General features: G+C 45.1%; 2 protein-coding genes across 2 annotated transcripts in view; both read left to right on the top strand.

The window, feature by feature from the left end:
- Window positions 1-34,221, top strand: part of Tenm4 (teneurin transmembrane protein 4) — a 664,092-nt gene extending 629,871 nt beyond the window's left edge. The window contains 7 exon segments of the mRNA XM_057756666.1: window positions 4,658-5,535; window positions 13,714-13,886; window positions 17,112-17,347; window positions 20,734-21,030; window positions 22,440-24,054; window positions 30,510-30,652; window positions 33,292-34,221. Of these exon segments, the coding sequence (XP_057612649.1) occupies window positions 4,658-5,535; window positions 13,714-13,886; window positions 17,112-17,347; window positions 20,734-21,030; window positions 22,440-24,054; window positions 30,510-30,652; window positions 33,292-34,050 (4,101 nt within the window). The 3' untranslated portion in view covers window positions 34,051-34,221.
- Window positions 34,222-68,168: 33,947 nt separating this feature from the next.
- Nars2 (asparaginyl-tRNA synthetase 2, mitochondrial) lies at window positions 68,169-143,837 on the top strand. Its single transcript, XM_057756611.1, has 14 exons — window positions 68,169-68,533; window positions 72,509-72,618; window positions 73,685-73,805; window positions 75,653-75,793; window positions 82,224-82,304; window positions 99,890-99,984; window positions 118,976-119,108; window positions 126,231-126,329; window positions 126,435-126,472; window positions 129,944-130,010; window positions 131,862-131,999; window positions 138,399-138,496; window positions 140,474-140,500; window positions 143,176-143,837. Exons 1-14 carry the CDS (start codon window positions 68,393-68,395, stop codon window positions 143,318-143,320), a joined length of 1,434 nt encoding a protein of 477 aa, XP_057612594.1. The 5' UTR covers window positions 68,169-68,392; the 3' UTR covers window positions 143,321-143,837.
- The last annotated feature ends 342 nt before the right edge of the window (window positions 143,838-144,179 follow it).

The raw sequence follows: 144,179 nt of genomic DNA, 5'->3' as shown, positions 1-144,179 counted from the left end.
CTCCTGTAATCCCACTTCTGAGACGTGAAGGCTAGAGAATCAAAGTTCAAGCTCATTTCTAGCTTACGTTCAAAGTCAGCCTGAGATACATGAGACCCTCAAAAATATTGGAGGCTTGAATGCCAAAGCAGAGGGCACTTTGGAGGGAGCTGAGATAGGAAGAATGGCCTAGAGCCACTGGGAGAAGGACCTCATACTATCCCAAGGGAGTTGGGCCTCAGAAGATAGACATCAGAAACCCCAATGGTGACTGGCTATCCAGTATATCCTCTGATGACTTGGCAAGGACCAGGACCTTTACTGCCAGGCCCTGGATCAGAGCTTGGCTTGAGTTCAATTGGTGAGCAACCATCCTGCTAACATTATCGGAGCCTAGAGAATATAAATAAGCTGACGGGGGGCCCTCTCCCAGCCTGGCTTGCCGTGCCTTCCTCTGTTACTAACACCCATCTCTGAACGCCTTCTCCAAGCCCCGTGACCACACGTTGGCAGTGCCAGCACCCACATCCCCTCCCAGCCCAATGCTGGTGCACTGTCCCGTGTGCCAGCTTCTGTGATGGTGCCTTCCAGAGCAGAATCTGTTCCCTGCCACTGTCTTTGCAATTTGGCAGGCTTCGCCCTGCTGGCTGGAGAGTTTCTCTCTCCAGTCTGTGAGCAAGCTAGAATTACCCAGGAGGAAGCCGCCAAAACCTAAGGATGTGCAGACAAGTATTTTTGTCTCTCTAAATGGGCCTTCAACCAGCCAGCACAGGGTGCCCAAACATTTTCAATCCACACACCGGAAGGTTGTTTAGGTTTAGATACAGGCGCTGCCCGGCACTCACACCAAAGGCTCTGGAAGGCAGCTGGCATGTTGAAGGGGAGAAAAACACAAAAGCCACATCCTGAAAAAATCGTGGAGTAAAATCTCTACTCCTGGTCCTTGCTGCCTTTGTCTGAATGTAGGAATTGGATTTTTTTTTTCTTAACACGGGCATCTGTTTTTACACACACATATGGGAGGCAGCATTTGTTTTCAGGGACCCCTCTAGTGACAACACCCAGTTCGCTGGCTTTCCTGTGGGGACCAAGAAGGAAAGCCACAGAAACCATGACCAAAGCCTACAGGGCAGATAGGCATGGAAAGTGGGAGGAGAAACAGTGCAGGAGGGCATGCGGTAGACAAGCAGACGCCACAGCCCTGGAGGCTGGTTCTCAGCTCCCCCGGTAGAACCACCGCTCCGTGCTCCATACGGTAGAGCCAAAATGAGAATTTACCATCTGCCGGGTACTCACTCTGCTGGAAATGAGCTGAGTACAACTTCTCTTTTCTCGTTTATTTGCCACCATCGTCCCTGGGGTAGAATGAGGGAAACTGAGGCTGAGCGAAAGGAAATGCCTTTATAAACAGAGCCCTGCCCTGGGTTTCATCAAGGATGGGGAATGTATCTTTCTAATGAGATCGTGAACATAATTGCCTTGCACAGGACCTCCAGCTGGTAATAGGACGTAAATATTAGTCCCACGACACTCTATAAAGAACTTCCCTGTCTACGTTCTCATTCGCCACAGCTCCTCTGGATAATGTTGATTGCTCTGATATGGGGAAAGAAGTTCGGGGTCTCAGAAACTTGAGTGAGGTGACCTGACCCATTAGTGACTGTGGAGGTGAACAGGAAGTGAGGTGCCCTGCGCCATCCCTCATGCCCTGCACGCCCTTTGTAGACATTCACGGAGTTATTCCTATGACAACACATTTGCATACGCTCATCACTCCGTGGCAAAGCAGTGGCCTCAAAACATCTTAATGGAGATGCAGAGTGCCCAGGACAGCTGGGAAAAAGAGCCCCCTCCATCCCAGGTCCCTTGAACATAGGCGCCCGAGGGCCACAGGAGCTCCGAGGTTCAGGCCTAACATTTTGGTGATGGGGATTGAAGCTGTGGTGGCATTATCATTAACCAGAGGGTCTGGTGGAGAGACCTGTCAAGCCAGCAGTCCAGTCCGTCAGAGCCCAGAGCAGCTGAGAGCAGGGGTCCCCTTTCCCAGGCACGGGGTCACATAAACAAGCAGAAAATGCTAAACTGCTCGACTGTTCCTTTCTTCTGCCCCCCCCCACCGCCTCTGCTCCTTCCCATCCCCCACCCACCCATCAGGGCGCCATCTTTTCATCATAATGACAGACAGAACGGTCTCTCCAAGGAAGTCCCCAAGGTGCCACAGGACCAGAGGGCATAAAATATTTAGCGGCCAGTGTTGACAAGGAATGGGTTTTAGGAAATTGAAAAGTCTCCTGTCACTTTAAAGCAAATCGCATGTTCTTGATGTAGCCGAAAGCTGGCAGGACCATGCCCCAGAGAGCAGGGAGGGGGAGTTGCTCTGCGGGGTCTGTGGCTCCCCTGCTCTGCAGACAGGGGCTGGGGCCGGTGAGGAACAAGAGGCTTTAGGATACACAAGCTGAGCACTGTTTTGACCCATCCTGAGAAGGACTCTAAGCTAAGGGGACAGAGAGAGGCAAAATCACAAACTGGTTTAGAGGTTTTATTGTTGTTTGCTTGCTTGTTTTTTTTTTTTTTTTTTGGTTTTTATTTTGGTATTGTTTTACATTTGCCGACAACCACACAGACACTGTAGCAACTTTTTGAAAAATTAAAAAGAATCCTGGCATCATCCTTGATCCCAGAATGGTTACTATGTAGGTATGTTTCCTTAAGCTTTTTACCTCTTCTTTGTCAGTAAAGTAACTTCTGCATTTCCCCTAGCTGGTTTCCATCTATCCTGAAGCCCTATAGTCTGCTCTTTCTATTTAGCAGGTAGCAAACACTTGCCCCACTTCATACCATAACCACCTAGAGAGAGCAGTGCCGCTCACCCTGTGGGTTGCGACCCCTTTGGGGTCACACATCAAATATCCTCATGTCAGATATCCACATTTCAATTCGTAACAGTAGCAACATTACAATTATGAAGTAGCAACAAAGTAATTCTATGGTTGAGGGGTCAGCAGCATAAAGAACTACATGGAAAGGTTGCAGCACTAGGAAGGTTGAGAACCGTTGACCTACAGCATCATGGTAAAAGATTATTCAGAGGTTTCGAAATTACAAGCCAAGTAAATGTGCTATCATTACTTAGCCAGTTTTTTATTTGGGGGCACCTGAGTTGGTTCTGTTTGGTTTGGGGGTTTTGTTGTTTTGTTTTGTTGCCATTATTAAAATGGCCATGATTTAAAAAAAAAAAAAAAACAGTCAGATGACGATGACGCACACCTTTAATCCCAGCACTTGGGAGGCAGAGGCAGGTGGATCTCTGTGAGTTCAAGGCCAGCCTGGTCTACAAGAGCTAGTTCCAGGTCAGGCGCCAAAGCTACACAGAGAGACCCTGTCTTGAAAAAAAAAAAAAAAACCTATAAACACTACTAGCATGCAAGAGCAAATTCCTAGAAGAGAGACTTTGTAATTACATTATTCACATTGTTTGAATAAGCCCCAAATCAGACCGAATGTCAAGGGTTTGCAGGAAGCCCAGGAATTTCAAGGGATGGGTCTTCAGGTAGAGCTGGAAAGCCAGCTGCAAGAAACACTGGTCAATATTTCCAGAATACGTGCAGTGTGGCTGGGCCTCTTGGGGACATTATTGGCCAAGGGCTTCCTTCGGCCAGCCCTTCCCAGTGTGATACATGCAACAGTCCTTGGAGTAAAACTTTGCTCACCCCAAACCCTGATGGCTGCAGTCACCTAGGCACCCACTCGAAGGTTCATCGTGACTCCAGCCACTTTCCCAGCCTTGGCGGGGGGGCGGGGGGGACTCAATGTGAGTCTCCAGGCTCTGAGCATACATCCACTGCAAGTCTCATTAATCCCTTCTATAGGACCTGCTCTCTGAAGTCCTAGAGACACCCCCTCCCCCATATCAATCGGGCTTTACTGAGCTCCAGTGTGAACTCGGTCCCCAAGGATCTGTTCAGATTCAATAGGTTTGTGCAAGCTTGTCATTCTGCGTTTCTTAAGAGAAGAACCCAAATATGATTCCCAACTCAAGAAATAATCACCTAGGAAGTCACTTTTAAACAACCCCAGTGGCAGGCCATCTACACCAAGGACCCGACTTATCTGACTGCTCAAAACATTTCCTACAATCTTGGTCGATAGCATGAATAGAGGGCAAAAATAAAAAACTAGTCTAGAATCCCGTGTCAGACGGACATGGATAGTCTGGCTTTTTACATCCCCCAAGCCTAACATTGTGTTAGTCACCTTCATGTGTGAGCCATGTCAGCATCTCATGGAGATATTTTGAAACCCCCCAAGCAACTCCCATGTCAGCCTCCAGATTCCCATCTTCCTCTCCCTCCTGCATCCATTATCCATCATCCAGGTCCGAGCACTTACTGTGTGTCGGGAGGTACAGTTATCACCCCTATTCTCCCAATATGAATTTTGAAGCTAAGAAAAGCAAAGTAACCTGCCAAAGGTCATGAGTGGATGGGTCTAGGTTCAGAACTAAGCCTGTCTGACTCTAGAGTCCCATCTCGAGGCTGTGGTCCCCTTCTTCCGTTGTCCAGCTGGGTCAAACTGTATATAAAGGCCCTTGATACACAATAGTGGGTTATTGGGAGTTTGGGGGTGATGATTAGTGAGCATCCTGGCATCATTTGAGTGTCCGTGTCTTCACTGTCAGGTTCGCCTGGAGTGGCCGACAGATTTAGCCATCAACCCAATGGACAACTCCCTCTATGTCCTCGACAACAACGTGGTCCTGCAAATCTCCGAAAACCACCAGGTGCGCATTGTCGCTGGGAGGCCCATGCACTGCCAGGTCCCTGGCATCGACCACTTCCTGCTGAGCAAGGTAGCCATCCACGCCACCCTGGAGTCAGCCACGGCTTTAGCTGTCTCTCACAACGGGGTCCTGTACATCGCCGAGACAGATGAGAAGAAGATCAACCGCATCAGGCAGGTCACCACAAGCGGTGAGATCTCCTTGGTCGCCGGTGCCCCCAGCGGCTGCGACTGCAAAAATGATGCCAACTGTGATTGCTTCTCTGGAGATGATGGCTATGCCAAGGATGCCAAGCTGAATACCCCCTCTTCCTTGGCTGTGTGTGCCGATGGAGAGCTCTACGTGGCTGACCTTGGAAACATCCGGATCCGATTCATCCGGAAGAACAAGCCTTTCCTCAACACCCAGAACATGTACGAGCTGTCCTCCCCCATCGACCAGGAACTGTACCTCTTTGACACCAGCGGCAAACATCTGTACACCCAGAGTCTGCCAACGGGAGACTACCTGTACAACTTCACCTACACAGGGGACGGCGACATCACACACATCACTGACAACAATGGCAACATGGTGAACGTCCGCCGAGATTCTACCGGGATGCCCCTCTGGCTGGTAGTCCCAGATGGCCAGGTCTACTGGGTGACCATGGGCACCAACAGTGCACTCAGAAGCGTGACCACGCAAGGACACGAGCTGGCTATGATGACGTACCATGGCAACTCCGGCCTCTTGGCGACCAAGAGCAATGAAAACGGGTGGACGACGTTTTATGAGTAAGTATCAAGATGGGGCTGTGTTCTATGGGATGCACTGTAAGATTGAAGATGAATGATTTGGGGGAATGTACTTTTTATGGGTTTCCTGTTAATTCAGATCAGGACTGAAGACCCTTACTGGTGATGGTTGGTTCTGCATGGTCTTGCTCTGAGTGATTTATGCTAAAAGGGAAATGGTTTGGACTCATAGACATGGCCTTCAATCCCAGCTCTACTATGGCCTTAATCTCACTAGGTGTCACTTTCCATACCTGTAAAATGGATACAGTAGACCACAGCAATATGATGTCAATCAAACTACTTCAAGTATTAATATCTTCATATAAACAGAAAGGTGAGAATAAAGGGAACGCCCCACATGAATGAATTTTCTACATAATTGAGGTTCCATTTTTTTTTTAATTTTGGATGAACTTAGGGCATTCATTACACTCTCTCTTCTCAAACATATAACATCGCCTGGCCTTTCTTTTAGGACGTCAAGGTCATCAAGGAATGATAACAGTTGTAGGTCATGCTGTGCTACAGAATTAAGTTCCAGGAGTGGGGACGCAGAGCCCTTCACCCCTAAATGAACCAAATGATTTTGAGCATTTGTTTATGGGCTCCTGTAAGCAATGGGTGTGCTCTGACTGTCTCCCTCCTCACTGCGGTGATGTGTTTGTACTCTGCTTTCGGGTGTAATACGGTGCTCACTTCAAATACCTGCTTCCTCTTCTCCATACGAGATAGGCATCTCAAAGCAGTGCGGCCAGAGAGGCAGAAGTGCAGCTCACTACAGTCCCAGGCAAATTATTCATCTCACACACATGTAGACGACGGATGTGCTGTTTTAATGAATGGGTCTTGTAACATCTCTTTTTCAATATGAGATTTTTTTTTTTAAGTTTCTCTTCTTTGTCATGTTTGAGACAACTGAGCCTGCTGACTATGTCAGCATTAGACAGGCCGCAAGAGCTGGCAGAGAACTTGGTCTTGTCGAACATCAACTCTGTGCTAGAAACCGAGTCATTGAGCTAATCCTCACAGCAGCGGAGGCGACAGGTAGTATTTTCTCCTTTACAAAGACGGAGACTGGGGGAGACTCATTTGCAGGCTGTAATAGAGCGAGAGCCCTACAGTGGACCCAGTGTTGGGAGGAGGCTATAATTGATTTTTAAATATAATTTATACTAAAAAAAAATGTCATAGCCCCATGTACAAAGTTCACCAGCTAAATTCCTTTCTCCAAACAGGGGCCTTGTTAATTGCAAAGACAAAAATCCAGGAAAATAGCAATTATCTTGATTAGCTCATTGAAATGGAAATACACTAAATAATTCAATTTCCCCCATTGCCTGGTAGAAACCCCTTATACATTATTTAGCCAATACAGGGGTTTCTTTGTGAGAGCAAATCTGTTCACGCAATTAGTTCCCAAGGTCACTCCCTCCCTCAAATCCCAAACTGAATGCGAGCACATCACTGCTGTGTGTCAGACTCTTTCCCCCAATATCTATACAGCACCGCGGGTTTGCAAGCCCCTGGGCCTGACACAGAAATTCATTGACAAGGGTCTCCCCAGTCAGTAAAAATTACCATCTGTTTGTTCCTTTTACCTATGAACACACCAGGCTCAAAGAAAGTGCATGGTAAGCTTGGAGTCATGCAGTCGGTATAAAGCCAGAGCATAGTGGGTGCTCCTCCTGCAGATCTGCATCTCCCGGCATTCATGAAGCTGAGGCAGCCTGGGCTACGTGCATAGTGAGTTCCAAGCCAGCCTGTGCTACACAGTGAGACCCTGTCTCCAAAAGAGAAGCAAGCAAGGAAGCTGACAGAATGAGGCTAGCTCCAAAGTTGACTCTGTGGGTGGGAGTAAGCCACAAACTCCCCCATGTCCCGTGGGAGGAAGTGGCTCCAGACTCCCACAGTGCTCACGGCAGCTCCTCTTATAATTACACCAGCAGTAAATATGTGGGCTCCTTACTAATTCTTTAAATTCACTTCTGCTTCAAGTTTAGGGCTTTGCTACCTCATAGGTGCTTAGTAAATATTTTATGAATGAAATGTTGACTCAGGAGGGGAAGGGAGATAAAGAAGGCACACACGCTGCCGTGAGAATACTAGATGCAGATCCTGGCTCCGGCATTATCGGTGCACCTGGTGGGATGCAGAATTCAATTCACACAGTTCAAATAAAATACTTGGCTTTCGGTCTGAGCCTGAGAGATATGAGAGCTAAAAAGAGCATCCTTCCCAACTTTACAATGAAAATAAGCCCGACAAGAGACAAATATATGTGTTTTCTTCAAATTCCTTCCCGGGGGTCTCAGGGCAGGCAACTGGCCCAAATCCAAGAACTCAACCTACAAAAAAGGACTGTGCTCTGGCTTGCCTGGGTAGACACAGCCAAACACTGCAGTAGAAGTTTAGCCAGAGCTGCAGAAATCGATGGGGGAAGTTCATGTCCTCTCCATGATCCTCCCCACCCCTACAAACTACAACAGAGGTACAAACTACATATATATGTATACACACACACACACACACACATGCATGCATGCACACATACAGAAAATCTTAAGGAAGCCTCTCTCACAATTGACATGATCGAGGGGCCCCGCAGCTGCTAAGGGGAATCATAGTACCAGCCCACTCCACCCATGCCTTTATCACCCTATCCCCAATAAGGAGCAAGGGAAAACGGCATCCTCACATCCTCCTCAGACACTGGTGAAAATCCACTCAGCTCAATGGGAGACAAAGGAGGGGAGGATGGAATAACCGCTGCTGAGAGAAGGGTGGGGCTAAGTCTCCGGTCCAGGACTGCCACCTAAGAAGACCAGGAGCACGGAACAGCTCAGGCACCCACAGGCACCTCCCTGGAAGCCCTGTCAGAATGATAGAGAATGCGCCCCTACCACCACAACTGCCTGAAATCTCGAAGCAAAAGCAAGAGGCAGATACGGTAGAGGAAAGGGTAGGGAGCGGGCCAGCACACGGAAGGAGACACCCCTCTAAGGCAATACATAGGAAGAACCCAAAGCTGAAGGGGCAGTGACTTAGAGGCGGAGAAAAAGAGTAAATAAGAGCTCTGGCAAAGCAGTTTCTCAAGGTACTGCTGAGAACTTGGTGCCTGCAGTGCACCAAGGTTAACCATAGACACGGTGAACTTCGAAGCCAGCCCTACTCCTAAGGCCATGACCTCACACCCCCACACTAATGACCTCCCAGGAGGACACTCACCTCTGTCTCCCGTATTACACAAGGTGTCACGTTTTCCAACTGACAGTGCAAAGAGGCGAGAGAAAGCAAAAAAAAAAAAAAAAAAAAAAAAAAAGCTATCAGACCCCCACATCCAGATATGACAGCAATGTTGAAAACCCCTTTCAGGGAATTTAAAACAACTGTAATTACATTAACAGCTCTAATGGAAAGGGTGGGCCGCGGGGCAAGATCAGATGGACGGTTTCAGCAGAGATGTGGGAGAAAAAGAATCAAATGGAAATGCTAAAACTGAGAACTATGGCCACAGAGATGAAGGATGCCTCTGATGGGCCCAGGGCTCTTGATGACAGCGTGACACAGTTAGGTCAATAGAAATTACCCAGATGGACACACAGAGAAAAAAGATAAACCCACGAAGTGGGGAGTTCAGGAGCTAGGAGAAAATATCAAATGGCCAAATGTACATGGCATGGAAGTCGAGAAAAAGAGAGAATAGGCAGAAGAAATGCGTGAGCAAATAATGACTGATAATTAATAGTGGGCCACCGTCCAAAGATGCTCAGAGAGTGCCAGGCCAAATACGCATGCACACACACACATACACAGGCAGAAACTTCTAAGCATATCACATTCAAACTATTGAAATGTAGAGAAAGGGGAATTTTCTGAAAACAGCCCAAAGACGGGGGAAAGATGGGATATTTTATAGGAGGGGGAAAAATGATTAAAAAAAAATCAATCACAGCAAATTCTCACCAGAAACACTGCAAACTAAAAGACAGGAATGCAAAAAGAAAAACAAAACTAATATCTGACCACTGAGACGTGATTCCAAAAATGTGTTTAAATGAAGACATCTAGAGGGACAGGTGAAGATAAGGTATCACAACAAGGGGCTGAGACCCACGGGCACTAAGAAGAATGAACAGCCATTACCATTACCAGCCTCCAGGCTAACTGAAGCTGTAGCCTCAGGCAGAGACACCACTCCAAAGAAGATGTGGTTGGCCAGCTGGGAAAGGAACCACAGGAGACAGTGAAGGAAACCATGTCCTGATCTCACTACTTTCCGGTGCCCACCACTGACTTGACCCCACTGAAGCAAACCAGCAGGATACTCAGTGTGCAATCTAAAGCTGCCAGCCTCTCAGGGGACAAAGAACGTCAAAGGGCAAGTCTCGGAGGGAGCAACACAGCACAGTCACCAACTGACTCCATGTTCCATGGAAGAGGGAGAACCAGGATTCCATCCCTGCTGGACGTGACTCCTAAGTGTTCTCTCCCCCGCTGAGACACCTGGCCTTAGAACAGCATCCGTGAGCTTATAAAGTCTGCAGCTCTTACGGATCTCAGGAATCCGGAAGGCTGGAATTTATTGTTTAAATTGTTTGAACTCAGCCTTGCGGTAAATACTCAGTGTTAAGTCATGACTGCAAAATCCAGAAAGTTCTCTGGCTCTGCCTGGCCTGAGGAATGCCCAGTGATGTGATGTCATCCATTGCCGTGACTCGAGGCCGAGGGGACCACTGTTACAGCTGGCTTTGAACTCTAGTTCTTTACCAACGGCACAGTGGCCAGATCCTTTGCTGGTAACACTGGTATTTCGGACAATTACAGATGAAAGCCTTGAAAATCAACATCTTCGTTATCCAACCGAAAAGTCAAGATCAGCAAATGTTACATATCTCAGAGATAACTTGACATCACCCCCCCCCTTGCTGCATGTAGTGAGCGGCTAGCAGTGGAGTCCGCGGTGTGAAGAAAGCCTTGGAGCACGTGTGAAGGTACCCTTTTGCGGCCCTCTTCTGAAAGCCAAGTTCGCGGCAGCTCCATGAATCTTTTATGTGTCCTCTTTCACCGTGCTGTAAAGATGCTTCGGAAAACCTGCGTGAAGAAAAGTCAGCAGAAAAGAAACCCTGGCAAGCCAATCATATGGCCCTCTTTACCTCCTCCCTCCCAACGGGGACCTGGCTCTGCAGCAAAGTGAGCTGCAGCCAGAGCCAAGCAGAACCTCTTGAAAATGTCAGTCTTCTTGACCCGCTTGTGACTTCCAAACAGGATTCCATCCCCCCACTTTAAAGAAGAGATGAACACAAAGGTTTTTTTTTTTTTTTCTTTATTTGAAACAGCATCACTTTTATGGAAAGTTTGTCCAAAAAAAAAAAAAATCCCACAATCTTTACGGTCAAGCAAACCTGATTTTGAATCTGCATCCTTCTATGACCTGTGTCCTTTTAGGCAAGACGATCATCCTCTCTGACCTCCGTCATTGTCATTCGTAAGACAACAATAACAATCCCTACCCTGAAAGATGCTAATAAACACGATACTTGAAACCCAAAAGAAGCACTCCGAACATTAACAAGCTCTTCTTTCTTCATATAGGAGGGGATATAAAGTAGATGATGGTTCTTAATCAGACTCAAAACAATCTACAAAATTAGCCAGCATTCCCTTATTCAGTCAGTGAGCATCGCAGAGCAGAATCTCCATGCTCAGTCTCTTCAAGGCACTGAGAAACTGACAAGGTCCCTGTCCTCATGGATCTTATATTCTAATGTCAGGAGGCAGGTAAACAAGCAGTCTCTGACTGTTTGTTAGTGTATTTGAACTGAAGCACACCAGATGTTGAAAGGAACTAGCTGGGCTCGTACTCAAAGGCAGCCATCCATCAACCTCTGCAAACAGAAGAGCACCCCAGCACAACCTGGGCATGGCATGTTTGGAGCAGAAGCACAGAGACTCCAAGGAAGCTCAGAGGAGCAAGCTCAAAGAGACACAGGAAGGAGTCGGATCACGTAGCCAACCTTCATTCACTTTATTAAGCACTCCAAGTTGTAGGCATTCAGCCAGGACAAGCTGAATCCCTCCCTTCCGGGGCCGACATTCCACAAAGGACAGTGCCAGGATATGGAAGGCCCTGCTGAGAAGTTCACATCCACAGGAAGCACATCACCTCCTTTGGTCCTCACTGCGTATTTGTTAGATGAGCATTAGTATGGTCAGCCATGGCAAAGGAAACATAGCTGCCACAGTTACACCATGAGCCTGCCTGTGTTGCTACTGGTTGTGGTTAGACAGAGCCAAGTGCAGTCCTCCAGGTTCACCTCTGTCAAGGGTAGAGACAGGACCCCCGCTCAGACTGTGCCATCTCTCCTGTTTATAGAAGAAAGCATACCAGTGCTTCGGGAGTGTCTGTCATAGAAAGCACGACCGTCAAGCCAGAGAGATGACACACACCTGTAAGGTGGAGGCAGAAAGGTCACCTCCAGCCACACCATCAGCTCAAAGCCAGCCTAGGCTACACCAGACACAGTCTCAAAATAACACACCAAATCAACAAACAAACAAAAGCCATGATAAGCAGAATTGAGACAATGTGTCAACATCACCCAAACAGACCCGGGGCCCAAAGCAGCCACCTGGAGCTATCTTTCCCTGGTCTCTCTGCCATGCCACAGTGACTCTCCGCAGGTCCATGGGGTCCTGCAGAGGCAGCCCACAGGACAGAGGCCTCAGGGCCCAGATCGTGGGGGGCTCCAGTTCTCCCCACGATGTGAAAGGAAGAATACTCGGATAGGATAATCGCAGGTATTGATCAAGAGGCCGGGGGATCCATTTCTTGATCCATTGGCATTTCTAAAGCTCTGGGAGACACTGAAATTAATGAATAGGAGACCAAAATTTATAAATTGGCTGTTCCATTTGATGTTCATTTAATTAAGACATTCAGTCCTTCTAATGGAATATGTGAAGAGTGGAAATTACTGGGTTTGGGCTGTCACGTGTAAAATGAAAACCAGATCTTGAAGGCACAGGGCCTTTTCATTGTATCTTCCTCTGGCTCGATTTAATTATGCATTACAATCTACCTTCCATAATAATTGCAATTGTCCGCCTTGCTACAAAGCCGCCTTCTGTTTGGAGACGAACACTCGGGGAGAGGCCTGGGGAGACAGCTGAAGTACCACGTAATGAGAGCGGTTGCCTCTAGATCTGTGCTCCCAGCAAAAGTTTACTGTGCACCTACTGTGTGCCCAGGTCTGCCAAGTCCTGCAGGAGGCAGTGTGTGAATGAACCATGGTCTCTTTCTCCCCGTGCCCACTGTATTCATTTATTTGTTACTTTCCAACCGTTTCTGACTGTCCCAAATGATGCTGAAGCAGGGATGAACTGAGAGCCAGTGCCCCCGCATCACGGCGGAGGCCAATGACAGGATCCAGGCCGTGTGACTCCAACTCCACAGAGCTGTCTTGACCTGCGGCGCTCAGTCACGGTCCCAGGAGGGAGCCAGCTCGTACTCCAGCCTCCCCAAACACTCTAGCAGGAAGCTAGCCATGCTGGCTACAGACAGGCAAGGCTATCCTTTCCGCCATATGGGCTCAGGAAAGAAAGATTCAGATAAGTGATGTCTTTTCCTGCTGGATAGCAGCAGGGGAGGTCGCATCTAGGAAACCCCGCCAAGCCCTGGACAAGGAGAAGTTGGAGACTGGGGAGTAGATCTGACCAGAAAGAAAGGGCAGACCGTGCAGAACCACAGCCTGAGCACAGCTCGCTCACCTTCTGCTCTGCTGATCACAGCAACGGGTGATCAACACTAACGAGGAAGAGGGACAGGTTTGATTGGTTTTACATATCCACATCACAGCCCATCCCTGAGGGCAGCCAGGGCAGGAACCACTGAGGGATGCTTCTTCCTGGCTGGGTCCCTCTGCCTAGCACAGAGAGCTTTCTTACGCAGCTCATGCCCACCTGCCTAGGGAATGGTGCCATCCACAGAGGACTGGGGCCTCCTAGCTCCATTAGCACTTAAGAAAACACTCCCATAGGCGTGGTCACAGGCCAGTCTTTTCATTGATGTATCCTCTTCCCAGGTGACTCTAAGTTAGGGTCAGTGTGACAGCTGAGGTCAACCATGACACATACCATCCTCTGTCTGTCACTAAGTGCCAACCCTTTGGTCTCTAGGTATGACAGCTTTGGTCGCCTGACCAACGTGACCTTTCCAACTGGCCAAGTGAGCAGTTTCCGGAGTGACACAGACAGCTCCGTGCATGTGCAGGTAGAGACCTCCAGCAAGGATGATGTCACCATAACCACCAACCTGTCTGCCTCGGGTGCCTTCTACACCCTGTTGCAAGGTAAGTCATCTGGGGCCTGAGGCCTCTGAGACCCAGAGGTCAAGACCAAGACCAAGACTCCCTCTTGGTTTGTCTCCATACAGCCACCTCATTTGCAAAACACGCCAGGCAGAGGCCTGGAAATCCTCTCCCAAAAACTTGGGGGCAGGGGCGATTGCCCATTGTCCTATCCTATTATCTTCAGAACAAAGGGGAGAGAATCCTTTGGCTATTAATCCAGGTGACCTCCTCCTCTGCTCTTGTAATGGCTCCCAGATTTTTCCTCTCACGCTAGTGCAAGGGAGACAGAGGACACAAGTAATCACACCTAACGGTGGCACGGAGAGATCCTCCCAGAAGCCCAGGAGAGGTCTGTGCCTCCGCCAGTACTCCGAGGGAAAGAGACCCTTCCTTCCATGCATCCGTCAGACCATCCCAGATATGGCTTGTGATGTCAGCTTCAGGTCAATGACAGAGAGGGAGTCTTGCTGTGAGTCCCCTACCTAAACTATTCCCAAGGGAAGTAGGGACCCCCATGCACTGAAAGTTGGTTGGATTTAAGAAAATTCAGCGTCACTTAGGAAAGCCCCGGCTGCCCTTTCCCTTCCTCCTCTGGCTCGATGCACTCCCAAAGCTTCGACATCCAATAGCAAAAGGAACTTTGCACTGGGCATCCCAAGTTCAGTTCTAGCTCCGTCTCTGCTACCTGAGTGCCACAGTGCTCGCGTTTCTTCTTCAGGGAAAGAAGGCATGGTGAATGGGTTCTGGGTAGTGTGGAGTCCCTGAGTGAACCTGAGGCACCTGTGCCCGCTGCACAATGCGCGTTCCCGACGACATGAACTGGAGGTGGTCAACTCTTCTTCCCCGAGCCTCAGTTTCTTGGTCTTGGAAATGGAGCTGCATTATAAGATCTGCTTCACGGAGTTGCCTAGATACACGGTAGACAGAATTTGTAAAGAGACCAGCATGGGCCAGGCACAGAGTACTGCTCAGAAAACACTTGCTGGATTAACTCATCAATTGGCAAGCAGTTGGACTTACCACAAGGAAGCAAACGTTTCTGTTTTCATTACTGGTTTAGTTACCACGCATAGTTTCTGCCTTTCAAAAGCTGGATGAAAAATAGCAGCCATTAAAGAAAGATCATGCCCAGGAATTCCTTTCTTTCAGTGAGAAGTTGGAACACATCACAGGGTGTGTGCTATGGCAGAGTTATTGCCAAGAGAAGGTGCCAGACCCCATCCAGTAAGAACCCTGCCCGACCTAGGACAGCAAAGACAATGGTTGTTAAGATGTGGGACCTTATGCTGAGTTTCTACCCTCAAGAACTGTTATGTCTGCACACTTTACACTGATAAGTCTACTTTAATAAGATTTTTATGGCTAGGCAACTTTTTAAAATTCGAAAGTGCCACATTTCTCAGGCTAAAAAAGTCCAACCATTTAATCCCAGCTTTTCAGGTAGGGGTGAATCAAAATACAATGTCCATCATACATGCCTAGAACCCCAACTTTAGAAACATCAGAACATAAAAAGGAAAAGCACACCCTAGAATACAGGGACACGCGGTACCTATTTTCTGCCCGGTACCCCTGCAGGTTGCCCGTCTGTTCTGTGTTCCAGACTCAGGTGCTCGGCATGGCCGCCACCTCAGGAGCCTCTCCTTGTCAGAAGTCTCTTTCATTCTCATCTCAGGTCTGAACTATGAGAAATAATGAGAAGGAGCTGCTAATGAGTGGCAGCCTTGGGCCGGCACAGCCCACATTAACCAGGACCGCATGTGGGCTGGACCTCCCCTCACGCTGGTCCATCCAGAGTCAACCGTAATAGATGCATGTGCATTCAGCGAGGAGACGCTTTCCGAGATAAATTGACACAGGCTTTCCCACTCTTCAAACGGAAGCAAAATACAGATTGTCGGTGAACGATGCATAGCAACATTGAGGCCGACTGCAGAATCCCTATGAGCGGTACCGCATGGAAAGATGGAGTGGGGAAGAGAGAAGGAAGGCCTGAGTGGATGTCACCTTAGTTGGGAGATTCAGCAAGGGCTTCCCGTGAAAACTATATCTTTTTAAAAAGATAGATTTATTTTTTTTTAAGATTTTATTTATTTATTATGTATACAACAGTCTGCCTCCATGTATGTCTGCAGGCCAGACGAGGGCACCAGATCTCATTACAGATGGTTGTGAGCCACCATGTGGTTGCTGGGAATTGAACTCAGGTCCTCTGGAAGAACAGTCAGTGCTCTTAACCACTGAGCCATCTCTCCAGCCCAAGACAGATATATTTAGTTCCATGTGTATGAGAATTTTGCCTGCAGGTATAAATGTGCAACACATTCGTGTCCGGTGTCCATGGAAGCCAAAAGAGGGGACCAAATAGGTCCCCTGGAACTGGAACTATAGATGGTTGTGAGCTGCTGTGTGGATGCTGGGAATTGAACCCAAGTCCTCTGCAAGAGCAAAAAATATCTTAACCACAGATTCGTCTTCCTGTAATCCCCAGCACAATATTTTTATGGTTTAACATAGCCTGGGACATACCTAATTTAATACTCTGAATACTCACCAAGCACATGGAATAATAATAAAGCTAGCTATCATATTTTGACGACTTTTCAGCTAAAAAAAGACTTCTTTCACTTAGTGATAGTTGATAATATATTTTCTTACAGTTTTATTAGTAGTTGGAAAAACTGAAACAAGCTGGGCGGTTAATCCTAGCACTCGGGAGGCAGAGGCAGGCGGATCTCTGTGAGTTCAAGGCCAGCCTGATCTATAGAGTAAGTTCCAGGACGGGCTCCAAAGCCCATCACAGAGAAACTGGTCTCCAAAAACCAAAAAAGAAAACAACAACAAAAAAAAAAGCAAGCTAAAACAAATTAAATGTCTATCTGGTATTATTAAATAAATTGTATTGCTATTTAATGGAAGACTGTAGTTATTATGAAAAATATTTACTAAAAATATTTAATGGCATGATATGATGCATTGGATGATGGAAAACTCGACAGTAACTATTTGACTCTGTAAATGCATTAGGAAATATTGTAAATTCTACAGATATACAAAATATTTCCAGTGGTTTTGAGTAGTGAGCTTATGCATAGTCTCCATATATCTTCCTAGGTTTTCTCAGTGGTGATGCATTACTTCTATAGTTGTGGGAGGCACATTTAGAGCCCCATCCCAGCCTCTGTCTTCCCTCCTCTTAAGTGTCTTTGCTCTCCTCTCCTTCAGACCAAGTCCGAAACAGCTACTACATTGGGGCTGATGGCTCCCTGCGGCTGCTGCTAGCCAACGGCATGGAAGTGGCCCTGCAGACCGAGCCACACCTGCTGGCTGGCACCGTCAACCCCACCGTGGGCAAGAGGAACGTCACGCTGCCCATCGACAACGGCCTCAACCTGGTGGAATGGCGGCAACGCAAGGAGCAGGCTCGCGGTCAGGTCACGGTCTTCGGGCGCCGTCTGCGGGTGAGCATAATTTTGCAGGCACCAATCTGGTGGGTGGGGGGGATAGGGTTCAGAGAAGACTCTCCCCAAAACCTCAGTTTCCTCATCTGCCATAGGGAGAGCTGAGACCATGAACCACATGTAACAAAGGACTGTGGGACATCTTTTCGGTTTTGACGGGTGGGAACATGGCTGACTTTGTGGTTGAGCCTGCGCTTATTTTCTTCCGTGGACTGAACGTGGGCACGTCAGTCATCTTAGCGCTCCAGTGTCAGTCACTGGGAGATAAAACCGATTTTACGTGCCGTTCCAAGCATCAGAAGTGGCATGCACAGTGTCTCACACAGGGCTTGGCACAGCACACATCAGTCGTCATTGCCAGGTTGTTGTTACTGCCCACCCACCCCCATCCCCTCCATTTCAAAAAGTAAAGGGTTAAAGGGCAAAGAGCGTCAATGCAGGAACTCAATGGCTGAGCACTTAGTCTGCTGGGTCCTTAGCATGGGAACAAAGAGGAGACCAGGGCTAAGGGAGCCTGGGGCTTCGGGTCAGTGGTTGAGGGTTTACCCAGCAGATTGCGCAGCAATGCACAGTACAAAGCAGAAGACAAGGGCTATACAAAGGGACAGCTGGTGACCTGGACCTGGCTCTCTGCCCAGCACCTCGTTGAACACAGGTGCTCAGGATACAGCTGCTGAGCCGCAGTGAACTACAGAAACATCCACACAGCAACACTGGACTCTTGATTCACCACCTCACAACCAAGAAAGCTAAGACGTTCCCATCTTCGACGTGGGGCAAAGTCCAGAAAACAAGTGATTGCTTCAGAATCATGTAATTAGGGTGGTTGTAGATCCTGGGAAAGAGATTCATGTCAGAAGAAGCAACAGTGGAGTGATTTATCCAATAGCAAAACCCAGAGCCACAAAAGCCAGGTTTCCTTTGCACCCTCAAGGGCGGGCTAGCTAATGTGGAAACCTGTCCCCTACTAGTTCCTGACTGTCTTTGTTCCCGGACACCATCTGTGGTCTCTCTAAACCCTCATCTGCATTTTCAAGAGCCCTTCAATGCACCTCTGAGGCAGAGAGCCAAAGGGGAAGTTTGACCTAGGTTGGATTCCCGCTGGGCCTCTTGTGTAGCCTCCAGCAACTGCTCTGAGCCTAAATATCCTTGGCAGATGTGGGATGCTTATGCATTCAAGGTACCTAGCCCAGGGCTGCAGATCCCAGATGCTCAGTAAAGGGCAGTGATTAGGGCTCTTAGGAGTGTCTCTCTACCGTGTGAACAGGACCAGAAGTTTCCCAGGCTTTTAATTGGTCCCTCTCCCAGCCGGAGATAGATGATACTCTAGTCCGGTGGCCACATCTCTGCTGCCTCCCAAAATAAATGGCCACCCACAGTGGCGGTGTGTGGAATGAGAATGTTAGCCGGATGTACCTCTCCATAATGGGGCTCATTTTTTATACAGCTGGGAGGTTTGTTTTTTTTAATAAAGAAAGATGTAAAATAATCTCATTGCCGCCGCTGCCGAGCACAGGAAACACAAGGTGCTTTCCCCCCCATGAACTGTTCAACTCGGTTTTATTAATTTTGTCAGAGGTACAGATCCCCTTCTCCACCAGGGTCCTCGGGTATGGGGGAGGCTGTCTAAGTGGCATCAACCCTGAGGGTATAAAAGAACCTCCCAAAACGTGCTTTTCAAATGTGCCCACCACTGTTGGCTGCGTGGCCCTCTCTTCTCCTGTACCCTCTCTGCAAAGAACAAGGGATGGGCTTTCAGCGCCTCTGATTTTTCATGGGAATTGTCTGCCACACGGTTTTTGCTTCTGCAATTGTGTTTGATTACCCTAGGGAAGGCAAGCTTATTATAACCAGGCCATTCACAGCTACAGCCGTCTCCACGGCATCATTATAAATCCTGATTTTGGGGGCCTTGACATTTGTACGGGGAGACTGAGGGAAGACACACACATATCTCTCCTTCCTCTAGGACTAACCATGGTCACGTGCTGTCATTTAGTGGAAATAATTATAGCCATTTATCCAGCGCCTTCTATGCACCTACTTGTCCACGGGTGCTTATTCATAGTCTAGAGTCTAGCGGGGACTCAGAGAAGTAAAGGTACTTGGGCAAGGTCACACAGGAAAGCTAGTCTCCTCGTCAAGGTTGGAATTCCAACCTTAGCCCTGACCCCTACCTACACCCAAACCCTCTCCTAAACCCACAGATCCCAAAAGGACCTTTGACTTCCTCAAGCCACTCATGCATTTTATATCATGTGACCTAATTACCTATGTTCCTCTTGGGTCTTCCTGCTTGTCAGACTTACTAAATGACAAGTAGAAGAGACAGCAAAGGTGCCCCCTGTGCCCTGTTGGGCCAGCACCCCTCTCTAGCCCCACCAGTAAACATTAGCTTTGAAGAACCTGCGAACATTTGGGGACAGACATGGTGGTACCATTTGTAATCTTAGCACTGGAAAGGCAGAGAGGGTGGGCCCCTGGGGTTCACTGGGCAGCCAGCCTAGCCTAAATAGAAAGTTCCAGGTTCCTGTGTATCCCAACTCTCACACACAAACACATACAGAGTTCCAAGTGCAGCTTCCTCTATGGGAGTCTATACTTCCGACTCACAGAGGGAGCTGAGCTGGTGGCAGCCTCACAGACCCTAGGGAGACTACACCGGGGCTCCTGACCCTGGAGGCAAAAGCAAAGTCCTCTAACAGAGTTAGAACTAGTTCCGACTATAAGGAACTATGAGGAAAACCACTGGAGGTGTGAATGCCCCTGCCTCCCAGCCACCTCTGAGGAGAAACAGATGCCTTGACTGTGGGCAAAGACAGGAGAGACCCAAAACGTAGCAAGTAGAGAGCCCCAGGAATGCCAGGACTTGGCCAGAAAGCCTTCGAGTATCCACTGCACCAGCCAGAGTAAAGTCCACAGATCTGCAGCTTCCCTGCGCTTGGTGACCTCGGAGTCCAACACAGCACAGCGTCTGATCACAGCAGACAGATCAGGTGTTGATTTGCTGGGCTCGCTTGGCAGTTCCGATTTTAGGAGCTAAGAAGGATCTGACTTCCTTCTCCTCCCCTTCTTTTTCTATTAAATAAGTTCCCATTAATGTATCACATGATAAGATCATGTGTCTTCTACAGCCACAGATGTTGTATGCTCATCACCCATGTTGTCTTTATTCCTACAAGAGGCCAAGAAGTACATTTTTTTCCTATTGTGCAGATAAGGAAGCCTCAAAGAGCTCACAGATGGCAGAGTGAGGTTTGATGCCCACAACCCCCCCCCCCCCGTGCTGCCTTCTCTTCTCAGGAACTCGACATGGTTGTTGGCCCTCAGGGTCACGTCGTCCATGCCCACACCCAGAGCCTCTCTCTTTCTTGTCCCTTTCCCAGGTTCACAACCGAAACCTCCTGTCTCTGGACTTTGACCGTGTCACACGCACAGAGAAGATCTACGATGACCACCGCAAGTTCACCCTCCGGATCCTGTACGACCAGGCAGGGAGGCCGAGCCTCTGGTCACCTAGCAGCAGGCTGAATGGGGTTAATGTGACCTACTCCCCTGGGGGTCACATTGCCGGAATCCAAAGGGGCATCATGTCTGAGAGGATGGAATATGATCAGGCAGGGCGCATCACATCCCGGATCTTTGCAGATGGGAAGATGTGGAGCTACACGTACTTGGAGAAGGTAGGTGTCTGTCTCCCTCCTTCAATGGCCTTGCCACGTAGAAGGTTGATCATTGCAGCTTTTTTTTTTTTTTTTTTTTATGATGGTACCACTACGCTACCCAAGGTGCACTTGAACTCCTGGGCTCCTCAACAGATCCTTCTGCCTTGGCCTCCTGAGCAGCTGAAGGCATTCTCTAGAGCACCTGCTTTCCTCATTGCCCCTGGCCCCCCAATGGCCAAGCCTTGCCTGCCGGCCTCAGGGGGATGAATCTGACTGTTGAGGTTTCCAAAAGGGGAGATGTGCATTTTCTAAGGGGAAAGGGGGTCCCAGGAGGTTTCTGGATGGAAAACGGGTTTAGTGCAGTTAGAAGAGGTCTAGGCCAGGAAAACACAGAAGTCGTGCTGATGGAGAACAGGAGGCCCACCCACCACATTGGATGATAAAACAGGACCTTCCTGGAGTGGCTCAGGAGCATGCTCACACAGGGCCAGTTCCTGCTTCTAGAACCATCACACAGTGCAACCTCACCCTGGAGATGCAAGCAGAAGCCTGGAGGTCACCTCAGAGGCACAGCAAACTTAATCCCCCCGCTGCTAATCCTGGTGCGGGCCTAGCAGATCCCTTCCACTTTGGGTCAGGATTCACTTCCCCCAGAGACTAGGAATAAAAACATGACGTAAATTCTACATGTGTTTGGGTAAATGTTTAAATTACCTAAATTCAGAAGTTGATCTCATATAGGGAAGGGGGAGTGGTAGTTTTTCCATTTGGTTTATTTGGGGGAGGGGACTCGTTTTGTTCTATATTTTTCTTTCAAGACAGGGTTTCTCTGTGTAGCCCTGGTTTTCCTGGAACTCTGTCTATAGACCAGGCTGGATCTGCCTCCAGAGTGTTGGGATTGAAGGCATCTGCTGCCACCACCCAGCTGGTAGATTTGATAGTTTGACGTAGACTTGTTACCTTGTTACAGGCTAAGGGAAGCCTCAGAAGTTGCTTGGCAGGCAAAGGCTTTAAGACCATCAGGCTGTGTTGTAATGTTCCTTCTCGCTTGGATAGAAAGACTGAGGTCAGAAGTCTGGGTCAGGAAAGGCAGCGGGGAAATCATTACAAATACTGTAGGCCAGAGCATTGCGGTCTCGCACCCCATGGCATGCAAAAGTGATCTGATTCATACCGGACAAAAAAGCAAGAGGCAAGCAAATGGCCTGTGTGGACCCTGCAAGGCCAAAGGGTGAGCAAAAGCCGAGCCACGGTGCCTCTCTAACAGCTGGCAGCATCCCACAGTGTACACGCCAGAAGGCTCTGCTTGGGCCCAGCGCAGAGCCACCACTTTGCTCAGCCTCTCATTCCTTACCTCAATGTTGTGGGTACTTGGGTTCTCATTCCTTCCGCCACCCGCTTCATCTCTGACCGTCTTCTCCCCCCAGTCCATGGTGCTTCACCTCCACAGCCAGAGGCAGTACATCTTCGAGTTTGACAAGAACGACCGCCTCTCTTCCGTGACCATGCCCAACGTAGCCAGGCAGACACTGGAAACCATCCGCTCGGTGGGCTACTACAGAAACATCTACCAGCCTCCGGAAGGCAACGCCTCCGTCATTCAGGACTTCACCGAGGACGGGCACCTGCTGCACACCTTCTACCTGGGCACTGGCCGCAGGGTAGTCTACAAGTACGGCAAGCTATCAAAGCTGGCCGAGACTCTGTATGACACCACCAAGGTGAGCTTCACCTACGACGAAACGGCGGGCATGCTGAAGACCGTCAACCTCCAGAGCGAGGGCTTTACCTGCACGATCCGCTACCGTCAGATCGGACCCCTCATCGACCGCCAGATCTTCCGGTTCACAGAGGAAGGCATGGTCAACGCCCGTTTCGACTACAACTATGACAACAGCTTCCGCGTGACCAGCATGCAGGCCGTGATCAACGAGACCCCGCTGCCCATCGATCTCTACCGCTATGATGATGTGTCAGGAAAGACGGAACAGTTTGGGAAGTTCGGTGTCATCTACTACGACATCAACCAGATCATCACCACAGCCGTCATGACCCACACCAAGCATTTCGACGCTTACGGCAGGATGAAGGAAGTACAGTACGAGATCTTCCGGTCCCTCATGTACTGGATGACCGTCCAGTACGACAACATGGGGCGGGTCGTGAAGAAGGAGCTGAAGGTGGGACCCTATGCCAACACCACCCGTTACTCCTATGAGTACGATGCCGACGGCCAGCTGCAGACGGTCTCCATCAACGACAAGCCTCTCTGGCGCTACAGCTACGACCTCAATGGGAACCTGCACCTGCTGAGCCCCGGGAACAGTGCCCGGCTCACGCCGCTACGGTACGACCTCCGTGACCGTATCACCAGGCTGGGTGATGTGCAGTACAAGGTGGATGAGGATGGCTTCCTGAGGCAGCGGGGTGGGGATGTCTTCGAATACAATTCTGCGGGCCTGCTCATCAAAGCCTACAACCGGGCCAGTGGCTGGAGTGTCAGGTACCGCTACGACGGCCTGGGGCGGCGCGTGTCCAGCAAGAGCAGCCACAGTCATCACCTGCAGTTCTTCTACGCGGACCTGACCAACCCCACCAAGGTCACCCACCTCTACAACCACTCCAGCTCCGAGATCACGTCCCTCTACTACGACCTGCAAGGACACCTCTTCGCCATGGAGCTGAGCAGCGGCGACGAGTTTTACATCGCCTGCGACAACATCGGGACCCCTCTCGCCGTCTTCAGTGGGACCGGCCTGATGATAAAGCAGATCCTCTACACAGCCTACGGGGAGATCTACATGGACACAAATCCCAACTTCCAGATCATCATCGGCTACCACGGCGGCCTCTACGACCCACTCACCAAGCTTGTCCACATGGGCCGGCGGGATTACGATGTGCTGGCCGGACGCTGGACGAGCCCAGACCATGACCTCTGGAAACGCCTGAGTAGCAGCAGCATCGTGCCTTTTCACCTCTACATGTTCAAGAACAACAACCCCATCAGCAACTCTCAGGACATCAAGTGCTTCATGACAGGTGAGGGCTGGGGTACCCCCAGGTCAGGACCTACCCCACCTACCCCGTTGCTCTGGTAAAGAGCAGGTGTGGGGTGGCGGGAGACACTGACTGCCCCTAGTGGCCTTGGTTCCCAAAGTCTATTTAAAGAAACACTAGTTTGGAAACTACTCTGGAAATAATGGATCCAGCATGGAACAGAGTTGAGTTGACGGGACCACATTCTTAACTTTTCCTAATACACTTCAGTTTGTGAAGGTTACGAGGTTCTGTAGTGAAAAGAGCTCTTTAGTATACCTACCTATAACTTTTCTAAATTGTTTTACCTTAAAACCCCATGTCTCAGCCGAGCAGTGGTGGCGCACACCTTAACCCCAGCACTTGGGAGGCAGAGCCAGGCGGATCTCTGTGAGTTCGGGGCCATCCTGGTCTACAAAGAGAGTTCCAGGACAGCCAGGGCTGTTACACAGTGAAACCCTGTCTTGAAAAACAACAACAATAGCAAAAATCCTAATATCTCACTGGGAACAGCCTTTGGGATGCTCTCTTGGGAGTTTCTGACATGGGCATCAGACTGGCTGTGGGTCCTCACTAGTATAAGTTAAGGTGTGGCTAAAATAAAATCAGTTATTTCAACTTACAATAATAAAATGGAAAACAGATTTTGGAGACAGACAGAACTAAGGGAATGGATCCACATGTCAACTCTGGCATAGTATTTTACTGCTCTGAATTTTAGCTTCCTGTGCTTACATTAAAGTTAGAATACCAAGCTAAGTATGGTGGTTCATACCTTCAGTCCCAGAACTCAAGAGGCGGAGACAGGCAGGGGTTTCTGCAAGGTCAAGGCTAGCCTAGTCTACATAATGAGTTCCAGGCCAATCAGGCTCTCGTAAGACCCTGACCCTATCTCAAAATCAATCAAATGTTAGAACACCTATCCATATTCTGGTCGGATAAATGTCCATATGCTACCCTGGAGCAACCATTGGAACCTAAATCAAAAGCAGATAGTACAGAGTGTGGTAGAGGCAGGAGGATCAGGACTTCTAGTCCAGTCCAGGCTCTAGGAGACCCCGTTTCAAAGAAATAAAACTTAATCAGGTACAAATAGACATCATTGATAAAGTCAGCAATCACGGAGATAAAGGAGAGTAAGAAGACATGGGAGCTGGGGATATTGCTCATTTGGTAGAGTGCTTCCTAGTGTATAAAAATGGTGTGCACCAAGCATGCCCAGATTGGACCCCAGTACTTAGGAGGTGGAGGTTGAAGGACCAAGAGTTCCATGTCATCCTTGACTACATAGAGTTTAAAGCTAACCTAGGATACAGGACGCTCGATCTCAAAATGTGTGTGCACGTGAATGCGCATGTGTGTGCATGTTTGCATGTGTGTATGCATATGTCTGTGCATCCTAAGCAGGCAATAAAGGAAAATAAAGAGGCACAAATCATGAAATAAGTAGAAGCCTAGTGGCAAGGGTGATGTGAGACCCATTTCATGCCTCACACGGCGCATACCGGTCCTCTCTGCTTTAAAGGGGGAACATTAGCTCTCATTTCTCTGAAACCAACTAGAGTATAAAGTGTCCTGCGGGTTCTTGCGTTGCTATGGTCACCCAGCGAGTCATACAAGGAGAGTTCTGTGGCATCTGGATAAAGCCAACCAAGTCCTCGTGAGAATTTGTACTGAAAAAAAAAAAAAAAAAAAAAAGCCTGGTAATCTTGGGACTCGATCCTCTTGCCCCCTCTTTCGTGTCTGTTTCCTTCTTCCCACCCCCACCCCAGGCTAAGGCACTGAGAATAGAAAGATGATCCCTGTCCTCCAGGAATCCTCACCATCAGAGGAAATGTGTGCTGTGGTCCAGCGTGAGGGGCTGCGAGGAAGGTTTGCCCAGATAGCCATTAAAACACAGAAGACTAGCAACTGGCTCTACCCACAGTTCTGGGAAGCCTTCAAAGAGTAACTGATTCCTGAGGCTGGCTATGGAACAGATTTCATCAAATAGAAGGAAGAAAGGCATTCAGGGTAGGGGGGCACGGGCAGAATAGGAGAAGGCATTGCATATCTAGCTCACTGAGCAGTCCCCACGGGTGTGCTCCTTCCCCCTGAAACCTGATGGCCTCGCGTGGATCCTGCTTCTGCTGACAGCAGTAGGGGGCTTTCTTTATCCAGGAGAATTTCTAGGTTGTTCAGTTAAGAGGAAGAGTCCCAGACAAGGACTAGAAGGGAGGACAAGGTGGTACCCGGGTGTCATGAGAACAAACTTGGGACCTGGGGAGAAACACGCATATCTGACAGTGTTCCCATGCTCAGCTTGGCCGCTAGCACTAGAGAGACTTGACAGGTTAGGTTGATGCTTCCATTACATCTGTGTGCACAAAGCATGCCCCTGCCTCACCCTCCAGTGTGTTTCCTGTCTGACATCTTGGCATGTTACTATAGCGGGAGGAGAAATATACTGTATAGGAAATGTAATTTTCCATTTAAAAAAAGTCGTTAAAGTTTGCCAAAATATTACTGCCCTCCCCCTCTTCCTTGTACACTACCATATGCAAATCGTCTCCTTCCAGAATAACACTGGCATGATTAAACACTCTTTGCCAAGCACTTGGAGATACCATCCCCTTTAAGCCTGGCAACAGCCCTGTGAGATCACGACAATGAGCTGCATTCTACAGGTGAGACCAAGGGTCTGTGTGGTCTCATACAGATCAGGGCTCTCTGATTTCCAAACATCTCCCGTGAGAGTCACACTGGCCTCTGAATCCTTTTCGACACAGCCCCCCAACCATCCAAGGGGCGCCTTGCATCTTCAGTTTGTGTTTCGTTTCCCAGGTAGTTAAAGCCCACAAATATCATATAGTCACACCTCCTCCATGCCAGGCCCACGCTGAGGATCCAAAAGGGAGAAAGACTTCATGCCTGCCTTCATGGAACTCAATTTTCACAGATGTCTTTGACCGTGAGCCCACCTTAAGAAAAAGAGTTCCAAAGCTAGAACTGGGGCTCCATTGGTTGAGCCTGCAGGAGCATCCACTTGTTAGCATGAAGCCCTTGACTCCATGCCTGGCACCAAGTAAAGCCGGTGTGGTGTTGCCTACCTGTAACCCCAGTATTTCCAAGGGGGAGACTGGGGGATCAGAAGTTCAAGGTCATCCTTGGACTACACGGCCTGAATACATGGGAACCTATCTCAACAAAGACGGAAACAAGATGTTTCTATATCACAACAAAACACACCAGAGGTTTGCAAAGCAGTCCTTAAGTTTGGGGTCTGTATGTTTTCTAGTCTAGCCTGTTGCACTTCAATGAAAACACTGGTCATGACCCCAAAATTGATTTTACCTACATAGTCCTGTGGCACATGAAAAAGAGAGAGAAGAGATGTTGTCTAAAATGTCAGGCTTTCAGAACATCAGAAATGATTTAGTGGCTAACAGGAAACTAAGATTCTGCTGATGTTCACTATACCTTACCTTTTAACTTCTCTGCAGGCTAAACGTATCCTCATCCATGTCCTGAAACAACAGCAAAGAAAGCTTATTTGTTCCAAAGGTATCTTCAAACATCCTGAGGTATAGTCTAGTAAGGTCATGTGACCTTACTGGGTCCTGTGACAATGGAGCATTTTGGGGTTGAGGACAGAATGAGCTGATTCCCTCATCCTGGATCACATGGTCCACTGCTGCATTAGTGCCTGCTCCCCTCTCCCTTCCAACAGAGAAAGAAGGTAGAGCTAGATCTTGGGGAGGCAACCCCTAAAATGCCCACCACAGGTGTATCTCACAGGTCATCAGGACGAGTCTTTCCCGAAACACGTGGGGTGAGGAAGTTAAGAACAGGTAAAGTAACCCTCCCCTCTCGCAAAGACACAAAGACGTGGGGAGGCCAGCCTGGGAACTCTGCGGGTAGGCCTTCAGATGCTTAGCTTAGCGTTCTTTGAATTCAAATGCATTCTGTGAAGAAGGAAAGTCATGCCTACGTGAAAGGGATTCAGATCACTTGCATTTTATCCCTCCCTCCTGGCAGCAGTGACTTCTGGGACTGACAGGTAAAGCAGGGCTTTTCAATGGGAAGGAGACACCTGCCGCTCAGGTCCTCAGAATGCAATTCCTGGCGCTTCAGAAAAGCCTGGTAGGAAAGCTAGCGAATAAATAGATCTCTGACATTTTCCTGAAAGGCATGAGAGCAAGCTTCCCATCTTCCATCACTCCTAATTAAAGCCCAGCCCTCTCCTGCATCCCCTGCTTCCATGGGAATGTGCGCTATTCTGGATAGAAGGGTCCCTTGCAACCACAAATCCCAACACACAGTCTCAGCCTAGAGCAAGACGGCTTTGTGAGGTGTTCTTTCCCCATGTTCTGCTAGTTTTAATTTCCCAAAGATCCATCTGCCGAGACTCATGGAATGAGAGACTTCTGGAAACTCAATGAGGAAAGGGCCATAGAGAAGTCATCCAAGCCCCCTGTTGCAAATAAGAAAATGGGAGTCTTGGGATAGTCAAAGGCAGAAAGCCCTCGGTGAGCCAGTACCTGATCTGGAGACTGTGAATTAAACCCAACATTTTAGGATCCTGCTATACAACAGCTACCTCCAAGTGATATCCTTATTTTCCACTAAGACTTAGTAAAAACCATTCTTGCTGTCAGTATGCAGACCCGGGAGAAGTCTCTGAAGTAAAGTAAGCTCTCCAAGTTCATTGTTTGAACACTAAGAAACCCTTCTGTGACCTGCATAGCAAGGCTAACGGGGGAACTTAAACCTGACAGAAAAGGCAAAAACAGATGTGAGGTGCTTAGATGGGAGAGAAACACGGGTTGCAACAAAGTTGCAAGAACACACTTGCCTGTTTGACCCCTAAGGGTCGCTCCCACTCAGCAGCTGTGGTGGGTGGGGACTATCACTTCCTCCTTCGCAGGCTCATCCCCTGGACCTCTCAACAGAGCTATGTCTCCACTGGAAAGAAAACAAAAGCACCTGGCTCTGGAGCTGGCCACAAAACCCTTTCTACCTCTCCCCCTGTCGGTTTGGATTCTGAGTCCCTCCGTTGAGAGCTTTAGCGTCTTCAGCTGCCCCCTCCCAAAGAAGGCTGAGCTGCATTGCCGCACAGACTACCTCCAGCAAGGCTCAGATCACCTCCCTCTGGCCACCCCAGGCTCTGTCCTTTCTGGTCCTTCCTCAGCCTTTATGAAGTCCTCTCTGCTTCGTCCTCACTGCCCCCTCTTAGGCACCTCACCTTGTGCAGCCATCTTTGCCTGGAGTACAACCTCCACCTCCAAGGATGCCAGACAAGCCATGGTTTTCTCGTTCGGCTTCAATGACATGCCTTCATCATGTCTGATTTTTAACATATTTAAGAGATCTATGGGCCCAGGTCTCATCTCCCTTTGGGGTCAGAAGTGTTCAAGGGGAGGTTCTATGACGACATAGCATCTGCCAGCACCATGGGCCTTCTGCCACATGGGTCAAGTGACTGATAGCCTGCCTCAACCCCACCTAAGGTCATGCATGGCTTTTGCCGTTCTTTATTTGGTTGCTTAGTTGGATGGATTTTTGTTGTTGTCATCCTTGGTTTTGCTTTGCTTTGTTTTGAAATAGATCTCATGTAGCCCAGGCTAGCCACAAACTCACTATGTAGCCAAGGATGGCCTTCAACTTCTGTTCTTCCCGCCTCCACCTCCTGGGCGCAGGAATGACGGGCACCAATTTATGTAGTGCTGGAGACTGAACCCAGGACTTCATGCAGGCTAGGCAAGCTCTCTACCAGCTGAACTATACCCCAACCTGGGATCATAGGTTTCTGAGTCCATTCTTCAGTGAACCCAATGCTCACCGAAATACCTTACCAATAACTCGCAACTCCAAGGAATATGATTAATCAGCTTAGAGACTAGCAGGCTGAGGCCCTGGGAGGTTGAGAGACTTCCTAGTGCTGTCAGAAATAAGACAGGTAGCTCGCAGGAGAGCTCTTTGATCCTCTCACTAACCAGCCTCGTGCCTGCAGGCGTGATGGCCCCGAGGTTCTAATGGCTACAAAGAGAGTGGGCAGAGAAGGGGCAGCTTGTTTCATACACGAATTCTTCCACTTTGCAAGTCAGCCATGAAAATCCTTTCTCGGTCTCACTGACCTTTGCACGGGTTTCCTATTGACACTGGGGGTGGGGATGGGCCAGGGAGAGCGTCATCCGTCCGCAGCTACCTCGAGGGAGGTGAGCAGATGAGCGTGCGAGGGGAAAGAGCTACCTGGAGTGTGGGCTCTGCCTAGGTTTCTTCTCTCTTGGATCTACCCGTCAGAGGACAATTCTGGGCACAAGCCTGGGAGATGGATGGCTGGGGGGGGTGGGGACCAGCCGTACATCTGCGTTTACAACTAGGACATCATTTTCCAGTGTGTGTGGCAGTCAGCTCTGTCACCAGTCACTTCCCACTACGCTCGCTCACGAGGCATATTTCTGCTTCTCTCCACCCAGATGTCAACAGCTGGCTGCTCACCTTTGGATTCCAGCTACACAACGTTATACCTGGCTATCCCAAACCAGACACCGATGCCATGGAACCATCCTACGAGCTCGTGCACACACAGATGAAAACTCAGGAATGGGACAACAGCAAGGTAACGCCCCACATGACAGCCACACCTCAGGCTATTACAGGCAGGATGGAAACGGAGGCAGCACCTTCATGGTTCCTGCCGGACAGCTTTCAGAAAACAGCAAATCTGTGGCTAAGCAGGCCCCAGGGACCCAGCTGTAGCAGCTCATGGACACCACAGGCTGCATAAAGGGAGTTTTGTGTGAGCCACCAAGTTCAGAGTGCCATAAAAATAATAAGCTTTTGTCACCGTGCAGGCAGAAGCACTGAGAGAGAAGACTGAATGCAGATGTGATGTTTTCTGAGCACCTGCTGCACCTGCACTGAGTGATGCTCTACTTAAGTTAGCTCACAAATGCACCATGCTGTTATTCTCCTCATTGTCCAGGTTTAATGCACAAGATGATTCAAACCCAGATTTGTCCACTCGGGTCACCTGTCTGACATGACTAGACTCTAAGAGAGAGAGAGAGAGAAAAAAAATCTTCCTTTATGACCAGATTTCAAAGGCTTGGAATTATAAGGCTGGGAAGATCTTTTACAACAGTCTCATCTCACCTACTTCTCACTTCATGCATTGCTTGTCCCAAACTCGGCCTCCGTTCATAAATCCTGTACCAGGAACAGAGTCTGTGCCCAGCTCTGTACCCATGGAATGCAGGTAGACCAAGTCTTCTAGGGGATGCGAGTCCAGGGACAGAAAACTCTGGGGAGAAGCAGCAATACCACAGAGCATGGTCCTGGGCTTGGAAATTTTCCTGGTCTTCCCTCCAACCCCTCCCCTTTTCCTCTGTCTCCTGCTTCCCCTACCTTGGCACACATGGTGTGTGTGTGTGTGTGTGCGCGCGCACGCGCGCACGCACGCACGCATACAGTCACCTTTTGGACAGAAAGATTGTGTTTGTGTGTGTTCCTTGCTGAATCTGAAGCTCACGGATTCAGACAAGCTGACCAAAAGAACCATGATCTCCCTGTCTCTGTTCCCTGAGCGCTGGGGCTACAGATGTATGTCTACCTCCATCCTTAGCTCTCTACCGAGGTCCTCATGCGTGTGGGGTCAGCTCTGCTAACTGAGCCAGCTCACCAGTACCATGTCCCTGTTTCTTGTTCTAGACTAATTCCTTTAGACTCTTCTTAGTTGCCGCCTCCCAGACCTGTGGATGAGTCTGATCAAGTGGTTTGCTCTGTTCAACTTTCCTTTTCTTTCTTACTCCTTTTCTAGATGATGAAACCTAGCAGGTTAAGTTACACGTCTCAATTAGTGCCCAGCATACAGGCTAGCACACTGTCGGTACTTCCGTGGTATGATAACTGACCCATGGAAAGAGCCTATTTCATAAATAAGGAGGCTAGGCTCAGAGAAAGCTCATGTTCAGTTGGGAAATGACAGAAGATGACATGAACCTGTGTCTGTCTGTCTGGCCACAGAGCCCCTTCTCTTTCTGCCCTAGCCTGTACCAGACCTTACTACCCCAGCCCTTGCATCCAGATGTCCCAGCATCTGCTATTCACAAGGCTGATTCCAGCCACACAGCGCTTCCTCCCCCGCCAGGTTCCTTCTGTGCTCCCCAGAGTCCCTGTCTGTCTGCCTGTTTGCCAACCTTGCCTGTCAATGAATTATTGATTTCTGCCTTTGGCAAGCATTGAAGATCTTTGTTGTTGAGCACTCTGGCTTTTGTGAAGCTCTAGGAAATAATTGTTCACAGACAGGGTTCTATTAATTATAAAGAGGACTTAATTTCAACAGGAGGCTGATGGGGCTGTTTCGAAAGCCTGTGCCCTGAGTTGCTGATGAAGCCCTGAGCACAGCTTCACTGAGCTCCTTGAGATGATACCCCAGGTCGACAGGGTCCAACCTGACCCCACATAGCCACATGCAGAGATACTTGAGGAGGCACTATGGGACAGAGACTGTCTCTCAAATATTTGGACAGTGGAGGTGCAGAGCAATAGAACAAAGCGAGAGGCCTGAGACAATTTCTGGTTGTCCTAACATCGTGTCTTTCTTGCCATCCCTCCGCTAACGGCACCTTCCACGTTCTTTAAGTCCTAACTCGGGCTTGGCCCTCCCTTTGGAACCCTCCCTTCTCCCTCTCTTCTCCATTATTAGCTTGAGCATCTTCTGAGCCTTGATTGCTTCTCACTGCAGCTGCCCTTGACTCCCCTACTCTGTCTCAAAAAAAAAGTGACCTTAAAACAATAAGAGTATCTACTAGAGGGCTCAAGCAGGGTGTTGAATAGTTAAACTTGAGCTTGAAGATCAAGAACTATTATTGTATCTATTAGCTATTATGTCTTCTAAATCACCAGTCATTACATGTGGTCGCAACATTGTTGTCATGTCTGTCTGTGCCCATGAAACAGTGAGTTCTCTGAGGGCAACAGTGACGTCCAGTTTATTCTGTATCTTCATTGCTCAGAAAGGGACCTGGCCAGAGCAGCTTCATATGAACTGGCCCAGAATAGAAGGGTGTGGGAATGAATGGATGAAGGATGGCTGGGTATTGTGATGGTCAGCACCATCAAGACAGATGCGACAAACTAATAAGTACCTGGAGGTTCCATATAACAGTTTGCCCTGATTCTTGGTGCTTTTGGGAGTTTGATTTTCCTCTTATCTTACTCTCTTCCTCTCTCTTTTTCATGACCCTGCCCCATCAGTCTATCCTTGGGGTACAATGTGAAGTCCAGAAGCAACTCAAGGCCTTCGTTACCTTAGAACGCTTTGACCAGCTTTATGGCTCCACCATCACCAGCTGCCAGCAGGCCCCAGAGACAAAGAAGTTTGCCTCCAATGGTTCCATCTTTGGCAAGGGGGTCAAGTTTGCCTTGAAAGATGGCCGCGTGACCACGGACATCATCAGCGTGGCCAATGAGGATGGGCGGAGGATTGCGGCCATCTTGAACAATGCCCACTATCTAGAGAACCTTCACTTCACCATTGACGGGGTGGACACCCACTACTTTGTGAAACCAGGACCTTCGGAAGGCGACCTGGCCATCCTGGGCCTCAGTGGGGGGCGGCGAACCCTGGAGAATGGGGTCAACGTCACGGTGTCCCAGATCAACACCATGCTCAGTGGCAGGACTAGACGCTACACTGACATCCAGCTGCAATACAGGGCACTGTGCCTGAACACCCGCTACGGGACAACTGTGGATGAGGAGAAGGCACGGGTGCTGGAGCTGGCCAGGCAGAGAGCTGTGCGCCAGGCTTGGGCCCGAGAGCAGCAAAGACTGCGGGAAGGGGAGGAAGGCCTGCGGGCCTGGACAGAGGGGGAGAGGCAGCAGGTGCTGAACACAGGGCGGGTGCAGGGCTATGACGGCTTCTTTGTCACCTCCGTCGAGCAGTACCCAGAACTGTCGGACAGCGCCAACAATATCCACTTCATGAGACAGAGCGAGATGGGCCGAAGGTGACAGAGAGGGCCAAGGCCCGGACTTCTTGCCAAAGACAGCTATCCTTCTGTGTCCGTATACCTGACTGTGTTGTACTTAACAAAAAAACAAAAACTTTTTTTTAACAAGTGCAGAAAACAAAACAGAAAGATAATGGTTGCATTGTTAATTCATGCAACATCTTTTTTTTTTTTTAAAGAAAAACACAAATTTGGCCTTCACACATTTTTTTTTTTTTTTGCAAAGAATGGAAGTTATTTTTTCTGTAGTGTGACCACAATGATGACTTGATTGTCTTTTGTTCCCCTTTTCCCTGAGGAATTTTCCCTGTTGTTTGGGGTACATATCTCCTCTCTTTGGGGTACACATCACCTTGGGTGTGTCCTCGCCCATCCCTAGGTACCCAGTGTGATGTGAGACACGAGTGTCTGTGCTAACTTGTCTCAGTGTAACCCTTTCTTCTTTGACTGGGGTTGGGTGGGAGTGAGAGGTGCAGAGAAGAACGGGCTTGTGGGACCTCAGGAACTTTGGATAGGCTCCCACAGAAAGTGGTGAGCTCCTCTCCACCATGCTTTGTGTCTCCTGAGGGCCCACATCATGCTCTGGGAAGGTCCATGGTGTCGTTCAGCCAGCACCTTGCCAGGCCACCCCAGACTCCCGCCCCAGCATTGTATTTTGATGCTAAATGAACACCCCCACTCTCCCTTTTGCAAGTCTCTAGTGTAGCTGTCAGTGCCACCCCCACCCCCATAACGAAATAGAGAAGGTGTCTCCTAGGTTCTCTCCCCAGTCTGGTGATATAACATCCTGGGGCTGCGAGCCCCATCCTTCCCAAGAGACGAGAGCACCAGGATCTCGGTGAGTGGTTGACCTTCCACGATGCCCCTCGCTTATCTTCCTCCTCTCTCCCAAAGTCAGACGTGAGAACCAGCACCACGCAGCAAGCCCTCAAAGTCCAGGGAAGGCAAGGAAGCCCTGTCCCTTCCAGTGCTCAGCTACTGCCACTGAGAATCAGGAGTGTGGCAAGAGATGCCCGGTGACCTTTGATCCTGGAAAGATGCATAGGAAATGCAAAGTCAGCCAAAGAAAGGAGTCAGCAAAGGCATGAGCCAGGGATCCTTCTAGCCGGCTCCTGGCCTCTCTTCTGCCTCCCCTCTACGGGCTATTCCCAGAGGCTCCAGCGTCCCAGAACCTGGATTTCAGGAAACCCCTTCTGCAGAGTTTCTTCACTAGAGAACCCCAACCAGGATTGGTTTTGGTTTTAAGAGGAAAGAGCTTGTTTGGTATGGCCTGTCGGTGTCCTGCAACCCCACTGGGATCAGGGATGGTGGTGCCAAAGGCTGATGCCCGCGGATCCCAAAGGCCAGGCTAGCATTGTTCCCGTGGAGACCTCTGCACATAGCTAGCACATGTCTTCTTGAAGAGGCTAGGCACAGGCACAGCCAGTGCTGAGGGGCTGCCCAGAGGGAGGCAGCAGCCAGCACGCCAGGGGAGGTATGAGCTTGCTGGAGAATTGCTTTTGTGGTCTGTCTGCCTGGATCCCATGGTCATTAGCACTCACAGGAGGCTCTGGGAGATAGGGACAGGGGAGGTGGGGGAGCCAAATGCTTCCTTTTGAGCTGGGCTTCTTAGAAAATGGGACTTTTATGGGTTACATTTACATTAAGTGTGGAAAATGAATTCTGAGTCTAAGCTATTCCCCGTGGAAACCTTGTTGGACTGATAAGCTCATGGCACCTTTATAGCCTTACGGAGTCTTCAGAAACATGACATGAGTTAATAAAACCGAGAAGGTCTCTTACTGCATGAGAATCGGAGCCATGTGGAGTCTGGGTTCTGCCTGGCAGAGGGAGGCCCCAAAGCTTCTCCGGGAGGGGAGATCTCGCCTTACCTTGTCCCACTGGGATTAGAGGATGTGTTTCGCTAAGTGCTCTTCCTGATTCAAAAAAAAAAAAATGCCACATTGCTGCCACAGTGTGTCACAGCCCGCTCTGTCCACTGGTGGCCATAGTATGTCACAGCCTGCTCTATCCACAGGTCGCCACAGTGTGTCACGGCCCATTTCGTCCACTGGTTGCTTATTACCTCTGGAGGAGAGTTCCACCAGGTCAGATCTGATGCCCCCTCAGGTCCACTGTACCCAGCATGAGCTGCTAATGGTTGCTGGTATGATCATTCTTGGATGGGATAGAAAATAGTTTGACCTGAAAAACCACAATTCTTTTTGTATCCAAAAGACTTACGCCTCTCAAAATGTACTTTTGCTGTAAGGGTCCTTTGGGCAGAGTTGTCCTGTGAGTTGGCCTAGTTGATCTATCCCAGACTGGCTGCCTGACATTGGCTGAGATCCGCTGGGGACATTTACTTGTAAGCCAGAGACAGCATGTGACCCAAGGGAACCATCTCCTTGTACCTATCCAGCCTGACTTCCTCCCCCACTACCTTCCTCCCTCAGAGAAGAGCAGTAAACACGATGAATCACTGGGTGTTCTTTTTAAAAACAAAACAAAGGAATGACCTAGTATTCTTCCTGGGTTACATCCCAGGAAGAGTACCTAGCTTCTACAGGGGAAACAAGCAAGCCATCCTGAGCTACAAAGGAATTAATTCATCAGCAGGCTTGACAAACACACGCCTCTACCTTATGCTGGGCACTCCGGCCTGGGCCCCTTTAAGTTGGATTCCACCTCCCAGGTGTGTTTGGAGGCCTATACCACAGCTCCTTTCGCCTATGTCAGAGGCTCTGAGTATTAAATGTCTTCCTAGACAGCACCTGCCTTTTGGGCACCAACTACATCTGGCCACTTGATAGAGTGACCAGGTCTTCCTCACTGGTCCATGCTTGCGATTCTGAAGGGTCATAGCTTCTGAACCTCTAAGATCTGTTTCGAGTAGCCCCTGCCTCCTCTACCCTCCATAACTACCAACCCCAGTCCCTCCTCCATGACCTTAACCAAGACTTTATCAATCCCCAATTTTGTCTTCTATACCCCAAGATCCACCCACACCCCCCCCCCAACCATCTCCCTGACAAGTGTCACTGGAGGGTACAGGGGCAATACTGACTCCACGGTAAACCACACCTTAGCCTCTGACACTTGGCTCAGAATCGCTGGTGGAGAATTAGCCCAAGGTCCACACTGGTGCCTGACTCTCCTGAGAGATACAAGGTCTGAAAGACACCCTAGGAAGCTAGTGGAGATCGAGACTGGACAAGTACCTGCAGATAACAGAGATGGCACTGGGCGGGCTTGGGTGACGAGAAGCCTAAGAGCTGAGTTACCTGGGCGGGGCTTTCTAGGCACAGAGCAAGGGAAGAAGGGGCCTTTCAGCTGTGACATCTTAGAATATGGCTTTGCCATTTGCAGCCCTGGCATTTCTGGTGGCCTCTAGGCTGAGAGCATCGACACTGGGTTTTGTACCCGGGAAGATGAGCTTGCTGGATTTCAGCAGGGTGCTGGGCTTGGGGACTTGATCACCCATTACACAAAGATGAGAATTCTCTTCATCCTTCACAGCGACCACCCAGCCTAAGAGGTGGCTCCCGATCCTGGGGATGGGAGGTCCCCGAAAGACCCAGCCTCTCCTTTCTCCTGGGATCCTCATCAGGACTAAAAGCCCTCCATGTGAGGTATGCATCCCCAGCTAGGTCCAAACCATTGTCTCTATTTTGTGGGAGGTGAGGGAAGTGGGGGATAAAGAACTCTGCCGTGCAAGGCCTTTTTATTTAGCCTTCCCAAAACAGCAAACTCATTTTAAAGACTCATTGCTCAGGTGACAGAGAGAAACTTAACCTCTCCAACCTTTTCATTCTCAAAAACCAGCCTTGTGTACTTGACTGCCCTGAACAGTGGTGCGCTCGAGGTGTCTCTCTCGGTGTTGTGGAAGATCAAAGGTGGGAGGCTTGGGGTGGGGAACCTCGTGTTACATTTGGGAGGCCCTGGCGGGGCCCTGTGTTGTGTTTCTTACCCTCTGGGGAATGCCAAAGGCACAAGACTGGGCTACTTCCTGGTCCCTAAGAGAAAATGTGATTGATTCTAAGGGCAGATGTTTCAGGGATAACTGCCCATGGGCAGGCTCGACTGTCCCAGCAGAAGCAGACCCGCAGATGTCTGGGGGTCCCCGGCAGCTCTGATCCACTCACCACCAGAACCCCATTGTTCTAAACGTGCCCGTTGTTCCGAGGACCTCTGAACCCGCAGCTCTGGCAAGCTGCCTCTGGATGACTGACACTGGAGACTCTGGCCTTACCATGTGGAAATGTTTTCCTGAAATCTGGAACTAATTTTGAGAAGTTTTTTTTCTCAACACTTTTGTGTTTCTAACACTGTATTCTTGACTGTGTAAATACCAACAAGGCTGTAAATAAATGCAGATGTAGATACCTTCTAGAAAAAAGGGGGGAAAGCATAAAAAAGAAAACCAGAAGTGATCCCGTGTAGCCTTCGTTGACAAATAAAAGACTATTTTGTGTTTAAAGGTGTGCAATGGTCTTTGTTGGGAGACGGTGGCAGTTACCGGGAGGGCTGGACAAAGACCCCCCTTTAATCCTGGAGTCCCTAGCAGGTCCTGCCTGCCATAGTCAGAGATTTCCAGAGGGGCACAGAAAGTCCGAGGTGACTTTACTGAAAGATGAGGTGACTACAGAAACCCCTCTCACCTCAGGTAGAGCCCAATTGCTGCCCAGGCCGTGTCCTAGCCTGGTTTCCATGTTCAGTGGCTTCAAAGACACCTGGCCCTGTCCACCACCAGACACAGGGCCTGTCACAGGGACACTGCACCCTACAAACAAACAGGTGCATGTTCAGCTGAGACGTGATTATCATCACTTAGTGCAACTTAGAAAGGTGAAAACTCCTTTAGCCGTGCATGTGTTTCCCCTGCGGTGATCTTTGCGATCTTGAAGAGTTCCCGTGGCGGTTCATGGGTCCTTCTGTCATCCACCCTCACACTTAAGCTGTGTGCAGGGATGAGAGTCGGGGAGAAGAGGTTATCCATTAAGCCCTGCTCCCTGGCATACATGGCAAACCTTATGAAAATTCAAACCACTATCCTTCTAGGCCAGAAATGTCACACCACTCCCGCTGGCCTCGGGGTTGGTCCACGCCAAGTTCTCGGGAAAAGAAGCATCGAGCTGGAGGCCCCTTCCTTCCTCCCACCCAGGCCGGATGGGGACTGCACTGCAGAGGGGCAGGCGACATCCACGGTGAAGACCCTCCACTGTGAGTCAGATGGGTGTAGAGGGGCCCTGGTGCCGGGAGCTGGTCTTCGGTGGGTCATTTAATCACTTTGAGCCCCAGATCTTACATCTACGTAAGAGGAGGTGACACAGACCTCTTGGTACTTGGTAGTTCTTGAATCGCTTAAAGAAAAAGTCGTGCAAAGTAGCACACTGCTCAGAACGCCAGAAGCCCCCTGTCCCCAGCCAACCCAGCCAACCAGCCCCCCACCTTAGCCACTGTCCCAAGCTTAGCACTCTTTACACTATACAAATGCTTCTCAAACTTGGTCTTGCAGTTTATGAAAATATAGCCCCTCTTGCCTCCCCCTGGATTACTGAGTGAGCAGCCCTGGGGTGCAGCCCCAGGCTGTGCAGTTCCAGCAGGTTCCCAGGTGTTGCTGCTTTGAGAATGGCAGCTATGCTACCCTTGATGTACACAACAGTCGGCCAAATCTCCCCTTTCCCCCAGTGGGGCAGCCTCCCTCCGCCCTCTGGGCCACTCTCCCTTCATGTGTGACACCACAGGCTGGCCTAAGAACTTGGACCACCCTGTCAAGCCCCCAGACTTTCACTCCTCTCCGGGCTTCCACGCTCAGGCTTCACACCCAGCTGAAGACCATTCTGAAAATCTTTCTGAAGCTCACCCCTCTCTCAGAAGTTTCTCCCAGGACATCCCGTTAGCCTGACTTCAGGGGTTCAAGATGGGGTCACGTTAGGAGAAATCTTCCCCCCGGCTCAAGCAGGACTAAGTCTCTTCTTCTGAGTATCCTCGGTGCCCCAAACAGGAATTCGGTTCCCCACCGGCCTAAGATCAGCCTCTCTTTTCTCAAGTGTATAGCCATCTGTCCACAGCTGCCCTGGAGAGCCACACACTTCTGGTCCTCTGTACCCTTAAGAGGAAATGTCTAGGGCCGCTCACAAAGACTCCGTGGTGTTGACTGTTGAAATGAACGCGCAGCCTCCATTCCTTTCTCCAGACAGGCTAGTAGAGTCCTGTGTCCTGACAAATGCGCATCGGTTAGCAATGCATGCAGCCAGGCTACCTTCCGTTAGCAGTGGACAGGGCCCCGTCTGGTTTCACTCACCCATTTTCCCCAGCATCTGGCACAGGAGATGCGCATAGATATCAGTTAGATAAAGGGTGTGCACATCTCTGATTTTGTACGGCCTTCCCTGGGTCTCTGGACTTCTCCCCTCCATGACTTAACTGACTTTATTGTGCTCCAAAAGTACACAGGAGCTAATCCCTACTGAGCAAGTGCCACTCATCTCTTAGGCCCAAGGTTTACCCCAGGGTCCCTGACTTCTGGGGACAAGCAGAACGTCTTAATGGGGAGGTCTTAGTAGACAGAGTGGACATTGCCTCATGACCAGGGGCTGCCTACACTCGTCTTTCCTGAACCCACAACCATCGGTGATAGGTGGTGTTGCAGATGAGCTCATGTTGCTGTAGGTTCACGATTTGTGTTTAGTGATGGAATCAGGACGTGAATCCAGGATCGCCTAAGGCCACATTCTAAACTAACTTATCTTAGTACTAAGGTTAGGGAACCAAGGGATTTCCTAAGCGAAGGGCTTCAAACACTGAAGACCCTGGGAGCTGAACTTCTCAAGTCCCCATCAGCAGATACAGGCTTGCCTGAGATTATACTGCGTTCCTCTGCCTGGAGCCAGCCACAGGGGCATGGTCGTTGCAACCCTGCAGAGAGCTCCGAGCTTAGAAGGGCCCCCGCTCTTAGTTCAGCGTTCCTCTGGCTCCATCTTGAATTCTATTTTCTTTTTCTTTTTCTTTTTTTTAAGGGGGGGTACCCTCTATTCTCATTTTATGTTGGGTTAACACAACGCCTGTGACCAGGCGTGTCTGTATTGCTTATCCAGTGTTGATAGTCTCTCAGCATTCTAGGACATCCTCAAGACCCTGAGACAAAGGGTGCACCGGATTTCCGAAGGAGGGACAATGCGGTGGACAAGAATGTCCTCACGTGTGTTGGGTTGGGGCCGACTAAGCTCAGCCAAGGTCTTTGCACCAAGCAAACCCAGAAAACCGTCACTCGATGACAAACCTCTGGGGCTACCAAAGTGCGAGGAGGGGTGTAAGGAAAGTGGGTTCTAGAGAAGCTGAGAGACAGCTCTTCCTGTGGGGGCGTGGTCACAGGAGGCTTCCGGGAGACTGCGGCACCCTGGCTAAGTCAAAAGAGAAAGGTGGTGTAGAAGGTCCTTCTGCATTTGTGTTGATTTCATTGGTTGAATAAAGAAGCTGCCTTGATCTTTTGATAGGGCAGCCCTTAGGTGGGTGGAGTAGACAGAACAGAATTCTGGGAGGAAGAAGGCAGGCAGAGAGCCGCCCGCCATGAAGCTGCCAGGTCAGACATGCTGAATCTTTCCCGGTAAGGGCCTCTTGGAGACATACAGATTATTAGAAATGGGTTGAATCAAGATGTGAGAGTTAGCCAATAAGAGGCTAGAGCTAATGGGCCAGGCAGTGATTTAATTAATAGAGATTTCCGTGTGATTATTTTGGGCATAAACTAGCCGGGTGGCCGGAACGACAAGCAGCCTGCCAGCCTGGGTGTAAGCCAGTCGGGCAGCGGGCGCAGCCCGCACCTCCCTTCTTACTACAGAAAGGAACGAAAAGGGGCATATTAGGCCGATGGCGTGGTGGAGCAAAGGTACCAATGCATGCTGGGAGACATAATCTCACGAGTGAGGCTGTGGAGGGACTTGAGAGTGGAATAGGTGAATAGAAAGCAAGCAACTACATCCTCTCGACCTCCCCCTTCTCTCCTAGTGTCTTCCCCTGCTTGTTTCCGAAGCCAAACCCCATCTTCACCCCGAGTCTCACTAGAAGGCTGGAATGTATTTAGATGAGGTCTCTGATCCTCTCTTGGTGATGTTTGCCAGCTCTCCTGCTGACACGCTAATATTTACACTCAGGATCTCTTCACGCCCATAGCGCCACCTAGTGGTCATCTCTCACATTTTGCGGACTTGCAGAAAAGCTGCCTAACACCAGGCTCCTGTCCAGTTCCTTCACTTCCTGGTGTTCAGGAGACCTTCAGACCACTGACAGCCAGTCGTGTACACGTTGATCTAAATGGCTTCTCTGATTCTCTCCCTTAGCTTTCTGTATGCCTCTGACCTAGGAAGAGAAGAGAAATCCTTTCTAATGTGTGATCAGGCAGGACTTGGCTTCCCATAACAAAATATAGGACTCAAACCTTCAAGATTTCTCTGTGACTAAAGGTCCTTGCTGCAAAATCTGGTGACTTGAGTTCCAGCCTCAGGATCCACATGATGAGAGGAGAGAACTCAGTACTGAAAACTGTCCCTTAAACGCCATGCCCACGTGCACACAATCAAATGTATATGCATATATATATACACACACATGCATACATCATAGTTTTTTTAACATACATAGTTTTTAAAACAAGCAAGATGAGCTCCTCGTGGTCCTAGGCTCCACTTGCATCTGAACAATAACTCTCAGAAGCTGACTCAAAACCACAATAGGCTCTAGTTAGGAAATAGAGAAAAATAGGCATTGGGGTCCCTTCCTCTTTCACCTTGATGTTTTCTGACCCTTGAGCTGCCGTGACGATACTCCCTCTGTGGTAAACATGCCGTCCCCAACACTCTCATACCCACAGAAGCCACTGCTGAGCCTGGGGCTGGAAGAAGGTAGACAATGCAGAGTCCCTGACTCACGTAGCTTGGGGACCTCAAACTATCAATGACAGTGATGAGGAAGAGGAAGAACTTCTCTTCCTGAGATGCTGCTGCCAGTGGCAGGCAAGCATGCCAGGCCCTTGGCAGATCTTCTCTGGACGCATTTTGCAATCGCATTTAGTCTTCCGCAGGGCAAGGCAAGTTTCAGAACACAGTCAACATGGTCGGGGCACCTATGACACACCGGTCATTTTCTCAGCACCCTAAGTACATCTGCTCATTTAACCCTGGCCACGGGTACTCGGAGAAGTGCCATCGGTATCTCCAGTCTTCAAGCAGAGAAATTGAAGCGTATTGGGAAAGGCACACAGCTAGCAAATGGAACAAGTAAGATTTGAGCCTAGGCAATCCAGTTCCAGGGGTTAGCATGCTGTTGTTAGCCGGGCTACCTGACCGGGAGGCTGCTAGCAAAAGCCAATCGGATAACCATGGTGTGTTTATTAGTCGTTTAGTAAATGTTCCCAGGGAGGCACCTGATGTCAGGTGTAGTTTGCCTCTAGTCTAGGGAGGAAGAGAACTGAGCCAGATCAGACTTGGACACTGGTAATGCGTGATGGGGTGGAATGCCCTGGGACTCTGGTGACCAGGTGCAAGATCCAGACACAGCTAAGTCAGAAAATGCTTGAACACTGGTTCAGTTGTCTCTGAGGACTACCTCTGCCCGGCAGGTGAATTCTAAACAAACTTGTTATACTTAAAGACCTTACCAACTCTAACACCTAGCTTCACACCGCCTACCTATGGAGAGGGAAGCAGGCTGGCTGCCAGGGGTCATCAGGCAGTTCTTAATACAAAAACAAGTCCAGCATCTCATGGCTCCCGGGCTCCACATAGACTGGCCTGATCTGCCATCTAGTGGTGGATGTGTGCATTACAGTAGATACTGGTGGCATCGTGTCTTTCAGCACACCTAAGATGGAATCCTCCGATCCTTATGCAGCTTTAAAAAGGAGATGTCGCCAATGCTTTACAAACGAGGAGACTGAGATGGGACTCTGAGAGTTGGCTTGATGTAGTAATGATTTCCATCTCCCATTTGCTAGGCAGCGCTAAGCCGTTCACATTGACTTCATGGAGCCATCCCATGCAAACCGTGGGGACGGTTACTTCGCCTCCCTCCTACCTGTTCTATTTCGGAAGCCTATTCTGTGATTTCCCCCTTACGTTGGATGCCATTTATTTGTTATAGACACCTTGAGGGGACGCTGCAGAACATCATCCAGCCTGAATCTGATGTTTCTTCAGAGGGTCACTTCCTATGTCCTTGGACCCCACATTTCCTATAAGTTCCTCAGGCTTGTCTCAACAATCACAGCAATCAGGTCTGGCTGTTGTAAGCAAGCCTAGTCCATCTGTCTGAGGTACCCTACAGACAGAGCGTTTGCCAGTCCTGCGCCTAGGGGCAGTGCGATGCTGACCCCCTGGGTTTCTTTTCCCTTTATTGCTTGCCATTGTTCTTTTCTTCTTTTTATTTAGTCTTCGTTCGTATAGGACACCCCCACTGCAGTTTCCCCTCCCTCCTCTCCTCCTAGTCCCTCGCCCCCACCACCCCGCCAGATCCACCCCTGCGTTTCCCTTCGGAAGAGGGCGGGCCTCCCAGGGATTGCAACTGAACATGGCATAGTACAATTGCTCTCGGAAGAACCTTCAGGCTCTGATACCAAAAAGGGAGCAGCTGTAGAAGTTGACAGGGTGTACAGAGCAGTCACGCACACTCTGAGAGCATATCTAAGCAGGCAGGTTGGGGATCTGGACATGAGCCTGCAGCCTCACTGAGTTGGCACTGCACATACTTCTTTTTCTCTATTGGAGATCCCACAGCCTCTGCTCAAAAGAACCTGAGTATCCAGAGGCACGTGTCCAGGAGAACAGACTGTTCTGTGTGAAAGGAAGGGAAAGGGACCTTCTAGAAGGGCCAAACTTGACTTCAGAGGCCCACAGATACACAGTCTGAGGTAGGGTGTGCTGACTGGTTTTGTGTCGACACAAGCTAAAGTCATCTGAGAGGAGGGAGCCTTGATTTGGAAAATATCTCCTCCGTAAAATTGGGCTTTAGGACATTTTCTTACTTAGTGATAGATGGGAGAGGGCCCAGCCCATTGTGGGTGGGGCCATTCCTAGGTTGGTGGTGAAAGCAGGCTGAGCAAACCATGTGGAGCAAGCCAATTGGCAGCACTCCTCCATGGCCTCTGCGTCAGCTCCTCCTCCAGGTTCGTGCCCTGCTTGAGTGGCTATCCTGACCTCCTTTAGTGATGTAGACGTATAAGCCAAACAAGCCCTTTCTTTCCTTACTCTGGCCATGCTGCTGCACAGTAATAACTCCAGCTAGGACACTAGGGGCTGCGCCTCTGACTGCGGAGGGCTCTCAAGAAGGGCTCTCTGCATCTCTCTCCAGCTTCCCACACACTGGATCCTGAAGTAGTTCAGATAGTTGCAGAAGATTCTGTCAGAGAGTGGTAAATAACATCAAGATTTCTGACAGTAAAACCGAAAGGGCTTCTTAGGGAAACAGAAAATTCGAGCAGTACACGGGAGACCTGTAAACATGTGATAAGCATGGGCTACCTGGACATCCCCTGGCCCCACAGGCTCAGGCCTGACTCTAAAGTTTGAGAACTGGTCCTGGTCTTAGCCTTGTCCCATGACAACACACGCAGAACGAAGCCAAATAGCTTGACAAAGTCTTTGAAAACCAGGTTAGTGGCCTCAGTCTACAAACGATTGTTCATAACTTACTGTCTATGCCCAGCCTGGTGTGAACACATACCTCTATGACAGAGCCCTCACCTAACACTAACCAAGCCCATATTCATTCCGCAGCACCACATGAAAGAATAAAGAAAGGGGCCAGGTGTGGTGGCATGCCAGAGACAGAGGCAGGCTGAGCTCTAGGTATTCAAAGCCAGCCTGGTCTACACAGAGAGTTCCAGGCCGGTAGGGGCTGGCTATATTGAGAAAACCCCTTCTCAAAGAAAAAGAAATGTTAAGAATGAAGAAACGAAAATAAAAACTAAACTAAAAACTCCCTAGGATTTAAATAATACCAAACACTATAACCTTATATTAAAAGTAGCCCGGATGGTTGACACATGGAAAAACCGGAAATCTCAGTTTAACCAGTTCTGAGATGGCACAGATAAGGGAACTGTCTAAGAGACCTTAAAGCATTTTTCACACAAGTGCTCCAAACGGGAGGATGGGAACTCATAGCAGCTGGTAAGATCGAACATCTGAAAAGATCAATAGATTTAAAGCAGATGCCAATGGAAACATACAAGTAAAGGAAACGTAGCCAGTGGCCTCGAAACCTGGCCAGGCCAGGTATGGGAGAACGGGAAGAAGAGGAAAGGAATCCGTGAGTCTGCAATAAGCTGATTAAAGTAGTCAGCGGGGTCGACCAGAGAAGCGTGACTGAAAAGGTGGACTAGAGTCGCAGGGGCCACTGGGACCATCTGAAAAAGTGTAAGCCCGAAATCTTACAACGGGGGAGGCAGAGCCAGGGGTAGGCCCTAGAGGCCACTGGCCAGCCAGTCTAACCAAACTGATGAGCACCAGGTTCAAGAGATCTTGACTCAGAAGATAAGGTGGAGAGAGACTCTGAGTGTCATGAAAAGAACCTTCAGGAAAGAGGATAAAATTAAAATCCTCAGACAAAGTGAGCTAAGGAACTTCTCCCGGGTGCCTGCACTCACAGAGCTGCTGAGGGAGGTTCTTCAGACGGTGGACATGAGGCTAGGAAGAAACTTGGCAACCTCGGGAATCAAAGAAGGACAGCGGAAGTGGTAGACATTTCCGTAAACATAATAAATCATGTTTAAGTTCTTTAAAATAAGTTTTGCTGTCGAGAGTGGAAGGGTCAGCACTGAGGGATGGATGTTCAGTAGAAGGACAGAAGGGACCTGCGTGGCATATTTGTACTTTGCACTAGAAATAACAAGGCATTGTTTCTGAGCGAAGCAGGAAAGACATCTGTGCCGAGTCCTGAGGCAACGACCAGCAAACAAAGACACGGTGAGAGTCTGGTGGACTCTTAACAGCTCAAAAAATCCAAAAGAAATCAAGGAAACAGAGAGAAAAATAATACAGTAAAAAGCCCAAATACAAATATGTCAGTGATTACTTCAGACACAAACTGGTGTAAGCACATCAAAATAAAAGAGATGTTAGCAAACTTTACGGAAAAAGACAGGACCCAAACTATGCCTTGCGAAGTAGTCGCTTCGAACCCAACGATACGCATAGGTTAAAAGTGAAATGATGGGAGAAGATATACCGTGAAAACAGTAATCAAAAGCAAGCCGGCGTGACTGCACAGACATCAAACAAAGCCGACTTCAAAGCCAGGCACGAATTACCATGATAAAAGAGTCAATCCACCAAGAAGACATAATGTACTTAATTGTGCATGCATTGAAAGCAGGTTCAGAATGCACAAGGAAAAACCTGACAGAAATGAAAGAAGACAGAGACAGATCCAAAGTTGTAATTGGCGACATCAACATGTGTAGCTTTGTTAGTCAGCAGTAGAATTCGCGAGCAGAAAATCAGCAAGGTTGTCAAACAGCACTGCCAAACACCAACCAGCCAGATCTGATCAACTCGGTGCTTGTCAATCATCACCAACCAGCTAGATCTGCTAGACCCAATGCCCTGCCAACCATTGATCAACTATAGCTGATTGACTCGACGCTTTGCCAATCCTCGTCAACCAGCCAGATCTGATCGACTCTGTGCTCAATGCCTGTCCTTTCCCAAAACATGTGGGACAGTCACCACCCAATTCCATTACCCGACTCATAGAATAAAATCCCGCAAGCTTACTGTATCTGAAGCAAAGTATGGGCTCAAGTCAGTAAGTCTTCCACCCTAAGGAAGTGGAGAGTAAGGGCAGAAGAAACCTAAGGAGAGCAGAGAGGAGATGATGAAGATGGATTAAATGGACACGCAAGGCCCTGAACATCAATGAAACCATACCCTAAAAATATGGATAGAATTTAATAAGCAAAGAGAGGGAGAAGACATCAGTACAAGGAATGAAATGAGGAGCATGACCACAGATTCAACAAAAATATTCAGAGAATAATTAGAGAACACTACGAACAACTTTATACACACAAGCCCTACAGCTTCCGTGAGATAGACCCATTCTTTGGACACCACAAACGACGACCCAAACTCACCCAAGATAAAGTGGATCATTTGGAGAGTATTATAGTATTTGAATTGAATCCACGGTTTTAATGAAGACATATCCAGGTTTGCGTATTGTCACTACTGGATTCTTTAAACCTTTACATTAATAGAAGGAATGAGTTGGATGTCGTGGCACACGCTTGGAGTCAATGTACTTGGGAGGCTGAGGCAGGGAGATCTCCAGTTTGAAACCAATTTAGGCTGTATAGCAAGACTGTCTCACAGAAGGAGAAACGGCCATGCATAGTGGGACATATATAATCCCAGCACATGGGAATCTGAAAGTCTGAGACAGGAGGATCCCACGCTTTAAGCCAGCCTGGTCTATATACTAATATCCAAGCCAGTCTGAGCTACAAAGTAGCTGTTCACTTTGATGAATAAAAACCTACCTCAGATAAGAGGATGGAGTACTTCCTAGCACCCTCTCTAAACCAATATTACCTTGATAGCAAAATAAAACACAGATATCACAAGAAAAAAACTATAAACCAAATCCCTCATAAATAGACATACAAAAGTCCTCAGAGGAATATTAGCAATATTCCACTGTAATAATAGGGAAAAATAATATACTACAACTAAGTGAAGTCTATTCCATCAATGCAAGGTTGGGTCAATATTCACAAATGGATCAACATTATGCAGTTCCTTAATAATCTAAAGACAAAAATCACATGATCATATCAACTGATAGGAAAAACTTTTAACCATATACAACATTTGTGATTTTAAAAGAATCCTCTCATCTAATAGGAATAGAAAATTGCAGCTGGGCAGTGGTGGCACACGCCTTTGATCCCAACACTCAGGAGGCAGAGACAGGCGGATCTGAGTGAGTTGGAAGACAGCCTGGTCTATAAGAGCCAGTTCCAGGATAGCTAGGACTGTTACACAGAGAAACCCTGTCTGGGTGGAGGGGGTGAAGTTAGAAAGGTTAGAAAGTTGCCTTAAGTTGACAAAGATAGTCTATAAAGCCAACAATGTTACATTTAATAAAGACTAGCTCCCATCTCCTCGATCAGAAATAAAACTAGTATGTCTGCTTTCACAGTTCTTAATAAACACATATTCCATGCCCTGGCCTATGCAATAAGGCAAAAAAAATGAAAACACAAAAGGAAGTTGTAATAAACCTTGAAACAGGAGGAGTATGAGACGGAGGTCAGCCTGAGCTACACAGCCAGTGGCTCAAACGGAAGAGATTAATATGGCCCTACACGCAGATAACCTAATTATCTACATAGAAAACCCTCCAAGGAATTATTTCTATAATACTGACAAGTGACTCTAGCAAGCATACAAAGTCAACTGACAAAATGAATTATATTTCAACATAATAGTAATTATCTGTTGAAAACCAACTCTAAAAGCCATAGCTGCAAGGAAAAAAAAAACTGTAGGCAGAAATCTGATTAAGCATCACAGACTCGGTATGCTGAGAACTACAGGACAATGTGAAACCAAAAGAATCTGAACAAATGGCGAGATATCGTATATTCAAAAGAAACCAGAGAAATTAATGTAGTATATACTGTCTTCACTAGACTAGAAGGTTTAACGGAGTATATACTGTCTTCAGTAGACTAGAAGGTTCAGACAAGAAAGAGCCCTCACAGGGCTGGCTGAAAAACACAGGAAGTGCATTGCTAGCTTATTAGAACTTTGAATCTAAATGCTCTCATCACGAACACCAATGCCTGTCGTAGTGATCATGATTCCTGAAATAGAACCAACACAGACTGTGTGAGAAAAAGAAGAGGGCCGAGTGTATGTTTGAAGGATCCGGCCTGGGACACAGCTCAGCGGGAAAGGGAATACCTGTTTTTTTCCAGTGGAGTGCCACTGGGTGCAACAGTCACACTCCAGGGCAGGACCCATGCCAGGAGGTGAAGGAGTTCATGACTGTGTGTGCACTTTCGCTTTGCATTTGTTTGAGTTGTTTGTCTGTTTTGGTTGGGTTTTTTGTTTGTTTGTTTGTTTGTTTGTTTGTTTGAGTTTTTCTTACTGATTTTCTTTCAGTTTGTCTTTTTTATTTTGCTTTTGTTTGGTTGGTTAATTTTTTGTTGTTATTTTTCCTCGGATTTTGTTTTTTCTTTTAGAGAAAGATCTTGAAGTTTGGTGGTTAAGGAAGTGGATAGGATCTGGGAAGAGTTGAGAAAGAAGACAACAGATGATCAAAATATACTATGTGAAAAAATAAATAAAAATTTAGGAGCAATAATAACCCTCCTTAGATCCTAAGCTGCATGCAGCCAGGGTATTTTATCCCAGCAACAGAAATGAAAATAGAGCAGATTCCATGAGGAGAGGTCTATGCGCATGCCCAATCCTTAATTCCCTTGTCACCAAATTTCCAATCATGTCCCTCCCGAGTTTCTGACCACCCAACCAAACCATCAACCACAGCCTACAGCTCTCTATAGAGTCTCGTGTCTGGTTATTCCATGCAGAAGTCACACCATGCCAGGCGTGCTGTGAAGTTCTAGCCAGTAGGAGGCTTTTCTTTCATGGGCATCCTTCCTGATGGTCCCCACAAAGAGGGATATCACAGTCACTGAGATGCTCGTGTGTCTTGGGGAAACAAGAAAACAGCTGTAAATAAGGCCTGAATTTTCTCTTTCTCTGTCAAAGAATTGGAGGGAACAATCCCTGAGGCCGCAGGAACACTGGGGGTCAGAAGGTATTGTAGCAGCAATAGAAACTGTGAGCGTGTGGGCAACTTCTTCCTGTAACTTAGCCTGCGGAGTCAACGCAAGCCTAGTCATTTGATACTGCTGGGTGCACCAGCTTTCTGGCATGATGGTGTAACTGATACTCGGTGTATGACAGGCAACTCGGGGCGGATGGCATGTTGGTGCCCCGTGGCTAGGCATTCAGTCTCGGTGGCCTTGTAGCGAGCCACGACTATTTTATAAAAATGAAAATGACCGTCACAGAAGACATTAGTGCTTCGCCTTAGAACCCAAAAGGACTCTTCCGTGGTTTCACCATAGACTCCAAATGGCAGCTCTGTTTGCCATCAGAGGTTTAGGCACCACGGATATATTGTGGCCTATGGGCCAGAGAGCAGAGTGGCCTGGGCCTAGTATAAAGGCTAGCAGCAGGTTTTCCAGGTCACGTAACATGGAATATTACATGGAATATTACGTAACATGGAAAATTGAGACATGTCACTTCCAAAACCCAAAGGAGCCTACTACATAGCGTATCTTTTTTATAACTGTGAGAGAAACCATATGCATCATCTTACCCTGCATCCCAGGAAGGATATCTTCCCCCACATCAAAGGAGAATTAGAAATTTCACCAAGATCCCTGGATTTTTAAAAATTTACTTTCATTTTATGTACATGGGTGTTTTACCTGCATGTAAATGTGTGTGTGCGCGCGTGTGTGTGTGTGTGTGTGTGTGTGTGTGTGTGTACAGTGCCCAAAGAGGTCAGAGGAGGACATTAGATCCCCTGGAACTAGAGTTACAGATGGTTGTGAAACATCACCTGGGTGCTGGGGACCAAACATTTCTTAACCACTGAGCCATGTCTCTGGTCTCAAAGCCCTGAATTTTTGTCAAAACTTTCTCCATATTCAGACACATATCTTAACCAATAAGCCTGAAGTTCTTTCTACTTCCTGTCCAGTCGTAAAGAGATAGAATGGCGGGACCAGTGTGGCGTTCTGAAGAAGGGAAAGGAGCTGGTGACCCCTGCGTACTAATATGTGACACAGGGCTAGGAAATTGGTACATGCTCAGGGAAGGACTGTTGAAGGTGTATCGCTAGCTGTACCAGCTGAAGCAAAACTGCCTCTTGAAGTTTCCATTAGCAGAAAAAAAAAAAACCCAGGAAATTGGATTTGCTAATTTCAATTGCTGTGCTAATTTATTTGATGAAGCCACACCTGGGATAGCACCTGCTGTTAGAAATGTCACCTGTTTACACTTGGGACGATTTCCTCTTGTTCTCTAGGTTCTGTGTCCTGAACAGGCAGATTAGATCATTGGAATGGGAAGGGAATGGGGGACACCACCCCCAAACCTTTGAGACCCTTGATGCTGACACTGAACTCTGCCGATCTTCCTGGGATAAAGCACTGTCTTGTGGGGGGTGGGGGGAAGCTGTCATTTTCCTAGGAAGGGGCAACTCAACTAGGCCAATGAGTTCTGTTCCTCACCAAGGTTAGAAAGTCAGCGTGGAGAGCCTGTCAGTTGCTCAGTGTATGTAAAGCCCCACAATTGCCGGGCTTCCGTAGCCCTTTCTCTGCATACCACAGTGATGTTTGGGGTTCAGAGACATCGTACTGTAGTATCCAAGGGTTCTGCTATCTGCTCCCTCAGTCTAGTCACTCAGAGAGAAGGCTGTGTGTTCGCTGGGGCGAAGCCTGATGAAATACTAATAACACAAATGTTTAGTAGTATCTTTCTTAAGGGTACCCAGTCTTCCCTTCATCCATGGGGTTCTAGAAGTCTCAAGTTTGAGAACTGATTGGGGGTCATGAGCCTCTTTTTATGATTCAGATTTAAGATTTTTCTTAGAGTCTTCTGGTCTATGAAAATTCAGGTAGGAATTAAGTAGGAATTCTGGCTAATGCAATCTAAGTTGTGAGCCAGACAACTCTGATGGCTGTCCGATGTCCACCATGGCAACCACTCTTACCCTTCTTTGGATGTTCGAGCTTGGCCCCTGCCAAGCCAAAATAAATCTTCCAATTTAATAGAATATGATAATGCCTAAGTGCCTACCGCTACAAGGCAAGTTACTTGTAAACAACAGAGTTAAGCGTTAAAAGACAGCCTGGCTTCTAAACGCACATCATTGGGACCAATAAGACACCAACATACATTTGCTCAGTGCTTCCCAGCCATTGCTGATGGCCCCCATCCATCCAGAGAACCTCAGCAAATTCTCAGGCTTCTGGCCGAGCAGAGGGCCCATTGGTTTGTCAGCATCTTCTTGCTTCCCTTGGTCTATTCATAATAATTTCCTCCGACTGCTTCCTAGACGCCCAGTCCATGAAGCTCCTCGCCTTTACGTATTTTCTCTTTGTCACCAGATTCAGAACTAAAACCACAAAATGGCAGGTAATGTTTGCTCTGGGTCTAAAGCTCTGGTTTTCCTCCTGCCGAATGCTTACTTTTCATTTGACTTTGAGAGAGAGAGAAAGAGAGACAGAGAGAGGCAGAGGCAGACAGAGAAAGGCAGAGGGAGAGGGAGAGAGGAGAGAGAAGAGAGAGAGAGAGAGAGAGAGAGAGAGAGAGAGAGCGAGAGAGAGAGAGAGAGCTCTAGACGGCTTGGGGGGAATCAGACCATTTTGCCTTCAGAGTTCCTTCCATGATGCAAGTATTTAAAAACTATCAAACCAGAGAGGGCAGATTTTTATGCACATTTACAGATAGGATCTTTGCGATACGTTACAGCTAAATGTCAGGACTGGATAATGTCAACATTAGTCAGAATGACCGGTTAAACATTGAAATCACGCAGGAACTGCTCGAGTCCCTCACATTCCGGAGGTAATGTCACATTAGCAGATGTCAACTTTAGCAGTGTTAGCTAACTCAACACGTAACCGTCAGCGCTATGGTGGAGGTCGGCTGGTCAGCGTTGATATTAATCACACTTTGGACAGTAGACAGACAATCTATAAATGCTCAGTTTCACCAGGGAAGAAAGCTGATTTTATCTTCTCCCATTGCTGTTGAAGCCCTGACCATATTTCTTGATATGAATTTATTGATCAAGTTCCACCTCCACCTTGTACTTACTTCTCTGTTTAAAATTTGCTGCCATCTATTCCAATTACTTGTCTTTAAAAAAAAAAAAACAAAAAAAAAACAGCATGGAAGATGCTTGAGGGATTACAGTTTGCTAATATCTCCAGGCCGCCAATGAAACAATGAAATAAGCCAGGGGTTTGGGATAAAGTAGGCTTGGGTTTAAATCACAGACCAAGAATGTGCAGTGTCATCCTGAATAAATTTCTTAATATATATTCATATATATGTTACACATATGTCTATTTAATATACATCTATATATGTAAAAATAGAAATAAATAAAATAAATTTGAAAATGAGCCTGATCGCTAAAGCAGAGACTTTTGTGCCTACAAGGAAGTATTGGTTAACACTGGATGATGAATTATGTTGGATCTGTGGTCATAAACAACAGATTCTATATCATTAAAATTCTTCCATTATAAGCAACAGAAATAAGCTCTAACTAACGAGAAAAAACAGCCATAGAAATTAAATGGATAATGTAGGTTTAGATCTTAGGTCAAGGAGAAATTTATATAAAGGATATTATTGGAATAATTGGTACAGTTTGAAAAATAGAATGTGAATCATAAGATAGTATTAATATTAAATTTTCTAAATTTTATCATTGAATTGGAATTATATAAAAGGAAGTCCCAAAAATATAAGGGTAATCTGGCTGCAACGTCTATCACCCACCCATTACCAGAGCTGATTCAGCTGAACTGGGCAGGCACTCTCTTTCTCTCTCGCCACTTCATGTGTGTCCCTTAGATGTCCCCACAGAGGATGATAAAGGTGAACGGTATGTGTAATAGTTACCTTTCTACCACTGGGTTCAAACAAGATGGCCAAGGCAACATGTAGAAGATAGGGTTCATTTGGGCTCGCGATCCCAGGGATATCGGTCCATAATGGGGAGTTGGGGGCACAGTGGCCGGACCTGAACACTGAGAACACACATCTTAAAAGTCTAAGCAGGAAACCAAAAGAGTGAACAGAATGTCTTGTGGCTTTGAAACCTCAAAGTTTACCGCCAGTGGCTTATTTCCCCCGGCAAGGCCATACTGCCTAAATCTGCCTGAACATTACCACCAACTCAAGACAAAGTATCCAACTCTCTGAGCCTATGGGGACATTCTCATTCAAACCACCACAGGGTACAAGTTGTCCTCTCCTGCTAGGACCTCCAAACAAGCTCTCAGGAGCAGTCCCAACTCTTAAAACATAAAAAGAATGTGGAAACGAAGGAGCATAACACATGAAGCTCACAAATAGATCAGGAAAAAACTATTCATTGACACATATGTATTATATACATATATTCTAATAAATATCCTAGTATGCATTTATACACATGTGAAGACAGAAGTCGTTAAAATACAAAACCAAGTAAGGGTTATGGGAACTCTTTCAACTGTTTGTGTAACTCCATATTTTAAACAATGTACATTTTTCAAAAAATTTAAAAAGGGAAAAGGAGTAATTTATAAGAATCATCAATGAACATCATGAACAAACTTGGAAACCCGATAAACACTAGAGCAGGGATCGCTCCATGATTGGAATGCTCCTCCTTATTTTCACTATTTCTGCACAGCTCCTAAGCCGGAGACAGACACCTATTCATCGGGGCAAGAGATAGAATCTACGGGAATTTCCAGAATATTTAATGACTCTGACTCTCTCTCTCTCTCTCTCTCTCTCTCTCTCTCTCTCTCTCTCTCTCTCTCAAAGCCTAGAGCAATGCCTGCATGTATTCAAGTGCCTACTTGAAAACAAATTTGAATACATGCTTATACTTGTGGACATAGTAAGTACCTAAGAAGTCCATGCAAGGAGTCTTAGTTCCCTTTGCTGGGTCAGTAGGATACCCTAGCCTATAGACGGTCTCTGTGGCTCTTGAAAACTAAGAATACTCATTATACATTCCATTTTTCCTCTCTGAATTTATTTTAATTATATTTTAAACTAACAACTGCATATATTAATAACATAATGGTTGATGAATATTTATGTTGTAGAATGACTAAATCAAGACAATTAACGTATCACCTCATGTTTATCTTCTGAGTTGAAAATGTCTCGGCAATTTCTATGGATACAATACATTATTACTTTTTAAATTATTTTACCTTAGGAGTATTTTGCCTGAGTGTATGTCTGCATACCATGTGTGAGCCAGGTCTTGTGGAAATCAGAAGAGGGTGTTAAATCCCCTGAACTAGAGTTACAGATGGCTGTGAGTCACAAGGTGGATGCTGAGAATCCAACCCAGGTTGCCTGGGAAAGCAGTCAATGCTCCTTTGGATGTATACCCCCAGCAAACTTTTTGAAACATCTGGTAATTCACAATTTTTAATTTTTTGGTAGGGACCACCTTCCAGAACAGCCATAATAATTTATAATCTCATCATTAACTTGCCAGTATCCTGTTTTCTACATCCTTAAGAATCTTGCTATTTTTTACCTTTCCAATAAAAGCCATTTTAGCATATATAAAGCGATTGTTCATCAAAGCTTTTATTCTCATTCATGCCCCAATGTTTACTGATGTTGAGCTTTAGTTAGTTAGTTAGTTAGTTAGTTAGTTAGTTAGTTAGTTAAGCTTAACATATTCAGCCACTTCTATGTCTTCTTCAGGAAAAACTGTCTATTCCAGTTTTTTGCACATATAAGTCAGGTTGTTTTCTGATTACTGAATTGAGCATCTTACACATTACATTAAATATAAGGGTTTCAAATAGTCTACTCTGTGCTTTGATCATTTGCTATGAAGACGCTTTTAACTTGGGAGAACTCCATTTGTCTGCTTTTGTCTTTGTTGCCTTGTGTTTTCTATCAATGTTGAAACAAAAACAGAAACAAAATCTATTGCCTGGAATGTTGTAATGGAGCCTTCTTCTAGATTTTAGTAGAACATTTTTACAGTTTCAGGAACTCTCAATATGGCTCCGTGGCCAATAGCGCTGTTGCTCCTGCAGAGGGCTGGAGTTCAGGTCCCAGTACCTACATCAGATGTTCCCAAAACCCATATCAGATGTCCCCAGCTCAGGGCACCCAGCGCCCTTTTCTGGCCTCCATGGGCACTGGCACACAAGGCTCATATACACAACACATACAAATATGTTGCTTGTTTGTTTTTTTAGATAGTGTGTGTATGTGTGTGTGTGCGTGTGTGTGTGTGTGTGTGCGTGTGCGTGTGTGTGTGTGAGGGCAGAGAGGGCATCATTGGATCCCTCAGAGCTGGAATTAGTGAGCAGCTCTGAAACGTCCAATGAGAATATTGGGAATTGAACCAGGATCCTCTGTGAGAGCAGCAGGTGCTCTTAACTGCTGAGCTCCTGTTTTTTGATTTTTTTTAAGATTTACTAATTTTCACATTAATGAATTACCCTGAGAATCTCCAGAAGAGGCAAATAAATACTAGGTTTTAACTTTTAATATTCTCTAACTTTTGTGCATGTCTATGTGTTATGGGGAGGTTGTATGTGGTGTGTGTGTCAGCTCTAACCTTCCACAGTCTTTTGATGTTTGCTGTTGTCCACGTCAGACTAGCTGTCTCGTGAGCTCTTGAAGAGTCTCCTGCCTCTGCCTCCCGTCGCCCCATGAGAACACGAGGGTTACAGACGTGCATTTCTGCACCCGTCTTTACTCAAATCCTCACACTTGGCGGACAGTGTCTTTCGGGATCTTTAAGGCAGGAGGCCTGTCATTTGAGCCTGTCATTTCTGATGAAGAGGCAGCCATTTGTCAGTCTTACTTTATTTGAAATAATAAATAATTGTAAATATTTTCTCATTTTATTTGGTTGTCAGTGGCTTTGCTGTATGCTAGATGGCCTGCCGTTCATGTTTACCCTCCCTGGGGTTTGTAGACTCTTGAATCTGCGGTTCAGTGTCTTTCATTGGTTTTAGAAAACTCTTGTCAAACATTACTGTGTGTTTTGGTCTCCTTCAGAATTTTCAAGAATACCAAGTTTCTTTTTTTTCACCTTGTATGTTTTGCCCATATGTTTGCCGAGTGGACCAGCAAGGCAGACCAGCCTGCAGAGTTCCCAGATGATAAAGTATCCATAGCCAAACAGGGGCACCCCTTAAAAAAAAACCATCTGATTTTAGATGTCATGAGTCGGAAAGCTCTAATATAGAACTCTATACAGAAAAAAAATTCTGAGAAACCCAGTTCCTAGCTGTATATGGCAATGTGCCGATAATTTGACAATGGATGATCATCTTGAAGGCATGATCATTAAGATACTCAGAGACCTTACACAATAAGTAAAGCATTCCATGTATCTCCTAAAATGGAATGCTCAAACCAATCGGTAGGAAGACACAACGAGCAGGCAGCAACACGCGCTCGTTCCACCTGAATTCAGGGTCTGCAGAGGCCTGAAAAGGGCATCAGATAGTCAATGACTGGAATTACAGAGGCTTGTAAGTCCCAATGTGAGTGCTGGGAATTGAACCCAGGTCCTCTGCAAGAACACAAAGGATCTTAACCACTAAGCCACCTCTCCAGGCTCCTCTTGGTTTTTAAATGCTCACACAATTATCTGCTCCATGTATACCAAGAGTGAGTGCTGACAGCCTAGATTCTAGGAAGACCATGCTTCCAAATTCTCCAACGTAAGTGCAGCGCTTCCTCAGATTTAGAACCAGAGACTTCATTATTCACATTATGTAACTAGAGTTGAGCAGACACCACGCAAGCAGCAATCCACAGGGTAAGTGGGAAACTTCCCTAAGGGATGAGGCATTTCCCAACAGTTCACAGATCCTGCAATCAGTGGCAAAGTCATCCCAAGAGTGGAGAACTGGGAGTGACCTTCCGAACCTGTGGATAACACCTGGGTGCCTGATTAGAGAAAATAGGTCACGAATAAAGCATTAATTCCTACAACATTATGAACATGTGTAGGATGTACTCTTTCTGAAGCATATCTTTTTTCATATTTTGGGCAATTTTGGGGAAAAATTGTCCTTTCTTTTCAATTTCACCCTATCAATGGAAAAAGCTGCAAAATGCAGGTATAATAGTAGAAAGACTTCCAAAACATGGTGGGGTTCTCATTACAGATCTGCATATGCGGTAAGACATATTTTCAAAAGCTACTCACAACCTTTGAAGTTCTGCACAATTCAAAGGAAAATACGAACACAAGAGGATAGGCTCAGATTTTGTTATCTGCTGTGTACAATTTTACTTCTCTGAATTATATTATTTTCTGGTTTGAAGTATTAGAAGTTAATCATGCACAAAAGTATTTGCAAACAGCCAGAACCAGCTTTGAACAAGGCACAGCAACATCCCAAGCTTCACAGGCTGCTCCGAGATCATCATATAGACAAGCGTTAGCCATACAACAAGGAACACAAGAACATAAGGAAATAGGCATTTCATTAAAAAAAAAAAAAGAAGAAGAAGAACAATGGGTAAAACAACAAAAGATGTTGGTCTTACATTTTCAGGAAAAGTGTAAAGTATCTTAATAATATTGCTTAAGAACTGGATATTATTTCCAAAGCAAGGGATAAGATTCATATCGAGGCTGGCTACCCCCCAGCCCCTATGGCACAGCTTGCCATTGGGAAGGCAACCCACACTGTTGAAGATGCTTGCCATTCATTGAACTGAGGCAGTTCATATATCCAAAGACACACCTTAGACTCTGCACAGCTCTAATAAGAAAACAAACAAGATTAAATGAAACCACTCAATAGAAAATGGGCAAAATACTCAATCAATTCATCCAAGAGTGTTCAGCAAAAATAAACACGGCAATAGATGTAAGAACAAAGATCATGGGAATGCAGATTTAAACTTAAAGTGCTAAGAAGGAATAAGTAAGAACAGGGTCTCCATCTTTACTGACACAGATGCATCAAAAAGTCTAATGGAGGTCAGAGAGGTGACTCAGAAGTTAAGAGCGCTTGCTGCTCTTTCAGAGGGCCAGGGCTTGGTTCCTAACACCCTAACACTCATATCCTATGGCTGGCTTACAATCACCTGTAACTCCAATTCCAGAGGAACAGACATCGTCATCAGGCCTCTAGGGACTCTGCACACACGATGTGTGTGTATAGACAAGCAGGCACACACATATGCACATAATTTACTTTTAAGTCTGAGGATGTGGTTGGGAATGTATCTCAGTGGTAGAGCATTTACCTAGTATGTGTAGACCCCAAGTTTTACCCCAAGCGCTCTCTCTGTCTCTCTGTCTCTCTCTCTGTCTCTCTCTCTGTCTGTCTGTCTCTCTGTCTCTCTCTCTCTCACACACACATACACACACACACTGATACATCAACAGGATATGAAGTAAGACAAAGTTTGGAAGGTGACATTTGGAAAAAGCTGTTTCTTTTTTTGTTTGTTTTTGTTTTTTGTTTTTCAAGACAGGGTTTCTCTGTAGCTTTGGAGCCTGTCCTGGAACTCACTCTTGTAGACCAGACTGGCCTCGAACTCACAGAGTTCCACCTGCCTCTGCCTCCCAAGTGCTGGGATTAAAGGTGTGCTCCACCATCGCCCGGCTGGAAATCACAGGCAAAGATTTAAAGTCCTATACTACAGTAGTTTCACTCTTAGATATTATTCTCAGGTTAACTGATGCACATTTATAATGAGTTATATATACCAAAACATTTGTAACAAGCAATCTTACTCTGAAGATCTATGATGGAGAAGCAAACTAAATGTCCATTCATAAAAATGGACAAAAATCTAGTTAATGCTGTGGCTTAGGGATGGGTTGTCCCTCAAGGGTTCACGAGCTGGAGGCTTGACTGAAAGATGGGCCCCAGTGGGTGATGGTTAGGTGAGGAAGGGCGCTATGAGAAGGCGTTAACCCTGCTTTAATGGAGTGAGCTCATTCTCTAAAGTGACATATTCTTTTCTGGTTTGAAGCTTGAGGTTCATCATGCACAAAAATATTTACAAATAGCCAGAACCAGCCTTGAACGATGAACAGAGGAATTTCAATAAGTTTCTTCCTTGAAGCTCGGCATGTAGACTACCCTGACCATGTGGCACCAATGACAAAAATAAACCATGGGCCTTGAACTCTCTCTGACTTCCTAAGGCCATGTAGCCTCTCATCCTCACACATCCCACAGTGATGCCACCCACCGTGGTGTGGCATAATCAAAGGAGATCTCCCCAGAGTTGGAACAGACGGACTCGCTCGACCGTGGGGTTACAGCCTCCCTGACTGTGAGATAAATAGATCTCTTTCCAGCAGACATTACCCAGGATCGTGGGTCATTTGTTTATTTGTTTGTTCAAATACCCGAAAATGGACTCATGCAGTTACATTGACTAAGTGAGATGATTCTCGTCATGAAAAAGTACGCGCAAGCTTTAGTACTGCTCCCTTTCCTCCGGGTATCTTCTAGGACCCCAGGGAATTCCCGAAGCCAAATAGCATCTCAAACCTCACATATAGCATGGATTCTTATTGCATATGTATGTGGTATGTAATGTGTGTATGTATGTTCACATGTATACATGGACATATGTACATATGTCTTTCTCAATCACTCTCTGTCTTATATTTTGAGTTAGAGTCTCTCACTTAAACCAAGAGCTTTCTACTCTGGCTAGTCTGGTTAGCCAGTTTGCTTTGGGGATTCCTCATCTCTGACTTCTGGTGCCCTGGGATCACAGGCTGGTTGCCACACCTACACGGATTTTGCGTGGGTTCTGGGGATCCAAGCACATCACCTGTTGAGTCGTCTTCCCAGCCTTCCACTGTGACTTTTAGCTCGGTAAGTGAAATGGCCACCAAGTGGACTAACAGACAGATGGCGTACATACCAGAATGGACATACAGAACAAAGAGATACCCCACATGAGAGGGCGCAGACTATGTGAGAGTTTGTGGTGTTCCTCAGAATGGGATCCTATTTAAAACCTTCGAATTGTTTCTGCAATTTTCTGTTTAACATATTTGGACTGTGGCTGACCACAGGTCGACCTAAAATTATAGAGAACAAAATTGAAGATGAATGGGGAAGACTAGCGCAGCTCGAGGCAATGGTATAGCTGGGCCTCGTGGAAACAATGTTGAGCAAACAAGTCACACACAGAGTAATACATTCTGCAAGATTCTATTTGCATGAGTTCAAATGTAGAGAAAATAGAATTATAATGTTGAGGCTGCATATACTTGGATTATTAAACTATAAAGAAAATTTAGAAGCAAAAAAGTTTCCATAATTAGCGGCCCCCGTGGGCAGGAAAGCTGTATAGGAAAGGCGAGGTAGCTGGAATTCTTGGCAAGGCTCTTTACCTTGCCCCCATCATGTTGACACAAGTTTCATTTTTATAAATAGTCCTTAACTGCGCATTTATGTTTTATGCATTTTTCTTTTATTCATGGAATAATAAAAGCATTTTAAACCTCCTTTCGACCTCAGCAGTAAAAAGCCAGGCAATTATTTTACAATTTACCCCCAAATGATAAGGCATAAAATTGATCAGCTTCACACACTGACCTATTTGCAGTAGACATCAGGATTCACGTCCAACTCCCAATTCAGGAAATGCAAGTTTCGCCAGTGAGTCAGCTAATTAATAAGTGTCTAGAATTCACTGAACAAAATCAGAATTAGCAGCAGTCTGTCTATTCCAGTTATGGGTTTCCTTATCTGCAATATTACATGTGACGATGCTTTAGGATAATATCCCTCCAGTGTGGTGATGCACACCTTTAATCCCAGCACTTGGGACGCAGAGGAAGGCGGATCTTGAGTTGGAGGCCAGCCTATTCTACAGAGTGAGTTCCAGTACAGCCAGGGCTACACAGAAAAAAAGATAACTATATCCCTTATATCGAAAGATTTTGCTGGACCTCACAGCCAAGGTTAATAATGAACCTTAAGGTCAATTTTGATTGCTATCGTACTCTGTGCTCAGCCTGTTTGCTTAACATGACCTTAAGAGAACAGTATAACAACCAACCTTATTTGCCTTATATTTCTTATGTAATCAGCTTTACAACCCAAGTAAATGCACAGCTGTATCTTCAGTTATGGGCTCTTCCATGGCCCTGACCCATGAGTTATGGGTCAAATAATCATTTGCTGAAAACAGCAAATGGGATGAAATTGGCCTTATAAAGTGAGCATCCACTAGAAATATTGGACACAACATACATTGCTTGATACACAATGATGTTTGTAATATTGTTTGTTGTCTGGGTTAGTGGGGTCAGTTGGAGTCAGTGACTTAATCTCTTGTAAAACTGAATTTAAAAACTTCACAGCCCTCATTCTTTCTCCATATGATACTTCCTGTGCCTTTCAGTAAACACAGAACAAAGCCCTTTGCTGGGCACGCACACAGACACATTCGACAGTCTTCTAGCAGGCACAGATTCAGACCCACACAAGAACAACAGAAGACCCAGGGAGAGGCAAGTGGGAATTCAAATCTCGGTTAAATCGCACCACACACAGGGCCTCAGTAACTTCCTTTTCTTATGCAGCCCATTATTGGGGACTCTGAGTTTATAATTAATGCTTTCAAACCGGCCATAAGAATGTCCCACTTTCTGTGGTGACACTCCCCTCAGATGGGGCACCATGAACAAAGCAAAGAGTCAACGCAAGCAGAGCTTAGTGAGTCAGTGAGGCTACCCATCCCCCTAACTCCCTCCTTCTTTCATCTCCAACCCTCCAAATTGAGAGTTCGAGTGACTTCCTGAAAGTTCCATCATGGGTCCTAGAGCAAGGACTTAAGCAAGGACTTCTGATTGACGGGCTCACAGTTTTGTTCATTATGCTATTGAAAAAAAAAATGGGAGTTACATTGAAATAGAATTTTGATGAACACGAAGAAGAGAACCAAAGCGCAAACTTCTGAAACACCGACTCACCCCTTCCCTCATGGTAAACACTAGAAAGTCTAATTATTGCAACTGTCACTGAAGGTGACTCTGGGAACTTCCAGAGCACGCCAGAGGGCGCGGAAATCGGATCATCAGCTCAGAAAACAATTTGCACAGCCTTGTGAGGTTCAACATGAGTATGCTTTGGCTATAACACATGGACTATCATTTAAATGTGTCCAGTATATTTACTGAAGTACTTTTTTAAAAAATCAAAGTCATATCTAGGCTCATAAGACAGGAGCCTTCTTAATTTGGAGTTTTCTCCTTAAGAAAAAGAATGCATTACAAACATAAGTAAGCGTCAGCCTAGAACAAAAGGAATTCTAAGAAGTTTTTGGCTTAAGTTAGTTACAATGTGTTGTATAGAACCTTATTAAAACCTTCCCACAAAGGGGCTGGAGAGATGCCTCGGCAGTGAAGAGTACTAGCCCCTCTTCTAGAGGACCTGGGTTCAATTCCCAGCACCAAATGGCAACTCATGACAGTCTGTAACTCCAGTTTCAGGAGATACAATACCCTATTCCAGTCTCTGGGGACACTAGGTACATATGTGGTATACAGATATACACGCAGGCAAAACACCCATACATTTTATTAAGTAAAAAAAAAAAAAAGTTCCGAGAGCTCCAGAATAGTGCTGGCAGCATTCACTGAACAGACCCAAAGTCTCAGAGGTTAACACCGCCGTTTCATTTCTGCTTCTCACAATGGGCCACTTTAGGAACTTCTGGAATCAGAGAAGGTCTAGTCGACAGGCTATGATGACACGTCTTCTTATGTTGTAGGAGAACAATTCCCGGGAGTTTAGTCACTAGAGTAACACAATGAGTCAGAGCACGGGCTGGAACAGGACGGCTAAGTAACTTGGTGTCTGGTACAAAAGCCCTCTAAGCTTTCGTTCCTTCTAACTTCGGGGTGGGCAAGGGCTATGGTGATGATGGAGCTAATACAAGAAGTGTTCTTGGCATAGAAAAGCCATTCGGTCACACTCTACCCATCATCACGGCTAACATGGGATGATACTCATGTTATAAATGTCCTTCTTGCTACTACCTGGAAAGGGATGCATCTAAAGATACAGTGTGAATCCAAACACTGAAGACAAATCAGACTAGAAGATGATATGATTTGATGCAGGAAAAGATACAGGAAGAGGCTGGATCTCAGCACGAGATAGGCAGGGAAGGATCAGCTTTCGTTGTACACTTGATTAGCCACTGCTAGTTTTCTATTTCACCCACTGGGTTCCCTTTTCCTTGAGATACTGAACAATGGTCCTCTGCTCAGAATTTTCTTTTTTTTTAATTAATTAATTTATTTATTAAAGATTTCTGCCTCCTCCCCACCACCACCTCCCATTTCCCTCCCCCTCCCCCAATCAAGTCCCCCTCCCTCGTCAGCCCAAAGAGCCATCAGGGTTCCCTGCCCTGTGGGAAGTCCAAGGACCACCCCCCTCCATCCCGGTCTAGTAAGGTGAGCATCCAAAATGCCTAGGCTCCCACAAAGCCAGTACGTGCAGTAGGATCAAAAACCCATTGCCATTGTTCTTGAGTTCTCAGTAGTCCTCATTGTCCGCTATGTTTAGCGAGTCCGGTTTTATCCTATGCTTTTTCAGACCCAGGCCAGCTGGCCTTGGTGAGTTCCAGATAGAACATCCCCATTGTCTCAGTGTGTGGGTGCACCCCTCGCGGTCCTGAGTTTCTTGCTCGTGCTCTCTCTCCTTCTGCTCCTGATTTGGACCTTGAGATTTCAGTCTGGTGCTCCAATGTGGGTCTCTGTCTCTGTCTCCTTTCCTCGCCTGATGAAGTTTAATATTCAGGAGGATGCCTATATGTTTTTCTTTGGGTTCACCTTCTTATTTAGCTTCTCTAGGATCACGAATTATAGGCTCAATGTCCTTTATTTATGGCTAGAAACCAAATATGAGTGAGTACATCCCATGTTCCTCTTTTTGGGTCTGGCTTACCTTACTCAGGATAGTGTTTTCTATTTCTGTCCATTTGCATGCAAAATTCAAGAAGCCATTGTTTTTTACTGCTGAGTAGTACTCTAGTATGCATATATTCCATACTTTCTTCATCCATTCTTCTGTTGAAGGGCATCTAGGTTGTTTCCAGGTTCTGGCTATTACAAACAATGCTGCTATGAACAAGGTTGAGCATATACTTTTGTTGTATGGTAAGGCATCTCTTGGGTATATTCCCAAGAGTGGTATTGCTGGGTCCAGAGGTAGGTTGATCCCGAATTTCCTGAGAAACCGCCATACTGCTTTCCAAAGTGGTTGCACAAGTTTGCATTCCCCCCAGCAATGGATGTGTACCCCTTTCTCCACAACCTCTCCAGCAAAGGCTATCATTGGTGTTTTTTATTTTAGCCATTCTGACAGGTGTAAGATGGTATCTTAAAGTTGTCTTGATTTGCATTTCCCTGATAGCTAAGGGCGGAAATCAACAAAATAGAAACACAGAAAACAGTCCAAAGAATCAATGAAACAAAAAGTTGGTTCTTGGAGAAAATCAACAAGATCGACAAACCCCTATCCAAACTAATTAAACGACAGAGAGAGAACACGCAAATAAATAAGATCAGAAATGAAAAGGGGGACATAACCACAGACACAGAGGAAATTCAGAGAATCATTAGATCTTACTACAAAAGCCTGTATGCCACAAAACTGGAAAATGCAAAAGAAATGGACATCTTTTTAGATAAGTACCATATACCAAAGCTAAACCAAGACCAGGTGAACGATCTAAATAGACCTGTTAGTCGCGAAGAATTAGAAATTGTTATCAAAAATCTCCCTTCCAAAAAAAGCCCAGGACCAGATGGTTTCAATGTAGAATTCTACCAGAACTTCCCAGAAGAGCTAATACCTATACTCCTTAATGTATTTCACAATATAGAAACAGAAGAGTCATTGCCAAATTCCTTTTATGATGCTCAGAATTTTCTAACTAAGGGAATTTCTAATCCCTCTGGCTTAAGTAGAGGAAGACTGTCTCTCTGAGTCTCAGACTACAGCTCTTAAAATCCAGCATAGTGAAGAGGAAGAGGAAAGGTGAGACAGAAAACTGATGTGAAGAGAAAATGAGCTTGCTGGTTGTCAGGGGTCTTTGTCTGTCCCACCAGCTAGCTGCCCCCAAATGACACAGATACTTCTTATTAATTATGAAAGCTCAGCCTTAGCTTGGGCTTGTTCCACTAGCTCTTATGACTTAAATCAACCAGCTTTTATTAATCTACGTCTTACCCTGTGGCTTTCCACCTTTCTTTCATTCTGTATGTCCAACTCTCTCCATGTCTGTCGCTCTCTGCACCTTTATTATCTCCTCCTACTTCCTCTCTCTGCCTACACCTCCTGCCTAGCTATGGGCCATTCAGCTCCTTATTAAACCAATCAGCAATACACCTTCACACAGTGTACAATACCCCACAACTACTGCCTGCTGGTTTTGCTTTTTTTATTTTGGAGGCTGGGATATCCAATGTAAATTTATACTTTAAGATAAAAGATACATTTCCATAATATGGAAGGCTACAAATTTCTCTTTTTCCCCCCTTTCTCGAGGTTCTAGAAGTGCCCCCAAAGTACTTTTACTGGGAATATTTTCAAGTTTGTCTAGGGAATAATTTTACAATTCTGCTATTCGCCCTCTCAGCAGCTTCTGACATTCTCTTTTGGCAAAATTCTAACCTTCCTCAAAACTCAGCCATATTATCTCTTTGCCAATCCACTTGCCACACACATAATTAGATCATGCGCTCCTCGATGGATAGGACTACGGTTTTCTTTTCCACCACAAGACACTGTATAGCCGGATAGTTTAGAGCATTTAAACCTAGAGGTTCTGGGTTTAAATCTGACACTTGTATTAAGCTGGTTGGATGACCCGTTCCTGTTATCGGTAAAACGGGCATAACAGCAGTGGCAACTGTAATTCGCCTTTACCTTGACCTCTTACTGTTTAACTAGATAAAGGCATTAATCATGCGTTTTGCTAAGTTATGCAAAATTTAATTTTTGTGTAGACTTAAAACGCAGCCAAATATATGAAAAGGTCCTGATTTTCAGGCCAAACAAAAGCAAGCAAAAGAAGGGAAAAACTTGAAGATTCTGACAGGCAACGCTTGAGTCTCTTCTTTCTCAACAAGGGTGTGTTATGACATCTGATACCACACAACCGTGACTTCAGCAGGCACCCGCCCACCTGGGCTCTTGCCACCACCCCCACCCTGCCCCACGGTGGGCGTGCCAGCTCGGGAACACAATCACGCATGCTCAGCTTCAGACACCACCTCGCGTGATGACGTAAGGGCGCGCCCGGGATGACGTAGCCCAGTGCTGCGTGCTTTTACTCTGGCTGCGCTCTCCGTTAGCTCCGGCGTTGCAGCGCGCAGTCAGCGCCGTGCTCTACGATCGTTGCACCTTCCGGGCTTTCGGGAGCAGGACGCCGAAAAGAGGGCCTGCAGGGACGGCTCGGGGCTGGGGAGGAAGAGCCACGCGAGCGCCTGACCTGCGCGGGTGAAGAGGGCTGCTCCGGTGGACCGGCCGTCCCGGCCACGGCATGCTCGGGGTCCGGCGCCTCCTGGGCGCCCTGCGCCTCTGCTCCTCCGTTTCCTGCCCCAGGCCCCGCGCGTCTGTGAGACTGCGCGTGCGGGACGCCCTCGGGGTGCAGGACGCGAGTGGGGAGCGCGTCTCGGTGCAGGTGGGTGTATGGGAAGGCGGCTGCTGGAGCTTGCTGGGCCCGGCCGCTAGCTTCACTCTGCGCGGTCCTGTCGGACCCAGCGTGGGCAGAGCAGAGTTGGAAATGAAGGCATCGCCAGTGGCCACACTTCTCGGCGACCGTCCTGTGACCCTTTGCAAGTCGTTCTGTCGATTAGGAGTGCGACAAAGAGTTTGACACCGAGGCGTTGCCTGTAAACTTGTCTGTCGGGCAGAAAAGTTTAAGCGAACACGCCCCCCTTTTCTACTTATCTTGTAATAGTCTGGGATGTCTTGGCCTGGTTGTTTGAGAGCAGAATCCTGTCTTCCCGTTTTCCTGTTCACCTGGCTGGTAGGAAACACTAGTTCCAAGTGTGTCAACCATCTTCATTGCAACGCGATGTTGTCACCTACCAAGTTCATAATTGAGCCACCCAGTTACAAACACAAACAAACCACCCCACTCCACTCCCAGTTAAAAAGGTCTCAAAATTTACCATTTGTCTTGAGTACGCTCATAGCTGTCCTGAGTCACAGCTTCATGTCCTTACACATGGGAACCCATGCTTCATCTTTTAGCGACCGTGACTCTTAATCCGAGGCTTCCACAGAAGTTAATACACGAGGAGAAAGAGTGGGATGTTGTAGTCCGACTAACTCAGGGCTGCAGCTGCCTTGTCTAAGTACCTTGTTAGTTATGGGCATGCCACTGCAGTGCTCCCTGCCTCAGTTTCCTCTTATGATAACGGAGATAATACTGGTCTCTATTTCGGAGAGTTCTGAAAATGAAACGTGATAATGGGTACAGGCTGTTTAGACCAGAGGCCTCTGGGTCAATGTTAGCTGCTGTTATTTCTCCTGATAGCATCTGCAGCAACTTTGCTGAGTTCCTCAAAGGGACAGAATAAACCTGGGGTTCAGCAGTTCTTGAATTGCTAAAACACACCGATTGGTCTCTCTTAATATTCTTGATGTTGACCAGTGTGACCAAGCTGTTCCTCCTTTCATTTATTTTGGTTTTATACTTGTTCCATGATCCACATCAAAGTTATCAAAGCCGTTTGCTGTATTCATCGATTAATTTGACATGCACTAATGATATCTTTTGTGTAATGACCCAAAGAAGATTGAAAAATGAACTGAACCTACTGGCCAGGCAACAGCCTTTCCTTTCTCTTCAGTGCTTAGCCCTATAATAAGGAAACTGCCTGCCGCGGAGCACTTGAAATAGGGTCCAAGTGCATGGCGATGTGTTGTACGTGTAAAATACATAATAACGTCGAAGAGTAAAGAAATATAAAAATAATATGAATATACTTTTATATTGATTACATGTAAATGGCATTTGGAGCATAATTGGTTAAATAACATGTTACTCATTACCTATTTTTGTTATTTGTTTGTTTGTTTTCAAAACAGAGTTTCTCTGTAGCTTTGGAGCCTGTCCTGGAACTAGCTCTTGTAGACCAGGCTGGCCTCGAACTCACAGAGATCCGCCTGCCTCTGCCTCCCGAGTGCTGGAATTAAAGGTGTGAGCCACCATCGCCCGGCTCATTATCTATTTTTGGTTTTAATGTAGGAACAAATCTTTTCAAAGATTTAGTTTGTATTTATGTATATGCACATAAATACATATGTACACATGCATTTTTATGCCATGTACATAGGAGTACCTGTGGAGAGCCATAGAGGTGTCAGAACTCCCGGAACTGGAGTTACAAGCAACTGTAAGCTTCCTCGGATGATACTATGAACCAAACTTGGGTCCTCTACAAGAGCAGGAAGTGTTCTTAACCTTGGAGTCATCTCTCTGGCTCTATTTTTTTCTCAAAATTATGTAGCTCACGTGATGTTTTTGTTAGCCTTAGTTTACAGCAGTGCAGTGATTACTAGCAGTGTAAAATAAAGAGCTATAAGGAAACAGGGAGGGAGTTGCTGAACCGTGTGGAGGTCGAGAAGATGTCACCCGCATACGGGGTGTCCTAGAGAATGGTGTCCCCAGGTACAATAACCAATGACTGGGAAATAGCAGCAGGATGTGTTCCCCGGCAGAAGATGGGGAGACTGTAGCATTCCAGGAAAGCTTGAGGATAAGAATGTGAACTTCAGAATAAGAACTGTATTTGAGTTCCAAGTATGCTACCTGATAGTTGGGACCTAGATTATCTTTGACATTTTGTCCCTAAGTCTGCTCATTTCACAAATGGTAATAGTCACTTTACTTAGCTATTGTAAGGATCGGTTAGCATAATACAAAGAGTTAATTTAGGACAGAAGCACATTAAACGTGTTCGCCCTTTACTCTCCAATAAGTAAAAATTAGAGCCTGATGCTTCGGAAATGACCGTGAGCTGAGAATGATGAATGAGGTGAATTGCCATGCCCGTGAAGCCAAAGTGGTTTACACTCCATGCTGTACGCTTTGGCCAGAGATCAAGCACTTCCTAGTTACGTAGTTGTAGATTCAAACTTGAATAATAGTTCATCAGCGGCGTGACTTTCAATAAGTCATTTAACATCCTGGAGCTACCGTTTGCTTGTTTGTAAAAGAGGTATGATAATCGTTAGGACTTTTATAATAAGGAGATGAGGCAGTATATGAAAGAGGGAAACGGGTTTTTTTTTTGAAACTTTTTTTTTTAACATAATACATGTTCAGTAGTTAGTGGATATTCTCTAACTTAAAACGTGTGTCGGAGAGTTATGAGTGCTTGTCACCCTTCTGGAGAACCAGAGTTTTTACCCAGAGCAGCTGAGTTCATTGGCAGAACCTAAATCAGAAGACTCACAACCAGCTGTAAGTTCAGCTCCCCGGAAAGGGATCAAAGATCAAGTGTATCTTTGTCTTTGGAAACGGTGTTCCCTGTTAACTCCTAGCTGGTTAAACTCAAGCTGGGTGTGTAACTGTTACTATGTTAGTAAGCCTCTTGAGTTAGTAAGCATTTGTGCTAGCATGTACCTGTCCTTTAAGGTAAGACTGTCTTTGGAATTGATGTATGGCTATGTGTTCCTAACGAGACTCTCTTTTTATCATGTATTTTTACTTGTTCAGCGTTAGTTTCTGTTCCTGCTGCAGAGCAGATAATACCCAGTCTTTGCTGTGGCAAAGATCACATTTGGAAAATGCTCAAGAGGCTGTTTTTGATAATAATAGTTCCAGTTTTTTCAAATATATTGGTTAACTTACAAAGAACTAATTTTCTGGGGCTGGAGAGATGGCTCAGTGCTTAAGAGTATGTATTGCTCTTCCAGAGGAAAAGGGTTTGATTCCCAGTACCCACGCCAGACTGCTCATAACTGTGTGAAACTCCAGTTCTAGGAGATTGGACACCTTCTCCTGGCACCCCTGTACACATGGCATATACAGACACACACATAATTTTTAGTCTCATAAAAGCCCATAAGAATCAAAAAGAAATAGGTTTCTTCATGACATTTTCATAGAGAGAGAGGCCTTAGCTTCCCAAGTATTGGGATCACAGGTGTATGCTATTTAGCCTCATGAGACTTTTTTAAGTAACTTTTTTTTTTGTATGATAGTTTGTCAGTAGAACAAAATCCCATATGGTATTTCTAGTCTAGTGATCTCTCTGAGAATTTGGCAGGAGAAAGGCACCAACTTGAGAATTTTTTTTTTCTTTTCTTTTTTTTGTAATTGAGGCATGAGGAATGGCTTTGGGAAGCCAATATTAAGGACCCTGTTTATGCTAATTAGGCCCATCACCTTAGTGAAATGCATCCATTTAAAATGAGGAGCTCTGTTAACAAAGGTGGGCCATGAAATAATATCTCACTGTGATAAGAGTCATGTATAAAACTGTATGCACATCCAGGTCAGCCCAAAGCAGGCCATTTTCCGCACTTGGCGTGCCGAGGCAAGATGATGGACATTGTTCTCTCATTTAATCGTTTTGAATGTGTAATGAAAACGTAGAAGTGTTCGGTTTTCAAGCTCACGTTGAAAAATCCTTCTTTGCAGGGATGGGTCCGCTCCGTGAGGTCCCAGAAGGAAGTTCTGTTTCTGCACGTCAATGATGGATCCTCTCTGGAAAGCCTTCAGGTTGTTGCTGATTCAAGCTTTGACAGTAGGTGAGTTTGATTTTTTTATATATATATTTTTTTCCTTGTTCTTTAAAGAGTTCTTCAATTTTTTTTTCCTTTTCTAGTGTTCTCCATTTCCCTAGCTGAGTGTTTTCTTTGCCACCTGAATGATCTTTCTGAGCAGATCTGTGAAAGGGAGCTTTGAAGAAAAATCCAAATAAACTTGGAATCAAGAGCCTTTGAGCTCTGACGTCTTCCCATGCTGATATCTTCCACCTGTGTTTTTCCTCCAGTCATTTTAAAACTACCTGCACCTCCCCTAACCTGCTGTCTTCCAGACCTCGCACATGTTGGCCCCTCTGCTGAAAGAGATACAAAGAGATACTGTCTCATTTGTGGTTGTGGTTTAACATCAGCTGACCTGTGTCCCATGACTGTGACAGGTGCTTCTCTGTGCCCATGGTAGCCTGTGCCCATCTGTCATAGCATGGATACCATTGTTTGGAAATTAACTGTATTCTTATTCAACTCCTTTGACTCTTAACTCTTTGAAGTCAGGAATGATGTATTCAGTGTCTGTCCTGAGCTTCTGTCATGATGCTAGAAAATAGCCAATAATTATTGAATAAATGGAAGGAACTTTTGCGGTCTCATTCATCAGATGTTAAAACTGAGGCCCTTTTGTAACCTCTCTGGAGGTCTTATTGGCTAACTCATATATTAATTTAAACCGTTTCTATTAATCTTTACATTACCATGTGGCTGTGGCTTACTGGGTAAAGTTCTGAGCGTTCTTCTCCAGCGGCTCTATGGCATCTCGCTGACTCCGCCCTTCTTTCTCCCAACATTCAGTTCCATCTTCCCTGCCTACCTAAATTCTGCCCTGCTATTGGTCCAAAGAAGTTTCTTTATTCATTAACGGTAATCCCACATCATCTACTCGTTCCCATTTTAGCACGGAATTTATTTTTAGAGTCCTGGTACAAGAGAGCATCTGCAGATGATTTAACTTAACTATAGATAAATACTTTTGGCATTATACTTCAGTAACATTTTGATTGAAATGTAGGTGATATGTGGTATCTTTTCTGATTGTTGTTTTTTGTTACTATAGAGAATTGACTTTTGGGAGTTCCGTGCAAGTCCAAGGGCAGCTGGTCAAAAGTCTATCCAAAAGGCAGAACGTGGAACTGAAAGCAGAAAAAATTGAGGTTATTGGAAGTTGTGAAGCCAAGGTATGTTTACTGATAATCTGGGGGACTGTTTAGGTTTGATCTAAAATACCAGTGGTCTGTTTACGTCTGTGGAGAAGGTGGTACTTAGAGCAGTTTCATTTGTAATTTCCCTGATCACTGAACAGACCGCTGAACGTAGTGTGAAGTACCGCTATAACAATTCCTTCAACTTCTTGGAGCCATGTATTAATTACGCTGTGCATTTCTGTGCTACCTATCAGGTCTGAAGTTTATCTTCTAGCATTTGAAATCTTGTTTTTGCTATAATTTTAAATATTTAATGAGCAAAATTATTGTCCCTCGGCTTCTGTTGTTTTTATACTTTTGTTTAGTGTTTATTTATTTTAAACTCCTCTCGTTCCTAATCCCAAATCTAAGACCTCCAGCATGTAAATGGATGTATCCCCCACCCCCTGCCCTAGTGCTGCCAAGAATCATACCCCACACCCTGCTTTGGGTAAGTGGTACATCCCTAGCCCCGTCTGAGTGTTACTTAACATTTACAGACGTGAGAGAATCCTGAATCTATACTAATGGGGCCACAGTTTGCCTTTAGTAAATATGGTACTTGTTTCTGTACAACATAAAAAGAAATATTTACCCAAGGCGTAAAGAAGAGAGGAGTCTAGAAGCAGTCCACCCGTGCTGTCCTTTTTAAACTCTGCTGTTATCTTTTCACTGAGACTTCAGGTTCTGTTTGTAAAGAGGTGTGTCTTCTCAATGTCTTGAGTGTGGCCAGACTAGAGATGTTTCCAGATGGAGCCATACTTTCCTCTAATGTTTTCCAAAATTTCTGTGCTAAATGAAAGAAAGTTGTTGTGTCTCCCTCATGCTGTTAGATACCAACAATAGTTGATATGCAATAAGCAACCTAATTGATTATGCTTGTGGCTTCATGACATGGGGAGAGCTAAATACCAACTGTGTGTGTATGATGTTAGGAAAAGCCGTTTATGTCTGTAATGTTTTGAACTCATGTACCCAAGTGGATTATTTGAATAGTTACATGCTAATCTCTTTAATTGTAAGAAACTGACCATGAATGGATAGAAAATTGGTAAATAACAGGCGAGTCTCTGTGGCTTTAAGTAATTTAGCCACTAAATAGTGAAGCTGGCATCCCCCTAACTCTGGTTTACCTGGTAGAAGGAATTGGCTTACAATCCATTCTGTTAAGAAATAAAGAAGGTCTGACTCAATGAATGAAGGTGCTGATCTCAAAGCTTGATGACCCCAAGTTTTATTCCTGGAACCTGCATGGTGGAAGGAGAGAACCAATTCCAAGTTGTGCTCTTATCTCTGAATGGTGTGCTGTGTTTGTGTGCGTGTGTGTGCCTGCGTGTGTGTGTGTGTGTGTGTGTGGTGTGTGGTGCGTGCCTGCGTGTGTGGTGTGTGCATGCATATGTGCACAGATGGTGTGTTTGTGTGCACACAAAAATACATAAGTGAGCCGGGCGGTGGTGGCACACGCCTTTAATCCCAGCACTCGGGAGGCAGAGGCAGGCGGACCTCTGTGAGTTCGAGACCAGCCTGGTCTACAAGAGCTAGTTCCAGGACAGGCTCCAATACCACAGAGAAACCCTGTCTCGAAAAACCAAAAAAAAAAAAAAAAAAATACATATCTGGGTGCATGCACATATGTGTGTTGTGTGCACATGAAAACACATGTAGTTAATAGTTTTTTTAACTTGTTTTTGTTTTTATTAATAAAAAGGGAAGACATCTTAGTTTTGCCCCCAGAACACTACTGTTTTAAGAAATACTCTGGAAACTGGTTCATAAAATGACTTTTGTTGTTTGTTTGGTAGCTTTTTTCCCCTTCTAAACGTCCCCCGTACTCTTGGCAGGCGTTCCCTATAAAATACAAGGAGCGGCATCCCCTGGAGTACCTGAGACAGTACCCTCACCTGCGGTGTAGGACAAACACTCTGGGTTCCATACTGCGGGTCCGCAGTGAAGCCACGGCTGCTATTCATTCCTACTTTAAGGTAAGGTGCTCTGCTTCAGTGTGTGTGTGCGTGTGCATTTGTGCACGTCGTGTGTGTAAGCTGGCCCATGTGTATGCGTGTGTGAGTGCGCGTGCATGTATACATACATGTGTTTGTGTTTTAATGTACAATTTGAATCATTGTCAGCCTGAAGCATTTTCCTGAAAGATCTTATTTGTTGTAAAAACCCGTTATTTTATAAGGAATTAGATGTCACAGACATGTCTGTCTATCTTAATCTATCTTTTCCCTTTTGTCTTTTTCTTGTGTGTGACTTAATAGCGTTATGGAGGAGTAGCTTGCATAGCACACTGTGCAGATTGAAAGTGTGTGGTCTGATGAGTTTCACATGACTGTACCCCTGAAAGCGTCACCACATGAAGGTAGTCAATGCATCTACGATCCTGAAAGTGCGTATGTAATATCTCTTAGGTCACTTTCAGTTTTTAAGTTACTTTCTGTGGAGATAGAATTGCAGGTTGATAGACTTTTATTTCTCTGTGTATGGGTATTTTGCATGCACGTATGTAAATATACTGTGTGCATGCCTGGTGCCTGTGGAAGCTAGAAGAAGATGTCAGATGACCTTGGAACTGGAGTTGCAGACAGCTGTGAGCCACATGTGGGTGCCGGGAATCAAACCCCAGATCCTCTGGAAGAGCAGGTAGTGCTCTTAGCCACTGAGCCACGAAGTCTTACTAAACAGGCAAGGCTTCTCTTGAAGTGACACGTAGCCCAGGCGGCCCCAAACTCAAGCTCTTCTTGCCCCAGCCTCCCAAGTCCTTGTGTTGCAGACGAAGTCCAGATTGTTTAAGGTTGTCACTGTGTCTTCTGCTTGTTCTCTCTGCACTGAAAATCCTGCTTAGCTATTGGCCATTCTACTTTTTATTACACCAATCAGAGTGATAATCTTCACAGTGTACAGAAAGATTGTTCCTCAACAGTTTTTGCTTGTCATGTCTGGAACAGTGCTCAGGGTAGTGATAATTATTCCTAATGGTCTAGGCAAAGCCTCCCTGAGTGTCTACCTAGTACCTCATGAATTGTAAGATTTCTCAGTCTCTCACCAGTGGGAGCATGCAGCCATCATGCAGACACCGGTCCCTGTCTCCTCATTGTATTATTCCTTCCTCAGCCTTGGATAGTTTCTCCTTTCGTACACTGGTCAGTTCTGTACCTGAACCTGCTGCTTTAGGCTCTAGTCGCCTCTCTTCTCGCGTGTCTGCTATTCCGGCCATGACTTGTGGAGTCTCCTGGGCCCCCACCTTCCTTCCTCCTTTCTGCGCTGTGTCCAGGACCTCACTGTCGTAAGCATGCTTATTTCTCATAACCCACAGGTCGCCCACGGCCTTAGTTCACGGTTTCATACGGTTGTCCAGTTTTTACTGTTTGTTTTGTGCTTGTTCAGAAAAGAGGGTAAATCTAATCTCTGCTTCCGTATTTTGGTCATCAGTGGGAGGCCACCAAAGGCCAGCTGTGATTCAGCAGATACGGCCCATGCTGTTTTCCCACGTCACTACTTGAGCCTATGCTGGCGCACAGAAGCCGTGCAACACCAGCCTCCTGGGCGTGCCCGAAGGCGTGTGGTTTCTTTCAGCCTGTTCTCGTCACAGGGAGACGGTGTGATTTTTGAAAGGTCTGCTTTTCTGAAAGACCACCCAAGAACATCGTAGATTGAAGGCACATAGCTTTAATTAAACAAGAAAAATAAATTATAATATGCAGCTTTATCCCATTATAGTTTGAAAGAGTCCATTTACCCATGATCCCACATATTTCTTTCATATGAACTTGACACACAGATAGACTCTCTTTAGAGCTAAAAAGAAAAGGTTTGGTTTTGTTTCCTTCCTGACTTTCAACAGAGAAAAGGGGCCTGCTTTAATTCTTTTCTCTTTTTAAAATTTTTTTCATTTTTTTTAAAATTGATTTTATTGAGCTGTCCATTTTTCTACTCTCCACTCCCCTCCCTTCCTCCCCCTCCCCTTCTACCCTCTCCTATGGCCCCCATGCTCCCAGTTTACTCTGGAGAACTTGTTCTTTTTTCTCCTTCTTATGTAGAACCATGTATGTCTCTCTTAGGGTCCCCTTTGTTGTCTAGGTTCTCTGGGGTTGTAAATTGTAGGCTGTTTTTTCTTTGCTTTATGTCTGAGAGTCACTTATGAATATACATATTATATTTGTCTTTCTGGGTCTGGGTTACCTCATTCAGTATGGTTTTTTTCTTAAATCCATCCATTTGCCTGCAGATTCCAAGAGGTTATTATTTTTTTTTTTACCGCTGAGTTGTACTCCATTGTGTAAATGTACCACATTTTCCTTATCCATTCCTCTGTTGAGGGGCATCTAGGTTGTTTTCAGGTTCTGGCTATGACGAATAATACTGCTATGAACATAGTTGAGCACATGTCCTTGTGGTACGATTGAGCTTCCTTTGGGTAAATACCCAAAAGTGGTATTTCTGGGACCTGATGTAGATCGTTTCCTAATTTTCAGGGTTGGTGAAGATCTTTTCCCATTCTGTAGGCTGCTGCTTTGTCTTGTTGACCATGTCCTTTGCTTTACAGAAACTTCTCAGCTTCAGGAGGTCCCATTTATTAATTGTTTCTCTCAGTGTCTGTGCTGCTGGGGTTGTATTTAGGAAGTGGTCTCCTGTGCCAATGCGTTTAAGTGTACTTCCCACTTTCTCTTCTATGAGGTTCAGTGTGGTTCAACCTGCTTTTATTCTGAAATAGTTTTATACGTTTTGGCCACTAGATGGTGGTATTGCCAATCCATTGACAAGTAAATTTTACCTCCATTTATGTATTTATTTCAAGCTTTTACAAATATGAAAACAATTTAAAATATAAAGCAAAGTATAAAACCTGAAATAAGAAAATAATCAAGATGAATTAAAAATTATAAACATTTATGCGTTTGATAATAATTTTAGCATTAATGCAGTGGTTATAAAATAAAGATACTTTTTAAAAAGTACAAATTTACTTTTTAGTCTTTTAAAAAACATCCTTTATGTGTATGGGTGTTTTGCATGGAGGTATGTCTATGCCACACATGCATTCGGGGGCCGGTATACGCCAGAGAGGGCTTCAGATCCCTGGGAACTGGAATTAATAGGTAATTGTGAACCACCGTGTAGGTGCTGTGACTCGAACCCAGGTCCTCTGGAAGAATAAGCATGTTCTTAACGCTGAACCATCTCTCCAGCCTCTTTTAAATTTTTAATCATATTTAAAAATATAATGCCAGCCGGGCAATGGTGGCACACGTCTTTAATCCCAGCATTCAGGAGGCAGAGACAGGTGGATTTCTGTGAGTTCGAGAACAACCTGGTCTACAGGTGCCAGTTCCAGGACAGGCTCCAAAAGCAATAGAGAAACCCTGTCTCAAAAAGCCAATGTAATAATTATATATAGCCCATGTTTCATTCTGTGGTGTCTTCTTGTGTATGTGAAAATTAGGATTGTGTATTTCAAGAAGTTACTAGAACCAGAGTGTGGTGGTTCATGACTAATCCCTGTCCTCCGGAGTCTGAGGCAGGAGGATTGCCATAAGTTAGAGTTAGTGATTTGCACTTCAGTCAGGACTACATTGTAAGACTGTGTCTCAAGAATCAACAAAAAGTCTTTTGTTGCACTTACAATTAACAGTTACATATTACCTAGTATTTGCTATTGTTTCTTCGGTTTATTACTGTAGGCTCCTTAAAAGATGTTCAAATTTTCATAAATTCCAGACCTATGAAACATTTATTAATATGGTAAAGATGGGATTTAGGTAGTATTTTAAGCTAGGGTATTATGACCGCTATCTTTTGGTTTGATTATAAAAAATTATTTTTGGTAGTAGATGGGGCTCTCGCTCTATTGGTAGAGTAAGCAGGGCATGGTGGAGTGTATGCCTGAAATCCATTCATGAGCTGGAGACAGGAAAATCAGGAGTTCAAGTCATCTTCCACTACATTAGCAAATTTGAGACAAGCCTGGGTTACATGAGACTCTAGCTTTAAAAGTGAAAATTAAAAGCATGGATTTTACATAGTCACACAATCCCAGTGAACATAACTTGATTTGTTCATAGATTGCTCTTGTTGTGTTCTAAACCTCAGCTCGACTCCTCAAAGGATAAACCCTTTAGAAGAGCCAAGTTTCTCACACAGCTGAAGATTCTCTGGGTTTATCTAGAATGGAATTTGTTATTTCCTTGTCCTCCTCAAGTCCACAACAGACAAGACTGTCTCTCTGAGTTTCAGGGGTGTCCCCTCTGACGGCGCGTCCAGAGCCTGCAGCCGAACACGGTAGTCCCTGGCCCGGTCTGCAGCCGCTGGCAGTGTAAAGCAGGGTGTTAGTCACAGGCTTTCTCTCGTTCCCTCTTCCGGTCACTCTTATTGCCAGTGGTGTGCCGGTGATTGGAATTCCTCTCTCGTTTCTGCCTTGGTTGATGAGGATTAAATAATAGCAGCTACTTTAGTTTTGTGTAAAGAAAAATGTGGTCCTGTTAGTCTTCTACAGTGGGGGTTGGTATGTGAGGGCTACGTTTGGGGCACTAAGAACCTTGTAACGTACCTGGTTCTGAAATGCGCATCAATATCCAGAGAGATTTCTGACGCAGTGAGATGTCTGCTCATTTCCAGGCCTCTCTCCGGCTGTCCCATCTCTTCCTAGGGTCCTTTTGTTGTGGGATGGGAGGCAGACGTTGGCGTGGTCCAGCTCTCCTTGGCTTTCTTTCCATCTCATCTGTGTCTTCCTCTCCCACCGTGATTATTTTTTTCCAGACTTTCTTGCACTGCCTTTTGTTCTTCCTTCGCGTGTTCTCCTTTCAGCCTTTGATGGCGTTGTGGACTTTGATAAGCTTTGATAGCAGCATTCAAATTTAAGAAGCCGATGGCCTCTTGGCAGAGTTGATGTTTTGATTTTGTTTCTGAAGTCTGTTATCTCCCTCCCATCAGCAGTGCTGTTTCAGGCGGTCCTCCACCAGGCGGTCCTCCTCAGGCGGTCCTCCACCAGACCCAGGGCTGGCAGCTATCCTCACGTTTCTTCTCTCCACCCTCGTTTCCTTTGGATTTTTCACTTCCCTTTTTTGTTTACTGTGCTCATGCTTCGTTGCCTGCATTTATGTGGAATAAATGATTCATGTCCAGAATTCTTAGTTTATACGAAGTAAGTTTTATGCAGTAACCATATTGACTGAATTTCATCATAACATGCCGTGTGCAGCCCCTCTCGGCCTGCTGCTTTCAGGTTAGCTGCATATTGGGATAATTTCTGGGAGTCATAATTTGTAGTTTGAATGTTTAACCAGTCTTTACCTGGTTGTTGATTAAATAATATCTTTTGCAGTCAGAACGCTTGAATTCAGAGAGGGTCATACTTGGAAGGTCGCCCTCTGATTATGCCTAAAGATGTTTTTATAGTCTACCAGTGATAGGCAGAACCTAGCAGGGATGCAAATGTATGAATTTATCGTATTGATTTCAAGGCTGAGATTCTGCATTAAGTATATAGCTTTCTGCCTGTGTGCTGTAAATTCACTTTCAGCTACCTGTGCTCCCGTCCTGCCACATCTATTGTGAACCTAACCTTTTGCCTACATGCATAGTCAGAATGAAAGAAGCATAATCTTGAAGCTGATGGGTTATTTCAATCCTGCTGGCAGCAGCTTTTGTGGTTCACTAATGGGAAAGTTGCAGACTTTTGATCGGAAGGACTGCCGTTGGCGCCTCAGTGATGGATGGGCTCGCTGCTGCTCAGAGTACTCTTCAGGCACAGGAAGTACACTCACTGCCTGTGTCATGTGCAGCGCATCTTGCGGTCGGCTGGCGGACAGAGACGTCTCCCTCTTCCCATTTCCTTCTTTAGTTCCTGTTTATCCGCCTCGGTTTTCTCCTTTTTGATGGTTCGTTACTGCCAAGGTTTCATTTCAAGATAACTTCGTATTGTTAACTTAGCGTTCCTTGAGCAGTGCGGGCAGCATCACCCCACACTAGCCCCGGTGAATGTGTGCTCCTTGGACCTTCCTCAGTATATTAGGGATGTGGGCAGAAGAAATAGTGTTAGAGAGAGAGAGAAAGGGCTTCTGTTCCATCCCCGGCTCAGCTGCTGACGAGTTGTCTAACTTGGAAATTCATGAACTCTCTCTGCGACAGGGTCTGCTTATTTTTTAAATGAAGTAGTTAGACAAGATATATTTGAGTGTGTTCCATATTTAACATTTTGTATGCTTCTATGCATAATAAAACATTCAGCTGGCCAGGTGCAATGTTGTATGGAAGCTGAGACAGGAGGATCAGGAATTCAAGGTTTGCCAAGGACATAGCAAACCCCTCCCAAACACCCACAGGCAAACGTCCATTTTAATAGTAGAAGGCAGCAGGCCTTCTTGGAATTGCTTCACGTGCAAACTAGTAAGGAGTTTTCCTCTCTTCCAGAACAATGGCTTCGTGCACATTCACACCCCGGTCATCACATCCAACGACTGCGAGGGTGCTGGAGAGCTTTTCCAGGTGGAGGTAAGCTGTATTCCCGTTATCGCTGCCTGACACTTTTCTCTAAGGATTTGCTTGAAATTTAATAATGCGTTTGTGGACTGAAGACCATGGCTGGCGCCTGAAGTTGTCAATAGTAATCCTTGAAAAACATTCACACTGCTCTGATCACTTCCATTTCCCGCTGATCCAGCCCCATGATTCCACTGTGACTACAAGAGATGAATTTTAATTTAGCATTCTGTTTACTTTTTCATGGAGCATATGTGTCTATGAAATCAGAAGGAAGACTTTGGAGGAGGAAAGCAGGGCTGGGGAGTGGCAGGAAAGAGAAGGGCTGTAAATAAGAACAAAGTATAATATAGATGTATGAAATGTCACAGTCACACCCATTTCTGTGTGTGCTAATCAAAAAATTAATGGTTGAACAAAATAGAAAAGTGTGCAAGTAAAGAAACCAGATTTGTAAAGTAGATTTTTTCCTGGGAAATGAAGCACTCCCTGAGATGCTTTGTTGTCTCTCGATCTGTATTTTCCTATTGAGTGCATTTCCCTGACATACTCCCCTACCCTCTCCTCCTCTGCTCCCCCATTGTCCCTTGTGTTCCCTTGCACAGTTCTGCTTCTGCTTTCCAGTCACATATACATACCTAATTTTATGCATTTATATAAAATCCGGAAACCAATAACGAGAGCAAATGTGATATTTGTCTTTCTTAGGTAGACTTATCATGAAAGCTTTGCTTGCATCAATTTTTTCCTGCAAATGGCATCTTTGTTCTTTATGGGCTGGGAAATTAGCTCACTTGCTAGGATGCTCGCCAGAGCCTCAGTTGGGTTCAGTTCCCAGCGTCTCAATCAGGGTGTGGTGCTGTTCATACTTCCAGCACTGGGAGGTGGAAGCCGTAGGATCAGAAGTCTTGGTGACCTTCAGCTGCATGGCAAGTTCAGAACTAGCCTGGGTTACATACAGTCTGTCTTAACGAACTTGCACTGGGCATATATGCCACGTTTGATGGTGAGCACTTAGTGGTTCTGCAGCTTGGCTGTGAGAGTAATGTTGCAGACATTTCTCCGAGGCTGACTTGAGGTCTCTCGGGTAAATACCTAGGAATGATATATTTAGGTTATGTGGTAGATTCGGTTTTGATGTTTTTGAGGAACTTTTGTAGGGATTTCCTTCGTGGCCAGACTAGTTCACACTGTCAACAGCAGGGTGTGAAGGTTCTCTTTTGTCCCCATCCTTGATAGCATGGCTTGTTGCTTCTTAGGGACTGCCATTCTAACGGGGGAGGTGGAATCTCAGTGGAGTTTTAATCTGTATTACTAGGCTAGCGAGGATGAACTTGGGTTTCATATGCGTATTGGCCATTTTTGCTTCACCTTTTCAGAACCATCTTGTCTGTTTGTCTCATTAGACCTCTTATCAGTTGGTGCAGTGGGTTTGATTGAGGATGCCCTCTCCCCTCCCCCTCTCATAAATTTGAGTACTTGGTTAGGAGGGAATGGCGCTATTTGAAGGATCAGGAAGTGTGGCCTTGTTACAGGAAGTGTGTCACTGGGGCTGGGCTTTGAAGTTTCTAGGGTCCTAGCCAGGCCGTGTCTCTCTCTTGTGCTGGTGGCACACCAGATGTTGAACTCTCAGCTACTTCTCCAGTACCATGTCTGCCTGCATGCCACCATGCTCACCGCCGTGAAGATAATGGACTAAAAAATGCTTTCTTTTATAAGAGTTGCTGTGGTCACGGTGTCTCTTCACAGCTAGAACACTGACTAAGACAGTTGGGTTGATGCTTGGTACTTTGTTGTCGTTGTTTAGTTCTTTGTGTATTCTAGGTATTAATCTTCTATTGGATGCATAGATAGCAAGGCCTTTCTCCTATTCCAAGGCATTATCTTCACACAGTTGTATCTTTTGCTGTACAGAAGCTTTCTAATTTCATGAGCTCTCCCTTGCCAAATGTTAGCATAATTTCCTGAGCTACCAGAAAGTCCTGGCCTATACCTGTATCTTGAAGCGTTTTCTGTACTTATTTCTCTTGATAGTTTCAGACTTTCCGTCTTACATTAGGGTCTCCTGTCCATTTGGAGTAGATTTTTATACAGGGTATTCAGGTCCATCCTTCTGCATGTGGATATCCAATGCTCCTAGTGCCATATGTCAAAGAAGCTATATTTTTTCCAGTGGATAATTTTGTTGGACATCTCTGTTAAAAAGCAAATGGTAGTAGTTGTGAAGGCTTAATATCTAAATTCTCTATTTTATTCCATTGATCTGTGTATCTATCCTTTGCCAGTTCTGTGCTGATATTATTAGTTAATACCATGGCTCTAAAACATAACTTGAAGTCACGTGAGGAGAGTGATACTTGTAACAGCATTCGTGTGTGTTGAGGTACACTGTGTGTACATAGTTCTGTGGGAGTATTCACGTGAACATTCAAGTTCACATGTGTGCATGTGGAGGCCAGAGGTCAGCATCAGGTCTCTTCTTCCATCTCTTTCTGTCTGATTTTTTTCAGACAAGGTCTCTTGCTAAGCCTGGAGTTCATCATTTAGACTAGGCTTCCAGGTGGCCAGTGAGTTCCAGGAATCCACCTGCCCGCCAGCGCCCTTTCCAGTGCTTAGGGTACAGATGTGTGCACTGCCCCTCGCTTGTATGTAGGTTCTAGATACCCAGACTCTGACCCCATACTGCACACCAGACACGTTGGTTACCTGCTGTCTTTCTCTCTGTTCAGGTTTGCTTGGCTGTCTGGCATCTTTTGTGCTTCTTTAGGAATCTCAAGAGTATTTTATCTATTTTAGTATAATGGCATTGGGATTTTTATGAGAATTTCATTGGTTCTATAGATTGATTTTGGTAAAATAGCCATTTTCACAATGTGACTTCTTCCAATCAGTGAATGTGGAATATTTCTACCTTCTGGTGTGTAAGTTTTCATTGTCATCTTTAATTTCCTTAGGTTTACTCCAAGGGTTTTTGTTTGTTTTTGCATTTTAAGGCAGTTGTGAGCAACATTGTTTCCCTGATTTAGTTTTCAATATTTGTCATTGATATATATAGGAAGGCTTCAGGTTTCTGTATCTTAGTTTTGTAGCCTGCCACTTGGCTGAGAGTGTTTACTATATCCAAGAGTTGTCTGGTGGCCATTAGGATCTCTGTGGTGATTAAAATAAGAAATGTCCCCCAAATGTCCCCTTAGGCTCAGGGGTTTGAGCACTTCCTCCCCAGAGGGCAGGACTATCTGGAGAAGTATGGGAGGTGAGGCCCTGCTGGAGGAAGTATGTCACTGGGGGCGGGCTTTGGGAGAGAGAGCTTTGCCCAGTGTCCAGCTCCTTTTCTCTGTGCTGTGGGAGAAGATGTCATCTCTCACGTTCCGTCTGCTGTCGTGTTTCTCATCACAGTGGATTCTCGGCCCTCTGCAGTCATGAGCCGAATAAACTCTTTCTCCCGTAAGTCATTTTTCTTTTTTTTTGCCACAGTGTTTTATCACAGCAATGAAAGTAACTAGTACAGTTCTGATGTATGGAATCACGTCATCTGCAAATAAGGATGCTTTGGCCTCTTCTTATTCAGATCTTCTTTTGCTTTTTCCCCCCTCTTGTCTCATTGTTCTGGTTAAGATGTGAAGACCTTTAGTTTGTCTCACGTGTATGAGTGTTGCCTTCATGTATGTATGTGTACCTCCTGCATGCCTGAAACCTGTGAACACCAAACAAGAGCTGCAGATACCAGAACTGGACTTTGAGATCCATGTGAGCGCTCATGTAGGTGCTGTTAGCTAAACCTGCTTTCTCTGCAAGAGCCGTGAGCGCTCTTTACCTCTAGGCTCCCTCTCTCCAGCCCCAAGTTCTTCTGAGTGAGCCTGCCCACACTGCAGGTAGAAATCATGATACATTATCAGAACAGGCCATTCTTGTGTCTACATTCATGTAATTCCAGCACTCGATGACTAAAGCAGGAGTACTGTGCATTAGGGCATAGCAAGACCCGGCCCAGAATACAGTGGAGTGGGGTCCTCGCCCTGCTTCTCTTACACGCGGCCAGTTGAGAGCCATGCATTTGCCGACTTAGCTGTCACACATGATGACTTAGTGGTGGACGGACATGGAGAACTGTGTGTCGTTGCATCACATTTGTGTTCCTGGTGTTTATTTACTGACTTTTTTATGCCCAAAAGATGCTTTATTGTACGTTTGTTTGATTCTGCCGACTGACAAGATCTGTGCTTTCTGACTCCTAGCAGCTCTTCCTCGTTAACATTATCAGAGAGGTCACTGTAAGACACCGTCTTCACCTGTTGACGTCATTATTAAAAATAAGAATCAAATGTTTTCCTTCATACAAAAGGTGAAGAAATCTTGATGATAATTAACTTTCTGGTTTGTTGTTGTTGATTTGTTTGTTTTTGAGACAGGGTTTCTCTGTGTAGCTCTGGCCATACTCCCTATGAAGACCAAGCTGGCCTCGAACTCGCCACCTGCCCCTGCCTCTTGAGTGCTGGGATTAAAGGCATGCGCCACCACCACCCGGCTATACTTAGCTTTTTTGGAAAAAGCAAAATAAAAATGACTTGAGAGTCAAGGGAGGTATAGTGTTTCTGTAATGCCAGTACTTGAAAAAAAAAAAAAAAGACTTGTTGAACATTTGAAATGAAAGTGTTAGCATCTGTATGTATGAATTCAAAGAAAGCAGCAAATAAAAAAGACAAGAGTTGATTTTTAAAAAATGGTCTTCTACAGCACTCGGGAGGCAGAGACAGGCGGATCTTTGTGAGTTTGAGGCCAGCCTGGTCTACAAGAGCTAATTCCAGGACAGGCTCCGTAGCTACAGAGAAACCCTGTCTCGAAAAACCAAAAAGAAAAAAAAAAAATGGTCTTCTAGTTGTTCTTCTCCTTTTCTTAGTATTCTGAATGTGAACTGAAAAAACAATCCATCTTAAATACACATCATAATCCCTTAGTCTAAACCACTTAATGGTTTCAAAGGTGCAGATTAAAAGAACCGGTACAAATAAGAAGGGAACTTTTAGAGGTACTCAGACAAGTTGAAAGCTGTCTTGAACTTTAGTGGCGCATTTGGAGATAACCAGAGATTTCTCTTAGGCAGATCTGGTAGATTCCATCGTGTGCCTTCTGACCTGTAAATAACTCAAGAAGGCAGATCACCAGGTGAGTCTGACTAAGAAGAGGAGAATATATTTCTAAAGCTGAACAAGGGAGAAGTGTTCTGTGATCATGTATGTTATTTCAGGACCAGACACGGGAACTTTACATAGTGCAATCTGCCCTGGCTGTCGAGTCCCCCAAAGACTTGCGCTTGAGCTGACTGCTGCTGTAGGCCCGCAGTCCGTCCAGCAGGCCAGGTCTCACCAGTCTGTCTTCTTGTGCTGCCTCCATTACTTGCAGAAGTTCAGCTGCTAAGGCGTGACCTGCAGACCCTGTTGTCTGGACCTTGTGGCACTCTGTCCTCCAGGATTCCTTGTCAGTCTCCTCCTAGCTGCTGCTTCAAGCACATGGTGCAAATCTTGGCATCTACTTTTAAAGGGGAGTGGAGTTTGCTATTTAAATTCTTGCCTTTTTTTAATGAGCGCCCTTTATACCTCGGCCCCCACTGCCCTTGACAATATTGAAATATTCCTAAGCATTTAAAGATAATAATACATAGTCACACTGGTTTGAGGGCAACATTGAGTGGCCTTGAGAAATCAAAGTAAGAATATGTACCCAGTCCTCGTGGAGAAGTGGGTGCCTGCTCCACTGTTGTAGTTTATTTCTTTCTGTCGTCTCTATTGCCTGTACGAAAGTTTTAAGGCTGTGTATTTGTTAAGATTTGGGGACAGCTACATACATATGTAAGAAGCTGTGTTCAAGGCATTCATTTTCTATTCAGCACACATCGGATGCCATCTGTGTTCAAGATGCTGTGCTAAATGTCGCAGAGGAGCTGATATTGCAGTTGAGGCTCTGGCCCGTGCACCGGTGCTTTGGCAGGAAGCGATGAAGGAAGGAGCATGCTTTTTATTCATCCTTGATATTTATTTTATACTATTTGTTTGTATCTTTTTCCTGTTTGGTCCCAACTGAATTCAAAACCGTATTTGACCTTCACAATGCTGGCGCATCCGGGGATGGTCCCCAGTTTAGGATGAATCTATTTGGAATGTTTCAGCTGCAAAAAGTGATAAGTTCAACTGAAATGTAACTTTGGTTTTGCCTTGCTGGGAATTAAACCTAAGTCCTGAACACGGTACAGAGAAGCACTCTACCAGTGAACCCTCAGCCCAGAAATCGTATTCTTGAAATTTCGTCTTGTTCTGGGCTAATCGTATGTGACAGGAATGTTTTCTCGTGCTGCTAGGAAAGAACGAACGAGCCACAGCTACCATCAGCCCCATGCTCCTCGAGGTACACCAACACTTCAGTGTGGTGTGTCGCTAAGTGTTTTTCAGTATTTAATATTTTCAGTTGATGAGGGACTTAACAGGATGCAGTCCCACCGCAACTCCAGAAGCAGCTGTGGTTTGTCTCTGAAAAGATAAAAGAGATTGAGGTATGAATTTGGGGCTGCGGCATACTAAAAGTAGATCAGAGAATGCGGTGAAACTGTGGTGTTTCTACAGTTGAGGTCACGGTGTTACCGACTATAGGTGATAGGGGATCTCAGGCAAAATTAGGCCAGTGTTGATTGAGAAGATAGAAGAAGCTCCGCGGCCTGAAGAGAGGCCCAGCAGTTTAGAGTCCTCGGGCATCTTGCAGAAGACCCAGGCTCAGCTCCAGTACCCACATGGCAGCTCACAACTGCCCGAAACTCCAGCTCCCGTTTCTGGCCTTTGGCGTTGTCTGCATGCAGGTGACGTGCGTACGCTTCAGACACACGTAAATGAAAAATAAATCTTAAGGAAGTTCTTAGATGACCGCGTGACTCAGCTGCCTCAGGAAGGCATTCGGGGAAAGGGACAGGGCAAGAAGACTTAGAGAAGTGAACGGAGTGGGGGCTTTTGACTCCAAGTAAACACGGGAGAAGGTGCCTATCGATGAATTACAGAGGATAGAGATAGATAGCTTTAGGGATGAGGAAAAAGAGCAGGAGCTGTGTGTGCGCGTGCATGTGTTGTTTTTAAATGGGGTGTGTGTGTGTGTGTGTGTTTAAATGTTTTATTGTGACTGAAGGCAGCTGAGTTGGAGAATTCCTGTTTAGCAAACACAGAGTTTGGGGCTCAGTTTGGATGGAGGCAGGAGAATCAGAGTTTAAAGTCATCCTCACAATATAGCAAGTTTGAGGACAGACTGAGCTACATGAGACCTGTCTCAAACAAAGTAAGAGCACCTTTTGAGACATGCTTCACATACCAGTAAATTTGCTGACTTAACAATAGTTCCAGTGTTTAGTGTCTTAGCTGAGTTTTCCAGCCAGTTGCCATGTTTTCGTGTGAGGACATCTTTATCACCTCAGAAACAGACCCAGAGCTGCTCAGCAGCCTTTCTCATCTACTCTGCTTTGTGCAGATTTGCGTTTTCCGTGAACTCATAAAACTTAGTCTCTCTCTATTTGTTGTGACGTGTGAGGTTCATCCATGTTGCAGCATGAGGCGGTACTTAGGTTTCTATCCAGTACGTCCTCCAGTGCGCGGGTGTCCCACGGTATGTTTATCCCTCTATCATTTGATGAATTCTGTTACTTTCTATTCTGTGGGAAGTATGAGTAATAATAAAGAGAAGATTAGTGCAAGTCTTTTGTGGGGATGAACATTACATATCTCTTGGATTTGGTAACTTCCTAGTCAACATTTCAAGCCCCGTCACAGTATTTTCTTTCCAAGGTGGCTGTACAGTTCTGTTGCCACCAGTTCTGCGAAGAGGGCTCCAGTTCCCTCTCCTTACGCACGTGTTCTATGTTCAGTCTCTTTGGTTATAGTTCTCCTGGGGTGTGGCGTGCTGTCTCATTGTGGATTTAATTTGCATTGTCTTAATTACTAAGGATAGTGAGTGGCTTTTCTCACATGTACTGAATATTTGTATAGAAGCATTTTAAATACATTTTAAAATTGTATTTGTTTGTCATTTGGTAGTCAGTTGAGTTGTAGGGGTTCTTTTACATATCCTAGAGATGTCCTGCCCCAGCAGCAGGAAGACCTACTGTACCTTCAGGGGTACAGCTTGAATATGCGCGCAGGATACAGACTTAGCACTTGCTAACATGGGCAGGGCTGTCTTTGGTTGCCTCTTCCCCTAACCACAGTCTCATTGCTTTATTTTTTTGTTTGTTTGTTTGTTTTTTCGAGACAGGGTTTCTCTGTGGTTTTGGAGCCTGTCCTGGAACTAGCTCTTGTAGACCAGGCTGGTCTCGAACTCACAGAGATCCGCCTGCCTCTGCCTCCCGAGTGCTGGGATTAAAGGCGTGCGCCACCACTGCCCGACCTTGCTTTATTATTTTAACCAAGTCGTGGGCTGTAAATTTATAAATTGCATCTCAAAATAATTCAATCAAATTCAGGCTCCTATATAAGGATCTTTCTCCAGCATGTAAATTTGTTCTGACCTCTGAAGGACTGTTCCCAGCCAACTTCCCCATCTTCCCAGCACGCTAACAGATCTGCCATTTAGCCTTATCCTCAGTGAATCTGCCAGGCACCGGTTGCCTCTTGCTGCAATCACCGCCCTTGTGGAGAGGAGAGCGCGCTTCTGCGTGAACTTTCCCTTAGACTGTTGCACAGCAGCCTTTGGGGACAGATCTGGACTGGTGCTATCTGACCTGCTTCTCTGCAGAGACAAGATCTTGGAGCCGGGCGGGGCTCTGGTGCTAGAGGCAGAAACAAAGATGACCCTGAATAGCTTCCTCGTTTAGACAGGGAGTCCTGTGGGGAACAGCAGCTCCAGGTGTCCTGGGTTTGCCTCACCTGGGTGGAGCCTACAGGGCAAACAGTCTAGGTCAGTGGTTCTCAAACTGTGGACCGGACCACAGGTTCTCAGATCAGCTATTTACATTATGATTTATAATGGTAGCAAAATTATAATTATAAAGTAGCAATGAAATAATTTCATAAAATTATAGTTGGGGGTCATCACAACATGAAAAACTGTATTAAAGGGTCTCAGCATTAGGAAGGTTAGAGCCTCCAGTCTAGCTAGAGTTTCTGCCATTCTAAGCTGAAAAGAGAGGTGAACGGGCGTGATCTCTAATATAAACACTATAGGCTCCACATACTAATTTTTGGTAAATTGTTTTTAAATAGATCTTTCTTTGTTTGCTACACATTCTTGAAACCTTAATGGTTGCTTTATTATTTATTTTAATAATATTTACCAGTTTCACCGAGGAGTGGATTGAAAGAGTTTCCCACAATTGTTCAAGAAGGGACAGACTTTTCCCTAGGACAGATCTAGGAAGAAAGACCCACAATAAAGTTTACTCCAGATGTAAACTTTGCTCTCCTGTATTTGAAATGTGATCCTACACCTGTGTGTGGTTCATCTCGTTCTGACCAGAGCACAAAGAAACATTTTTTTAATGTGTAATTTTAAGACCCAGTTTCATGCATCCCGGCTGCTGTCTGTGTCTGTTCAGAATATTATCACACGCACCCTAGCACATTGGAGTTACTCTTCACTGGTGGAGTTTCACCATTACCAGTAGAATATGCTAGTCTACCAGAATATGCCGGTATTTAGTGAGGACTGCTATATTCTAGTTTGTTTTTCAACAAGTGAATGGAGCTGTAGCACTGTATTAGTTACCTCTGTGTTGCTTTAGAAGATACCCTGGCAAAAAGCAACTTAAAGAAGAAAGGGTTTGCTTTAGCTTCCATTTCCAGAGGGACGGCATCCATCATGGAGGGGAAGGCGTGGCACAGTGGCAGGGGCTGATTGTTCACAGTTTCATCCACACACAGGAAGTGGGGGAGGGGGTGTACCTCCTCCCGAAGGTTCCATAGCCTTCCCAAATAGCGCCTCAAACTGGGGGCAGAGTGTTCGAATAAGCCTATGCAGGACTGCTCTTACTCAAATCTCTACACTTACTTTAATGGCATGTGGAAAAGACATATATCTTGCATTATGATTGATAATTTGCCATTATTTATTTCTGAAGTACGTTTGGTACTGCCCTGGTTAGTGTGGAATGCAGTGTGACCATCCATGGCTTCAGCCTGTGCTTCGTTGTTTGACATTTTGTTGGGTTTCCAACCTGGGACAAATGGCGGAGGTTCTGGCCGCTGGCCGCCAGGCTCTCCCTGTATCCCTCAGTCCCTGCTCTAAACTTCTCCAGCCCAGGGACTGGGCTGGCCTTCCCTGTGTAATCAACCATTTGGTTACCTGGTCTTTTTCATCTACCCTTTACCCTCCCTGCCTCTTGGTCTGGCTTTCCTGTCTCTGCACGCCCCTATGGCTCCAGGTGGTGTCCACTGGGCTCTCCAGATGTCCCTGCCTCTGGCTGTCCCTGCCTCTGGCTGTCTCTCCCGCATATCATCTGTCCCTGCCTCTGGCTGTCCCTGCCTCTGGCTGTCTCTCCCGCATATCATCTGCCCCTGCCTCTGGCTGTCTCTCCCGCATATCTGTAACATAATAAATTTTCTCCTCCACACACCTAGGAGCAGTTATGTCCTTTCCTTTTTCTTTTTTTCCCATTCTCATTGTTTCCCCGCCTTTGGGGGGGGGGGGGGGCTGGAGAGATGGCTCAAAGGTTAAGTGCACTGACTGCTCTTCCAGAGAACCCCGGTTCAATTCCCAGCACCCACATGGCAGCTCACAACCGCCTGTAGCTTCAGCTCCCTGGAAGCTGACACCTTTACACCAATGCTCATAAAATAAAGTTAAAATTTTAAAAAGCAGCTTTTTTTTTTTAAATCCCCAACCTCACTATCTAACCTTAAGGGTGACAGGCCCTTATTTCTTTTATTCTTATTCTTTCTCAGATGCTCAGCAGGAAAGAGAGTTTGCAAACAGTGGGAACTCACAACTTCCTTTCCTACGCAGCAAACAGCTGCTAGGATGGACCCTTTCTCAGAGCTGGGCACGGTGTGCTGGAATGCAGAGAGACCCTCTTTTGAAGGAAGATTATTTTTTCTTTAGAAGTTCAGTGTGTACCAAGATCCACATCTGCAGCAGCTTTAAAGCATGCAGCGACACTGGACGCGTTGGGAGTGGGTAGGTAGCGACAGGTCCTGTTAATTCACGCCCTGCGGAGTGCCATGCAGTTTGTGCTGCTCCTGGTTCCCGGGATTTCATTTTTATTTCTTTGGCAGTGCACTCTGAGGACTTGTTAGGACAATTGGTTTAGCAGTTCTGGCAGCCATTGTTCGAGACAAAGCTTGATAGGAAACGTACGTTCACCATTACCAACTGCAAATCCCTGGAGACTGGATAGCAAAGTTTGTCCTTTTGTTTTATGCGATCTGAATTCTATACTTCGGTGCTGGGGAGATGGAGTAGTTGGTAAGTCGCTCGCTGCACAGACATAAAGGCCTGAGTTCAGATCCTCAGCACCCATGTAAAAACTGAGTGTGCCAGTGTGCCTATAACCCGAATGCAGGTGCTAATAGAGGCAGGGAGATCCTGAGAGCTTCCTGGACTCCAGCTCGCCAAGCAGTGAGCTCCAGTACAGTGACACACACACACACAAAAGGGTGTGGAGCGTGGCAGCAGGATGCAGTCTTGACTTTAGGCCTTTCAGGTCTCTGTGGCATGCTTCTTATTCACCCATTTTATTCTCCCTTTTCCATCCTGGGATTCTGAGTAACAGAAGCGAGCCTGAGGATGGCACAGGCGTCCTTGGTTGGCTGCAGAGGTTAAGAAAACGCTCATCACTTACTATGTTCTTTCCAGTGCTGGCTCACTGTGCTCGCTCTCCAGTGCCAGCTCACTGCTCCCATGCCGGCTCACTGCGCTGGCTCTCCCGTCTGTGCTCGCTCTCCCGTGCTGGCTCACCATGCTGGCTCTCCAGTGCTAGCTCACTGCATTTACTCTCCAGTGCTGGCTCACTGCATTGGCTCTCCCGGCCGTACAGCTTACATGGAGACAGCTGACTTGTGTGGGTTTTTCTATTTCATTCCCTCGAGACTGAAACCACTCAGCTATATTTGCTCTGCTGTGAGAATAGATAACTGGGAGGCAGTTCAAAATATTTGTTTCATATTTTCTTGGAAATCCTTAAAGAAGCAGAGGACTTTACACCTTGATTTTTTTAAAAAAGGAAACAGAACACTGATTGTATGCATTTTAAAATGTTTGGTTAATTTTTAGCTTCTAGTGGCAGAATAACCTCGCAAAGTTTTTTGTTTTTCCTGTTGTATGTGATAAAGGCTAAGTTAAACCGTATCGCTGCAATAACTTTTATATGACTGGGAAAGGTTGGTTGGGCCACTGAATAGCGTGGGAAGAACTTTTTAAAAATCATTTGTTGTGTTAGTTTCATATGTTTTTGCCCAAAGGTCTTGTCCACATAAAGTCTTACACTGGCACTCAGTCTGTAAACGAGATTAAAAAGCAGTAGATATTAATTAGGTGGCTGACGCCCGAATCGCGCGGTTGATCATTCCTGTGAGTAAAGGACAGAGGAGCCTGGGATATTGTGGAGAAAGGTTCCCTCGTAAGATACTTTGACTTTGATACAGGGCTAACTGTTCCTACAGATTGATAATTTTTTATTCTAGAAAACATTATCATAGTCCAGTAGGAAGGTCTCAAAGCATCTCCTGTGATAGTGCCCATTTCTGAATCTGTCCTGAAAGACCTGCCTGAGGCTCTTCTTGAGTCGGTCGTAATATATCTGGTTTCTTTGGTTTCTTGTTCGAGTTTTTGTTTTTATCAAATTTCCATATAAGAAAATCTATCATGAATGTTCCTCCCCACTAACAAAGGTCTTTCACTGTTGGGCTCCATGTTTCCAGGTGTGTGTGTGTCACTGGGGATGGGCTTTGAGGTTTCAAAAGCCCACAGCATTCCGAACTAGCTTGTTCACTGGCTGGCTTGCCTGTGCCTCCCCTCCCCCACCTGCTAGCCCAGGCTGTTCCTTCTGCCGTGCTCCCTGACATGACGGTCAAGGGCTCTAAGCCACTAAAACAGCAAGCCTTCTGTAAGCTGCTTGGTCATGGTATCTTAGCACAGGAATAGAAAGGTAAACAAGACAAGTCTCTTGTAGTTCAGGCTCTCTGAGCACTCACTCCGTAGCCAAGATTAGCCCAACAGTCATATTTTTAAGCTTCCTTAGCTGGGGTTATAGATGTGAGCTACCATGCCCAACCTGTTACAGCCTCAGGGGACTACCATTGCCCACGAAGTCCTTTGTTGACTAAAACGTAGCTGTGAGGTGTGTGGCTTAGTTGAAATAGCCAAACAAGTCTTTTTAGATGGCCTTCTCTTACTTTAGAAGTGGGTTAAAGTTCGTACTATCTGGGACTGATTACTGAATAGCGTTCTGTTCTCTGAGTGTATGGCGGTTTATTCACCTGCTTTTTTCCCCCTATTTATTTATTTATTTATTTATTTATTTATTTATTTATTTATTTATGTTGTTTTTTTCAAGACAGGGTTTCTCTGTAGCTTTGGTGCCTGTCCTGGAACTAGCTCTTGTAGACCAGACTCTCCTCGGGAACTCGCAGAGATCCTCCTACTTCTGCCCCCTAGTGCTGGGATTAGGGGTGTGCAGCAGCACCTCCACCCGGCTTCATTCACCTTCTAAAAGACGTCTCAGTTGCTTCCCGTTGGGCAGCTATGAGTAATGCTGCTGTACACATCCCTATACAAATTTCTTTTCAATGTGGACATAAGTTTTCAGCTCTTCCGGGTAAATACAAAGGGACACAGACAGTCACTGATTCGTGGTGTATGTTTGTTATGTAAGAAACTAGGTGTGTTACAAACAAAGTAGCTGTACCGTTTTGCCTTCCCATCAGTAGTCACCGAGTGTCTGCCATTCCCTGTCTTCTCCAGCGCTAGTGCTGTCAGTGTTCTGGATTGCTCAGTGCTGTCAGTGTTCTGGATTGCTCAATGCTGTCATTGTTCTGGATTGCTCAGCGCTGTCAGTGTTCTGGATTGCTCAGTGCTGTCAGTGTTCTGGATTCTGGATTGCTCAATGCTGTCAGTGTTCTGGATTGCTCAATGCTGTCAGTGTTCTGGATTGCTCAGTGCTGTCAGTGTTCTGGATTGCTCAGTGCTGTCAGTGTTCTGGATTTTGACCTTTGCTCTAGGCTCGCGATGATCTGGATGGGCTTTTCAGGGTGCGTGACCGGCATCCTGCCATGACTCATTTTCTGTGGATCACACGCCTCATCCACTCCCACCCTGGGCTAGGAAAATGAGCAGCAGTCTGTGACCCAGAATTCCTTAGTATACCTGCAGAAGCCAGAGCCTGGGGAGACAGCATACCACTGGGTGACTCAGTAAGGATTTCATCAGTATCCAGACACACTCACTTTCAAAAAATGCTACTTAAGGGTCTTTGTTTGGTTTTGTTTTTTTCCATTTATCTGCCTGTTATGTGTGTGTCTGTGCTCACAGGAGTCATTTTTCCTTTTACCACGTGGGTTCCAGGAATCGAGCTCAGATTGTCACACTCAGCTGCAAATGTGTTATATGCAGAGCCATCTCTCTGCGCCCACCCCCACCCCAGCCCTGAATTGAAAATTCTGTATTACGAACATTCGGCTTGGTTGAGTTAACCCATAAAATTAAAAAAAAAAAGGGGGGGGGGGTTCCTTGGGGACCTTGTCTCTGTCTCACCAATGTGTCCAGCATTTAGCTTGGTACCTAGCCCACCCTGTAACAATGTTCCTTCAGTAGAGCCCTGAATTGACGTGGGACCTGGTCCTGTGCAAAAGTGCCTGTAATTGAGGCAGTACACAAGTCCAGTCTGCAATGGCAAGAACAGGAAGAAAATCTCCATAAGGAATACAGTGAGTAAAAATGCCTGAGTAACTAAACATTAAGACAAAGTATAAAATTCTTAGATCAAATTAGTGGGGGGGGCTAGGAGATGACTCAGGCACGGAGAGCGCTTTAAGCTCTTGCACAGGACCTAGGTTCAGTTCCCAGCACCACATAACAGCTCCCCACCATCCATTACTCCAGTTCCAGGGTACTCAGTCCCTTATCTGGCCTCCAAGGGCACCAGGCACACACATAGTGCGCATATACGCATGCAGGCAAACCAGATAGACCGAGGGAACCTAGGGTAAAACTAAAATCTACGGGTCTAAAAAAAAAAGTACAAACAAGGTAGAACTAAAATGACTCCTGATGACGGTCTGCCCTCGTCATAGGTCAGTCGGTGCCTTGCTCAGTCATCATCATCAGAGGAACGTCCTGCAGCTCATGGACACACAAAGACCCATGGTCAGAAAGTACACAGAGTTATGCCCCTGGAACAATCAGCTGCAAGCAGGCTGTCTTCATCAAATCCCTCTCCTCAGCTCAGGGAACCCTGAAGAAGAGGAGACAGAGTGTATAGAGGGTGGGGGGCACCAGGAGAACAGGCCTTTCAGTCAACATGCAAAGCTCCTGTGAACTCACAGAGACTGAGGCTGCATGCGTAAGGCCTGCATGGGTCTGCACCGGTTGCTGCAGCATGTTATGACCTTGGTTCTCAGCCGGTGGGGTGCAACCCCTGCGGGGGGTACTTACATATCACATATTTACATTAGGATCCATAACAGTAGCAAAATTACAGTTATGAAGTAGCAACAGAAAATAATTTTACAGTTGGGGGTCAGCACAGCATGAGGAACCGTATTAAAGGGCTACGGCATTGGGGAGGTTGAGAACCGCTGTACTGTGGCTTCCAGTTGAGTGTTTTACAGGATCCCTGAGTGCGAATGAGTGGGTCTGGATTTCTTGTGCCTTCTTTTGTTTTTTTTCCTTCTGTTTATTTTGTCCAATTCCAATATGTTAGTTTGTGTTTTATTTTATTCTGTTTTTTAATTGTTATTTTCCCTTGGAACCCTGTTTGTTTTCTAATGAGAGACAGAAAGGGAGCTGATCCAGGTGGGTGAGGAGGAGGGGAGGACTGGGAGGAGTAGAGGGGAGGGGAAACTGTAATCAGAATATATTACGTGAGAAAAAAAATCTCATTTCAATAAGAGGGAAAAAATAAATACTTAGAAGGTAGTTAGATAACGTGCATTTAGGAGAACAACAGTCGTGGGTTCCCTGCTCGGTCTGTGAACTCCCAGCCATGGACTTGACTAGGTTTACCATACAGGCACGCATTCCCCGACTTGGAACAGGCATCAGATCAGAAAACATTTGACTGTTCCCAGTTTAAACATAGCTGGGGATGGAAGGGTACATATAGATAGCCCCAAATGGGTGTGTGTGTGTGTGTGTGTGTCACTGAATTTTCACCTGTACTTGATATAACTTTTTAATAATATATTTTAACTTAATATAACTTTGTTATTTTTAGCAATCTGATGTTTGCCAAGTTTTCTTTGCCTTATTTGTAATTTGCTTTTTTAAATTTCTTGCTCAGTTTGAGAACCTCTGCACATCTATCTTAGTCATTTAACCATGCTTTTTCTGTAAATCTACTTTTCTATTTAGGGAGCAGATTATTTTCTTTCTTGTTTTCTTGGCAGGAGAGAGACTTTATTCTGCCCATTAATCACTTACTAATTGTAAAGATTTGTTTTTGTTTTTCATTAATGTGTGCATGCCCAGATCTGTGTGGATATAGGCCATGTATGCATCTGATGCCCACGGAAGCCAGAAGGCATGGGATCCCTGGAAGCGGAAGTTACAGATGGCTGTAACTTCGTCTGATCGGGCTGTCTGATGTTGGTTCTGGGACCCAGTGCAAGTTCTTTGTGTCTTAGCCACAGCCATCTCCCTGCCACTGGCACTGACTGATTTCCTGTGCTGCAAATACTGTTTCTTCATCCAGCATCCCTCATTAGCTTTGTCAGTCTTTGATTTATTAAATAAAATTCTTTAACTTTGGTGTTCTCAGACTCATCTATCACTATGCCAGCTACTTGTAATGGAATTGTTTAGAATTATAAATTTAAGATTGCAATCCTAAGCCTTAAATTCATAACCCTGGGGGAGGGTGGTTTTTGAACTTGTGAGATTCAGAATTACTGTTTTGTTTTTGGGTTTGTTTTTTTCACCCTTGTGGCCAGACTCTGCTCTATTTCCCAGGTCCCCTAAACTCATGGGTACGCAGCATCCTCTCACCTCAGCCTTGGGTAGCTGGAAACCGATGTGGGCTGCCCCACCTTGTGAATGATTGCATGAGCCCATTCTCCATATGTGTTTATAGAATTGACCCCCCAAATATAGTTCCTTATGTTGTGGTGAACCCCCAACCACAAAATTATTTTGGTTGCTACTTTACAACTGTAATTTTGCTATTGTTATGAATCATTATGTAGGTATTTGTTCTGTGTTTTCCTATGGTTTTAGGCAGCCCCTGTGAAAGGGTTACCGTGTTCTGAAATTACTCGGTAAGCTCCTTTGCTGTCAGCGTGCCTGCATAGGTGTGCTGCGTTAGGAACATGCAGTCCTTGCGCAGGCTTAACTGCAATGTTGTTTTCAGCTGTGGATCATGTGTGGTTGGAAAAAGCAACCAAGATGCATAATCGCTTTTCGTGGCTTGTGTTTTTTATTTACAGCCTTCAAGCAAAATGAAGGTGCCCGAGGAGAATTTCTTCAATGTTCCTGCTTTCTTAACTGTCTCAGGACAGCTTCACCTAGAAGTGATGTCAGGGTACAGAATTTTATTTTATTTTTTTCTTGTGTATGCTGATTGTGATTGGGGGCCAAAGGAAACAGTGTGCTCAAACGTAAAAGCTGAAATTCTTCTATCATTAGTGTAACAAAAGTAGACTTAATGGACAGTTTGAAAAATGTCCAAGAGAGGAGCTAGAGAGATGGTTCAGTACGTAAGAGTACTTGCTGTCTTGAAGAGGACCTGGGTTTGGTTCCCAGCACCCTCGTGGTGGCTCCCAACTGCGTGTTGAGTTCCAGGGGGTCAGACATCCTTTTCTGACCTCTGAGAGTACCAAGCGAGCACACAGAGCATGTACACAAAGCATGTGCACATAAAACAAATCAATAAATATAAAAAGGAAGGGAAAAGGAAATGTCCAAATGCTTTCCGAGTAACATCACATTTATCTAGACTTCTGTTTTTAATAAGAAGTCTAATGGTAAACTGCGAAGTTGTGACTTTTTTGTATTCCTTATTATTCTTGCTTAAATCTTAACCGTGTAATCTAAATTTCAATATAAATGATCATGCTCACAATTTATGCCTAAATTAGATACTAGCTCATTTCACTTGGAGGAAAAACAAACCCCAAAAACATAGGCTGGACGGTGGTGGTGCACGCCTTTAATCTCAGCTCTCTGGAGGCAGAGGCGGGAGGATCTCCGTGAGTATGAGGCCAGCCTGGTTTACAGAGTAAGTTCCAGGACAGGTTCCAAAGCTACACAGAGAAACCCTGTCTCGAGAAACAAAATAAAGTAGGCACCAGTTTTGCTCAGTATTTAATGCATTCCTGTGTGCCTGTGTCCAGAAGAGGGCATGGGTGCCGTAGAACAGGAGCTGCGGGTAATTGTGAGCTGCCCCTGGGAACTGAACTTAGGTCCTCTGTAAGAGCAGCAAGCACTCCTACCCACTGAGTCCTCTCTCCCAACCACCAGCAGGTAATTTTTAAAAAGGAAGTTAACACATGGGACTGTGAATATACTAGCAAGAGTTTTATGTCAAATTGAGTAAATTTCTACGACCGTCAGACCTCTGGAAAGTCTGTGTATTCTTTTGGGCCCAACTTCTCCCTTTTCTTAAAGATTGGACAACAAGCTCTTTAGAGTTCTTCCTTAGTCTCCTGTCTGTGATTCTGTGACTTCTTTCTGTCTTTTCTTTCTTTTTTCTTTTTCTTGTTTTCTTTTGTGTGTGGGGTGGGAGGGAGTGAGACAGGGTTTCTCTGTGTTTCTCTGGCTGTCCTGAAACTCCTAGGTAGACCAGGCTGGTCTTGAACTTAAAGATCCGCCTGCCTCTCCCTCCCAAGTGCTGGGATTAAAGGCTTGTGCCACCACCACCCAGCCATAGATAGTTTTAACAACTGACCAGTTAAGAATTCTGTATCATTACAGACTGCTTGGTGTCCTACAGACCAATAGGCCAGTAAACCCTAACTTCTGGTGTTATCTCATAACTGAAAGAAATTATTTGTTTCTGTAGAGGACAGAATGTACAAATTGGTATGTAATTCGATGTACTCCAGGATACTTCTTTCGCAGTAAAGAAATATACAAGGGCCTTCTCCTCGGTGTATCCTTTGCACTGGTCCTTATTCCCATATTGCATTGAAAAGACGTTACTTTTTAAAAGCTGTTTACCTATTTATCTATATCCAAGGTATAGATAAGCTTTATAAATAACCTTCTGGACGAGGCGCATGCCTGTAACCAGTGTTCAGGAGGAGAAAGGACCAGAAAGGACCAGTAGCTCAAAGTCAGCCTCACCTATCGAGCGAGTTTCAGGCCTCAAACCCACATGTGTATGGGACGTGTTTACCAGGCATTTATTTCTGTATTATAAGACTGTGTAGTAAACAAGCCTCTTTCTCAGTGCAGTGACCTATAAAATACAGTGTGCAATGAAACTTGATGAGGATTAATTGGTGAAATACAAGGTCTTTATAATCCATGTGTCTAATAATGTCACGCAAATGTTGGTAGTTTAATATGCATCGTTCTGGAACTATTAATTGTAGAGAGCTGCGTGGAGCCGCACCTGATGGTGATGTGTAGAGAGCCGCGTGGAGCCGCACCTAATGGTGCTGGCTTCCGCCCTCCGCGATCCCGAAAGTGAGTGCTCTCTGTAATAATCAACTCCTTATATGACTAAGGCCTGACTTATGCTATTATCACGCAATGATCGTCAGCTGCTTGCATATGCGTGGACCTATGAGCAGTGCCCACGTGGCAATCTGGGGTTGGCGGCCCGTGCCTTTTAAGGGCTGGGAGAAGTTTGCCCGGAGAGGGAGAGAGAGGGAGAGGGAGAGGAGCTGTAAATAAGGTCCTGAATAAACTGCTTGCAAGAAGAGCTCCGGTGTTGCGTCTTCCTTGCTGGTCAAGGCGGGCGCGACAATTAATATGCAGTACATCGTGTTTCATGATTTACTCTGATAAGAAATGTTTAGTGTTCTTTCTCTTGACTTTGGATTTTGCTTAGTTTTATTTAAACGACTGACTATTAAAGGCATGAATGTGGTTAAATTTAGAAGGCTAACATTTCCCAAAGAACCTCTGTGAGTCTGATGGGTTTATGACTCTGTTTTCAAGGCTCTTCATGTTTTAAGTAGATGCTCTTCTTTGGATTGTTTTCTGGGTGTATAGACAAGTGGCTACGGTTCCCACCTCTGCCCTTGCCGCTCCCCTGATCCCCCATTACCAGGACAGGGCACAGAGTTAACGAGTGACTGTTAGGCAGAGTGCAGGCTTTATGTGGGTTTTACTGGTTTCCCTATAATACCTTCTTTTTCCAGGGTCCAGCTCAAGATATCTGAAATACAGTTGTCTTCTTCCCAAGTCTTTTCCCAGTCTTTGTCTGTGGCCTGTAGACTGTAACCTGATCTCGGTTCCTCTCCAGATGAGTCCTGGCTCGTGTGGTTTTCTGAGAGAATAGCACAGAGGTGAAGGCTGCTCTCGTTACATCGCTGAGGGGGCTGAGGGAGTCTGTGTCGTCTGCATGGGGACGCTGACTGTACTGTTACTAGAGTAGTGGAGGTCAGACCTGGAAGGTTTGTGCACTTTGTTTAGTCTGTCATTTTGACATCAGAATGGACTCAGGTACATCTATCTTATAGTTTGAGTTCCTCGATATCGCTTTATCTACTTAATTACTTAAACCACTTTAGGTAATGAAGTAATTACAGAAAACTCTGCACAGATCGAGTCTTCTGTGGCTTTTCTGGGTCTGGTGTCCTGTAGGTACTTTCGTGTCATCTGGTAGTACAGGATGCCTTAGATGGTTCCTTTTGTTTATGTTTGTTCACCATTTCTATTCTTATCCCTCCCTTTGATGAAGCCATGCTGACACGTCACTATCTCGTAGAGCATGTAGTAAACACAAGAGTCACGCATATATTCTAAGGGCTGTACATTTTGACCCCTGTGCTCACCATTACCGTGTAGAGAATAGCTGCCCTGCTGTGGACGCTCTCCTGTGAGTCTGCGCTGTGTTTCCATGGTTTCTGACTGTATGGGCGGAGTCACACGATATGGACCGTGGCCGGAGGAGTGTGCACTGAGGTGCCTCTGTGTCTTCATCACTGGCTACCTCACTCCTTTTTAATGTTGAGCCATAATCTGTTGTTCCTGTGTGGTAGTGTTTATCCGTTCACCCACTGAAGGACATCTCTTTATTGTTTCCAAGACCGTACGCGTTTCTTCCCACACTCACACGCTTGAAATACATGTTTTGAATGGCAACTTTTACATTTTTATTACTGTGTGTGTGTGTGTGTGTGTGTGTGTGAGAGAGAGAGGGGGGGGGGGGCAGTAACGGTCAGAAAGCTGCTCTGTGCCGTCGTTTCTCTCCCCCCAACTTTCCGTGGGTCCTAGGGATGGAGCTCAGTTAATCAGGTTTGTGCAACCAGCACCTTCAACAGTCTTGCCAGCCTACAGCTGGCATTCTTTTTTTCCTTTAGTCTTTCTTTTTTTAAGATTTTTAAAAAATAGTGTCTAATATCTTCATAATCAAAGAAAAATCTGTGTCCGTTTTGACGGGGAAATCAGCTTGGACATTGCCCCGATTCCATTCAGCTTGAGTCTGTGATGGACGTGAGCCATCCTCAGTTCGTTTCATCAGGTCTTACAGTGAGCTCCTAAGCCGTGCTCTACCTCCCCACCCCCACCCCAGGTGAGACTGGCGGCTTTGGAACGGAACCTAGCTGAGGTCCCCTTGTTACTGAGTGTGGACCTGTCTTCCCATCTGCTCATTGGACTTCTTTGGTCTTCATCCACATCAAACTTTATAACTTTATAACTTCTGTGCATTTAGTCGACTCAGTGTTTATTGGAAGCTGTGTGGTAAGCACAAGATCTAGTTCATGGCTGCAGAGATATACAGATATTTATTACCCCATAAACGCTTTTGAGCAAGATGTGCATTAAATAATGAGTCATAAATATAGTAGCCACTATTTAAAAAGATTGTTCCAAGCACAAGAGCAGCTGCCAAGGGAATTTCACCTTGCCTGGGTTAAATTTAGAGGTAATGTTATCTCCGTGTTTACATGAAGATAAGTCTTAAAATGGCACCCATATTTAATGGTTATGACTTTTGTGTTTGATATAATGCTTCACGTTTGTATTCTTGGAACCACAGAAGTGCAGTTATTATAGAGCATTCATAGTATATAATCTTTAGTTTGCTGTACCTGTTTCTCCATGTGGCTCTGGAATATCTTCCGTTGTGATGGATGTGTTATTGAATGAGTTATTTTGGCGGAATCATTAAAAGCTAGAAAACTGTAGCTTCTCTGTCTAATCAACTTGCAGATACTTAAAATCTATTGTTAGACTTCATATGAAGAAGTTACAGCTCTGTGTCCTGTATCTAGGAGAATTGCCAGGATAATGAAGGCTGGGGTAGACTAACCAAGTAGTTGAAGGTTCTGTGTGTATTTAACATAGGAAAGACAGAGGAGGGGTGTTTTATAATTGTTAAAATCTGCTCCATGGGCTGCGATCAGATCACTGTGTGCAGATAATTATATATATTTTTAAGAACAACTTTCTTGACATAACTCAACATATATGATTCATCCCTTTAGGCTAGGGAAATGGCTCAGACATTGAAGTATTTGCCATACAGGCACACAGACTTGGAGCTTACTGTTCATGAAACGCAATACCTGTCGGTGTGGTCTAGAAGCAGCTACTGATCGGTTAACTAGGGAGACATCAAATTAATCCTTAGTAATTCGGCCCGTGTGGACAGTGATTAGATCTATAAAAAGCAAAGCAAATACTGTTACATCTTTCAATTACTGTATGATCTCGTCCCAACTGCTCGGGAGCTTTAATTACTCCTTTAGGAGGAAGAAAACGTGTGTGTGTGTCTGTGTGTGTCTGTGTGTTTCTGTGTGTTTGTGTGGGGTGTGTGGGTGTGGATGTGTTTGTGTGTGGTGTGGGTGTGGTGTGGGTGTGGTATGTGTGTGTGTCTCTGTGTGTGTGTGTCTCTGTGTGTGTGTGTCTCTGTGTGTGTGTCTCTGTGTGTGTGTGGGGAGGTGTGTGTCTGTGTGGGGGGTGTGTGTGGTGTATGTGTGCGTGGTGTGTGTGTCTGTGTGTGGTGTGTGTGGGTGTGTGTGTGTCTGTGTGTGTGTGGTGTGTGTGTGGTATGTGTGTGTGTCTGTGTGTGTGTGGTGTGTGTGTGTGGTGTGTGTGTGTCTGTGTGTGGTGTGGGGGGGGGTGTGTGTGGTAAGTGTGTGTGGTGTGTGTGTGGTGTGTGTGTGGGGGTGTATCTGGTGAATGTAAGCTAGATTGGGAACAGAGAGCTTTTACCATTTTGAACTGTTTTTCCTCACTACTTTCCCTCTGAAAGTAACAGTGGCTATCCGTGTATTCAACCATAGTTCAATATTCACCTGAGCAGTAGGTAACTAACTGTTGGACATCAGGGAGGATGTTGAGTATGGAAAGGGCTCCTAAGATATTCTCATCCCTGCCAAAAGCGCTGGGCCTGCCAATCAAATAAATGGTCCTGTTAGCTGAAGTAAATGCAGTCAGAGAGAGTTAAATTGGAATTCTGTCATCTTTACATACTTATGGTGTAAGCTCAGTGTTGGCCTCCACTTTATAAAACAAATTATAATAACTACCTTTTAGAGCCGTTGTGAAAATCCAAACACTTGCCGCAGTGTAGGTCCTGACTTGTTAGTGCGCTGCTGGTGACAGTATTGGCAGTTGGGACCTCGCTGGCAGACAGATGAAGTAGTGTGACTGGGCAGAATCGCCTGACGGGTCCTTGTCAAGTTGTTTTCCAGCAGAAAAGACTGGAGTTCCCGGGAGGAAGAGAGCTGGGATAGAGAGTGGGCCCGCCTGGATTCAGGGCTCTCAATCAGGTCAGGTAAGACCAGACCGGAGCCTGGAATGAAGGACTGGATCAAAGTGCAGAACTCAGATACACTGAAGCCTGAAGACCACATCAGAGCTAAGACGGGAATTGAGAGCAGATGAGACTACCATGTGCTCGTGCGGTGCTCGGTGTGTTGACTGTGGGACGGAATATTCTGGATTCTTGTTTTTTCCTTCAAACAGGATCATTTCTGTGCCCATCTGGAATTTCCCAGGCATGCCTGACATGCCTTTTATTTCTATAATTGAAGCACAATCAGAATGTAAATAATTAGAACTTAATACAGCATAAATTATTTATTTATTAATAAAGCCATCCTTGTACAATCAGTTTTATTGAAGTATATTTCCTATACAACAAAATTAGTCTTAAAATCAATTTAATAAATTTTATAAATGTATAAACTTTTATAGCTGCTACCATAATCAAGATATAGGTTTGTTTCTGTCCACTCCGAAAGTCCTCTCCTCCCTCTGAAGTCACCTTTCCTCCGCACCACTGATCTGCTGTTTGTCACCATAGATCATACTTTTTTCTAGAATTTCATACAAGTGTAATTACTGTATTTACTCTCTATCAGGATTCTTTTACCCTATATAATTTGAGATTTATTCAGTAGTTCTTTTGTTTTTCTCTTAATATTGTCTGTCGGAAGGATATAGTGTTACTCCTTGTCTTCCTTAGGGTTTCTGTTGCAGTGAGAACACACCATGACCAAAACAAGCTGGGAAGGGAAGGGTTTATTATCTCACTGCACAGCCATCGCCTAAGGGAGTCTGGGCAGGAACACCAGGCAGGCACCTTGAAGCAGGGACTTAAAGAGAAGCACAGGAAACACAGCGCACTGCTCATCCCGCAGAGCTTGCTTGGCCAGCTTTCTTAGACCACCCAGGATTGCCCGCCTCGGGTGGTACCACCCACAGTGCAGGGACCCTTCCACCTCAGTCATTCCCCAAGGCCAGCCTTACAGAGGCGTGGTCTCCATAAGGATCCTCTCTCTCCAGACGTGTCTAGGTAGGGTCAAGCTGTTAACAGACTCCATGGTTGTCTTTGCAGTTTATGTATGTATGGTAAACTAATAACAAAATTCACCATCTTAAGCAAAATACAATGGCAGTGTTACACATCCATCCCCACATGCCACAAGTGTACCGAATGTACCATTTGTCTGACATGTCTTGGTGTAAATGTGTGTGTGTGTGTGTGTGTGTGTGTGTGTGTGATAAGTGGAACTCATAGGCCCCCTTGCAGAAGTCATAATATCCCTTGAAAATTTCATAGTTTATCTAATGACATTATTGGGAGGTGGTGGAGATAAAGGTAAGGTTGGATTGGCAGTAGCAGGGCTCAGCGCAGGGGTCTTCTAGGAGGCTTTCTCGCCCGTGGCCCCTTCCTGTGTCTCTCTGGTTTCGGGCTGCCATGTGAACAAATCTGTGGGATATGATGACATGGAGAGTGGACAGCCTTGTCTTGTTCCTGATTTCAGTGCAGTCGTTTGAGTTTCTCTCCATTTAGTTTGATGTTGGCTTGCTGTATATTGCCTTTATTGTGTTTAGGTATGTTCTTATAATCCCTGCTCTCTCCAAGACCTTTATCATGAAGGTATGTTGGATTTTGTCGAAGACTTTTCCAGCATCTAATGTGATGATCATGTTTGTTTTCTTTCAGCTTGTTTATATGGTGGATTACATTGACAGATTTTTGTATGCTAAGCCATCCCTGCATCTCTGGGATGAAGCTGATTTGGTCATGGTGGATGATGGTTCTGATGTGTTCTTGGATTTGGTTTGCCTGTATTTTATTGAGTATTTTTGCATCAGTGTTCATGAGGGAGATTGGTCTGTAATTCTCTTTTGTTGTTGTTGTTGTGTATGTTTGTGTGGTTTGGGTGTGGGGTAACTGTAGCCTTATGAAAAGAGTTCGGCAGTGTTCCTGCTGTTTCTAGTGTGTGGAACAATTTGAGGAGTGTTGGTATTGGCTCTTTTTTGAAATTCTGGTAGAATTCTGCACTGAAACCATCTGACCCTGGTCTTTTTTTGTTTGGGAGACATTTTTTAATGACTGCTTCTATTTCTTTAAGCATAAGAGGTCTATTTAAATTATTTATGTGATCTTAATTTAATTTTGGTAAGGGGTACCTTTCCAGAAAATGGTCCATTTCTTTTAGATTTTCCAGTTATGTGGAATATAAATTTTTGAAGAATGACCTGATGATTCTTTGGATTTCCTCAGTGTCTGTTGTTATGGCCCCCTTTTCATTTCTGATTTTGTTGATTTGGATATTCTCCCTCTGCCTCTCGGTTAGTTTGGATCAGGGTTTGTTAATCTTAGTGATTTCCTCAAAGAACTAACTCTTTGTTTAATTGATTTTATTTCTATTTTATTGTTTTTAGCCCTGAGTTTGATTATTTCCTGCTGTCTACTAGTGGGTGAATTTGCTCCTTTTTGTTCTAGAGTTTTCAGGTATTCTGTTAACTCACTAGTGTGAACTTTCTCCACTTTGTTTATGTACCCACTTAGTGCAGTGAACTTTCCTCTTAGCTCTGTTTTTATGATGCTAAATTTGGGTATGCTGTCCTCTGATTTTCATTGAAATCTAGGAAATCTTTAATTTATTTCTTTATTTCTTCCTTGACCCGGTGGTAATTCAGATGAGAATTGTTCAGTTTCCATGAGTTTGTTGGCTTTCTGTAGTTTGTATTATTGTTGAATTCTAACTTTAACCCATGGTGATCTGATAATATTTATTTTATTACAATTTTTTTTTAATCTGTTGAGGTTTGCTTTGTTACCGAGTATGTGGTCAACTTTGGAGAAGGTTCCATGAGGTGCTCAGAAGAAGGTATATTCTTTTGTGTTTGGATGAAATGTTCTATAGATGTCTGTTAAGTCCAACTGAGTCATAACATCTGTTAGTTCCCTTATTTCTGTGTTAATTTTCTGTCTGGCAGACCTGTCCATTAGTGAGAGATTAATAGAAATGGGTAAATTTAAAATGTAAGGGCTAGCTAGAAATATACCTGACTCATTGACCAAACAGTGTTGTAATTAATATAGTTTTTGTGTGATTATTTGGGTCTAGGCAGCCGGGAAACGAATGTGCAGTCTCTGACTACAGAAGAAAATAATAGCTAAAATCTTGGAAAATCTGCCATAAAATACATTTAAAAACTTTGCCAGGCAGAAAAGATGTATGCCTTTAACCCCAGCACTCATAGAGAGGCAGGTGAGTCACTGTGAGCTAGTTCCAGGATAGCCAGGGTGGAGGGGAACCTTGGAATATGAGGTCAGAGATATGATTTAGCAGTTAAGAGCATGTACTGCTCATAAAGAGAACCCAGGTGTGATTCCCAGCATTCCTGCTCAGTGGCGTAGAGTGGCCTGGACTCCAGCTCTAGGGAGATCCAATACACCTGGCCTCTGTGGATACTAGCTCTCATACACACGCACACGGACACACATGTGTATATAAATAAAAAATAAAAGTAACTGGGTGGTGGTGGTGGTGGTACACACCTTTAATCCCAGCACTTGGGAGGCAGAGGCAAGCAGATCACTGTGAGTTCAAGACCAGCTTAGTCTACAGAGTGAGTTCCAGGATAGCCAGGCCTACACAGAGACCCTGTCTTGAAAAATAAAGGAAGGAGGGAGGAAGGAAGGAAGGAAGGAAAAAAAAAGAAATAAAAATAAATCTTTTAAAATCTTGGAATATGCTAGGTGGTGGTGATGCATGCCTTTAATCTGAGGAAACAGAGACAGCAAATCTCTATGAGTTCAAGGCCAGCCTGGTCTACAGAGTGAGTTCCAGGACAGGCTCCAAAGATACAGAGAAACTCTGTCTTGAAAAACAAAACAAAAAACAAAACAAAAAAATTAAAAGTAAAATTAAAAATCAAAAAATCTTGAAATACTATTCTGTTGATATACTGAAACAGTTTAACTGATATATATATAATATTACCATGTAATAAATATGAATTTTTATCTTAATTTAAAACTTTTGGTATGTTTCCTTAAAAATCAAAACTGACTTTTTTCTGCACAGTCTTGATGAATTACTGAAATAATGAAATTGCTTCTGTGTATGTCATTTAACTGAAACCTACACTGACAGACCGAAGGAGGGTGGGGCAGGCCGAGTGTCTAAACAGCTTAGAAACCCGCCAACCAGCTGTCTGACGTAGCTGGTCTCTTTCGCGCGGCCAGCCACGGTTCATTCCAGGTCAGTTGTTGCAAAGCAGGTTCTGTCCAAACCAGGATTTACGGTCATCCTAAAGCAGATGACTATGAATACATTAAACATCTGTCTTCACTAGTATTATATCTCTTTTAAGGGAATTATTTCAGAAGGCGTGGTGGGCCCTAGTAGAAATGCAAGAAACTGGAGCTAGAGAAATGGTTCGGAGGCTGAGAGCATCTGCTGTCCCATAGAGGACCCCAGGCAGTTCCCAGCACCCGCATGGTGGCTCTGTAATTCCAGCTCCTGAGGATCCCAGTGCCCTCTGAGCTCTGGGCACCAGGTCCAGTGTGGTGCACATACGTGCAGATAAAAAGAGTCTTTAAGACCAGGGCAGTGAGGACTTCATCTTTACTCCTTTAAAGACGCTAATGAAGAAACTTGTTCTTTTCTTCTATCTCATGAACGAAACCTAATAACAACTTTGCACAGATATTGGTTAATTTTGTTTGCGTTTCTCTTGACATCAACACCTGCTTGCTCTATCTCCCGTGATATATTGTGTCCTGGAAAAAAAAAAAAAAAAACGAAGGAAGAAAACACAACGTTTTACCATGAGACAGGTGACTAGAATAGAGAAGCAGATGTGGAGTTAACCTCTACAGTTTGGAGCGTATGCAGACCCCTAGTGAGTCGTATTTCACGTTTAAAAGGCAGGGTTAGCACCTGCTAATTATGATTAGAATTATGATAGAAATGTTGTTGATGTTCTTGAAAATTCCTTTGTTGAGACTAAATTTTTTTTTATGGAACATTTTATTTGCCTGCTTGTTTTTTGAAGCAGGGTATAGCCTTGGCTATCCTAGAACTAGCTCTGTAGACCAGGCTGGCCTCAAACTCACAGAAGTCTGCCTGCCTTGATTCCTGAGTCCTGGGGTTAAAGGTGTGCGCCACCGCCGCCCCATTTCTGGGACATCTATTTATTAATTTTCCTTAGCTTTGTCAGCGGTATAATTATTCTGGGCATTGCTCCTTGTACTTCAGGACTCTAGGAAAGTTCAGTGGAAAAAAAACTGAACTCTGGGTTAGTCATTTTTATCTGTGTGTGTTTTGCGTGTTTCCAATCGGACAGCCAGGCTCTTTGGAGAGTCCTGGAGGTCCTCTGTCATCTTCAGCGATATGGACAAGGTGGCTCATGGTTTGTACAGTTTTAAAAAACACTTGTATTTGAAAATTAACAAAAGCTGCAAGCATGCTTTACTAAATAATCCTTGGGTTCCACCAGTACCTTTCTGAGGGAAAGCCGCCCTGTCAGGGACGCTGGGCTTACAGGCACGGCGATGAGTCTATGCTCTGTAAAGCAGTCACTGTGAGAGAGGGGAAGAGCCAAAGGTCGACATGGAAGACCAGGGCTGCAGGACACAATAACCAGCTCTGGCTAGACCCTGGAGCAAGTTCAGAAATGCCGGAATGTGCGTTTTTCCTCAATAGTTGGTCGTCTTCTGGCTGTGCTGAGGTTTCAACAGTCCGTTCCAATGCTAGACAGACTTACTGTGGTGATAAACTGTTCTGTGCTGTGTCGTCCAGTGTGGACACCACTAGCCATGTGTGGTTTGCGCTTTAAGCTTGACTGGTGAGATTGCCGTATTTCAAAGAACTAAATTTCTGTTAATTTTATTTAATTGTCACTAAATGTAAGTAACCATATGTGGTTGGTAGCTGTATGTGGAACAAGGAAGATCTGTTTGACACCTGTGTGCCTGAAGTCATTCACTCTTTGGAGCTTTCTCTAGCCTCGGGTGACTGTGTAGATATCAGTACCTGATTTGTTGGATTTAATGGGCAGTAGGGAGAAGGGAGAGTAGGAAGCTCATGGACTCAGTGGTGGCCTGGTGGGTCCTTTGGGCTCTGATGCTGGTACTTTTATTATAATTTTATCACTTTTATTTTCTGCATTAGCTTGTTCATTCTGACTCCTTTTGGTATCTAAATATTGTGTAGTCACAAATTTAAACTTTTAAAATAAATGCACAGGGACAATGTATGTGTGTATGAAGTCTCTCCTATTGCCCCTTCCCAGGGAGACCCATCTGCCTATGAACCCACCTTGTTACCTAGTCTCTTTGGACCTATGGGCTGGAGCATGATTGTCCTTTATCTTACAGCTAATATCCACTTATGAGTGAGTGCACACCATGAATGTTAGTATCTAATAAACAGGCAGAATAAGTGGCCTGTGGAAAGAAGAGACAGAGACCAAGTAAGTAGGAGAAAAGCCGAACAGAGCACAGTGAGGTATTTCAGGAAATGGAGGCCATTATCCTTTATCATGGCGTGCAGGGAAGGCTCTTAATGTCCTGGCTGCTGCCGCCTCCCACCTCACCCCTGCCAGTCACCCTGCACCGGCCTGCTCTTGCTCGTAGTGTGCGTCAGGCTCTTCGCTCTCACACAGCCTAAGTGCCTCGTGTACCCGTTGCCAGGACGTCCTTTTCAACCCGAGTCAGGGAGGAGTAGCGAGCACTGGAGCCCCTCTACTGTTGTGGCCAGCAGTTTCTTGTATAAAATTAAATTTTGCTTGGGCCTCAAATTCAATTCCAAATATTAAAGACGAGTTAAAATGAATCTTTTTATGACATTTGTTTATTGTGTTTGTGTCTGTTTCTATGCACATGCAGGCACATACATGCACGTACGCGTACACACACGTACATGTGCACACATGTGTAGTTCAGAGGACAGGTTACGGGGTTGGCTCTCTTCTGCCGTGTGGGTCCTGGGGGTTAAATTCAGGCTTGCCATCTCACTTGCCTGTAAAGCTTTGGCAGTGATGCCACAGAAGGACTTGAATTCCAGAAAGCCTGTGGTATATCGAAATGATGAGGTCACATTTTATACCTCCTACAAGTGCAAGATAGAATAATGGGAAAAAACTGAAAAAGAATTTGGCGTCACCTTTGGGCACGTGTCAGTAATGAGTGGCAGATGCATTACAGTATTAATAATGCATTGGACACAAGATAGTAACATAGACTATGTTTTTGCATTGCTGAAAGTTAACTTCGGTCCTCGTGCATGTTTTTAACTTTTTACATTAGGTCAGTAAGTGGTCCTGGCTGCCCTTACACTTGCTCTGTCGCTCAGGCAGACCTTGATTTTGTACTTTCTTGCCTTGACTTCCACAGTTGCTGGGTTGACAGGCAGGCATTAGGGAGCTGACGGTCACTTTGTCCACCAAATACAACCAGACGGGTGAGATCAGGCCCTTCCTGAGTGATGGAGGAAAGACTTCGCCTGTACAGTGAGTGCAGGGTGACGTGGAGGCTGGGGGAGTACCTGGGTGCCGACCGACCGTTGCCCTGTCACGCTGATTAAGTCTCAGGCTAAAGAACAGAAAGTCCTGTATTTTCTCTAGCTGTGGAGCTTCGTTCTTCAAAAAGAATAAATGGTCACACATTCAGTGACCGTTTTATTGTTAATCTGCTTAGCAGCTCGGAGCTTCAGAAAGCTGGGGGGGGGTGCCTCTGTAGAGCCTTCTCTGTAATTGCACTTTTTCCCCAAAAAGCCATTTTTGTAGCTATCTTGATTGATGTGTATTGAATGTACTTTTGTTATCTTAAGATCTACTCATGACTTTCCTTATATAGCTCTCATCTCTCCATAATTTGGCACAGAAATGGTTTGAGTGCTGGATGTTTTCTGCTGGTCCTCTTGCAGCAGGGCCGACCTTTCACCTGATTCCGTGGCTTATTTTAGGAACGGCCTTGTTCTCTGCTTTTATTTTAAATGTTGGTTGGTCTAAGCTTTGCTACACTTGTTCTCACCAAAAGGCTTCATGACTATGGAAGGCTTAAGATAAAAGGGGGAAAATGGAATAAATTAAAATGAATGCTTTCATGTAGATCCAGAAACAAAGTTATTGCAAAACACACTACAGATCCATACCAAGCCTCCCCTCCTGTGAGAGTCTGAAGGCCACGGCTGACTCACTTACTACAGTTTTAACTGGTAATGAGAATGTGTTATTCTTGCTCATGAATGACAACATCAGCTCTGCTCCTGACACACAAGCTGCTCATAGAGGCGGTACAGCTGCTACTTAACTGAGCTGTCTTTGACAGGGGAGAACGTACTATACGTTTTTCTTGTCTAATTTTCTGAGCTGATAAATGTTTATTGAGTAGCAGAGTTTTGATTATCATTGTCAGACTGTAGTGGAACAGAATATCTGGACCTGTAGTGTAACTGTCTATCTGGACCTGTAGTGTAACTAACTGAATATCTGGACCTGTAGTGTAACTGTATATCTGGACCTGTAGTGTAACTGTGTATCTGGACCTGTAGTGTAACTCTAACTGTATATCTGGACCTGTAGTGTAACTGTATATCTGGACCTGTAGTGTAACTGTCTATCTGGACCTGTAGTGTAACTATATATCTGGACCTGTAGTGTAAATGTATATCTGGACCTGTAGTGTAACTCTAACTGTATATCTGGACCTGTAGTGTAACTGTGTATCTGGACCTGTAGTGAACTGTGTATCTGGACCTGTAGTATAACTGTGTATCTGGACCTGTAGTGAACTGTATATCTGGACCTGTAGTGTAAATGTATATCTGGACCTGTAGTGTAACTGTGTATCTGGACCTGTCGTGTAACTGTATATCTGGACCTGAGTGCAGCCCCACCACCCATCAGACTGTGACTCTGAGACTTAGGAGAAAGCTTCTTAAACTCTGTGAACTTCAGTTTCTTGTTCTGGAAGACAAGCAGTAATACATATACATGTACATATACATATGTATAAACAAGCAATAATACATGTATATATATATATGTATGAACAAGCAATAATACGTATATAAATAAGCAATAATATATACGTATAAGCAAGCAGTAATGTATATACATATGCATATGTATGAACAAGCAATAATACATATATAAACAAGCAATAATACATGTATATATGCATATAAACAAGCAGTAATATATGTACATATACATATGCATATGTATGAACAAGCAATAATACATATATAAACAAGCAATAATACATGTATATATAAATATAAACAAGCAGTAATACATGTACATATACATGCATATAAACAAGCAATAATACATGTATATATAAATATAAACAAGCAGTAATACATGTACATATACATGCATATAAACAAGCAATAATACATGTATATGTGCATGTAAACAAGCATTAATATATATACATGTACATATATAAACAAGCAATAATATATACATGTATATATACATATAAACAAGCAATAATGCATGTGTATATATATAAACAAGCAGTAATACATGTGCATATATATAAATAATAATACATAAACATGTACATATAGATAAACAAGCAGTGATATATCTATATATGTATAAACAAGCAATAATATATACATGTACATATGTATATACAAATGAGCCAACTCCAAAGAGTTAACTATAAGTTTCTTTACTTTTAATTCCTAACCCATGAAGATCACTCTCTAATGGTGGCCTCTACCATTACTAGTTAATGTCACTATTTTATAGAACATTGGGTGCCCATGTAGGGTGGCCATTATTTTATGGCTTAAACTACCTAAAAGTTGGATGCTGAATTAGGGTCCCCCCCCCATATACCTTCTAACATATTTTATCTTTCTGTTAATTCAGAGTGTTATTGTCACGTTTCTGGCTTAGGGTATTAACTTAAATCTTGACCATCTTCGTCAGAACCTGATTTTTATTCCAATTAAAAATTCTAAGGCCGAGCCGGGCGGTGGTGGCGCACGCCTTTAATCCCAGCACTCGGGAGGCAGAGGCAGGCGGATCTCTGTGAGTTCGAGACCAGCCTGGTCTACAAGAGCTAGTTCCAGGACAGGCTCCAAAACCACAGAGAAACCTTGTCTCGAAAAACCCAAAAAAAAAAAAAAAAAAAAAAATTCTAAGGCCGGCATACAGTTCAGTTTGTAGAATCTGTGTCCATCAAGCACAGAACTCTGAGCACTGCATTAACTGGACCTGGTGGTGCATGCCGTTATTATTATTCCAGCACTGGGGTGGTAGAGGCTGGACAATCAGAAGTTAAAAGTTATCCTCAGCTATGTAAGGAGTTTGAGACCAACCTAGGATATATAAGCCCTTATACATTAATAACTAAACAACTATTGCTGCGTATCCCATAGCATCCTTTATAGAATTGCCACAGGAGAGGCAGTTGGTCTTATAACGTGAATTTGGAGTTCTGATTAAAAACCAGTTTTGTTTGTACCTAATTCTTTAATAGAAATAACATATACTTTTTTTTTTTTTTTTTTTTTGGTTTTTCGAGACAGGGTTTCTCTGTAGCTTTGGAACCTGTCCTGGAACTCCCTTTGTAGACCAGGCTGGCCTCGAACTCACAGAGATTCGCCTGCCTCTGCCTCCCGAGTGCTGGGATTAAAGGCGTGCGCCACCACCGCCCGGCAATAACATACACTTTTAAGTAACAAATCTTCCCTTATATTTCAGAACTTCCAAAGTAAATTTTAGCTGTGCTGTGTATTTATTGAAAAATTTCAATAAGATACACTTGAATGCTAACGTTTATGTTTATACAGTATATCCTTGTGAAGCATACAAAATTACCATTTTTAAAAAGTAGATACTTTTGGCAGCCCTTCTGGGAGAGCATAGCTCTCAACTGGAAACTCAGCCTGTACTATTCAGATTTATGCTCAGAACAGATCAGAATCATTTGACCCATTTGAATACTATCTCAGCATCCACTGTAGATGCTAAGACGCAGCCTGAGAAAGTATCTGAGTGTCTTCTCTTTGCCTCCCTGGTTGATGCCGAGGGAGCCTGTCATCATCATTAGTGCTCATTCATGTGAACACCTGTGTTAACCAGGCACTGCAGACACAGACATGAATAAAACATGACTCCTGTTCTGGAAAAATTTATAATTTTCTGCGGGGGGGGGAATATTTAAAAACCTAATTGCATATCAAAGTGAAGCATTTTATATAATAATATATGGATAAAGTGTTACAGTAACATACAGGAGGGATAATGAGTTGGGAGCGGGGTGATAAAATTTCAAGAATGAAATGATATTTAGGGCAGATTTTGAAGGTTGGGTGAGAGTTTGTGTCCAGAGAAGAAGGAGGATATTCTGTGCAGAGACATGGGCTCCGAACATGCTAGGTAAGGAGAATGTCTTCAGAGAGCTGCTGAAAAAGCTTCATGAGGAGAGAATAGGAGTTTGAATTTTATCCGTTTGGCGATAGTCATTGAAGGTTTTTAAATTTGACTGACATAATCAGATTCGACTTTGAGAACTCAGAGTAGTTTGGAATCACAGGATGGCGGGAAGCAAACACCAGTCAAAAAACATATTTGTGCTGACGGGGTGGCACATGCCTTTAATCCCAACAGTCCCGAGGGAGGGAGACAGAGGTTGAAAATAGCATACTAATCAATGGGTATAAACATAAATATTTATGAGATAATTTAAAAACACATCCCTTTAACAAAACAATAGTAGATTCCTCCTTAGGGCCTATGCCCTTCCAAACCATGGGCTTTTGGCCAGGTTTACAGTATCAAGCATAAATTCACTCTGTGGAGCAGGCCTGAAGTCAGTCAGAAAGCAGTTGGTTACCCCCATGACCCCCACACCGCTACTGAACCAGTGGTCAGTCGCGTCTTGCCCCGCAGATCAGTATTGTAAAGTTCAGGGTCCACTGATGTCTCCTCCCCCCACCCCCATGGCTTGGCTTTGCTGTGTCCTTCAGCTAAGGTGTGCTGTGCCTTTGACAGTGAGGTCTCACAGACTGATTTGATGGCAGCCAAGAGCAGTGGCAATAACCTGTGTTGTCTGGGGCTCTGGGGCTGCCTAGATCACCAGCTCAAAGGGAGGCTTCCATGCCTGCTACTGAAATTTTCATTTAAAAACCTATGTCTACCAGGGGGTGTTGCATTTTCATGACATCCTTCTTTGTGTATTTAAAAACCAAGTTGAGCGCACCACATCCGCATGAGATTCTGCTTTTCATTGTTACCGACTCAGTTCTGTTCCTTGAGCTGCGTCTCTGATTGCTGCGTTTTTGTCACCTTGTTCTTGACGGCCATCACACGGAGTTGCTGATTTTAAGGCAGCCGCAGTAGAGTGCACCCAGAAGTGGTTACATTTCTATATTTAGAAAACCATAGAGTTTCTAAAGCAGTTGCAGATTTCCTCTGGGATAAAATGGTTTCTATAAATGTAACATTTTTAATGAAACTATTATTATCCCCCATTAGAGAAATGGAGCAGATAATGTATGTGGGTTTGTGGGCACAGCATAGATGCAAAACATGTTTTCTTAAGCACTAAGGGTATTTTAAATACTTACAATTAATCATGTGTGCTCTATTTTTATGTTCTTAATCTTGAATTGCAGAGCTTTTGCCCAAGTATTTACCTTTGGCCCAACATTCCGAGCCGAAAATTCTCAGAGCCGGAGACACCTGGCTGAATTTTATATGGTTGAAGCAGAGATTGCTTTTATTGACAGCCTTCAGGATCTCATACAGGTAAGTATACAGTTTGTCGTTTTCAGAAATCTCTGACATCACAGTGCTTCTGCGTTATAGAGATTTATTGGGTGGAGAAAATAGTGATCTATTTAATATACCTTAATTCTTACATCACAGAGCAGTTGAGAATTGGGCAAGTGGTGTGTGTGTGTGTGTGTGTGTGTGTGTGTGTGTGTGTGTGTGTGAGAGAGAGAGAGTCTGGGTGTGTCTGGGTGTGTCTGAGTGATACTTAGCATAAATAATTAACTTACTATTTAAAATTCTCTATCAATGATATTTGGTTACTCATAGTTTATAATGTTTAATTTAGTGATTCCTATTAGCTTTACTTTCTATTCAGTGTATATACTCCTAAAGCATAAGCAGTACAGATAGGGCGGGGTCATGACCTTATATGACCCCTTCTTTTTCTAGTCAACTCTTTAACAGATTTATTGCCAGCGGAGTTCTTTTTCTTTTCTTTTTACCTTTCTTTTTGGTTTTTCGAGACAAGGTTTCTCTGTAGCTTTGGAGCCTGTCCTGGAACTCACTCTATAGCCCAGGCTGGCCTCGAACTCACAGAGATCTGTCTGCCTCTGCCTCCTGAGTACTGGGATTAAAGGTGTGCGCCACCACGAACTAGCAGTTCTTTTCTTTTTTAATCATCTGCATGGGGGGGGAGGGGAAGGGGAGGAGAGGAGAGGAGAACATGAGGGTGACTATTCAGACAGGACAGTGCCGTGGGTCCCCTGGATCTCAAGTCACAGGCAGTTGTAAGCCAACCCATCATGGCGCTAAGAACCGAACCTGGGTTCTCAGTAATAACAGCTGAGCCATCTCTCTAACCCAGGGTTTGGTTTTGAAGATTTATTAATTTTGTATGTATGAATGTTTTACCTGTACGTATGTATATGCACCACACAAAGAAGTGTGCCTGGTCCTGCAGAAGCCAGAATAGGTGTCAGAGCTCCTGAACCTAAGGTTGTAAACAGTCGTGAGCTACCGTGTGGATACCAAGGGTCAAACCCAAGCAAGAATGGCAAGTGCTCTCAACTGCTGAGCCATCTCTCCAGCAACCGCAGTTAGAGGGTTTTTGTTTTGTTTTGTTTCTTTTTTCTTTTTTCTGTTTTTTTAATGTTTTTAAATTTATTTATTTATTAAAAAAAAAAAAACTCTTTTCTCATATAATATACCAAAATCAGTTCCCACTGCCTCCTCTCTTCCCTCTCCCTCTCCCTTCCCCCCCATCCACTCCTCATGGAGGAGGGTAAGCCTTCCCATGGGAAATCACCAAAGTCTAGCACATTGCTTTGTGGCAGGACCAAGGCCCTGCTCATTATATCTAGGTTGAGCAAGATTGTAGACAGAGTTTCTGTCCTGCCCAGTCCTGCAGCCGTTCAGTCCCAAAGACACACACGGGATTTTATTAATTATAAACTGTTTGACCTATTAGCTCAGGCTTATTAACTAACTCTTACAACTTAAATTAACCCATACTTTTTATCTATGCTTAGCCACATGGCTTGGTACCTTACTCAGTGAGGCATTCTCATCTTTCTTCCTCTGTGTCAGGGGATCCACTGCAAACTGAGCCTTTCCTCTTCCCAGAATTCTTCTAGTCTGGTCACCCCACCTATAGTTTCTGCCTGGCTTCTGTCCAATCAGCGTTTTATTAAACCAATACGAGTGACAAATCTTTACAGGGATCAAGAGCGTTATCCCACAGCGCAAGGTATCCCTGCAAAGCCAGTGGGCTCTAGGAAGCCAATACAAGCAGTAATAAATCCTGGTCTCACTGCCGGTGGCCCTGCAGTCTGCCCCAGCCATGAGAACCATGTCTGTGAGGAAAGGGTTGGAAAAGCTTTGAGTAGGGGGTAACGTTGAACTGTGGTACATTTAGAGAGACTGCTACCTTTTCTATGAGGAAGTTAAGAGCTAGAAATAACTTTCCCTTAGGAGAGCAGGGGGATGGGCTTCTGTGCGTCCTCCTACTTACTAGGTATTTCTCACTGTTAGCCTCAAAGAGACAGCCCTGAGCAAGGTGCAGCCTTTGGGCTGACAGTTCCTGAAGAGTCTAGAAGCAGTTCATGTTGCCAAGCAGTGTACTTGGTCACTCACTGTAACGCCTTCCACTGACTTCTTTAGATCAGCTTCGCCCAGAGGACCTTGCTGTGTATCCCTGCAGGTGGTGATAGGGAGGGTAATTACTCCAGGATGTAATGGCTAAAGACAGAGATGCCATTCAACATCCCATCACTCACAGAATTAATTCTCTTCCCCAGAAGAATTATCTAGTTAATAGTGCCTCTGGAATAAGTCTGCTGCTGCTTGTGGGGTTGCGCTCTGAGCCTTAAAAGGCAGTGTGTGGTCCTTAGGAGCTCTATTTGAGCCCACCACCCGGTGTTTTCCCTTCTCTTCTTAAGGAAAGGAGCCACTCCCAGACCTCCCCATATCTGCATTTCCATTGCCTCAGCGTGCACGCCAAAGGGAAGAGTTATGAAAATGACATGCAAATTATTTGACACATGATGGGATTGCGAAATACCTTCATTTCCTCAAGTTTCTTCAATAAGAACATTGAGAAATGGGTATGTAAACCGCACTTTAGGATGTGTGAGTGGAATTCAGTTCTGGATTTTCACACAGGGGTGAAGGCACTTGCTGCCAAGCCCGTGGCTGTTTGATCCCTGGGCCCCACATGGTAGGAGACGAGGCCGTATTCCCACTGACCTCCACACAGCTACCGTAGCTGCACAAAACGAATCAAAAATGTCAGGATGGGGCAGGAGATGGCTCTGTGGTTAAGAACAATGGCTACTCCTCCGAAGGACCTGGTTTTGATTCCCAGCACCAGCATGGGAGCTCACAACCATCTTTATCTCCGTTTCCAGAGGATCTGATGCCTTCTGGCTTCCCCAGGCCTCAGGCATGCTCGTGTGTGCAGTCATGCATACAAACAGAACACCCACACAGCTAAAGTAAAAATAAATCTTTAAAAAAATGTAATAAAATTTAAAACATATTTGAACTGTATCATTATTCCATTCTCTGTTTTTCTCTCATTCATTTATTAGCTATTGCTGTGATTGTTTATAGATATTTTAGCTGATGCATTTGTTTTTTTGTTTTTGAAAACAGATTCTCTCTGTAACTACCCTAGCTGTTCTGGAACTTACTATGTAGACTAGGCTGGCCTCAAACTCACAGAGATCCACCTGCCTCCGCCTCTAGAGTGCTGGGATTAAAGACGTGCGCCACCATGCCCGGCCGCTAGTGGATTTTAAGCACTAATGATAAATGTCCAAGAATAATGGGAACCAGAACTGTGGTCATTTTATCCAGAGCGCTACTACCTAAGAAACTCTTGCTGGTGTTATTTCATACTGTAGTCTGGGAGCAGTAGACAAGGCCAGACGATACCAGAGAGATGAGCAGTTTTGTGTCCAGTGGGTCTGGGAGCGGAGGCAACCCCGCCGACACGCTGAGAAGCGCACGATGGGTTCCTGTGACAGTGTTGATTTATGTCTGTTTTATTAGCATCATACTCATCTGAACTTTAAGTTTTAAGGCATGTGTCCACCTCTGTTACTATGACTACAGTCAAAATACAGAACAATTCTGGCATTACGAAACAACCCCAGCCTGCTGCAGCCTTCCGTCCCCCGCCCCACTGTCAACTGCTGGCCTTCCCTGTCTTTCTTAAGTAATCTGCCCTTTGCAGAGTGCCCTGTGAACTTTAGTGAAGTGCTGTGTTCCTGACTCTGTCTCCTGCCCTTAGCATACTGTGTGTCAGATCCTCCTCCTGGTTTACCATTCATGTTGGAGAACATTTGATATAGTTCAGGCTTTGAAAGAAACGGGGGGGGGGGGAGTTGCTATAAACCTTCAGGTGCAGGTTCTGTGTGAATATCGCTTTCATCTCTCTTGGGTGAGAGCCCAGGAGTGAGGTTTTATCAAGAACCTGTCTGGTGTACAGAGTGACTCTACTGTTTTTGCATTCCTACAAGGAATATGCAAAAGCCAGTTTGTTTGCTTATCACCAGTACTTCCAGAGATGTATTTGTGTATGTGAGTCTGTGAGAGAGACCACACACACACACACACACACACACACACACACGCATGTGGTCACACCGAGAATGAATGAATATGTGAATCTATTAGCTGTGCATCAGCATCATACTGTGGATTTATTTTGTATTTCCCCAATCTCTTGAGGCTCTCTATAATAAACATCTTTTCCTCTGTCTATTAGTCATCATTTTCTAGTCTTTGGTCAAGTTGTTTGTTTTCTTATTGTTGAGCTTTGATCCGTTTTAGTTTTTTGAGACAGGGCATCAATATGTAGCCCTGACTGGCCTTGAGCTCAGAGCTCTGCCCCCCTTCACCTCCTGAGTGCTGGGAAGGTGTGAATTATGACAGCTGGCCCTTTGTTGTTGAGTTTTGAAATTTCTTTATCTTCAAATATAAATTGCTTTTTCAGATACAAAAGTTGCAAATATTTCTCCTGATTTTGGTGGCTTGTCTTTTCTCTATCTTAACAGTATTATACATGGGAAAAAAAGGTTTTCTCTTTGGTGATCATTAATTTGCCGGTTTAGAATTGGCACACGTCTGCAATCCTTGACTTGGAAGGCAGAGTCAGGAAGATTGCAAGATCCAGGCAAGCCTGAACTACAAAGTGAGGCTGGTTAAAAAAAGATAAAACAAGAATTACCATAAAAATCTCAAAAATAGAAGTATCCATGGTTCAGAAGATACGATTCTGAGCACCTTTAATCCCTCTCTTGGGAAGCAGAGGCAAGCAGAGCTCGGTGAGTTTGAGGTCATCCTAGTCCACATAGGAAGCAGGGCAGCCAGGACTACATATAGGAAGACCCTGTCTCAAAAGAGAAGGAACACTCGGGTAAGCGTTCTCTTGTGTAATCGCACAAGAAGAACTCTGACTAACTGTGTGTCAGTGCTGACTCCTGGAGCTGGTAACAACTGAAACTGGGTGAGAATGAGGTTTAAGAGCCAGTAAGAGGGTTCAGAATAGATGAGAGCCCTTGGCCGTGTAATCCTGATGACCTGAGTTCAGTCCTGGGAACCCACGCTAGAAAGAGAGAACCCGCTTGTGGAAGGTGTCCTCAGAGCTGGTCCTGTGCCGTGGTGCTCACGTGCTAACACACACCCAGCTAAGTATAATAATAAACTCAAATATTCAAAGAGAATATTTAGGTTTTGGCGGCAGATTTGCTACTTGAGTTACTCAACAGTGGCACTCAGCATATATTGTTGAATGACTTGGCCAATTAGAATATAAATCCTAAAGGCAGAAAAAAGTAATCTTGTCCTCTTTTTCTTCCTTTAGAGGAAATAGATATCTATAAGACATCTAGCCTGACCTGCAAAGTGACACTTCTTCAAAAAGACAAAGCAAGAATTACCCTAAAAATAAAATCTCAAATAAATAAATAAATAAAAGTATCCAGAGTTCACAGGATATGGTGGCATGCATCGTTTCTTCTGTCCTTTTCGGTGCATTTAAGTTTTGACTTGGAATGTTATAAAAGAAAGAATTTTTCCTTAATGAATTATGAGTAGTTAATTACTAATGACCACTTTAGTAAACTTCTGAAATGTCTTGTACTCACCCTTCACCGTAGTTTCTGGTTTTATCGGATGCACTTATAGAAGTTAGTCTAAAGTCAGACTCTAGGGAAGGTAGCGGAGGTTTCCGTCTTCAGGTTAAATTTACTGCTCATCAGACAGCAACTTAACAACCCAGGTGGTCACGGTCTTGTGTTCTTCCACAGAACAAAGGACCACCCAGGCCGCTGCTCTTTACCCTCCTACTAAGTGTGGGCTGTGTTGCATAATTGAGGGGTATGACCTTGTAAGTCGTCCAGACACTGGTGTGTCTTTATCTCACTGCTGTGCTGCAAGGTAGTACCAGCTGGAAGTGCGGGACCTTTAACCACGGCTGTTCCTTTTCAAGTCCCCAGACTGCACTCCTGACTCCATTGGATTGTTCTCCCCGTCTTTCCCTTTTAGAATTTGAACAATCTCTGTGTGGTGCTTTCGGGCTTTTGGTTTTTTGAAACAGGAATCTCAAATGTCCTAGAGTGATCTTGAAATCTTGGTCTTGCCCCCACCTCCCGGGGACTAGGGTTCTAGAAGTGTTGCTACCACACTGCCCCATCTCCTGGTTGATGCAGTACCTGGGAGCCAGGCAGCACTCCCCACTAAGTCGTATACCCAGCCCTATTTATATCAGTGATTACGTCTTTACAATAGCTAAATATCTCTCCTGTCCTCAGATTGCAAAGCCCTTGGAAAATTTTGGATTGGTTTTATCTATTTCCTCCAACTTTTTCTTTACCCTTATTTTATTTTTGGATTCTACTCCCCAAATTCGTCATCATTGCTGCTTACAGACTTCGAAGCTGCAACTTCTGGCTGGGTGTGGTGGCACACTAATAATCCCAGTACTCTCTGTGAGCTTGAGGCCAGCCTGATCTACATAGTGAGTTCTAGACCAGCCAGGGCTACACAGTGAGAACTAGTCTCCAAGAAATAAACTTAGTTAGTAAACAAACAAATACATAATTTGGGAAATGTTTTCCATTCTAGTTACTGTTTCCTTCTAAGGGAAACATGTCTCCCATGAATCTTCCAGGGATATCATGGTAGAATTAATCCTCATATACTAATCTATATTTTTATATTTTAACATACAGGAATACATACAGTTACTGTTTAGATATGTGTTGTTGCTTCTCAAATTTTTGAGTTTCCTTTCATTTACCATTGACTGACCCAGCTATGCAAAAAGTTCTCTCTCAACCAAATCTAATAACGTATTATTAGATCCAGGACCCAAGCTAATACACAGGATATTTCATATTTCTCACAACAATCCAACGAGGGAGGTACTGTGATGGTCTCAATTCTGTAAGTGAGTTTATCAATGAGTAAAGAGACATCAGTCAGTGATAACTGTGCATGTCACAGCCCCTTTCGATGCCAGTATTGATCCAAATTGCTGTAGTACATTCAGGGATTAACAGGCGTAATGGATTGTAGTTGCTGGACGCGGAAGGATGGTCTCTCAGGCCCTGAGCCCTGAGGGTTTTCATTCTGTCTCTTTGCTCCTAGGTGATGGGAGAACTCTTCAAGGCCACCACGGAGATGGTTCTCACAAACTGTCCGGAAGACGTCGCGCTGTGTCACAGGTTCATAGCTCCTGGACAGAAGGTAACACGTTTGTGAACAAGGCCAGCTTCATCACTCTTTACGTATATTAATTATATATCATGAATATAATTACATTTAAATTTTGTTCTCTTTTGTATTCTCAAGGACAGACTAGAACATATGCTGAAAAACAACTTCCTAATGTAAGTAGAAATCACAGTTTTCCTGGGCTTTGCTCATATTTGACCATTGTATCACATTGAGTTATAGTTTTTGTTTAATTATCTCTGTGTTTACCGAACCAGATTTGAGGAAAGACCCATATTCTAATTCTCTTTTATTGCTCTTATACTTAGTTCATAGTTGATAGCCCATGTATTGTTAATAAATGGATCCTAGCCGGGCGGTGGTGGCGCACGCCTTTAATCCCAGCACTTGGGAGGCAGAGGCAGGCGGATCTCTGTGAGTTCGAGACCAGCCTGGTCTACAAGAGCTAGTTCCAGGACAGGCTCCAAAACCACAGAGAAACCCTTTCTCGAAAAACAAAACAAACAACAAAAAAATAAATAAATAAATGGATTCTATAAGATAGATGATTATAGTAATTATGATCTGTATTATTGAAATTCATGACTCGTACAGTAATTCCTTGGTATCCCTGGATCCCATGTATACTAAAGTCTGAATGGTTGAGACCCTATGGCATACTATTTACATATAACACACAATACCATGGTGAATATAGGAGATAGTTTAATTAGAACCCCAAACACAAGTAAATCACCATGACTCCCCCCCACACCCACCCAAAAGCACTTTGGAAACATTCTGGAAAGGCCAAGAAATATTCTGTATGCATATCAAGACACATACTGAGTAGGGAGACTTTGAGAAGCCCATTAAGGGTATCTCATGTCAGAGCTGTAATCTGAGCTTGAAAGCGATACTTTAAATTAAGAGGGAGTGGAGGGAGGGATGGAGGAGATCGTTATCCCTAGAAGAAATGTTGGAGTCATTATTTCTTCATATTGAAACAGTAGCATAACAGCTGTATGAAAACCACTGCTTCTTAATATTCTCAGAGCCGGAAGATCATTCAAAGTAACTGATGGACTAGAACAGCTGTCTAAGGACAGAGCTTCAGACAAAATATCTTACATAGACGATAGTGTTTGAATGTTCTTACAACATTGCAAAGATTAACCGTGCGTTCTCATGAAGTTGAAGCAATTAGCATTACTAAAGAGTCGAGTCGGAAGGACTCAGCACCCGTTATCTTTTGTTATGATGGGACACATGAAAATGCAAGTATTAGATACCATCTTAGGCATCGGAAGCGCTGGCTGAGCCAACAGATCAGCTTCGTACCGTATAGGAGAGGTCTCTGGACAGTCGCTCTTGTTCTCACTAAGCTTCGGCTTCCCTTCTGCAGACGCAGTTCAACTTTCACGGTATTATTACCCCCGCAGCCAAGTGCCACTATTTTCTTAGAAATACTCAAAGTGGGCGTTCAGCAAAGTCTGTCACTCAGAACATGCCTGGCTGTACTTGTGTCGTAAAGTCGTTTTCTAGTTAGTTCATGTAGGTCCAAAATTCAGAGCCTAAGTTTGTGCTTGGTAGGTTGAGCTCAGAGTCCTCCAAAGAATTTTGTGGATTTTTTTTTAATCATCCAAAATACTGTTGCAGTGTTTTTTTCCCAATAATTTGTAAGGAAACTGGCGCGTTCACATGCTACTGGTGTGTTCGTATGCTGTTGGTATGTGGACACTTTTATGGCCTTTTGAAAGGGAAGCCAGTAAATTTGGCAGTATGCTTCAGAATACATAAAAAGTTACAGGTTTTGATCCAATAATCCGTTCTCACGTGTAAAATCAGTATGTAAGAATTATTGTCGTTTGCTCTAGACAGGGATGTGTAGAAGCATCTGAAAAGCCATTGGTGAGTAAGGTAACTAGGTGCATACATAATTGGAATGTTACATTTAATTCAGAAGCTGACGTTCTTTGACTGTGGCTGTAGCTCAGCTAGTGGAGAGAGTCTCTGTCACGCATGAAGATTGCCATGTTCAGTCCTCAGCATCACATACAGCTGTGTGTGGTGGCACATGTTTGTTTTCCCGGTGCTCAGGAAGTAGAGGCAGGAGGATCAGGAATTCAGGGTCACCCTCTGCTACATAGTGTATTCGAAGCTGGCCAGGGTTACATGAGACCTTGTCTAATAAAACAAGTTCTTCATCACAATGCAAAGATCTGTAACATACAGTGTTGATTAAAATGAAAGTGTATAGGATATATGCTCTGATATTTACTAAAATAAATATTGTAAATACTCACATTTATTTATAATCTTCTGAAAGGATGCACAAGAAAGTGGTAACCGCGAATGCAGTATTTGACAGGAGGTGCTGGGAAGATTTCTCGGTAGTTCAGAGCACTTGCTGTTCTTGCAAAGAACTCTGCTCCGATTCTGAGCACCCACACGGCACACAGTGGCTCATAACCTGTAACTCCCAGTTCCAGAGGCTCAAACACCCTGTGGCCTCGATGGACACCAGGCACACATGCGATATACATACATACACATGTGACTGTGGAGCAGGATGGGAGATGCATGTGCTTTTGTCTTTCCTTGCCTCTCTCCCTTTCTCCCTTCTTTTCTTCCTTTTCTTCCTCCTCCTCTCCCACCATCTTCAGCTCCCTTTGTAGCTAGACTAGCCTTGTCCTACTGGGCTCCGCAGTCCTCCCGTGTCAGCTGCTAGGTGTCCATACACATGCAATCGTGTTTTTCCATGTTAGGCAGGAGAGTTCCTTACGGGGAAAACCAGTGCTAGTTTTCAGCGGTCTCCGAATACTTAGAACATGTTACCAAGACTTCTGCCGAGGTTGAAGAACTGCTCGTGCTCAGACTGCCATTCTTACTGCCTTTCCTGGGCCCTTTCCCCTTATTCCAGAATCTCTAGGCACCCTGACCTTTCTGTTCCTTCAGTGGGACACACTGTTCCTCACTGAAGGCCCCGTTCTTGGTATATTTTTGTCTAGAGTATTCCACCCAGTCATTTATATGGTTCATTTTTTTCATTTTCTGATGCAGGCGTCTATCCAAATGTCACCAACCCAGTGGGGCCTTCCCTGAATACGTTGTCTGCAGTGGTACCCAGACACGCCCCTTCTGTGTTTCTTCATAATGGCTACTGGGCACTGCTACCTGCTTACCTTTGTTCACACACACACACACACACACCTTGGCTCCAAGAAGGCAGGGGCTCTATTTTTGTCTATAGTGTCTCCAGCACCGACAATAACGCTTAGCATCTAGTAGCTGTGACATATTTGTTCGCTCAATGAATAAGTGATAGCTTCTAGAAAAGTCTTTTGTTCTCGGAGCCTCAGTATTTCCTACCTTTTAGTAGAGTATTGGTGGAGCACTGATGTTGAGAAACCGCTTTCTGACATGACTTCATGCACCTTGCGTTCTGGGCCCAAGTGGAGTTACTGAGCAGCCCTTCTCTTCACGCAGACCACATACTCCTCGGACAGATGAGCCTAGATCTCCGGTTACTTAGTGCTCATTTATGACCTCACCGGTTATATTGGAACTTTTTCTAGTCTAAAATGGCCCGGTAGAGAGTAGTCCCACTGTGCTAACCTTTCTCCACTTCTGCTTTGTTTTCCCAGCATTTCTTACACAGAGGCAGTTGAGATCCTAAAACAAGCGTCCCAGAACTTCACCTTTACACCTAAGGTATTATATGGAGTGCGTGTGTGTGCGCGCATGTGTGCACGCTCGCGTGTTTTCCTGTTGTCTATAGCTTCACTAAATAACTTTATTCTTGGTAACGTAAATATCTGTGGATCTATGCATACGCTTTGTTAGTCTCTGTTAGCTCGAGAGTAAGTCATTTTGAGTCGAGTCTCACTGTGTTGCTCTCGCTGACCAGGAACTCGGTATGTAGACCAAGCTAGCCTAGAACTCAGGAAAGTCTGTTTTTATTTTTTGGAATAACTTAAGAAGTATTAGCATTAGCTTTCTTTGAAAGCCTGGTTGGATTCTGCGCTAAAGCCATCTGGCCCTGGGCATTTTTTGGTTGGGAATATTTTAATGACTGCTTCTGTTTCACTGGGGTTATAAGTATTTTTACATTGCTTTTCTGCTCTTTATTTAACTTTGGTCAGTATCAAGAGAATTATCCATTTCTTTCAGATTTCCAGTTTGGTAGAGAGCTTTAAGTATATCCTCCCTATTCTCTGGATTTCCTCAGTATCTCGTGTTGTATCCCTCTTTTCGTTTCTCATTTTGCTAATTTGGATATTCCTTCTCTGTTTGCCAGTTTTTCTTATTTTCTCAAAGAGCTGCCTTTTGCTTCATTGAATCTGTGTATTATTTTAATTTGTTTGTTTCTATTTCCTTGATTACAACCCTGAGTTTGATTATTTCTTGCTGTCTATGTCTTTTGTGTCTGATTTCTTTTTTTGTTGTTGTTGTTCTAGAGCTTTGAGATGTGCTGTTAAGTTACGATTGTGTGACCTCTGAGCTAAGTTATCTCTGAGATTAGGTTACTACTATGAGATTTGACTGTGTGAGATGAAACCCATGTCCAACACTGCTTGGGTTACCAAAACCCTGACACTAGATAGTCCAGGGACATAGGGTGAATCCAAGTATTGCTGGTCTCTGTAAGAAACCTGAACAGACTTCTAATGTCATTCTGCTATAACTCACAGATCAGCGCCTGTTCTTCTCCAACTTTTTTATATAGGTCTTAGTGCTATGAGCTTGCCTCTTTAGAACATTATGTCCCATGTATTCATTTTAATTCAGTTCTAGAAAACTTTTAATTTCTTTCTAGACCCCTTGTTCTTTCAGTCAAGAGTTGTTCAGTCTCCACAAGTTTATAAGCTTTCCTTTGTTTCTGTTGTTGTTGGTATCCGTCTTTAATCCATGGTGTTTAGCTAGGATGCAAGGCGTTATTTTCCATTTTCTTGTACATGTTGGGACTTGCTTTGTGTCTGAATATGTGGTCAGTTTTCTTTTGTTTTTTTTTCTTACTACCGTGTCCACCATTTAATATTGGCCCCGGAATTTCATAGTCACAGCAGTGTTTACTAAATAAATAGACCAAATAGTATTATTACATACTCATATATGAATTGGCTCTTTCATTAAAATAGAAGTTCACGGAGAAAAGCCGTCTTACTGAAGATAGGCTTAATATTAGAAATACTATCACCCGTCCTTTAATTTCCTGAGATTTAGGAACAGTAACGAGGGGAGAAACTTTAAGCAGTATTAATAAAAAAACATAATTCTGCATCCGTTTTATCCCTTTGGAAAGTATTTTGTTTTCCTGCCTGTGCTGCAGTTGCTGAACGCTGTTCCCTGAGATGGGGCCCAGAAACAATAGTGTTTGTCTGCTGGGTTCAGCTTTTATCTTCCCAGGCCTTTGACCGCTCTTCTTAGTGAGTCTTTCCCTTTCGTTTAGTCAGCTGTGGCCTTGGCAGACAGCTGCACACATCGTCCTGCCCCAGGGAGAGAAAGCCTTGGCACGGGTTGTGTGTGTGCGTGTGTCCTCCTGTCTCCTTGTGTCTCATGCAGTGGGGTGAGGATCTGCACACTGAACACGAGAAGTACCTGGTGAGACACTGCGGCGGCACGCCAGTCTTCGTCACTGACTACCCGGCCGCACTCAAGCCTTTCTACATGCGGGATAATGAAAATGGCCCTCAGCATACGGTAAGAAGAGCCTTGAGTAAGTGTGGCCCATCGAAACCTGGCCCCCGATGCTGTTCCAAACCGTACCCAGTCTTCCCACAGAACTCGGTGTCCTGTAAACATACTTCTCATTCTTCTCACAGGGGGTTCTCCCTTTAGCAGAGCCAAATGCAAGCGGCTTTCTTTTGCTGTTGTTTGGATAACTGCGCTCAGGAAGTGGGCTAGAACACTGAATAACACTGGGCCAATGTCAAGTTCAGTATTGATGAGGAGGCTCCTGGGAGAGAAGCTTGCTGGACTTCAGATAATGCCACTGGCGTGATAAGGCAGAAGAACAGTCAGCTTAGCGTTCTTCTGTCTGCGCTATATATAGAAACTGTGAGGGAAGGCCATGGAGGGAGGGATGGAGGAGCCCTTAGCTGACTGCCTGTCGCAGGCCTCATGTCTTCTCTAGCTGCCTCTGTCGGTTCTCTGATCTGTTCGGCCCCTTTTAACCTCCGTTCTTCTTTATGCTCTATTTCTAATTGATTTTACTCCTAATTTACTTTCTCTCTTCTCGTTCTACTCACAGGCTGAGCTCTAAGAATATACTGTTGACTTAAAAACTTCCCGAATCACTGTATGTGCAATATCATTTGTTATAAGTCTATGAGACAAATATATTTATCTCAGAATTGGTCAAAAACCTAAGTTTTGCTATCCTGTATCTTACAGAAAATGAAGATTATACCCTACCAATAAACCAGACACTGCCACTTTAGGAATACATACACACCTGTCTGGAAGTTTCCTGTTTCTCTTGTAAGACGGTATTAGACACATTCTACCATCTTGTCTGAAGTCCTAGAGCTCTTTGCCAAGAGACTTGTGTTCTCTGTTTACAAATGAAAACCGTCACACAACAATAACTGAGCTCTACTGTCCCTACCGCACGGCTGCGCTGTGTGCTCTTCCATGCCATGTCCAGAAATGTACTTTTTCTGTATTACATTCTACCTTCTGGGTAAAGATTTACTCGGATTACCCTGTGGTACTGAGCCGTCTTACCTGACTCCACATAACTTGTAAAGAAGTGGTAAGTGCATAGCAATGTGTTTATTTTTCATAGTCCCGATGTAGCTTTCTCAGGCTAGGCTCAGCCTCAAGATTGCCCCTTGTTTATATGTGTCTTTCACTTTTGCATCAACCGAGTTTCCTGCCCCTTGGTCTTTACCCCTGGCATTTTTCTTCTCCTGTCGTTGCTGCACCAGCCCCTGTTGGTTCAGTGGTGACCTCCACGTATTAAGCCCACAGTCTTTGAGAAGTCTTTTTCAGAAGTCTTTAAATGGATCTGTCTGCATGATTCAGCGCTGACAGCTTCTTGTTCTTAGAATCCTCTTACCCCTTGGCTTTGTGGCATCATGTCTTCCCGCTTCCTCTCCCTTTTCCACTCTAATTACTGTAATTAGTAATGGTTACTCTAATTAGTCTTCTGTACAGATTGGTTTTGGAATTCCTTAAGTCTAAATTTTGCATCTTCTTTCCTTTGACAGGTGATTTCATATGTCCAATAGCTTATCGTTTATTCTCAGATAACTCAGAAATTTCACTTAAAGAAGTCTACTCGAGGCTTATCTTTTAAGCTCTGAACTCGTTCCTGCTATTATTATTATTGCAGTTGTTACATCACTTGTTCACTGGAAGGCACATGTGCATGGTTTGGAGGACCAGTTGTAGGAGTGAGTTCTCTTCTGCCATGTGGAGCTCAGGGATGCATCTCAGGCCACTAGTCTTCGTGGCGAGCACCTGTATCCCCGGAACCATCTCTTCTGCCCTGGGCTCATCTTCCTGCGTCATTGACTACCATCTGTAACCAAAGCCGAGTTCAGTACTTCTCTTTCCCTTCCCTGACCATATTTGATCTATTATTTTTCTTCTCCTTCTTTCTTCCTTCCTTCCTTTCACTAGGGCTCAGTATGGAAGCCTGACCAGCCTGAACTCACTAGGCCAGCCTAAAGTTCAAGGAGAACTCAGAGAGATCCACCTGCCCCTCCCAAGTGCTGGGTTTAAAGGAGTATGTCACCATGTCTGACCAGGATCATCTTTTAATATTTTCTCTCTTTGTCATTGTAGAAACTCCACACCTGAGTATCTCCGAAATCCTTCTCTCCCTATGGTGTGCAAGCCGTTAACTAAATTCTGACATTGTATACTGCTAAATAGTCCATTACTGTGTTTACCCTTTAACTAAGATCTCACCTGAGTCTTGCCCGCCGCTCGTTTTCCATGGCCTCCTAACTACTCCTCCTGTGTCTACGATTTCCTCCGGTCTCCGATCTCATTTGGTGCGAGCTTTAGAAAGTGGAATTTTAAAGCTGGGTGTGATTGCCCAGTTCTGTAATTCCACCTCTGGGGAAGATCAGAAACTCAAGATTATCTTCATCTACATAGTTTGCGGTCAACCTGGGATTAATGAGACCCTGTCTCAAAAAATTAAATTGTAAATCTTATGTTAGCTCCTTTGTTAAAACCAGTAAATGCCTTCCTGTTTGCCCTACTAGACCAAGTGTGATCGTGCCACACTCTGCCTGTCCTCCATACAGCACACACCCCACCTGTCCGCCTGTCCTCCGTACAGCACACCCCCCCACCCGTCCGCCTGTCCTCCGTACAGCACACTCCCCCACCCGTCCGCCTGTCCTCCGTACAGCACACTCCCCCACCACCCGTCCGCCTGTCCTCCGTACAGCACACCCCCCACCACCCGTCCACCTGTCCTCCGTACAGCACACCCCCCCCACCCGTCCGCCTGTCCTCCGTACAGCACACCCCCGCCCGTCCGCCTGTCCTCTGCACAGCACACCCCCTACCCGTCCGCCTGTCCTCTGTACAGCACACCCCCCACCCGTCAGCCTGTCCTCTGTACAGCACACCCCCGCCCGTCCACCTGCCCTCCATACGGCACACCCACCGCCCGTCTACTATTGCACATCCCTGCTGGACTCTGCCTGTCCTCTGTCACAGCCACACCCACCGTGCCACACCTGCCGCCCGTCTGCCATTGCACCTCCTCCTAACTTACTGCCCCATGCCTGCTTTATTCTCCAACAGTCTTCTCACCTAAGTGATTTTGCTTGTTCCCCAGATTATCTGTTTCTCATAAGAAGCTTCTCTAACCCATTATAGTCAGAGACATCTTTTCAATTTCAGAGCTAGCGTTATTTTTTTTAGTTTAATGTAACTATTGATTCATTATTTGAAAATTTCATATATATATGTATTATATTTTCATACAGTATGAAAATTGTATGTATATGTATATGAAAATTGTATATGAAAATACAATACATATATTTTCAGAGCTGACACTCCTAGGGGAAAAATATCTGCTCCCCTAACAACCCCTAGCTGCCAATCATGTCAGGTGTGGGTGGAGCTTCCTGAGCCCTCCCCCACCTGTGTTGGGAGGCTGTCACACCCAGGAGATGGCTTTTCACAGCCGTCTCCCCATCCTCAACTCTCACCTACTTCCCACCTCCTCCATGGTGGTGCCCGAGTGTGTCTGACATGTCCTGCTTGGGCTGAGCGCGCCAGAGATGCTTGCTCTCTGCACTTTGACCACTCATGAGCGCCTGTATCAACCACTGACCTCTGCAGAAGAAGCTTCTCTGGTGAGGGCTAAAGGCCGCACTTATCTCTAGTTATCAAGTAATACTCAGGAGACGATTTTATCCCTTCAGCAGCGCCATAGGAGCAGTTCCTACAGCTCCTCAGCTACAAGTCCTTGGCCAGTTTATATCGAGTCCTTTCCTGTGGAGCAGGCCTTAAACCCAGGGAGAAAGTGATCGGTTACCCCAAAACAGTCAGACGTGTTTTCACCAGTGAGCGTATGTTGCCAGACTCTTCATTACGAGCCACTAATTCTTAACCCATGTTAACACACTGCAGAGATGTTAGAGGAACCACCGAGATGGCTCAGCGGGCAAAGGTCCTTGCCACAAGCCTGAGAGCCTGAGTGGAAGAACAAACCCTGGCTTCGTAATTCTCTGAGCTCCACAATGCACGTGTGTGCGTGCGCACACACACATACACACACACACTCTGTTCTCAAGAACTCCTGATGGGCCATGGTGAGGGAATTGAACAGGAATGCAGAGAACTAAGGGTGAGTCATGTGTGATTCCCACAGAGTCAGAGTCAGACTTTAATCCTAAGGTGGTGTCTACAGAAATGGTTTCCTTTCTCCAAGAGGAAGAACTGGATGGCTTGTGTGTCTGTGTGGCTCCCAGCTGATCTCTGCTGGCTGGCTGGGAGTTTAAAACTCCCAAGGAAAAAAGAAACGTGGTAATTACCTTGGCCCTGAGGGAATGGGAATGTATTTTGAGACAAGGTGAGAATTACAGTTCTTTGAAACCATTAGTATCTTTGTAAGCTATAAAACATTGTCCATTTAGCACGCACAAGTAATGAGATTGACTCAGGATTAACACAAGAGAGCAGTTTTCAGTGTTGCCCGCACTGGCCCATCTGCATCCCCTGGCTCCGGCATCAGAGGTTTTTCCCTTCTCTAAGGTCGGGGGTAACAGAAGAAAGTCACCTATCAAAGGCTTTGTTCCTGTTTATCCCGCTTTTTAATTGGAAACCTAAGCCTTATTTTGAGTACATTGATTGGGATCAAGAGTCAGAGTCAGAAGGGAACATCATAAATAGAAGCCAGGGTTTGCTCGGCTTGAATACCAACATGTACTGTTTCCAGACAGCCTGTGCTGCAGCTGTGTGACGTAAACAGAATCCACACTCACACCCGGTAGAAGATGGGCCAGGAGCATTCTGGGCCGAAAGATGCTCGGAGAGTTAGGGAAATGTGCAAAAGAACGTGATGCAGCCTCTGGTACTCCCCTAGCAGAGGGATTAAAGGGCAGAACTGAAGTCTTTCCACTACTAAAATGTCAAGGCTGCAGATTCATACGAAAAGGTTCAAACTTGGTCATCTTTGAATTGAGACATTTCTCTCTACAACTGGCAAATTTTTAAGTGAAATATATTTATTTATAAAACATTTTCTATTCATTTTACATACCAGTCTCAGTTCCCATGCCCTCCTCTCCTCCTGCTCCCCCACCTTCTACCCACCCCACCCCCATCCACTTCTCAGAGAGGGCAAGGCTTCCCATGGGGAGTCAACAAAGTCCGACTTCACTTTGAGGCAGGACCAAGGCCCTCCCCCCTATATCTATATCTAGGCTGAGCAAGGTATCCCTCCAAAAAGACTGTGCTCCAAGATGTCAGTTCAAGCACTAGGGATAAATCCTCATCCCACTGCCAGTGGCCCCACAGACTGCCCAGCCATACACCTGCCACACACATTCAGCCGGCCTAGCTTGGTCCGGATGTTCAGGTTCCCCCACTGTCCGCCCAGAGTCGGTGAGCTCCCACTAGCTCAGGTCAGGTTTTTCTGTGGGTGTCCCCATCGTGGTCTTGACCCCTTTGCTCATGTTATTGCTCCTCGCTCTCTTCAGCTGGACTGTGGGAGCTCGGCCCAGTGCCTGGCTGTGGACCTCCGCTTCTGCTGGATGAAGGTTCTGTGATGACATTTGAGATACTTATCAATCTGATTACAGGGCAAGGCCAGTTCAGGCCCGCTCTCCTCCATTGCTTAGGGTCTTACCTGAGGTCGTCCTTGTGGATTCCTGGGAATTTCCCTAGTGGCAACTGGCAAATCTTTAATGAGATGTTTAGCTCCAGTTTTTAATCCCTTATTAGTCTTCAGAACCACCAGATCGACACCAGTGCCGTGCGTTCTGGTCCTTTGAACCTTTTTTTTTCTTTAAAGTAGAAATGATTGTTAATACAGAGGATGTTCAAAATTGAAGGTCACAGACTGAATTTTGCCTGTGATTTGATAAATTCCTAAGAAAAAGACTAGAAAAAGACCAGGGTAGCACTGAGGGCTTCCTTTGCTGGTCAGTCAGGATGAAGCTTAGAAACAGGAACAAGTAAATACGCTTTTAGCCACATAATTAAAAGATACAGATCTTTTCCAAAGGGAATTTTCAAAACTTGCAGCTTCTGATGCTACGCTCTAGCTCAGTGGTCTTCAGCCTTCCTGACACTGTACCCCTTTAATACAGCTCCCCATGGTATGCTGACCCCTCAATCATAAAGTCACTTTGTTGCTATTTCATAATCATAATTTTGCTACTGTTATGAATCATAAAGTAAATGTCTGATATGAAGGATATATATGACCCACAGCTTGAGAACTGGTTATCCAGCTGATTTAAGACATACATATTCCCCCAAATAAGATTCTAATAAGCAGTCAAAGAGCCAATTTTAAAACTGTTTCAAGAAAACGGTTTATGTGTTTGAAAACCTGAGTGCTGCAGTCACAGGGAAGTACAGTGATGTTCATGGTTGGTTGCTTGGTTTCTTCTTTAGGTCGCCGCTGTGGATCTTCTAGTTCCTGGAGTTGGGGAGCTCTTTGGAGGAAGCCTCAGGGAGGAACGGTACCACATCCTCGAGCAGCGACTAGCCAGGTATTGGTCAGACACAAAGGAAACACACTTCAGTACCTGGGGAGGGGCTCCTCACACCCATCCTGAGGAAATGTTTCTCTAGCATCTATAAGCGTCCCTTCCTTGAAGACTAGATCTATTGGCAGGGGTAGGAATACATGAGAGGCCAAGGCAGGAGAACAAATTTCACAAGTTGCAGGCTGGCCTGGAAACCCTCTCAAAAACAGAAAGAGAAAAAACACAACAAAACAAAAAAAGCCATGGTGGTTCATTCCTGTAGGCCAAGCACTCAGAGGCAGAGGCACAAGGACCATTCTTAAGTTTCTAGCCATCCTGGTTTTCATGATGTGTTCCAGGTCAAGACACAATTACATAATATCTAAGGCCCTGTCTTAAAATTTAAAAAAAAAAAAAAAAAAGGCAATAAAAGCAAGAGAAATTCCCAGGCCCTTTAAAGCATCTCCTTCATTTTCTGGTACCTGTGCACTTTTTACTACTGTGGTTTATGACGGTCGTGATCCCAGTGGTCGTGAAGACAGCTGAACTAGGAACGGCTGAACATGGAAAGATGCTGAGCTAGCATTTGTAAGTCTCTCTTAGGCACAAGTCCTCGTTCAGCTGCTTGAATAACTTGGTTTTAATTTACTTTCTGAGATCTGTAAAATGGATTCATAGATTACATAAAAATATTTTGGAGATAGAAAGTAAGAAATCATATTTCTAAGTGAACTATCACTCCTTTATGCATGATCTGCCAGAAAACCACAATGACTTCCTAAACTGACCATGGTTACAAACCCATTTTCTATGGTTTCCACTTTTGCTATATCAGACATGGAATTTTTTTTCTCCTTTTATTTTTTATATTTTGTTTTTATCTTATTTGGTTTTGGTTTTGATTTTTCTGGGTTTTGTCACACTTGGAAAAAACATTTTGAAAATATCCTGCTAAATTAGCCATTTTTCAGGCCACCTTTTCCTAATGTAGACATGCTTTGGAAGTGGATGCTTTTCCAAGATCCCAACCTGTAACTCCCTTGAGTGACTTGGTCTTGCCATCCCACTCCTCCTAGCTGCTGCATTGGATCGGGCTCCAGAAGAAAGGAAGTAAGAGCTGTGGAAGGGCGGCCATTATTGGCTAGACTACCACCTCCCTACTGCCACTCAGTGTGAGACAGTCCTGTCGACACTGTGAAAGAATTTGAGATTTCTCTAAAAAATTTTTAGCATAACAGAAATGACACGTGGCAGGAAACCATATCTGTTGAAAGATTAGTCGATCCGAATTCTTCAGTTCGTCTCCCTCCAGGAAACCGTGTCTGATTTCAGATACTCTCCAGACTTTTCTTTGCAGTGAAGTAAATGACTGCTCCTCTGTCTCTCAGCTCTGTCTGTGGCTGTAGCTCGTGTTTCTGTCCTTAGAAAGTTAGAACTTTGAAGGTCCTTGTCTTTTCAGATGTGATTCTGCTGCCTTTGGAAAGGGCTGAGGGTAATTGTGGTAACCACTAAACATCTAAAGTGTTACCCGTATTCCTCTAGACAAGAGCTAGATTACAGAGTGTTAGGAAGGCAACCTCAGAGTTGCACTGTTGGCTTAAATGTTACGGAATGAACTTCGTGTCCAAGTGCGCATTGTCTGCCTGTCCCCCAGGCTCCTTGAGTGACAGCTAAAGGAGGGCTTGTGCAGCACAGAGAGTGTCTTCAGCCCTTCCTGGTTCATTCTGCTTGTATTTTATACGGAGAGTAAGCGTGTGTCAGTCCTGTTCTCAGTCTGTAGATTTTATTGCCTCTTACTTTATAACCTCATTGTTTGCTGTCAGTGTTGATTGCCTTGTTATTAATAGACTCCTCACCTCCTCACTTCCATTGTGTATGATTGGAGGACTCGTGTTTTCTTACGAAGGTCCCTGTATGCACAACCTAGGATAAATGTTTGGTGGTTGATTAATAACTGTTTTATTGACGTCTTGATTCTTTTTCTTATTTTCTTCTTTCCAGATCAGGACTTACAGAAGCCTACCGGTGGTAAGGATGTGGCCCCTGTTCTGCGAGTGTTCTGAGTGTTCTGTGGGGAAACTGTTACTCGTATTCCCCTGCCTCTGTGAGCAATGCTAAGAACTGAGTGTGAGGCCAGAAAATTGTTTACTCTCTTCCAGTCTGTGAAAAACAGTAAAGCGATGTTTACCATTTGGTTACTGCTTCATGTATATCAAAGTAATGTTCCCATCCTTATGTTTATTATTCCTGTAATCATCCCAACTCTTAGATGCTGCTGTTGTCCCTTTATCACCCTCCAAACATGAGGCCAGAGGCGAACTAACTTAAACAAGATGGAGCTGAGAACTCCAAACACCAAAATCTAACTTGTGGTCTTGTTCATGTATTGAGACAAGGCTTTGCTACATAGGCCAGCAAAAGCCTTTGCTCTTCAACCATTGGACTTTGGTTTCCCTATGTTTGACGTTGGAGCTTTGATTAAGTGATACCTTAGATTTCCAAGAGCTGGAGAGCCCTCAGCTGCCTAAGAACAAGCCACCTGAGGACAGGCGGTGGTGGTGCACGCCTTTAATCCCAGCACTTGGAGAGACAGAGGCAGGCGGATCTCTGTGAGTTCAAGGACAGCCTGGTCTACAACAGCAAGTTCCAGGACAGACTCCAAAGCTACAGAGAAACCCTGTCTTGAAAAACCAAAAAAAGAAAAGAAAAAGAAAAGGAACAACCAGCTGTCTGAAGTCACGTTCACTTCCACAAAGTTGTTCTGGTTTTCCTTCCGCAGACTCGTTGGTCCCTGCAAATGTAGACAGATTATTTACACGTCTACAATAGTGCTGCCTTCGGGTCTAGATGTGATAATAGCAGCAGTATCCTTAACCGTTTTTGTTGTCCTTAGGAGAAGGACGTGACGAATTACGCTCTTGCCTTTTGGTAGCAAAGGAGATGGGTTTCAGAGTTACAAGGTTCAGCTCATGACTTTTGACTGCCTGGTGGTTTCCAGCAAAACCCTTAAGTATCTTGATCTCTCTTAGCGTCTTGTGTTTCATGAGTATGAAATGAAATGGTCATATCTGTTTCACAGAGTTCTTGTATGAAACGAAATCGTTCAGACATGTGTTTCCATTGAGTAGAACAGCTCAGTGAATGCTAGTCCCTGCATCCTTTCTCTTCTGAGCATGGCTGTCTATAGGCAGATCTCTTGAGGCAGTTATGCCATTTTCCCCTCACGTTCTGTCAGCTATTGCTCATACTGTTTAAAACTTGCTTAAATAACAGCAGATTTTATATACTGGCTAAGTAAGTATGATACTTATTAAATCTTGTCTATATTTTTTATTTTTAATATTTTGACTTTGTTCCTTGGGAGAAAGAAGTCTCACATGCCACAGCAAGCAAGTGGAGGTCAGAGGTCAGCCCTTGGGAGTTGGTTCTCTCTCTACCATACAGGTCCCAGGCTAGAACTCAGGACAGCTGGCTTTGCTACGAGCAGCTGTACCGGTCCAGTCCTCTCTCCTGCTCCTAGACTAATTCTCTATCTAAAAGTTTCACACACATAGGATTTCCAAATACAGATATTTATGACTTGAATTCCCTTCCCCAATGGTAGGCATAGTATGTTAAAGGCGAAAGGCACTGACGAAGGTTCCGCAGCCGTGGCCTGGAGAGCTGAGCGGCTACCAGCTGCAATCCTTCGAGGTCCTGCTGTGGAGCTGAGTTCACACACTGTTGGGGAAATTATTAATTTGTTTTAATTTTTGTATATGACTCTAGAGTTCTCAAGAGCAGTGAGATGGCTCAGGGGGTGGAGTCAATGCTTGCCAGCAGGCCTGACAGCGCGTGTGGTCCCTGGACTACTGTGGTTGACAGAGAGGTTTGACGTCAGAGTCGCCCTCTGACCTCAGCCAAGTGCCGTGCTAAAGGAGACCCCCAGTCAGATAGTATAATAAGGTTTTTACAGGGCCACCCTCCCTCCTAAAATGACCTTATTCCGTGCTAGCTTGCTGGACTCTGAGTTTCAGTAATAGCTGTATCATTTGTAACCATGAAGTCTTAATGGTAACAGAACAAGCATAGGAAGTGGCCTCCACATCTAGAGCACAAGCACATGTGTGCAGATACACACACGAACAACATCAGCAACAAATTCCTCGCTCTCCCGTGTATTGAGTAAGACGATGGGAGTACGGAGGAAAACATTGCCATTAGCGTACCGAAACAGAGAAACAGAAGTGCACTTTCTAGTACTTGGGAGCAGAGGCAGGTGGAGCTCTGTGAGTTCAAGGCCAGCCTGGTGTACAGAGCTAGTTCCAGGACAGCCAAGGCTACACAGGGAAACCCCGTCTCGGGGAAAAGAAACTAGTGTGGTATAAGATAGTATTGTTGAGTTGGGAAGTGGAAAGAAAAAGGAGAGCTAGTATATGAGGCAGGATTTCTGTACAGGAACGATGCATCAGTAGCTAGAGAAAAGGTCACGTGACCAACGCCTGCACTGCACGGCAGAATCCACCGCCGCTTGTTTGGAGCCCTTGGATAGCTAGCTCTCCCTCACGTCTCCGTTTTCATGGTGTCTGTGGAATGAAAAGATGGGTGTGCGCCATCTACCGCAGTGACATCCACAACACATGGCTGTAAAACACAGAATTCCTGTCATAACCTTTGACCTCATACAGTGTTTCGAAGTCATGATTCTCTGTTTTTAAAAACAGGTACCTGGACCTTCGCCAGTTTGGATCTGTGCCACATGGAGGCTTTGGGATGGGATTTGAACGCTACTTACAATGCATCCTGGGAGTTGACAATATCAAAGATGTTATCCCTTTTCCAAGATTTACTCATTCGTGCCTTCTGTAGCTGAAAGGAAAGAGACTACTGTAAAAACTCTGCCCATGAATATACATATAGAAGACAGGTGGTGTGTTTTAGAAACGTGGACTCCAGTGCGCAGCTCTTGTGCTACGAGGTATAATGCCTGGAAACCAGAAATGGCTTTTCGCAGACTGTAATAAACTCTCCCAAGAAGAAATCCTCAGAACAATTGGACTTTCGAGTCTGTTACCTCAGTTAAGAGGGAGAAAGAAGTAGCTGGGCCTGTTGTCCAGCTGCTGGAAGAGCTGGCGCAGGTGAGTGACTTGGGCCTGGAGACATCTCAACAAGAAGAGGGGAGACGCTGAAGATAAGGCCTCAAAGTTCCTCCTTGACTCCAGGACAGAATGGTAATGTTTCACCTTGCTCTGGCTTTTATCAGTAGCTCACTTCCCTTTGTATTTTTTTAAAACAACTAGTGGCCAAAAATAAGATAATGGTGGCTCTTCCGCCCCTGCCATCTCAGCTGCAATAAATGTCCATCTATTCTCAGTGCTTTACTCAACTCTGTGAAAGAAAACATTCCTTTCAGGGTCTGAACTGATTGCTGAAGTTGCTCATCTGGTTTGAAACTTTCCTCATCGGGCAGGGAAAAGACATCAGTTTAATAACTGTCAATCTTAGTTATAAAAGTTAAGGAGAAGCCGGGCGGTGGTGGCGCACGCCTTTAATCCCAGCACTTGAGAGGCAGAGGCAGGCGGATCTCTGTGAGTTCGAGACCAGCCTGGTCTACAAGAGCTAGTTCCAGGACAGGCTCCAAAACCACAGAGAAACCCTGTCTCGAAAAACCAAAAAAAAAAAAAAAAAAGTTAAGGAGATAACCTTAAGATAACCTTAATCCTTTTTT

Source organism: Chionomys nivalis, chromosome 23 (assembly GCF_950005125.1).
Source record: "Chionomys nivalis chromosome 23, mChiNiv1.1, whole genome shotgun sequence".
Taxonomy (NCBI): domain Eukaryota; kingdom Metazoa; phylum Chordata; class Mammalia; order Rodentia; family Cricetidae; genus Chionomys; species Chionomys nivalis.
This window is presented reverse-complemented; position numbering and strand designations above follow the sequence as displayed.

Bases quoted from the DNA above. Each gene is read 5' to 3' on its own strand.
- Nars2 (XM_057756611.1), top strand. From the start codon at position 68,393: ATGCTCGGGGTCCGGCGCCTCCTGGGCGCCCTGCGCCTCTGCTCCTCC. The intron at 138,497-140,473 runs GTATTGGTCAGA...TCTTCTTTCCAG, and splicing joins CTCGAGCAGCGACTAGCCAG to ATCAGGACTTACAGAAGCCT. The intron at 140,501-143,175 runs GTAAGGATGTGG...TTTTAAAAACAG, and splicing joins CTTACAGAAGCCTACCGGTG to GTACCTGGACCTTCGCCAGT.